The sequence below is a fragment of the Cebidichthys violaceus genome, unplaced genomic scaffold, assembly GCF_023349555.1.
Source record: "Cebidichthys violaceus isolate CVI_PGR_0920_01 unplaced genomic scaffold, fCebVio1.0.p SCAF_1, whole genome shotgun sequence".
NCBI lineage: Eukaryota > Metazoa > Chordata > Actinopteri > Perciformes > Stichaeidae > Cebidichthys > Cebidichthys violaceus.
This window is the reverse complement of record NW_027176262.1, coordinates 6188180-6320414: the sequence shown is the minus strand read 5'-3', so window position 1 is coordinate 6320414 and position 132235 is coordinate 6188180. Positions and strand designations below refer to the sequence as shown.

The following is a 132235-nucleotide window of genomic DNA, read 5'->3' as shown; positions in this document are numbered from 1 at the left end:
TGTGTGTTCAGCAACGTTACTCTTCCATATCTCCTCATTAAAGTATCTTTATCAAAGGAGAACCAGAGAGCATTTCAACCACAGATAGTTCTTCCTTTCATCTGTCTCTCCGTCTGAAGAAGCCAGCAGGTTGATTCGCAGGAACACAGAGAGTGACCCCAGAGCACTTCTTACCGCAGGGCAATGTGGATGGAAATAAAAGCCTCCACTGACCCAGTTGAAAGCGTATGAACAATATAGATATCCAGAATAATACAAATTTAGATCGCTGTCATTGTCACTTTGATCACGACCATAATTGTACATGCATATAAGGTATTATATAAGGTAGTAAGTACTGTAGCTGAGCGTTTTAAAATAATAAAAAACAAACATAAGCTATGAAACCTGTATAGCTTGTCAATATGTCTTGCAGTGAATACAGAATCAGTTTTTACCTTCTACAGTTATAGTATTGGTACAATAGTATGGTATTGTAATTTTACAGCATGAATAATGTGTTTGACATATAATATCTGACTAGTAGCTATATTATAAAATAGTGACTATAATGACAGAAATTCCTGTGTTTTCACAAATTTTTCTAAAATAGTTGGACTGGAAAAGTTTCAGAACCTGTTTTTTTGCATTATTCACATCACATGCGGTCGGATTCGCCGACCCCTTGAATCACCGAGTACAATAGAGGCACCAACATTCGTCTTGGTGACACTGGTGCAGACTCAGTGACAGCTCACAGTTTGAACAACAGGAGCTAAGTGTACAGTATAATTCACACTCAGTGAGCACTGCAAGGGACAGATACGTGATGTACAGTCGATGCGCTCGGTACAAAAAAAAAAAAACAGTCCACGCGTACACTTCCACCCTGCAGGATTATATAGTGTATGTGTTCTCACGCACTGTTCCATACAGTTTGATCGTATCTGCAGATAGAAAGTGATTTATCTTTATCAGCGTTTTATTTCAGACTCCACACAAGGAAGCTGAGCGGCAATTGCAGACCGCTGCCCTCGGTTAACGTGACCCCAGATATGTAGCACACGACGAGGAACATGCCCGTGGCTTTCAATTACACACAGATAATAGTGTTTGCTTTGACTGGCAACAATAAATAATAACCTTCCACATTGGCTCTATATGTTGCTGGACGTTCTCTCCAACACATCTTCGTTTTCCAGTCCTGTAAATGTTGCCTTTGGGATTGGAATGAGCCACATGTGATCTTGGGGAGAAGGAGATACTTTTCAGCCTGGCGTAACAAGGGTTTAATTTGTGCAGTCAATTAAATGATGATTAAATAACAGTAAGAAATCTGCAAGAGACGTTGAGGAGCGACAGACTTTTAGCTCAGTGCAATATAATGACTGTAATGTTTACAAAAACATTAAGAAGAAGGGAACATATGGTGCAAACAAGATGCCACTGAATGCAGTGAGATATAAAGGAAAGCAGCTTCCTCCAGGGAAGTCTCTGCACTCAGAAGGAGGAGAACAAACAGATCAGAGCTGCCAGAAGGAAGAAGAAGAGTGAGAGGATCAAAGGTGCCTTTGAGTGAAAAGAAGTCCAGGTAGACTAGGACAGCTGGTGATGGGGAGACGATAGTGAGCTATAGATCCTACAGAAGAAAAGTACATATGAGAACTAGAGAGGCCAGGCTATGACAAAAATGTGAGCATTGTGCAAAGGTGCACAGATCTTAGTCAAACTGAGAAAAGTGAGCTGCGTTAGAGTGAAATGAATATGATGGTATGAGAGCTGCAGGTGGGGAGCTAACTGAGGACGAGGAGGGCTTGGAGAGTGATAGAGGTGCAGAAAGAGAAGAGTAAACTGGAGATGATGAGGAGGATGAAAAGGTGAGCAAGGCAGAGTTGTGAGGAGATCACGCTCAGGTGCGCCGCCTCGGCTGATCATATTTGCTTTGGAATCACGGTTCTTTCGACTCCAAAACACAACTTTCGTCAGAAGGAGTACCTGAAAGTGAAATAAAAAAAATATTGTCTTTCTCTCTTCAAGAGCAAGAACTTCTGCAGCTCTTTCTGTTGAAAGGCAAAGAGCAACAGTGATGGTGGTTGTGGGTTGTAGGTTGTAGGTGGTGTTCTTGTGCAGCTCAGACTGAACAACAGAACATCTTTCTTCCCACAACCAACCCAGCATATGAGATAAATGTTCTCATATTTATGTCACCACAATCTTTCCCTAACCTTGCCCAGGTGTATTATTTGCCTAATCCTAACCGTACGTTTGTATTGAACCTAAAGATTGTCACTGAACAAAATCTGTGGTGCTGAAGAAATGTCAACAGTAGTTTGTAGAAAGTAGAGTTTAATTCCTCACTTTCTATGAAAATGAAACATGCAAATTGTGTTTTCTGTCCAATTTCTAAGCTAAAGATGTATTTACTAATACACAGGAACCATATTTCTAGTACCACATCATTTTAAGATGGATGTTTTGTTAGAATTCAACATAAAGCTCTTGATCTGTCAACAGCTGTTTTTCCACCCACAGTATCCCATCAGCATTGAATTTATGAACTATTGTATATTTTGTATTGGGCTGATCAGTTAACTTTCAGCCTGTTAGTTTGTCTGGGAGCCAGGGGCCAGACAGAAGAGAGGCAGCCTCATTCCTCTTGTATCGGGTTGTTCTGTTTGTAAGCCTTGAGCCATTTCGGCGCGTCTGATTAAAGTACAACCACACGGCCGGCCTCATTCCAAGTGTAGCTCTTATAATTCTGCTCAGGGATGCCTGGATGTGTGAGTGCAATGTTAAAATTGCAGGCTGCGTCTGCTGGATTTGCACAAAGGGCTTTATATGGCTCACATATAATTAATATACAGAGCAGTCGAGGCATAAGCCCTTACTACCCTGTCTCTATCATCACATCGTCACACATTGCTTCTCTGTGTTCAACTTAAATAAGAGATTAACAAACGTATGCAGCAATGGAATTTAAAATGGGCAGGTTTGTCAGTAATTGAGGGATGTTCTATGATGCGGTCTGATTTTGTGACACAGGCTGGTGAGCAGGATGTTTTTATAAAGGTAAAACTACTGCAAAGCAGTGATAAATGGTAAATGGGCTGCATTTATGTATCTACCTAAAGCGCTTTACAGTTCACCCGTTCATGCACCGATAATGGCGGGGGCCGCCACGGCAGGCGCTGGCCCGCCCATCGGGAGCAACTTTGGGTTTAACGTCTTGCTCAAGGACACTTCGACATCCAGACAGGAAGTTAACCTTTTGCCCTTTCGGCTGCCTCCTTTTGTACATCCTAGCATTACTACGTAATACTTGATTTGTGTGTGTGTGTTTGCGCTCCTCGCGCTCTCCAAACAAACGTTGTGTCAATAAAAGCCCCGGGACATTCTCCTTGTTTTTCATAGCTGTGGTTGGCAACTTAATCTAATCCTGTGAGCACGACCACCTCTGGAGAGCCGGAGACAGCGGCATAATGAAATCTCACGCAGGGAAGACCTGACAGCTCCGCCTGCCTGGGATCCTCTTCTTCATGATCTACAGCTATTGTCTCTCTCCCTCCTTCCTCACCCCTCTTTTGTCTTCCTCTTTATGTCCTTGCTTTATAATCCCCTCCTTCGCGGGGCTCCCAACTGCTGTCGCACTCCTTCGTCACTGTCTGTTCCTGTGATGCTCCCCGTCTCGGAGTGGCGTCTTGCCGAGGCCGGGTCCCGGAAAAACGCTGTTCCTCGTCAAAAGTGTGCCGAGCCATTTTTATAATAAGTGCTATAGCTGCTGGGCACTGAAAGCCACAGAGCCAATCAGCCTCTGGACACGCAGCTCACTGAAGACAAGCTAGGGTCGAGCTAATGAGATGCATACTGTGTGTTTATGAGAGGAGAAGAAAACACGGATACACTAGATCAGTGCTGGAAGACATCAGGGACCAAAGAGTGTTCTGTTACAGTAGATCGCATCGTTATTTTATTCTATATCTGTTCAAGATCAGAGAGAACGGAAGTCGGACTATTGAGTTATATCTGACCATTAAATGCCAAAGAAAAGAAAAGAGCTGGATGAGAATATTGATGCCGCTCTCATGTTTGTTCAGTGACTATAAAGCTACAACCAGCAGCCCATTAGCTTAGCTTAGCATTAACACAACTGTCCAAAAGTGACAACATCTAAGTCTCACTAATTAATGCATCATAACGTGTTTGTTTAATTCATAAAAAGACAAAACTGGGGTTAGTATGTGTTGGACTATTTCTTGGTCGGACACAGTGGCTTTCTGGAGTCCTGGAGTCACTGTGAGGTGAGACATAATGAGAATTATTTAAATGTTTTAATCTCCTCAGCCATTGTCGTTTTCCTCAGAGCCGAGCAACACAGGACACACTGCATTATGTGTTCCACAGTTACTTAAGTTGATTTCCGCTACACGGGGATAGTTACTGCATAGAACTTACATTGATACTCTTTGGTAACTAGGGATAGCTACCGGCGCTACCCTCTTCCTGTTTTGGCCAATCCGTTTTGGTTGTGCAATGGTTCTTTTGCGCCGTAATTGGATCCTTGATTTTCCAGGAGATTGTACCCGGTGGCAGATAGAATTGCATAGTGAAAGCGAGGCTTATAAGGGAACCAATCCAAACATAAATGGGGTCATTATTCAATAGCTATTACATTGTGTGATCAACATTTACTTCTTAATGATAACGTTAAGGCAAAAACTTGTCCATTGCCACTATAAGAAAAACAGGCAAAAGCACTCCCTGATTATGAAAGTCTATTCTTATCTGATCCTACAATGTGGATGCTCAGCCGAGGTCATGTGAATATGCAAAAAAATTAACACATGCCCATCTTGTTGGCCTGACTGAGAGAGACGCTGACTGAACTGGAACCCGCTGACTTGATGTCGTGAGAGGGAATTTAACGTTATTTTGCGTACTGGTGAGGTCTGGATTCAATTTGTCTTGCCTTGTCTGTGCTGCTGATCAATACCAACTGTATTACACGGGCAGCGGGGCCAAACCACTGTGCACCGTCAGCACCTGCACGTCGTAGATGGATTGGTTGGGGAATATTGGCATTACCGCTTTATATTCATATTAGGGAAAAACACATTAATGGTAATTGAATCCATCTTTAACCAATCCTTCTCATCATGTATATCAGCAGCAAATTAAGGATATTTGCATTGTCATTTGATCACAAAGTCGATGTGAGGGTCGCAGGGTGCCTCAGCTATGCGGAGTCTGGAGAAGCCTCATGTGAAGGACTATGAAAATAAAATGAACAAAGCATTGAAGCTCAGAATAATGCAAAAACTCAGCTACTTTGAGGAAAAGGTCCTGGCAGCTGAGTGACTCCAGGAAGTTCTAAGTTAAACCAGATATAATGTGGTAATTAGTGAGCTTTAGAGGTGCGTGTTGGCTGTTTAGCTTTGAACATGTAGCCAGGCTTTCCCCCTGTTTCCAGTCTTTATGCTAAGCTAAGCTAACCATCTCCTGTCGCTTCATTATTGACAGGAGTGTGGGTGGAATCGATCTTCTCATCTAACTGTCAGCAAGAAAGAATATTTCTTACGATGTCAAACTATTTCTTCAATTATCCGAAACATTTAATAAAATGTTCTATCATGTTAAATGTTTTATCATATTTGCTTAGAATTGGTTCACTTTTTTGTCTTATGGTCACTTTTTTTCTATGCAGCACTTTGCAACAGAAGTAAGAACATTATTTTATGAATCTATAATAATTTCATTATTAAAGCAATTTCCATTGCTGTTATCATTATTAATAACTGAGTTTGAGCCCACTCTTAAATGGTCCTTAAAATATTAATTAATTTGACTGTCCAACTGGATCTGCAGCATGTAAATGTACCACAAATACACAATTAAGAATTATCTAAAAACAATAAACCTGTGTGTGTTGCCGTTCTCAGTTATTGCTTTTGTTTGCTCCATGGCTGTTGATTATATATATATATATATATATATATATATATATATATATATATATATATATATATATATATATATATATATAGTAGTTTGCACCAAGTTAGATGGGAGAAGAGGCTGGTGGCTTTTAAAAGAGACAAGAGAAGCTTGAGGGTTATTTACGCCATCATCCTGTACATGAATTACATAAAAATATCACAGAGAGATTTGTGTCACAACATAAAGCAGTAACAATGTCAATTTCTACAAAATAATTAGTGGAGCACTTTAATGTCAGGAACGTCTATACGTCTTTTACATTACCAGGGCCACATTTATGGAGCTGTTAAAAGCAGCTGTTCCATTATGCAAAAGTGTTTTTATCGCCTTGTCAGGCTGCACACCAAACAGCAACTCTTTAAAACTAAAAACAAGCAGAAACAGGCAGACAATCTGTATACTGGAATAGTTACATGATAAAAAAAAAAAGAAAAATGTCAGGTTGAATCTGAAAGTACAGTGACACATCAGAGAGTTTCATTTGGAGGTAAACAAGCACTCTGTTTGGTTTAGTGCAGCTTTTATGCCGCTTGAGAGGACAGAGAACAACAGTCTGCTAGCTCAGTGTTCCTTGGATAAAGGGGGATTCTCTGTTTACTCGTAGTTCCTCAACAGAGAGTGTAAAAATCAAGCATGCACCAAAAAAATAAATAAATAAATCCACTCTGGAGGAGGTGTGCAATTACGTTGTTTCACACTGTCCTCGGCTCAGCTGGGAAAGACAGAGAAGCTGTTCTCTCATTAACTGAATAACGATGTATTTTAGCCAAAGAGCAGAGAGAGAGAGAAGCAGTCAACTCAGCAGCCGCGATGAGTCAGTGCTTAATTACCACACAGCCAGAAGACCTTGGTTTCCTCCAACTTCCCAATGACATTATTGGAAACTGGTTCTGAAGATTACTTCAAGCTGTATTTTATGAGACATGAAATTGCTGAACGAAGCAGAAGACCTCGTGAGCAGGAGCACAAAAGGCTCTGGCAGACCACGAGGGTACATTACTGATGGCCTATCAATACCCATTAGCTCGGAAACCTATTCATCATTCCTCATTCACCCAACAGAGAGACCAAGACGGATCCATGCGGGATGCTGAGACCTTCTTTAACACTCTCAAAAAAATATGACCTACCCATGACAAGAAGTTATGTTAAATGGATGTTAACTGGGAGGAAACCCAAATATATACAACAAGGATTTTAGTGGTTTCTTCTGCAGCAAAGATGCAATTAGTGCAAAGAGACCCGAAAAACACATCACTGCCTGTGTGGTAAAGTAGCGTTAATGAGGGCTAGCGTCTCGATAGTCTTGTAAAGAATATAGAGAAATTTATTTTAAAGCAAAATAGTAGAGTATGAAATACAAGTCCAACTATATCAGAGAGAAGAAGGCAGGGCTCTCTAGCAGAATAGATTTCCCAAGTCTCTGATTTGTTTGTTTTCGATGTTTGAACTAGAATGCCACCAGTGTGTAATTTCCCTGAATTTACAGCTACATTTACCACTGCTGAGATTTCCAAATGTTTTGGCCAGAAACCTCATATGGTCCATTTTTTTCCAACCAATTCTTCATGTTGGTCCAGGTCTCTGAATTAGCTGTAGCTTTGATGGTTTAGTGTCACCAGATCTCAGGGTGCATAACTAGACCAGGACCCACAGGGAGACTGGAAGTAAATCTCACATTATACTGAGTGGGTGTTAATAACTGATTACGGTGCTGCACGCTGTGTTACTGTCTTACATCCTCATCCTTCAGTCACCTATTAGATTACTCCACATTCTTCAAGTTATTATTCCCTATATCAGTGGTTCTCAACTGGTCTGGCTGCGGGACCCACCATCACCCCTTAATGACAAGTCACAACCCAAATTTTTAACTTCTCAAATGTATTTAGTGAAAAGATGGTGCAAATCTTTATCTCATGTAGTCGGTGTTGTACTTGCATTTCGCTCAATTAGCATGAAAACAAACTTTGTGTGTGTTCTTCTATAATGTGAAATGGGTGCCTATTAGCATTACAAGGCATTAATGCCAAATACTGTTAAAAAGTGTGAATAACTCCACTGCATTAAAAATCCCCTTCAAAATAAAAGCACAGGATTCATTCATTTATTTATTTATTTTTTATTCAGGCAAAGGCCCGCGACCCACTGAAAAAGGGTCGGTCGCGACCCACCAGTTGAGAATCACTGCCCTATATAGTCAACGCATTTCAATCTCAGTGGGTAATCCCAATCATCAGTCAACCTCAGAAATAGGGCTACAGTATTACACTGGCAACATCTGTGGTTCTTTGTTTGGTCTTTGCAGGGTCATGCTGGGGTATCAGATCTGCAGCGATTAGTTGATGAATCGATTGTACGAAAATGAATCAGCAAATATTTTGATAATCGATTAAGTTTTGAAAGAAATTTGATGATTATCAAATATGGAATGCTACTGCTTTTTCTTTGACATTTTAATAAATTGAATATATTCTAGATATTATATACTCTAATGTATTGTTAAGGTTATATTTCTATTTTCCGAAGTTTTAATTGATGATGAAACTAAGTGGCGTCATAGCAAACGTTCTTAACTAGCAACAGTGTTTAAAAATAATGCAAATATTTGAAACGCCTTCATTCATTTCTATGGAGTGTCATTAGCAATATTAACAGATGAGTTGCTTTATTGTAAAAGGAATAAAGTTGGGTCTGCATGTAAAGAGGAAAGTGAATATAACTGGTGCCATTGAGTGCATAAACCTTAAGTACAATATCCTGTGAGAATATTTTATTCATAAAAGAATGGCGCTCACCCTCGAGCAAATGCTTTCCAGATTTCAGCAAGTTTGTCAAACTAGTGCACGATGCATGTCAAAAGCTGTTGGAGTGAAAAATTAGCTGACTTTAAACAAATAAGGCTGCCACTGCAATATTCCAAAATGCCATCAGTTATGCAGTGAATACATTTGTCATGTTGCTGCCATTGATCGGTGTGTTTAAACAGAGGAACTGCTCAATTGCTTCCTAATAGCCCCACATGGTAGTCAATGCACAACTTAATTTGATCATTGAAGAGAAAACTAGAATACCACATTCATGCAGAGAAGAAAGGATGAAAATGTCTCCTTGATTTCTAGGAAAATAAAAGAATGTGTTCATTCATCAGGCCCTGTGGGGCCGTTGGTCAGTATTATTTGATAATGAAAGTCCAAATCTAAAGGTGATTTTTCATGTCTTTGATAAAAAGAAAAAAAAAGATTTCCATGCTAGAAGAAAATGAGTATGTCAGAAGTGAGAATAAAATGGATGAAACTATTAACTAATGTAATGAAATTCTGTTAAACTACTTTTCAAATCACATATGTCAAACACATCTTGAATGGCAATCTCAGTTTTATGGCTTACTAAAGGTTCCAGTCCTCACACAGTAGAAAAAAAACAGGCCTTCATGCCAAGCGCTACCAGCACTCCAGAGCTATAAGTCTGCGGGTGTTTAAACTTATGTGTGTTGTGGAAACATTGAATTTTAGGACGTGGTGTCCAGGCAGAGGGCATACAAGGGGATCATCCGGAAATGACTGCTGTGCCGTTTGATAAAACGCTGCAGTGGACTAAGCTGTGCTAGCATGTTGTGATGAACTGAAAGCCTCTTAGGGGACCAACTACATTCTCCACCTGACAGCCGTTCAGGAGCCAAACACACAACCGCTCTGTGCAACTAACTTCAGCTCCATCCTCACACTGTAGACATGCAGTAGAAGCATTATTCTTATTGCATCGTTTGTTTAATAACACTTCCAGGAATTATTCCTAAATTTATGGCATAGAAATAGAAACTCCCCCTTAAACCTCTTTCCCATACCCACTCCAACACACACACACACACACAGACACACTTCTTGCAAGGTGCCATGTTCTTGTTGTGATGGCCGCTGATCAGTTACATCATCATGTTGCTCTGTAGAATTTATGCAGGAAAAATTGGCCTTTACCTCCAGTGTGTGTGTGTGTGTGTGTGTGTGTGTGTGTGTGTGTGTGTGTGTGTGTGTGTGTGTGTGTGTGTGTGTGTGTGCGTGCGTGCGTGCGTGCGTGCGTGCGTGTGTGTGCGTGTTAGACACCATTGATTTTTTTTTTTTCCTTTTACTATTTTGGGCGTAAGGCAGATGAAGTGTGGGCGGCTTTCCTCCCTCAGCCTGAGGTGGATTTCTCTCATACAGAGTAGTAAAATACCCTTCATCTTCCCCTGCCCTCCCTAAGACCTCAACAAGCAATCGAAAACTACCAAAACTACTAACATAACGATAAAACAAAAGTTGAGCGACAAAAATAGATAGGTAGAGAGAGAGAGAGGCATGTTGGAAGCTTTAATTCAGGAAGCAAGATTGTATGTAATGGCTCTTTGGGAGAAGTTCTTTGAATACTTAAGAAGCTCTTAAATTTAGTCTTAATGCTCTGAAGGGTGTTTCAGGCTAGTAAAAAGCCATTTTTTATCTCCGTATAATCAACGGTATTATAATATTTAGCAGTTTTCACGAGTCGGCACATGGCAGAGAGGAAGCCCCTGTGTATCTGTGGGAATTGCTTTACCAGCCAACTGTACAGGTTGTCACATTGAGCAACGAGTCAGTGCCGGACTTCAGGAGAAGTGCTTTCTGTTACGAGAGAGTTGGTGCGTAAGTCTTTTTGGGTGCCCGTTCAATGACAGCTGGGTATCATTCATCGGGACAGCACTATCAGGGGATGTGGTCTCGCAGAAGCGCTGACGTGCTGAACTGCTAGACCCTCCCCGCCAACGTTGTTGCCATTCGAGCACGGCCATGACAGATGGGCAGGTCGGGACGGGCGGAAAAAAAAAAGAGCCAGAAGAGTTTCAGCAGTCAATGTCCCTTTGGGAGAAACTCAAGGACTCTGTGTTCATTAGAGCTTGATCGGGACTGGTATCAGTTCACCTTGCCACCTTGCTAGAAACATAATTTATTCAGCAGCTCTCGGTTAACAGTTTAACCATTGTTCTAAATCAGCTATATCAAACTGCAGGTTTAAGATGAGCTAATTGTTACTCCTGTAGTCGACTTAACCAAGGATTAAAATGACAACAAACACATTTTAAAAATGGATGACTATCTGAACACAGGTTCTCCTTTTACCTGTGGTTAGTAGCCATACTAAAAGTGCAATAATGCACTTTAAGGTGTGCTGATATAGCAATAGGTCACAGAAGGTCTCAGCTTTATTGTACAATATACATATTCAGTAACTGAGGGCAAACATTTTCACAAAGTGAGAAACACCGACACAGTAACTCTTGGAACTCTTGCATGTGCACACATGCCTCTACCAATGCCATGAAACTGTTCAGACAGTTCAACTTGCTGAAGTTGCACCAAATATTCATTCTTAACAATTAAATTAATACGGTTTTAGTATTTTAATTAAGTAATGTACCTGAGGCAGGAGTCGAGATCTACCTTTTCAAGTTTAAGCCACTTTGAAACATTTTAGGAGAACATCACAGCAACACTTTATTGCTAATCATCCTCATATTTGTTCAGTGGCCATTTAACCAGCAAAATCTGTGACGGGTCAGCAAACTAAAACACAAAAGTTTTATATTAGAGAGACTGCATGGGATTGGAAATTCCTCTCAATAGCTCTACTCAGCCAGGCGGCACCACCAACACCAGCTGCATCGTCCACCAAGGCCAGTCAACCGCAAAAGACAAGTAACTCAATTATTTTCCTTTGTTTTAAATACCGATCGCTGAATAGCTAATCATTCTGGTGATTAGTCTGCAAAATACTTTGCAGAGTTGCATTAAACAGATAATAAAGAGTACCCTACGCTAACAAGGTTGTGTCAAGGATTTTAGCCTCAATTGCCACTAATGGCCCTCGACACGTAATACAGTGGCACAGAGTTACTTTTGAAGGTCCTTTAATTTAGTAGGAGCCCCGTGGAACGATGCTCTTGAAAGCATCGCCTTTCAATAATGAGAGGACGTGTTAAGTTATTCATCAGTGGGGCTCTAGCAGTGCTGGACCTCGAGAGCCCAAACAAAGCACGGACCTCTTAATTTGCCCCGACCAGTGCCGAGAGGGCCCGTTTAATTTAAGTCAATCGACGCGGTGACGTTCTGAAGCGGCTGAGCTTTTTATGTGTTGCCAGGGTCTGCTGTGCATTAATGCATATTTATAAGGCTGATGATCAAGTGCTCTCTTATGTTCAATTATCGCATTCATGTTGGAGGAGGGACTGCAAAGTCCTTGTGGCCCTGCATATTTAGAAGTCAATGACAAGGGACAACTGTGTCTTCACCTTTGTGTTGACTCACTTGAGTCTTTAAGGTTCGATATGTATATATATATATATATATACATATACATATATATATATGTATATGTATATATATATAGTGCTTAGTGCCCACCCTCCAGTTATCCCCCTCAAGTTAACACCGTTAGCTGCGGTCGGTTAGCTCAGCCGTCTCCATGTTAAGAGCCACACAGAGGCAAAAGATATGCTATGAAGTCCGTATTGAGCACCTTCAATCTATAAAACTAGCAAAGGAAGCCTTGTTTGTAAATGGTAAATGGACTTGTACTTGTATAGTGCATTTCTAGTCTTTCCGACCACTCAAAGCGCTTTCACACTACTTGTCAGCATTCACCCATTCACACACTGATGGCAGCGGCTAAGTGCCACCTGCCTATCAGACTATCCACATTCATACACCGTAGGCACAGCTATGGGAGCAATTTTGGGGTTAAGTGTCTTGCTCAAGGACACATCAACATGCGACTAGCGGAGCTGGGTATCGAACCTCTGATTGAAGGACGACCCTGCTCTCCACTTAGCCACAGTCGCCCCACTGGTTGAGGTTTGTCTTCACCAATCACAAAATTAGGCTTATTTTTGGAACCATTGGGCTTGTAGCTACGAGCAACAGACAAAGTATTAAAAGATGTTTTGGCTTATTCAACAAAAATATTGAATATTGCTACCTTTATGCTTTAAAATTGTCTGACAAAGAATGAATCACAAAAGAGGAGGCCATATTAACATATTTGTAAGTGTGTGGTTTTAATGTCCTCTCTCTTCCTAGCAGTTCAGTTACTGGACTGCTAATGGACCCTAACTAACGGGAAGTTGAAAGCAGAATATAACAAGCCACTGGAGACATCATGCTGTACTCCGGAGGGCCATTAGCCAAAGTTTCCATTTATTTATCCATACACGAAAAAAAAGAGTGCAGTGGCTTCTTGCTAATTGCCAACAGAAAACTGTTGAGGAAGCTGGGGAGCTGCACCCAAGCAGCAGACTCCCTCGTTGTCCCCGATGGGTTGCGTTCCACTCCGTAATTTTGTGCGATGCGTGCAGTGAGGTAGGAGATACCCGCTGTACTGACAGCCGGTCCCTTGCAGACCGAAGAAGTTTGCGCGTCGACGTAAGAGATCCTGAGATCCAGAGTGGCGCTGGAGACCGGGCATGTGCGGAGCAACTGCAGTGTCACATGGTGAGGCCAGCAGGAGATCGGCTGGTGACAGGCAGGAGAGGAGCAGAGAAGACAGTGACTGAGTGACAGTGACTCCTGAAGATGGCTACAGCTGTGAAGGGTGAAAGCGAGGGAGGTTGTTACGGCCTCGCTGTTGGAAAGGCAGACGCTGACCGGCCCTAGCTGGCTCTCTGAGCTTTAGATGCCTCCAAACGATAGGAGCGCACCATTTTGTGGAGCGTAACTGACACCCACGGGGTGCCCTAAGTAAGCCCCGGGGAAGGCTATGGTTAAGCTGGAAAACAAAACACTAAAGCAGGTCATGTAATGGGCCTCTCATTTTGCGCCTGTCTTTGTCAGGCCCACTGGAGGAAACCTAATTTATTTAATAGCCCGCTGCTTCAATGCCAGGCGTTTGGTGTACGAAAAAACAGAAGGCGGCAACGATGAAAGCGTAGCGGGAGAGAGATAGAGGACAAACACTTTCCTCACATTCGCTGGCGAGATGTGATTTCCAAAGTGAAGATCTGTGTCAGCCATCTGGTGATGGAGAATAGCAGGAAACCATGTCAGCGTGCTGTTTTCAATAATGCAGGCGTACATGCTGTCACCACATAACTGACAATTCAAGGGAAGATTTCTGTGAAACGTCAACTTTCCTGTACATTCCATTTGATTTCTTTTCAGTTCCTATCAATCTATTTCTTTTGCTGGAAAGCCAAGATGGAACTAGCTTCGACACAATGTCGGAACAAAACAGAGCTTCACATTTGAAGGGTGCTGTGGTGAGTATTCAGCGATAAATCCCTGTGAACAGTGGCACTAGTGTGGCGCTCAAATGTGTCTTTTGGCACATCAGGTTTCAGCCTGGTTCGCAGCATCTATGGCATCTATCAATCCACCACTTTGTTTCAGAATGAAAATATCTCAGCAACTATTGCATGGATTGCCATGCAATTATGTACGGATCTTTTCCTCTAGCCCCACCACGAGGTTCACATGTGAGGTTTTGAGTGCAACAACTATTTGATACCAATTGATGTCCCTTCAGGATGAATTTCAATTTGGATTTATTTTTTGGATTATCACTGAATACCTGGAAGACTACTGACATTCCCATCCGTCTCAGCTGTACTCTGTGTTTAGTGCTGAACAGCAAATATTAGTTATTGTACGACGCTAGACTAAGATGGTAAAAGTGATCCATGCGTAACATAAGCATTTTAAATTGTCATTGTCATTGTTGGCTCAATGCACTGTTGCATCAAAACAGCCTCGCAGAACTGCCAGCAGACCTGGGGTGTCAAACTGGGCCGTAATTCATTTTATCTTCTTTGTTCTCAGTTGTCCTTGCAAGTTCTTGTATTTGTCTGACTCAGAGTCTGATAGTGGCTCTGAATATTATATTCCTTGAGCACACTGGCTTCCCATTTACCTTTGTGAAGAAATAGAAAACATATCCTTTTGTATTTGAGAACCTGACACTGTGTCCACTTTTCTCCTTTTTGACAGACATTTTTCACTGGTGGCTTCTGCACTGACAGTACGCTTCAGTGTTGTGTCACATATGTATCTATAATAACGTATCCAGCATAGGGTCGCCACTCTTATTGGGCTCTAGAGACGGGTGGCTGGCTAGTTTGCTTTGCAGCTCGTCCATCTCTGGAACTGTCCGACTGAGCGTTGATCCAGGTCGTCCGCTAGTTAGCTAGCTAGCTTGTTAAGTCCAGCATGCATTAATGCTACACTGGTTACAGAAAATGAGCCGAACCAAGTTGCCACTCATCTGGCAATAGTGTTGTGCTTTCAAACGTTGTGACAAGAAGGTGTGGATGAAGCAAGTTGTTCAATTTGACTAATTTACTGTCTCTCTATATACGCTTCGTAACGTTACTCTACTGCTCGTTTTAGTCGTTACTGCAAAACCTCACCTCATTGAGTCCGCCGCTTGCAGTAAGTCGGTTGAATTTATACAGATATACTTTTCTATTTTTATGATTGGGCCTTTTGACACCCCTACAGTAGACTTGTAGCCTCTGTCCTGGTTTATTCCTGTCCTCTGGCTCTGACCCCCCCCCTGTTGTGTAACGGGTGGTGTATGGACCCAATTGCAGTACAAAGGACTCAGAAGACAGAGGTAAAAAGTTTTTACTTAGAGTCCGGCAGACAGGCAAACGGTTTAGAAACCGGCAAACAGGAATCAGGAGAGGAGAGGCAAAGTTCTTGGTCAGGGACGGAAGGCTAGGTCGAATAACCAGGAGGCAGATGAAGCAGGGAATCAGGGACAGGCGAGGTCGGTACCGGGAAGACAGGCAGGAGAACGCTGGAAAGACTCGCATGGCAAAGAACAATCTGGCAAAGGAGTGAGTGTGGAGCTGGTGACTATATGCTGGGCTGATTGCATGTGATGAGAGGCAGCTGTGTGCACAGGTGAGTGGAGTGAACTGACGAGGTGGGCGTGGCTGACAGGTTGAGTGGGGCAGAGGCAGGATCAATGGAAAATTACTGATGGCTGGATGACTGAACTGTGACAGAACCCCCCCTTCAAGGGACGGCCCCTGACGTCCCCAAAACAAGTCCAAGGAACCAGGGTGGGAGGAGGGGGAATTGGAAGGCGGGCTAAAACTCGGGAGAACCCGAGAACTCCCCATCCTCAGGCTGTGAGGAAGGCGAGTTCGCCGGCGGGTCCACTGCCTCCTCCTCAGACAGGGAGTCCTCCCACTGGTCCGGGGCAGTGGGAGGGCCAGCAGCAGGTGTCCTATGGCGACGGCCCCTGCCGATGTTGCTGAGGGAGGGCTGGTCCGGATGTTGCTGGTGAAAGTCTTGGATGAGACCCCGGCCCACAATGTGTTGAGCAGGAACCCAGGATCTTTCCTCCGGACCGTAGCCCTCCCAGTTGACGAGGTACTGGCAGCCCCTTCCACGTCGGCGAGAGCGGATGATGCGGCTCACTGCATAGATGAGTCCCCCTTCAATGAGGCGAGGGGGGGGTGGGGGTGGAGCAGCAGGCACCAGCGGGCTCTCGCTGACCGGCTTGACCTTGGACACATGGAATGTTGGGTGCACCCGCATAGACCGAGGGAGCTTGAGCCGGACTGCCACCGGGCTGATGACCTTCTCGATGGCGAAGGGCCCGACAAACTTGGGAGCCAGCTTGTTGGATTCCACACACAGAGGAAGGTCACGGGTGGAGAGCCAAACCTTCTGGCCCACCTGGTACTGTGGAGCTTGAGAGGGACAACGGTTGGCTGCTGAGGAGTACCGGTCTGCCGCCTTCAGGAGGGAGGCCCTAGCACGGGCCCAGGTCAGACGACAGCGACAGATGAAGGCTTGAACTGAAGGGCAAGAGGCTTCCCCTTCCAGGGCTGGGAAGAGAGGAGGCTGGTAACCGTAGGCACACTGGAAAGGAGACAAACCGGTGGCGGAGCTGGTCGGGGTGTTGTGGGCATATTCCACCCACAACAGATGCTGGGACCAAGAGGATGGGTTCTGTGACACCATACACCGGAGGGCCGTCTCCATTTCTTGGTTCATCCTCTCAGTCTGGCCATTAGATTGAGGGTGGTACCCGGATGACAGACTGGCGGTGGCTCCCAAGAGGCTGCAGAACTCCCGCCAGAACACTGATGAAAACTGGGGCCCTCTGTCCGAGACCACGTCAACAGGAATCCCATGAAGGTGAAAGACATGGTTGAGGAGCAGCTGGGCTGTCTCTTTAGCTGACGGGAGCTTAGGCAAGGACGCAAAGTGGGCCATCTTAGAGAAGCGGTCCACAATGGTAAGGATGGCCGTCTTCCCATCCGATGGTGGCAGGCCTGTCACAAAGTCCACTGAAATGTGGGACCAGGGGCGATGTGGCACCGGGAGAGGCTGCAGGAGGCCGGATGGGGCTTGGCGCGATGGTTTGTTCTGGTTGCAGGTCTGGCAGGCTCTGACATACTCCCGGGTGTCCTCCTGTAACGTGGGCCACCAGAAACGTTGTAGAAGGACGTCCCGGGTTCTCTGGATCCCAGGATGGCAGGTCAACCTTGAACCATGGGCCCACTGGAGTACATCCGACCTCAGAGCTGCAGGCACGAACAAGCAACCAGTAGGGCATGCACTCGGACCAGGCTGACCCTCTGTGGCAGCTCTCACTCTCTCCTCAATTTCCCAAGTCAGAGATGCCACAACACACGGGGACGGAAGGATGGTGTCAGGAGCATTGGCGCCATCATCCTCCCTCTGGAACTGACGCGACAGAGCGTCAGGTTTGACGTTGCGGGAGCCGGGTCTGTAGGAGAGGGTGAAATTAAACCTGGTGAAGAAGAGGGCCCATCGTGCCTGTCGAGAGTTGAGTCTCTTCGTGGTTCGGATGTACTCCAGGTTCTTGTGGTCCGTCCAAACCAGGAAAGGCTCCTTGGTTCCCTCCAGCCAGTGCCGCCACTCCTCCAGGGCCAGTTTAACAGCTAGGAGTGAGTGTGGAGCTGGTGACTATATGCTGGGCTGATTGCATGTGATGAGAGGCAGCTGTGTGCACAGGTGAGTGGAGTGAACTGACGAGGTGGGCGTGGCTGACAGGTTGAGTGGGGCAGAGGCAGGATCAATGGAAAATTACTGATGGCTGGATGACTGAACTGTGACATGTTGAGGGGGTTCAGACAATTTCTCCTTCATACGTGATTCCTTATTATATGAAAATATACAACTTCACAGTTGAGTCCACTGCGGACGACTGCATTTGTTTTCAGCAGTGTTTGTATTTGCAGAGATTTAACCGCCATGCCATTCTCTTATGGGCTTGGAGTCCTATTCAGCTAATCAAGGTTGCCGGCAGCGGAGATATATCACATCTAAAGCTGAAAGGGTGAATCAGAATGTGCATTGGCTTTCAGTGAAATGAAAGCGCATTTTGATGAAGCATAAGCTGCCGATTGCATGATTTGACATTTCTTTTGCAGACGTTGTGGGAGGGGACAAACAATAGGAAAATACAGCATCATCCAGAAAAAAGCTATTTTTTGTCAGATATTGTGACATTATCAAACAATGATAATAACCCCTAGTTGTGAATAATTTAATAAACTCGCATTGGTACCGGCTCATTCACTGTCTGAAAACACAATGCATGCGTATTATTAGGAAATTGCTGCAGTTTGTCAAAAAAATGATAATAATCTGGACCTATTTTTTCCCCCCAGACACCAGCAATAGGCATGTCATCTTTTTAATACACGCCAACTCCTTTAATAACAGCAATGCTGGTGAAACTATAGTGTCTGGCAGATTCATATACCTCCATCGCCACCGCTCTACTCCCCTCCATCCTTTACTATTATTAAATGCAAATGTTATGTCACCCACTTCACACCGAGATAAATCTGTTATTTCATGCATTACTGCGGAGAGCCTCACCACCACATCGTTCTCATTGCAGCACCAGGCACATTGTGTTAATTTACACCCCAGCCTTCCTCATTGATACTGTATCTTAAAACCATTTCCTTTCCATGACTGGGAAATTGATTGAGTTTGATATGCTACCACATATGAAACAGAAAGAGAGGCATACCTTGCATGGCTTTCCTGAAAACAGAATTGTATGTAAATGATGTATTATGGATAGTAATCAACATGCAACAGTTCTTAGAGTCCCTTTAAATCATGCAGGAAACCAAGAAGGCAGTCGATAACCGTAGGATTAAAACAGTTTCAAGCTTTCACACTTTCTAAATAATACGTTAAATGATCATTCTGGTTTATTACATCTTGTATCTTGTTTACTTATTGGGTAATATGTTATCTTACAGCCAAAGCTGCAAAAATAAGCAAGTTGTAATAAGCTGGAATTTTGTGAATGAAAGTACACACTGTAGTTTATATCCTGTTGGTCGAAATTACTATGGTCTGCTCAAACTATATATATGTAAGGCAAGAACATAAAGGAGAACAAAAATTGAAAAACATTTTATTTTAGTATATTGTAAAAACAGTTGCATTAAAGTTAAAGGCATCACAATATATTTTTAGAAATAATGTGCTGCACACATTTAGCTAAAGATTACATAACATTAGCTTACAGCTTTACAAAAACATTATATCGTACAAACACTGGTGAGGGGCCCACCTGCAAATACTGTCCTATATAATAGTGTACTTCATTGACATTTATTTTATATTTAATATCATATTTCAAACTGTGGTAATTCTCCTGACATTCTTGGAGTTTTCCTCTGATAGACACACCTGCGGTGGTCCCATATTGTGTAGAGACAGGCTGCTGGAGGACACGACATCAGGGACCTGGGACACACACACCATTAAATTCAGGTTTTAGTGACAATACATCAGCGCTGTAGATTGACAACAAACACAGAGACTCCTGCCCTGAAACCTTTCTCCGACAGCAGCAGTGGCACTGGGGATACACAGTCGTATCTGAGGATGACTGGAGGACAACTATTGCCTTCAAGTCCTCAAACTGTCTTCCACCTTTACTCCCTCCAGATACGGCAATCCTATTACCGAACTCAAACTCATTACTTCAAAGACAGTGAATCAGAACTGAACTTGTGAACTCAACACAGAGCTGCTCTACATCAGACGTAATTGGGAAAAGAGGCCACATGCACCAGCACAGAAGGGGAACACTTGTCCCTCCTTCCTTCATTATTAGATACCAGGACATAACACGAGATATCAATACAGAATATATTCAATACAACAATCTATTCCTCGATGCCAGGAAAGGTAGAAAAAAGTTCAGTTTAGTCCATGCCAGCATGTCCACCTTGAGATCATCCCATTATTTAGATGATACAACATGATGATGTCAATGATGATGGCGCCACATTAGTGCCCTGTAAGCTAAAATAAATAGTGCTTATGGCATTGTGTGGTGCTGTGCCAGAAAGCATGTTATTCCACATCCCTGTCTAACATCTAGCTGTCTAATGGGAGAGCAGGGGAGGTGCAACAGCACAGCAGTTTGTTCTTGTTCCCATCAACACAGGAGGATGTGGCAGAAACTCCAGCTGCAGAATGAATGGCTGCATTATTCAGTTACAGTCTCTCTCTCTCTCTCTCTCTCTCTCTCTCTCTCTCTCTCTCTCTCTCTCTCTCTCTGCCTCTCTCTCTCTCTCTCTCTGTCTCTCTCTGCCTCTCTCTCTCTCTCTCTCTCTCTCTCTCTCTGCCTCTCTCTCTCTCTCTCTCTCTCTCTCTGTCTCTCTCTGCCTCTCTCTCTCTCTCTCTCTCTCTCTCTCTCTCTCTCTCTGTCTCTCTCTCTCTCTCGCTCTCTCTCTCTCTCTGCCTCTCTCTCTCTCTCTCTCTCTCTCTCTCTCTGCCTCTCTCTCTCTCTCTCTCTCTCTCTCTGTCTCTCTCTGCCTCTCTCTCTCTCTCTCTCTCTCTCTCTCTCTCTCTGTCTCTCTCTCTCTCTCGCTCTCTCTCTCTCTCTGCCTCTCTCTCTCTCTCTCTCTCTCTCTCTGCCTCTCTCTGTCTCTCTCTCTCTCTCTCTCTCTCTCTCTCTCTCTCTCTGCCCTCCCACCCTCTCTTTCGCTATCTTACCTTGTGAAAGCTGACAAAGTCCTCCTGCCTACGAGTTTCCATGATTAGCTCATTGTTAACTGCATCTGCAGGGCGAAAAACAGCAATTTAGCCTGATCTAACCTCGCAGTCCCTCTGACCGGCTACAGCCCACTTTGTACTTCAAGCTGACCTCGGCAAAAATAGAAAGAATCGGATGATTTAGTGGCTCGTGGGTCTGTTATGTTTACCAAATTGACATAGCGTCCTGAGTTAAACTCTTATCTTTTGTTTCTGTCTCAATTTAAAAAATATAAATAAGTACAACAGCCAGCTAGGACTGAAATGGTTCGTCTTGCATGTGTACTTAATATTTACAGCTCAGGGTTTAAGGAATTTCAGTCGATCTATTTCTATTACTCCAGACATCCATTGGCTTCTTTACATTTCCATAGAACATGAATATCCATTAACAGACTCTTGAATCGTGGCTAAATTGTGTAATCCATCACACTGAACATCAAGCGCGTTTTTGTCAAAGTATCATTATTGTGATGGAGAATCAATCTGCGATAAAATGTCATTACATGGTGATCATAATCTGACTTTGGCAAAAGAATGACTTTATGTTAAATGTGATGAATTACACAACTTGTGCAACTTTTAAGAAAAGACGTAAACATACTGAAAAGGTTTTTTTTAATGTGACTGGAGCGATATTGAATCATTTATAAAATGTATTGAAATTTGTCTGAAATTTTCGAAAGCCAAAAGTAAAAAGAAACAGAAGCCCCAGCAGAGATACTGTGGTCATTTAGTGTTTACCTGTGCAGTTAGTAGAGTTATTGTAAAGCCTCAGCTGAACTATTTGTACGCTCAGATGTTCTTCTGTCATCACTCTTATTGTGATTCAACAGTTGTAGTAGAGTCGTACAGTTATCATGGTGAACTGTGTGTCGCTCGCTCACCTGTGGGGCCCTCACTCGAATACCCCAGGTTCACCTTCCCTCCTGTCTCCTCAGCAACCGAGCGTCTCCCGCTCAACGATTGGTCGGACCTGCAAATGCCCAAATGAACGGTCCAATGGAAAAAGATAACCTTTAGAGAGGCTGTGCTGTTGTGAACAATTTCCTTTTCTCACAAAGCTGCAGTATATATCAGGGGCCTCCGCATTGTTTTCATCGTAAAGTGCTTTGACAGATTCAAAAATGAGCGTCATCATCTTTCAGTGCATTTTATGAGACCTCGCCGACGTGCTCCACTCTCACGTCAATGTGCTCAATGGGGAAGTTATAACGTGTGTTTCAGCCGCATGGAAGATGCTGACGACAGTAATGCGTAAATATATCTGCTTCTTAAATGAGCTAACAACAATTTGAATCTTAATTAAGTTGTTGCAAAATGTAATGACTATTTAATGCCTCTAATTCATGTCTCCAATTTTCTTTTATAATGAGAAACAATAAAAGCCCATTCATTCTCAGAAATAAGTTGCTCGTATTAATAGAGATTGCTGAGTCTTCATATTCGCTGATGCAAAGTATAAATGGAGCTCAATACAGCCGGGACTCTTTCACAGATTATTGGCAGCTACTTTCTCCTCAAGTCAATCACTTTTACATGATCTTAAAGTTTTGTTTTTTTGTTAATTTGGAAAGTGGAGAAATTCCAAGGTTTTCGTTGTTCGAAAATAGGGTCATAAAGCAAAAGGTGTCTAGAAAAACAGAGCTCTTAAATCTTACCTTATTGCCTCCTGTGGGCTCGGTTCTGAAAGAAAATGAGGCATTAGGTTTAGAGAATTATTATGAGCTGTCAGCCAATAACTGTATTATTCTCACTGCCTTGACCACAGAACCATTGCGCTTGCTCACCACAACAGTGTGAAAGCTGTAAATGTCCCGCCGTTTATTAGCTCTGGATTCCGCACTAATATCATAGCCTCCAGTCAGTTTGCTGTTCAACGCTGAAAGCTGGAGCTGAGTGTTAATGAGTTTTGTAATACCGCTTCATGGTTGTCTTTGCCAAAGGTCCTCCTGGCCACGGCGAAAACACAACAATATAACAGTGGTGCAGATGGCGCTTGCCTCAGGAGACGTATAAACTGCTCCTTTATACAGGGAAAGAAATTGCCTTCGTCATTATATTTTAAATCCCTGCTGTCACGCTGGCCAAAGTCTTTGAGGGTGACTACATTAGATCCCTTCTATTTTCCCCCAAATTACAAAGCATACATTACTCCCCATTGAGGTGGATTAGTCAAAGAAGAGCTTAGTGGCTTGGAGGCATGCCACATCCTCTAACATGTGAAACATCCTCACGAAGTTAATTGAACTTATTTTGCTCCATAAAAGCCGTGAAGACGACGATGAAGACGGTGAAGACGGTGAAGACGATGAAGACGGTGAAGACGGTGAAGCTACCACGCGTTTCAGGTACAGAATCGGCTGCCGGAGGACAAAGGTCACACCTGCTTCGTGATAATCCCTTAGCTCTAAACCATAGCCGTGATTTGCAATAGTCCACAATCAGTCAGGGGGATTACGCTGACTTCTAAATGAGTGACTTAGGGCCTCTTTTTGTTATCGCACACAAACAGGCCTCCTCCGGCTCCGCGTGCTATAGAACAACGGTCCCCTCGGCAATAGCACTCCAGAAGCATCTCTGCAACATCCCTCTTTCCCGGGCCAGACTTTTTACAATATCACACCACTTTACCTCCACCAACGTGCCAAGGCATCGACGTCTCTGAGGTGACACAGATTCACAGGGTTTGGAGCTCTAAAAGAGTTTCAGTGAAACGGTCTTACTGTGCGGTGGTTTTAAACCCTTATTACTGAGCCATGCAATTCGGTAATGCTGTAGTCACCTTTAGACTTTACAAACAACTAAAAAATCAATTTAAAGGAGTAGTTCATCATTTTGGAAATTATGTTCAATGTTTTTTTTTGCAGAGAGTTAAATGAGAATGGTGACACCACTCTAATGTCAGCCAGTTAAATATAGGCTACAGCTAGCAATTATTTAGCTGAGCTTAACAGTTAGCCTGGCTTTATCTGAAGGAAACAACGACCCTTAAGCTTGCTGACTGACATTTATTGTTTAATCAGCACAAAAATGTCGTCATAAAAAAGGACAAATGAGATACAATATGTTAAATAGTGAGTTTTGGAGGTGCTAGTATTCTAAACTCCCTTTCCCACTGGACAAAAAAAACCCACTAACACCTACTAACATCTGGCTTTTGTCTTTAGTGGGAAAGGTTTCAATCTGTATTCATTCCCCGGATAAATGACTCTGCAGTAATCACAGGTGTTTATCAGCTTCAGCTCAGATCCACAGTGATGGAAACATGACACCTGGGAGGATATGCTAATTTTCACCCATTTTCCGGCGCAATGCTTTTCGCCTCCGTCGGTAACTTTCGCGACTCTTTTTCATCTCAGCCACATAATTCCGTAGCTGTTTGGGGCCCTTTTAATTTGTGGCCCAGGTTGTCTACCTCGCCTGGTATTAAATTCCGCCACTGGTGTTTTTTCCTGAACCAGAGAGTATTTCACTGGTGTTTCTGAGACTTGGGTGTGTGACTCTACTACGTCATGGCAGGAGTATTGCCGAGGCATTCCATTCTGAACAGGCGCCTCGCTAGTTTATTTATCTCTACAGAACAAGCTGTGTCCAAAAGCTTCATGTGAAAACTGTGTAGCAGTCAAACATACTGACTCATTTGGCAGGAACCTAGGTGTGAGTCAGGACCTTCCTTCCCCAAGGTAGGATCTCTGCCAGTGTATCAACAGCTGTAATCCTCTTCACACACAGGTTGATAGCTTGTCCAGGGTCGCCACATTAAACATCAACTCATCTGCATGTCTCAACTGACAGGGTTATGATATAAACCCAGGACTGGAACACAGTCCCTTTATTTGTCCAAGGGAGACTCAATACAGTTACCTATTTTTTAGTAACCTATTTTCCTTCAACACCTTGTAACACGTTCATTAAATCATGCACCAGTAGAGTAAAGTCCACCAGTCCATTAAAGGCAAAGTACTGTTTCCTGGCTGGTGTTTGATAGAAGACATTATTGAAAGTGCAATAGCACAAAGTTGAAACTTGATGATTATAATTCCTCCACGCCAGTGACAGCTGTGGCCGGAGGCATTATGTTTTTGGGTTGTCCATCTAGTTGTACGGAACGCCTTGAGAGAAGTTGTTACGTTACGTCTAACAGACATTAAAATGTTGGTGGTCAAAGGCCACTGTTACCACATAAAACACAAATTCAAGAATTCATATGCCAATTATAAATATTTCCACACAATGGCTTACAGGATAAAATGATGAAGTGATGACATTTTGGACAGACGTAAAGTGCGACTTGACTGGTTGGCAGAGGTGGAAATTCTACTTTTATCCTCAAAGAAGAGCACAGGAAAGATATATATGTTGACGCAGAAAGAAACATGCGACTTCATTTCAGTTGGACTTAGAAAAGCTACTCGGTAAAGTTACTGTAATTGCGGCGACAGATGTATCTTCGCACTGTTTAGCTGGTGAAACGTCTCGCTCAGGCTCACCCCTGCAGTGTTTATTCAGGGTGAGCATTAATAGTCCTTCCTCCTGACGATTTGTCCCAGTGTTTCTGGGATTTACACCTCCAACCCTGCAGTCATACAGTCCACATACGTATCTAACATTTCTGCTGTTGCTGTCTCCTGAGAAGAAAAGCTTTTTGCGCTGACAACTAATGTTCTGCCTTTGTCACAAAATATATAGCGTGTCCTTGGTGAAGGCCAGCGTGGGGCAGTGCCGAGTCACAGCGTGCAACCGCCCATCTTCTTCATTATCCTTTAATCACAGTTTCTGGAATGGAAAAGTGTAGGGGAAGGTGACATTTTCTCACCTAAAGCAATTGAAGAAAGAGAGAAGTGCATACTTGCTTGTCTCCTTCGCCTGTGCCAGAGGACGGTGCAGATGCAGAGCAGGAGGAGCAGCAGAAGAGCAAAGAGGGAGGCCATTACTGCCAGAGGGACCGTGTAGTCATCTTCCTCCTGCAGCACCTCTGCAACTGAGGAGGAAAAAGGTCACATCGGTGTTGTTACCTTGCAATTCAATTACAGATTTGCAGATGCAGTGTAAAGAACGCTATGTTCCATCTCCTTTTTTAATATGCTGTGGCGTGCGTGAGGATGTTTTGCCTTAGTGGATTTCAAGAAAATGTTACAACTGCAAATGGAACATTACTAAGATAATTATGTAGTATTTGTATTCTGGGCCTTAGAGAGGTTTGCTCTTGTGATGCAAACTCATGCAGTGTTGGCTCTTTTCTCTTTCCCCCTCTCCTCTTCAATATTAATGCTCAGTGGTGATTCACAGGCGTCCCAAAAAGAGAATGGAACAGGAGAAAAAAAAGAGAACAAAGAGAGAGAAGGAATGTAAAGACAGAGAACTAAACTAGGACAGAACAAAGACGCCCTGTGTGTGTATGTTATTTCATGTAAAGAGCGACGGCGGCGTCCTCTCACCCACTATCAGACGGACGCTGCTCTTCAGTGGTGTGGGGAGGGCAGACACGGAGGCCAGACAAGCCACATGAGAGCTCTTCACTGCTGTAACGCTGAGGTTGCTGGTTACAGTGAAGAGGCTCTTCCCTGACTCTTCACTGCTGATGTTGTATTCACCCTGGTTCACCTCCACGCCATTCCCCAGAGAGAGAGATAATTAGTTTTGCAATTATTATGTAAATACTCAAAACAGAGCTGTATTTAGAGAAACAGTACAAATGTTAAAGTATTTTTATTTTTTTTCTTGTGATGCAGCCGACGCTGTGACCATGTCTGTTTTTAATGCCTAACTCTTTGGAGATGACGGATCTGTTTTAGATTTGTTCAGCCAATAAAACGCTCAATTCAGTGGCAGATCAGTGTGACACATTCACACCAGTGTAATGAAGCTCATACCATTTGGTTTATGGTACTTAGCACCAAAAAATTAAACTTAAATTGCAGATGCAATGACATGATAATCTGTAGACTTAGTTTGAACCCTCTTAAAAGCAGTGCAGTTGTCACCATGACAAACTGACAGCCTGACAACGATCTGGAGAAGTTTTTAGGCCACTTTCTCCCAAACCAAAGCCTATAAATAATAATTCACCTCCACATACACATTCTCTGCACATACACTCCATTAGAGACACTACTGATTTTGCATGGACACTTGAAAAGAAAGTGGTTTTGAGCTCAAATGATCACAAACAGGTCTGTGAAATGTGTTAGAAACAAAAAAATCCCTTCTTGGCCTATTGTATTGCCATAAACCAAAATGAGTGCATTGTACTGTATTGGGATTACGGATGATAAATCAGTTCTAAATATTACCGTAGTGTATGCACTTACCTTTTTGTCATTCACCTGCCATTGCAAAGTGGGTGGAGGGTACCATCCTGCTGCTTGGCATTCAAACAGGACCGACTGACCCTTAAAAGACAACTTGTCGTCCCCAACGACTTTCACGCTGCCTTTTTCTGCAATCACAATCACAAACCTTTTTTTTTCTTCTTCTTATTCATGTGCTTGCATGCATGTATAAGTACGTATATATATCCCTGTACATGCATGAGTGTGAGTAAGTTTATAAATAGAAATGGCTGGTAAGAATCCATGAATTTCTGTTGAAATGCACATTGTTGCATCCACGCATCTGCACCCAAAGGTGAGCATCACCTCTCCAGTTCTCCCGCTCATATACAAAAGACGGATTTCATTCGTCCCGGGCGATTGATCGCGTGTCTCAAAGTCTCAATTGCATGACGGATCCATCTCCACTTTTCCCCTTCATCTCCTTCCCTGCCAGCCAAATAAGCCACTTAAGGCCCTGGGAGAGATACAGTATCTCATATGTGAAGTCCATTGTCTGGCAGAATGAAAGGCGGCGAATGCAACAGACGATTGCCACAGACAGAAAGATAATTACAGAAGCTTCGGTGCTTTGTGTATGCGAATGACACGTCTGTGTTGATTTAAATTCAAATCCTCAGCTGGTTTTGTACGCTTTATTGGCTCTCCCTTTTCCCCCTGGAGCTTTCATTTGATGCCTGATTTTTGTGTCATAAACATCGTACCGTCCCATTCTGAAAGAGTGGACTCCAGCCGTTCTTAGAGAATCTCTGCGCTATTGAATAAAGGTTGGCGAGGAACCAGTAGCCTCATTTGCACTGACTGATGAGGGGCTCGGGGCGATCATGGCAGATTGATACATCTGAATAGAGAAAGGGACGACATCAGCACTCTCTCCCAAAGCTCCTATTTAAGTGATCCCTGAAATAAGGTTTCATAAGGTTGGTTAATCACCGTAGGGGAACTCTGAAGACTCTGCGTGAGGCAGGGAGCCCTCAGCTAACTCTGATTCCAGTGATTTTTCAGCAGGGGTCCTCAGAGGGGAAATTACTGAGGGCAGCATTTAAACACTATTACATGTCTGTCTGCAGGATTGCTGCGTATGCGCATTAATTTTGTCTTGCTTTAAAAAAAAAAAATCATACAACACATGCACTGTACGTGTGAATGTGACTTTATTCCAATGAGGACGGAGCTTCTACTATTCTACTGTTCACTCTTCTCCTCTGATTTACATAGAAGACTTTTCTGCAGCTCTAGCCTTCACTGCAGACCCTTTCATACTCAACAGTGCATGCAACTGTATTGATTTGCTCAAGTGAGAGGCGTGTGTGTGTGTGTGTGTGTGTGTGTGTGTGTGTGTGTGTATATATTTGTGTGTGAGAAATAAGCAGAGAAGGAGCAGCGAGAGGAAGCAGGAGTGTGTTGTCATATTTACATCATCTTCATGCTGGACAATTAAAGCGGGGGGGGAGTGCGGATGATGGCACACAGAGTTGTCCAGGCAGCGGTGGATTTGTGGCTCCTGTCCAACAGTATATTTGAAGCTGCAGTACACAAATCACGGGCAGAGTTGCTGACTGTTAACTGGGCGTGCCAGGATGCACAATTAATTCAAAGGCAGTGTCAGGCCACAGTGATCCTCTGCATCCAGACCAGAGGGCCTGATTCACCATGCACTACTGTTAATGGTTGCATGTGTCAGTGGGGATTTGTGGCACAGGCAGCAATGGAGGCTCTCGCCGTAATATATCGGAGGCGATGGGTCATTGGTTTTGTATCCTCTCCTTTTCACAGAGAGGATGTTTCTGTGCGTTTTTATTTTTTTATTTTTTAGCTGAGTTCTCAGTTCAGTTTGTGCGTACTGCAGATGCAAATAAGCTGAATGATAAGGTCAAGAGAGAAGCACAGGTCCGAGCAGGTCTTGAAGCTTTGTATTCCGTAATAAGTTGTCGTCTAGTTTGAGGCGTGCCGCCTCCGTGTGAGCTCAAACTGTGAATAGCATCGAGTGGTCAATATCTTCCCAGACATGCGTGTGTCAATAATCTTCTGAAATGTGTCATTTTTCATCAAGCAGTCTTTGAACTTGAAACGGCCGTACAAAACTTTGATCCTTCTTTTTAATTAAGTGTCAAAATTGAAATATCCTTCTTTGCCCCCCCCCCCCCAAAAAAAAAGCCCGGCTGTCCTCCCTTCAGCAAAAAGGAAAAACTGCTTCACCTTTCCTGACCTCCTCACAAATCCTAATACTTTTTTTTTTACCACCCCTAATTTGTGTGGAAATGAAAATGTTCGTGAATGGTACGGCCAATTTAAGTGAATTTGCTCTAACTTGCTTGTTTAGACCTTTTTTTGTCTTTCAATCAGGTCAAAATGCTGCAGTGCTCTTCAGCGTGAGACATCAACCTCATCAGAACTGCAGAGAACTACTGATTCTTACAAAGTCCTGACTCTTAGGAGAGGAGGGGCGATCAGCCTGTAAATCCTGCTCTGCTGCCGGGTCTGACTGGCATAGAGTCTGGCGCTGTTCCGCCTGGTATTTATATCTGAGGGGCAATCAATTCCCATCAACTGACACCATCCACACTGTCATCAACAATGTCACAGAGACCATCAAACATGCCTGGGCAACTGTACCCCACCACACAGGCCCCAATGATATTGATACACACCGTGATTGATCACTGAGGCGCTTGTTCAGCTGCTTTTACAGAAAACTTTCATCCTTGAATCCCCACTTCAAGAAATTTAAAATAAAAGCACTTAATCAGGATGAGCGCCTTGAATGCTGAGGCAAAATACAACATTTTTGGTCTCTGACTCTTTGTGTTCTGTCGGCAGAATCAATGCAGCTATACAACTTTAGTGTAGTCTCTTCATTTACCTCCTTTTTACATGGTGCTTTTTGCCTCGTCAAGGTTGAATTCAGTGTGTTTCTGCACTCTCTCGCGCTGCAATAGTTGTATTTGAGACTTGCCATCTGCTCCGTTTCCTTCACTGCTTTGCATGTGCATGTGTGTGTGTGTGTGTGTGTGTGTGTGTGTGTGTGTGTGTGTGTGTGTGTGTGGGCAAGACTCTATTTTGCCATAATGTGAGTTCTGGCTGCACAGAAAGCCTTTGAAACTCTCTGCAGCAGAAATAAACAGTTCCTCGCTGCCTTCCTGCTACAGTGACTCACACACACACACATGCGTACACATACACACACAGACCTTGTACAAACAGGCTTGCTGTTTTCCTATCGATGCCCTGGATGTCACAGGTCACTGGTCCTTGGTCGTGCCTCTCTGTGCTCTTCAGGACAAACACCCAGCTGTTTCCATTTGAGACGGGGCTTGTCTCGGCCGTCACATTCGGGTTGATGGAGGGCAGGACACCAGTATTGTTGGTGATGGTGAGAGCCACTGTGCCGTTCAGTAGCCACACCATAACAGTCCACCGGGTGTTGGAGGTACTGCAGGTAAACCGGGCCTCCTCTCCTCGCAGGACGGTTAGTGTTTCAGGCGACAGCTTCATCTGACCTGCGACTACTGAAAACCAAAGAGAGACAGAAATAAAACACATTAGTCCTTCCATGAGTATGAAACATATCGATCACTAGAGCAACACTTACTAACACTGCTGCTAACGTACTTGAACGAAGTCTGGCATGTTGGGAAATGCGCTTATTTGCTTTCTTGTTGAGAGTTAGAGAAAAAGATGGATACCACTCTCAAGTATGTAGCTATGGAGCAAGTAGCCAGTTAGCTTAGCTTAGCACAAAGACTGGAAAACGGGACAAAGTCAAAAAATTGACAAAGTCTAAAGCTCACTACTTAATGCATGACATCGTTTTTCTTTAATCCGTACAACAACAAAAAAATGTCCAGGTTATGAGCTCGACTATTTCATGGACGGGCGCTGTGGCTTCCTGGAGTCCAGTGGTATTAAAAAGCAATGTTCGGCCATTCGTAATTTAGAAGCTGGCTTTGCAAACTCACTGATCAGTAAAATCTGATCAGAAAATCACTCGTAGTAGGGAAACACAGATCTATATTCTGAATATAAACAGTTTAACAACAGTCCAATGCTGCAGTTCTCTTGGGTGACATTAGCACGTGAATGCAATTTTAGCAGGATAGGAAACATTATTATATTACAACATTATTATTGCACTGCACACTGATTCCTTCAAAAATGATCTCAAACCACATAAAATGAATGCAATGTGCACATACAGTTAGATTACATTCGCACAGAAATAAAAAGTAACACGTTATTGGAGAAGTTGTCACAGATTATTTGAGAAGAGACTTTGAATTTTATAGTCAGGAGGATGAATTGAAGTTGGTGCAGTAAAGGAAACCCATAAATATGGTGGAGAATCAGTGAGCCGTAAGCAGAGGCAATCACTCAGTTTCCTCAAAGAACACAAAAACTATAGAGGAGCCAGTGTGTGTCACATTTCCCATAACAATTAGGACATGGAGAGAGCGAATAAAAAAGAAAGAGAGAAAGCCTTTGAGGCATAAAGAGACAAAGAAAGAGAATGAAACAACTCCTTAAAACTGTTTCTTCTTTCTTTGGTGATTTGGACGGTGCATGAATGAGAGCAAGTAGGTTTTAGGGAAGAATTACGAACAAAAGTAGGAGAGTGTAAATTAATCTGTAGCTGGTGGCAAAAGGCAAAAACTGCATCATTCTGCAGGTTAAACATTTGAACATGCAGGAAAACCTACAGAGTTTGATACAGCCTGCAGAATCCTAAATTAAGCATCTGTTTAGGACATTAGGCCTGAGAAAAATCGAGGCCAGCCTTTATGGCTTTTTCTGTTCATTGCTGTTAGAGAATGGCAGTCTAATGAGCATCATTTATGCGTGCTCCTATTGGGACCATGAACCAGTAACTCTGAAGCCCCCTGACCACGGTCTTCATCTTACTGTTAACATAGATAAGCAGCTGTGGACAGGTGTTGTAAATTAGCATTTTGTTACCAACACTATACACAGTGCGTCTAGTCTGTGGCGTAAATGTGTTTTACAATTCTAATGGCACTGTGATGTCCATATCAAATTAACTGACCACATTTTTTTTTTAAGAAAAGTAATTATAAAGGGCAGATAGATAATTAGGCCTTCTAATTAGATTGTGGGTTTTATCTGAACAATGCTGCTATTAAGCACACCACAGCACTGAATGTGGCCGTTAGTACAACCACTGAACCACATCACTGGCCCTTTGTGACACAGCTCCAATCAAACAAGCTGCTGTGTTTGTTTGGAGCTGCACTGAACTCTCACCTTGAATTCGTGAAAGCAGGAGCACGAACAGATAGAAGATGTCCATGTTTAATCCGTCGATCCAGTTAATCCATTGTTGAATGCTGAATGGACCGGAGACAAAAATAATTGAATTATTTCCCTGGTAGACGGTTGATCATAATCTCAAGTCTTCAGCCATGCTAGCAGCGATGCTTCAGGGGTGGGTTTGCCTTTCTGTTAGTCCACAACTCTGGTCCAGACTGAAATATCTGAACTACTGGATGGAGTGCCATGAAATTTGGTCACATATCCATGTAACTCAGGGGGTGAATGGTAATTTCACATCAGCTTCAGCTGTACTTGGTGTTTAGTGCTAACATGCTCACTTAAAATCAGCATGTTAGCAACGTCAATATGAGCATGTTAGTATGCAGATGTTAGCATTTAGCTCATAGCACCACTGTGACTAAGTATGAATCTCTTTGAGCTGTTAGCATGGCTGTAGTCTTAAACATAAAATATAAAACATATATCCATATCCTACATCTTCTATAAAAGACAAGAGGACATTTCCATTGCAATCAAATCGTTTTAAGTTTTCCTGGAAATAATATTAAAAACAGTTCAGAAACATTTTGTTAAATTTTGTTAGATTTAAATTAATTATTATTTTATTAATTCTTAGCTTAACTCTTCCTTGTGCATTCATGTAATTTCAAACAACATTAAACTCAGTATTTGCTGACATCAAAAGAAAGCAATGCAATAAAGTCTAACCAACCTGAAGAGTTAAACAAAGTTACAGTAAATGTAATAAAATTGAGGTAGTCGTGGTTCATTAATTCATTTGTTATGGGAATGTCCTGCTGTGAAATCTGTGGTAAAAAGTTTTTTTTACTTGTCTTTTCTTTTCTCCTACTGTATGCATAACACAGTAACACGTAACTATTTAAAAAGTTATAGAACATTTTTTGTATGTAACATGATCATCTGTTTCCTATTTCCTTGTTTCTTTGACCACTGGTGGTAATAATAATCATAATAATAATTATAAAGTTAATTAAACAATGCTTTACATAGTTGAATCAGGATTAAAACATCTCAGCATTGGGCTGATGTGATCTTGTCTTCTAATATTTGTTAAAAGCCGAGCAGCTGTATTTTGTACTAGCTGAAGGCGTGACATTTTTTGACTTAACCCTGAATACAATTAATTAATAAAAACACCATTAAAGGCCATAAATAAAAACACCATTAAATTACTTTTTTAACATGTTTTTAAAATGAAATGTCAATATCACTGTCACAGGTTGGACATTTGAAGACAGAGAGACTTTGGAGGATGAAAAATAATGATTTCAAATTAGTTTCCATTTAACTGGAGATGGTTTTGAGCACTTTATCTCTGACAGACAAGATAATAAAAATAAGAAAGTTACCTTAATAGGACTGTAAAGTTACTCCCTGGAATGAACTCTCTGATCATTTTACAACAAATCATATTTTAGTAAAAGTAAAATAGTTTTAGTTAAATTGAATTCAGGTCAGAGTATGATTACTAGGCCCAAAGTTAACCAGTAAAATCACTGAGATCTTGTATATAAAAAACTGTGTCTCAACCATTTCTTTCACACACAGCATAAAGCAGCACCGACTGAGTGAAGTTCAAGTTGAACAGTAAATAGCAATAAACACCACTGTGTTTATCTGACTCACCTCAGTTTGGTGTCTCTGTGGATCAGCAGCAAGTGTCCCATGCGGTGGAAACATGTCAACAATGCTGCACCTTCCTCACTCTTGGTGCTCAGCCATGTCACCCAAAACCTGTCCTGTTAAATATTACCAAACTTAGTGCGAACTTTGCCCCGTGCTGCACACAGATGTAAATATAGAGTGACTCAGAGAGCAAACAATACCCCTTGTAAGTCCCCAGTTCCCAGGGGGCCATAGACCTCCGCCCTCGTCAAATGAATGGCTGTGGACACACTGGATGATGTATCTGTATGTTAAACATGAGAGATGTACAGTATGAAGTTCTCAGTGTGCTTTGAGAACTTTTAGCCATTCTAGCGGTGTGGTGCTGGATGGCAATGTCAGTCTGTCTTTGGTCCAGACTGAAATATCTCAACAACATTCATGTTCCCCAGGAGATGAATCCTAATGACTTTATTGCCTCTAATGCAGCTATGAGTTGCCATTTTTGGCTTTCAGTGAAATATTCTAACGAGCCCGAATGTGACATCTGACTGGCTTGTTGAATCACATGTTTTCTGATCCAGGCAGTCCACAAAAAATCCAACTGGGCTGTCTTTTTTCACAGTTCATGGGTTTGTAGGCACTTCAGATACCCAAAATGAATGTGCACAAGCACTGAAAAGTGAGTTTTTCATGATATGTCCCCTACGTTAGCATTAGCATGCAGCCTCACACAGTTGCTAGCATGGCTGTAGACTTTTTGTCTTGTTTTAAGAACTTTTGGCTTTTAATGTGTTTTCATTTTGGAAATGAGGAACACAGATTTGTCAACACCACTGAGCTGCTTGTTTCTTTAAAAGTAAATTCCTTCATATTTTTGGTAACGTACTGCAGTGGTTAGATGACAGCCTATTGTACCCTGTTGATAACTTCATTGTATTGTAAAGTACTTACAATGCCTTGCCAAAAATATATTTCTCTGGTCTCATTTTCCCAGGACCTCTTTGGACGAGGCATTTGCTGTATCTTCCTGCGCTGCTCACCACGCACAATGGTCCATTGATCTATAAATATGTCAACAAAAGCCTTTATAAAGAAAAGAAATAGAACCACTGGGGTTTCTTTCTATACCAGTCTACTTTATTGCATTTTCCTTTGCATCCAAGACTTAGTCACATGTTTCACTCTTCATTCAACAAAGTGCATTGATTAGACAGCAGTATTGGCAGAAGTAATTGCAGTGGTGGTGGAGTAGTTTGCGGTATGTGCATAGTCTTTTCTCATGTGGCCATTAGAAGTCTTAGTTTGCATTCATACATTCAGTTGGTGGAGGGAGTCAACAAGGCACGACATTGGTAAAACTGCTGAACACAGTAGAGAGTGAGTAAGAACCTTTGAATCTGAAGTAGGCCACAAGCTGAAGTATGCCACGGTAATGTTTTTTGAAAAGGTCACTGTCTGTGTTACAAAACTAGACTTTCTAAAAGTAAAACATGAGAAATATGTTTGAGTCTAACAAAATAACTGTTTTGCATTTTACAAAAGCTACTCATTAAAAACAAACTGACACCACTAGGCTACTCATTTTCAGTACAGTCTCTAAATGCAAAATATAAAAATTAAGTCAACATTGCAGTCAAAAGGGGGGGGGGGGGGGGGGGCAAATGTGGGTTTCGGACTCTTCATTTCGGATAGCGCCTTCAAGCACTTGACCGACAGTTTCCAGTGGGGTCCAGTGTGGCCTTGGGGAGAGGTGGAGGGGTTCAAGCGTCATGGGGTCAGGGAGAGATGTAACGGGAGGCTCCTTTCAGGCTGAAACACAAGGCGAACAGGAAACAAACATGAAAATAAAAAAAAAACGAGGTCACACATTTCCCAGTAGACAGTCTGCAGTGGCTGAGACAGCCACCACCGCCGCTACGCCTGTGCCACCCAGCGTGCCCGCTCCTCCGGAGGCACATCTGAAGCTCACTTAGCAGCTTCCTCTAACAAGGCGTGACAGGGGCTCGCAGGGGTTGGGAGACATCTGAGGGACATGAGCGTCGCCCATTTCTCCAAAGCTTGCTCTGTGGCCCATAATGCAGCAGGGTCATAGATGCCTGACATGCACAGAGGGACTAAAAGACATGCTTTGAAGATTAGGATTATTATTATCATCATTACCATCATCATCATCACTGCCTCAGAGGAACAAAAAAAAAAAGGAATTGTGGGATGTTTTTGTTGTGGCTCCAGATGATCCCCAGGCATTCTGTGTGCTCACTGAAGCTGTCTGCAGATGGAGCCAGTAGTGGCAGTCCCTTGTAAATAAGCTGCTGCATTATTTAGTTTCCTCTGACTGAACACCTCAAAGTGCAAGTCAAAGGAAAAACCAAAAGACAACACAATGCAAACACCAAGGTGAAGCAAGGGGAACATCAGTGTTAGCATGAGATTTATGCATCTTATATGTAAAGGCAAAAACATTACATCGTAGCGAATGCTACAGCGCTGCTTCATGGGCACAGTATACAGTGTAGATAAAGCAGAGAGGTTTGAGTAATCGCCTGCTATTATTCAGCGGCCTTTGATTTGATAGCGGGGTCAAAGAGGCACACAAAAGCAAAACACAGTTTAATTAATCTGGTTACATAAAATGCCAAATATCAAAGCAACACCAAGGGGACCTATTCATGCTGTGGTGTAAATGTTTGCTATTAATTCACATAATGTGTTACTGCCCTCCAGTGGTAAAGCACAAGCACTGACACTAAGCAGTGGAGAAAGTGTAGTGTTTCACCTGGAGAGTAGCAAGTCAGCATCAACAAGGTCATCTGGCTTCAGCTACTCGGCCTCTTCCTCCTGTTAAAGAGAAATGATCACATATGAATAACAAATAGGAAGAAATGAAAGAAGTAGAAAATTCTCAAGAATGTGTCAAAATCTATGCGTTTTGAATTGCTTTCTGTAGAATTGTTATGTCATTATACTTATAGCATCTGAAGGTTTTGAAAAATCTAATAATTTAGTATTGGTGCAGTCTATGTTGCTTGTTGTGTCAGCAATTCGTCTCAGATCCAGTGAGTGAGTGGGGCTTTAAGCTTAGTGGATTTAAGCTTAGTTTGTTGCACAAATAAAAGGCAACGATGATTCCAACGACAGATGGTATTAAAAAAAAAAAGAGGAAAAAAAAGCCAAAAGCTGGTCTTTTTCTCTTATTGCTCTCCTAAAATCAGTGGTTACTGGGTCTGAATAATCAAGATGCCCTACTAAAGTGTATTTGTGTCACTTTACAGATCCACCCTCTTAATAAGAGCGAAACAAGACTTTCTGCAGGGATTTCAAGCACAGGCAGCAGTTCAGATGTCACAAAAAATGGATTGAACTCATTGCTGTCATACTACCTGTGTTTCTTCCAAGTCTTCTTCTTCTTCTTCTTCTTCCTTTGACGTGTTGAAAAAAAGAAAGACAGAAGACAGGAGTTGTGTGAAGTCACGGCCCCGAATGACAGCGAGGTGAGAGGACTTCACGTGTTAGTGTTTGTCGGGAGGGTGGGTTAAAAATGGAGGAGGAGTAACCCGAGAGAGGTGCGGCCGGTGGCAACGACGGTGGGGACGAGAGAGAAAGGGAGCTAATGACCCACAGAGTTCAGTTTATCCTGGGATGACCTAAGTGAGACAAGAGTGGTGCTTAAGACGCCACACCATAAAGATGAGTGCCAAACGCCATCACACAAACAGATCTATGCCACATGGAAACAAATTAAGCAGCAGTTTATAGCCCAGTGGGTCATCTGATGTAACTAAATATATTTATGTGGGGGTTTTTTCTCCTAGTGTTGCAAAAACAACAAGAAGCGCTCCATCTCGTCCATCCTCTTTGGAACTTGTCGCATCCACTTTGTTTCTTGGCAAAAAGAAACAAAAAGGTATGACTTCTTCTTCTTCTTCAAAAAAAAGAGAGAATAAGACATGTCCCCCTGTCAGGTCAGAGTGTCCCCTCTCCGTGCAACACAACACAACATGTCCACGTTATGCTCGTGTGCAAACAGGCAGGGTTGAACAACACATCAAAACTCTCCACCTGCTCTCAAGGCATCAAAACACAAACAAGTAAAGATGTCTTGGCAGACTCCGAGAAAAATGCCTGAGTAAATGTTCTTTAATGCAACACTGAGCTAACAACAGCTACTGTTTGGGTCAGATGCCATCTTGATGTAATGCTCATCTGTGAAAATCACCGCTGAGTCACTTGTGTGCACTTGACTTTGTGACACACAGTTGCCTTGGATGGAGGCAGTAGAAATGTTTGCATACACCTGTGTTGTCTTTGTATATGGTCAGATCATGCATCAATATCCCAAATATGATTCACACAATGCAAAAACAGAATATGTACCTCTTGTACTTCAGCCTCTTCTTCTTCCTACGGAGGGTGAAAGCGTGTGGCGTTTAGTAATTAAATGTCACACAGAAGGAAAGAAGATCAATGTAATTCGTGGTCTGTATATGGACTCGCATTTTTGTTACCACACTAAATCCACCAACGGTTTAAGTAACATTTTGTCATATTTCTCATGCTGCACACCATCAGGCATCTCCATGTAAAATAACCGATAAATCCATGCAGCAACAGAGAGAGAGAGAGAGAGAGAAAGAGAGCGAGAGAGAAAATAAAGAGAGAGGATAGTTTAAACCCTACATTTTATACGGCCTAAAAAAAAATCAGGATGCCACAAACAGAAACAACCTCACGGCCTTGTTTGTCTTGCTCCTGCAAGAGAAGTGGGACAACAACACAATAGATGGAGAGGTAGAGAGGAAAGAAGGCGAAGCAAAGCAGTGAAGCATACGTGACAGGAGATCAGGCAGAGGCTGGAATGTCTCAGAGAGGCGGAGCTCTTTTCACACAGCACATCAAACAAAAGGGACATTTTATGAACTGGGCTTTTGTTTTGCTTTTTTTAAATCCTGGGATCTGGTTAAGTCCAGATTCTCTGGGGAAGTTAACCCAGAGTTAAAAGCAATACTGTGAGAAAAGTCGCTGAGTTGTTCACAAATGGGTCTTAACCAAGAAACTTGCAAGCCTGTCCTTTATAGCTGAATACTGTCAGTGTGAGAGACAATGTGTGATCGAATGCATAGGTCTGGTTTCAAGAGTGCGTGGTGCTCAATGTAGCCGGAAGTCTTCCTATATGTGCAACAAAAAAAAAAGATGACTGAATCAATATTATTTTTAAGAGAGGTTTTTAGTAAGTAAAAGTACGTGGGTCAAAAACAAGATTCATAAAAGGGAGAGAGACGCGTCTCCACCGTCCCCAGAAGAGATGACATCGCTGTGTGTAAGTGCATGCTCAGATGTGTGTGTATGTGCTCGAGCTCGTGTGAATGCAAACAGGGATGCAGAGGAACTTTGAGAACATACTGTAAATTCATTGCACACATACTCAAATGCAGTATCAAACTAATGACTTATATAAGTAAAGGGACTTTAAATGAGTCAGTATATTGCAGTATTACCTTTCTAAAAAATATTCTTGTATTGGATATGTTCTTATGACAAGCACTGGAGGTCATACTTTCAACCATCACTGCATTTGTGAGTGGAGACAATACACACTTGAGGTTGCGAGCAAAACCTCTTAGTATGGCCAACAGTGTCGTCCTAAATCTTATTCTGACTCGTCACTCCTTGGTGGGACAAAGTCTACTAGTTATCTAGTGAAAGAGAAAATTTGAAGGAATGCTTGATAGATAGGAAGTGATGAAGGAAGCAATAAAAGGAAACTGAGGAAGGATTGTGGCAGGTTAAAGAAACATCACATGAATCTACCTCAAGCTGCAGAAGCTCTTCTTCCTCCTAGAAGTAAATAACAGATAGCAGGTCAGCCGGCTGTGTGGGGGAGCAAAAGAGCACCACAGGCATGCGCTATAGAAAAGTCTTCTGATTTAAAATGGAAACTACGTGGGGATGGTTGAGGATGTCAGGAGGCAGCTACAGAAACTGGGAAGAAATGAGGAACAGGATGTTAGGAGAAAAGAGATGGGAAACAAATGGGAGTAGAGTGATGGAGAGAGAGAGAGAGAGAGAGAGAGAGAGAGAAGATAGAAGGGGAAAGAAAGAAAGGTGAAGCACATTAAAGGGTGTACAGATGAGTGGGAACAGCAGACCAAGCCCATCCCAACCGGAGCAGCCTTCCGTGATCTGTGCACCATCAAACCCACACTGCTGATGACTATACGGAGGAGCCGCAGACAGAGACGATCGCCGACGCACAGTTACCTCTGACTGCAAATCCTCTTCCTCCTGGAGGGAGCAAACCAAGAGATGGACAAAAGGGCAAAGAGGGGGTCAAAGGCCGTACGGTGCGTGCACGAGGAACAAGACTGCTGCAGGACCTCTGAAACTGATGCATCTAAGTGACTGGGAGTGTTTTTGAGTCAGTCGGTTTCCAATGGACCGGAACACAAACTGAAGAGACGTGCCAGTTCTTACATGCAGCTACCTGAAGAAGAAGGTGGGGAGACTGTGTGTAGCTTTAATTGGCAATAAGAACTCAATAAACCTCACATCACCAGGGCATATAAATGTGTAACGGTAAAAGACCAAACTGTGTAAGTGGAATGTAGCATTTTTTAAATGCAGACATGCCGCATAATAGTAAGTAAATGTTGAGTTAAATGAACTATCACTGCCAAAATGTCTTCTTTATATATTTTCCCCAGTGTGTGGTGTGAGGCTGTTAAATTTGTTTGATGAACATGACATGCATTCTCAACACCAGAGTCTGGCAAACAGCGGCTGAACTGAAGATATTAACTTTCAGGCATTCAAATCCAAGTGGTGCGTCAATTTAAAAAATAAAAAATAAATAAATACCTACTACCCCGGTACAGAGAATGGGAGAGTATTCACTAAAACATGGGAGTGTTATACAGTAATTTACAGTCAGAGTGGTTTGAACCTCTGAATGTGGATCGTCTTCTATCTAACATACTGGACATTAGAGGTTTGCATTGGATTATAAAGGAAAGAGGATTATATATTTCAACAGATTTCACATGGATATTGATTAAAAACAGAAGCGTTGTTGTAAATAAGTCGTGAGTGAAATAATACCACTCATTTTAAAAAGGGAAGGAGAAAGTGTTACTAATAGAAATTCTCTTTGAGGTTCTTAAAACCGACTGAAAACTAAAAACTAAAAACTAAAAAATCTGCCCAATTTCTACTTTTAAATATCAAATAACACCTTAAGAAAACTTTTTTTTTTTTACATTATCATGAATCCAGCTCTGGCATGAGAATTAAAACAAATTAATTTACAAGTCAATAGACACCTGACAAGTTCAGCTCATGTTAGTAATCATTATTTTCAGATCTCCAGAAGCAGACATCGGTGTGTGTTTGTAAACTCTTGATAAACCTACCTGTTCCTCTTCCTCCTCTGCTTGGGCCTGCTGACAGAGGAGATAAGATAGTATTAGAGATGTCAGACTGTGCTTACGTGTATGGATTTATCCCCCACACACAGAACACATACTGCATATTATTCACACTAAAACACAACAGCATCCACAGAGCAGGCTCACTGAACCAGAGACGTGGGGTGTTTGTGGGACCCTACTGACAGACCTGGACGGTTAACAGTGATCGGAGATGTGCAGTGGAATGCGGGATGGAAGACAAGTGGTAACAACGTTGTCAGCAAAATACAAAGACACATGGAGGAAAATAAAAAAAACTGGACAAAAGGTTGCAGAAATACAACAGTGAAAAGGTTAAATGTACAGTGGTGCTGAACAAGAACAATGAAGAGGAACATTCTGGGTTAATAAACAACTGAATCCTGAAGAGAGACTTGACATGGAGATGCAGAACGAGGACAGGCACTCAAAAAGGAGGCAAACCCTTAATATGGAAGAAAAGGACATTAAAAGGGACAGAGAGATGCTGATGGAATGAAAAACAGAGCATTCCAGGAATGATGGGAAGGTGGAGAAGACATTACATTCAAAACATTTAAGGGACGGAGGGAGAAACTACGGGAGGTTGGATTGCAGTTGAGTGGCAATTACTGTGTCTTCTGTGACCTCGTCTGTTTCTTCCACTGCCTCCTCCTCCTCTTCCTCGTCTGCGGGGGCCTCGTCTCCTTCCGTGACTTCCTCCTCTGCAGTCTCTCCTTCTGCTACCTCCTCCTCGTCACCCTCACCTTCCTCCTCCTCGGCTTCCTGCTCCTCCTCTCCGTGTGCATTCCCATTTCGCGCCTCCACCGGAACCTCCTTTTTTGTGAGGTGAGAACAACAACAAACTGGTGATCGAGGAAAACAAGCGACTTGGAATATTAGTGGCATAGTTGTTCAGGCACTGGTTCATCGGTTGGAGAGGTTCTGAAGCTCAAATGGTCGGTGTTAGTCAACCCTGGGAATAAAGCAGAGGAGGGGTAGAAGTGGCGGCGGTTAAAAGGACCAAAAGTTCACTATGATGCATCATGAAATGAAGAAAGCCTTTTTGTCACATGTGAGAATCAGTCATTGCCTTAAAGGAATAGTTAGACAACAGTTTATGTGCCAGACTATTACAGAATAAACTAACCAGATATAACGAGTTAATCGTAGAGCTTTTTAGGTCTTTGGACAGAGCCAGGCTAGCTGTTTCCACCTGTTTCCAGTCTTTGTGCTAAGCTAAGCTAACCTGCTGATGGCTGTAGCTTAGCATTTACCTTACAGACATGAGAGTGGGCCATACTTTTCTCCACTCAGAAAAGTATGGCCCTCAGTCTCAGCGAATAAGTGCATTTTTCCCAAAATGTTGACCGGTAAAAGCACAGGGCCAACCGCACTCCTGCTGGAACGAAAATGCACCTAAAATGAACTCCAACTTTGTCCAAGCAGAACAGAATTATACGCTGTGGGATAATAAAAAGCAACATAAAATCTTCTTTAGTTACTTAAAATCACAGAGTAGAACATTATTGGGGTAAAATCTTGCTTTTAAGGAACATTTGCTTGTATCCTGGACGTACATTACTTAAATAGTATTCCATTTTAAAGATGGTTAATGCAGAGTTTAGATTTAAATGTAGAAAGTGAATGAGGTAGGTTGTTTGGTATCTTCAGATCTGGGCTGAAGTGTCCAAATTAAATTGTAGATATCCGAGACTGGAATTACAACTAGTCATAATCCTTTTACAGATATCCCCGATTCACATTGCAGATATTTGTAATTTAAAATTAGGTTTTGAGCAGTCAAAATATAGTTACAAATCTGACTTGGCACAATGACATTGCAGATACTGTGGTGAAACAGAGCACCAGTAGGGATTTTTGTTTGGGAGGAAAATTGATAGAAAGTGACTGGAAGTATGAAAAACACAACATGCTTATTTTTTTTTTTAAGTATGCATTGAACAAAACCACAATAATGAAACAAAACATCCCATTTTACGATGCAAACCAAACATACTCCACTCTGTTATATACTAATCGTAGACAGGATTGTAGGGAACATGATGCTTCACACCTCTGTGGCAGTCCGAACACAGTGACACAGCGATATGACAACTCAGTGTGTCGTGTTATTAATTCTCTCTCATGCACAACTCCAGAGGATTAGTCAGTTGTGACGACTGGGACAGAGAGGAAGTTAAGAGTCTGTTCGAGGCGACAGGTACGGAGAGAAGATACGCTGGGTGGAGAGGAAAAGTTGAGACACGGTGAAAAAGGAAACACGAGGGGGGAAAACAAAAGTATCGATGGCATTACTATTGATTCATCAAGGCTCTCCTCGGCATTAGTTTCCTCGGCGTGGGTCCCGTTCTCCACAATGAGCGCCTTGTCTGCCTGCTCTGCTTCCTGGGTCAATAAAAAATTATCAGCTTTAACAAAAGTGTGTCAAACAAAAGCAGGGCTTGAACTGTTTAGATCACCAGTCTATATATATATATATATATATATATATATATATATATATATATATATATATATATATATATATATAGTCAATATGCTTCATCAGTTACAGTCCCTATGCATTTTGTTAAAGGCATCAAGATCTGACAACATGATTATGTACGTTATTCTTTACAGTATTTTTGGACTCTGTAGTATTGCTTTTAAAATGCTTGTGCAGCATTCTGGATCTGCTTTAAATGAGTTCTGCTGTCTTGTAATCCCATGTGGGCTGTATGCGGGATGTATGCATGACATGGTAATAAAAAAACATCATCATATATAATGGTATTTGATGTTCATTTCAAGTCCTGTGCACGCTTTAAAGTTGTTTAATTAGAAACTATTTTGATATTCCATGATTTATCGAGCACAAATGCCAAATATATCACCGCAGATTCAATATGTTTCTGTCTTGGACTGTTAGTTTGACAGTAAATGTAATATAAAGGCATCATTATGGGCTCTGGGGTACCGTGATGGTGTCTATTTTTCACTATTTTCTAACAAATTACACTAAACTTGTTGTTTAATAACCTGATGATTGCTTGATTAATTCTGTTGCTTGCACAGGTTTAATGGTCCAAATTGCCTAAATTACATCGTTCTAGTACTTAAAATCCTAAAAGGAACATCTTTATCTGACAGATGTTACATAATATTGACTACAAACAGCTGGTGATGTATTGCACAAAGCTGAATTGTGTTCCACTCATTTTAAACCTGTTATTAAAAAACAATATATAAGCTCTTTGGTTAAATTAAAAAACACTGTCGCTGCTGTCCCAATACAGCAGATCTACAGTCTGGCATAGGGGCAAAATACATTATTTTATTTAGAAGAAAATAGTTCCAACCTTTGACCCAGGAGGAGGAGGCAGCCCCAGGAAAGCATACACCATGTTGTCCTCCTTGGCGTCGAAGAACGTTTCATAATCCTGCATTAAAAACAAAAGAGAACGTTCTTTAACAACTCTCTGCATCTTCCATTCCCACTTCCTCATCATGCAGGTCTGTGCAGTGTAGTAGTTACAAATACAGTAAATCCACGTTTCTGTGTACATACCCCACAGTAGCCCTCCTCGTTGAAGATCTGAGGGGGCAGCGGGATGCCGTTGGAGGGCTTCTTCTCCTCGGGGACGTTCTGCCTCATCCACATGCGGTTCTCCTCGTTGCAGGCGATGTCCAGCGGAGCGTAGTCCACTTTGAGAGCCTCCAGGAAGCCGACCACATCTTGCTGCTTCTTCTTGATCTGGGAGGCAAGAGAACGAAAAGCATAAGCGTTGAGAAAATCAGCACCGATTGCACAGCGTGTGGGGAAAAGGGCTGTAATATTTAACTTTAAAGATTGTGAATTGCAGCGTTTTTTTGTGTTTAATAAGTGTGCACCACCTTTCCCCGTGCCTGTGTCCTACCAAACATATAAACTAGGACTTGAACACTAACTTTTACTAACTATTTTGATATTTGATTAGTTGTTGAAGTTATTTATCGAGCACAAATGCCAAATATGTCGCTGCAGATCGGATATATTTGTATTTTGGACTGTTAGTTTGACAGGAAATGTAATATGAAGATATCATTTTTGGGTCCTGGGATAAAGTGAGGGTCTATTTTTTTACTGTTTTCTAACAAATTAGACTAAACAATGAACCTACTAATTTGGTGGGATCTGAATTGGGTAAGACACAAAGTGAACTAGATTCAGTAAATTCAGTCGTGACATTGCCTCATCTAAACAAAGTGTGGGGACCTTGCACCTCTCCCAGTATACGCTGAATGAAAGACAAACAAACAAACAAACAAACAAACAAAAATCTACTCAAGAGGACAAAACCAAACTTGTACTGCTGTGAGACAACACTGTTGGCCAGCTGGGCCAGGCCATCAAACTGCTTATTTAGCTTTGCCAAAAGTAGACCCAGAAGATATATTCAGCCCTCTCTGCTGTCATCAAACATAGTGTTAAAACACTTACTTCATGTACATCTGATCACAAATACTACGATAAAGGCTGTTTTGTGAGGGTCACAATCTCCACCAAAACCGGTGTATGTGGGCTGAAAGCGTCTCGAGACATGAAAAACGTATTAAGCTCCTGTTCTAGAAAGATCTGCACGTGAATCACATCGACCTGCGAGATAATTAATTTAAGTATTGAACCGCTGCAGAGGGATACAAGAAACGAAGCGTCCATCATTTACGTATGCGAAAATCACAAGCAAGTGACATTCATGTCGAAGGTTTAGCGCTCTTCAACCAGTATGTTGAGAGAAAGTCCTGCTCGGTTTTAAGAAGTATCTTCAACCGGAGGAAAGTTGATAGGAACACTTACCGCGGTGGATCCCGACGAAGAGGCGAGGAATACTTTGATAACCATGTTTGTTACTATGTGTTTTAGTGGAGTAGGCTATGCAACAAGTAGGCTCTTAAAGGAGCAGGCGGCCTCCTCTATTATTAGAGCTCACCCAGGACGGGGGACATAGCACCGAGATCACACACACACACACACACACGCGCGCACACACACACACACACACACACACACACACACACACACACACACACACACACACACACACACACACACACACACACACACACACACTGCGGCGGCTATTTTTGGTCTCCGGGCTCCATTAACGCTGGATTGGCGGGTTGGCCCCTAGGGGCGCAGCGCCACACAGACTGATTGGCAACTTCAGCTGTCTGTCGGCGCAGGGGACAGTGAAGCGGGTCCTCGGCTCGTTACTGAGTGCATATATGGACAGAAATAGCTCTGACCAGCACTATAGGCTGTCCGGCTTTGGTTTCCAAACGCACCAACACGGGCCCGTTTAGGGGTCCCGAATGAGGGACAAATATACAGTCTCTATATTTTTGAATACATATTGAATACTGTTTTATATTGCAACGTTTCTGCAAGAAGTGTTTCCCTCTTACTTTTGAGCTTTTCACCATTATTTCCGCTGGTTACCGTGACAATCTTGACAGTTTTCAGTCATTTTAAAAAAAGGCCCCTAGCAAACCGTTGGTGAAATAATGTACCGTTAGCCTCATTAGCTACTGGCTAGCTATCTTACATGTTTACAACCGTCAGGAGAGAAAACAACGAGATTATTTGCAGGTAAAGGTATTTGATGCTCTTATTTTCTCAGGCGACAGCAATTAAAAGTGTGTGGTGGAGGAAGTTTTTTTTCTCATCGAACTCTAAACAGGGATTATACGTTTTTATTGAACTCAGAAAAACAATTTTAGTTGGTTTATTTACTGTGTTGTTTAAACTGGTAAATGATCTCCAACCTACATTTTCATTTGTGTGAATTCACTGAAGTTGTTTCGTCTTTTCTCAGAGTGGAGAAGCCCATAAAAGAAGTGATGCAGAGCCTGAGGCAGCAGGCCTTGGCTCACAGGGAGGAGGAGGGTGACGGTGATGCTGTGAGATCCAGCACCGACACCTCCAGGTGGTCCAGTCCCTCCAGGCAGCGATGCGACTCTAACAGATCATACTACACGTCTGACTTTGAAGACCAGGATGACCCGCTTACAGACAAGGCCCCAGAAGTCAAGACATCAGACAAGTGGCCAAGAGCGAACACATGGGGACGAGAAAAAGGCATTTTTATTTAACATGATTCACTACCTGTGGAATACAACTTATGTTGTTTATGTGTAAAAAAAAATATATTGGATGCAATTCACTTTTCTCTTCCTTCAGGTAAAAAATCACAAGGGCCCAACAAGCAAACGACAGACCACACTGCAAGCTGCCCTTTCCTGAAGTTGCCTCCAATCAAGCCCCTGCAGGTTTCAAAGACGGGGATCCCGTCTGCTGACTTGACCCGCATCAGGGATCTGAAGAGTCGGGTGAGGGATCTGCAGCAGCAGCTGAGCGAAGCCAGGACCGAGAACAAGCTGCTGAAGAGGCTCCAGCATCGCCACACGGTGGCACTGCAGCACTTCCAAGACTCCGAGGGCAGCCTCTCCCAGGTCGGTCTGGTTGGTCTCCCTTTAGTATCACTGCTCAGATTTATATCATTGCCATAGAAACATGGCCTGTGGTGGGTACTCATCCTTTAAAGTATATTATCTGTGTGAACCATTCTCCTCATTGGTCTCTCTCCAGTCAGAAAATCCTTTTTTTCCCCGTATTTCCAATTAATGTTTGTATATTTTTTCAGCTCTACAGCAATTTTGTAATCCTTCCTCTTGACGCCGTCCCTATTCCCAGATCCTCTCAAACCACAGCAACGAGGCCCGAGTCCTGCAGGGGTCGCTCCGTGAAACCCGCGCCTGCCGTGACAATTTGGCAAGGCAGCTAAAAACCACAGAAAAAAAATTGCTGAGCACAAAGGCCAGTCTCCGGCACCTACAGCTGCTCAGTGAGGACCACCGCCTGCTGGAGCGGGAGGAACTCACCTTCAGGCTGACCCGGGCCTCTGCAGAGCTGGAGGACAAGGACAAGAGGATACTGGTACGGAGGAGCAGGAGGGCGGGACAGTGGTGGCTTAGATATGTGTGGGGTAGTCCATTGAGACTCCATATCTCCGAGCATCACCCATGGCCACGGCTTAGAAATATAGATTAGACCTCAGCACGAATACACTGGGCATATAAATAGGAACGGGAATGTTTTATGATTTCAGTCACTTTGCTTCTTCTTTAACGCAATATTTTAGGACTTGGAGAAGAATCTTGAATTGTGCCGAGCCTCATTCAATCGTCAACTAGCCACTGAACAAAGAAAGATCAACGAGGCGAGAAAGGTGTCCCGCTATCTGCAAGAGCAAATATATCAGCTAAACAAGGAAATTCAAGTAAGTTTAAAAGAGCTTGGGCGATATTCTTTATTAGACATACCCTGGTCCTTCTTAATGCTCAGCATTGTTTATTGTGCAAGCTCCTGTCTTCAGTGATGTTAGCAGTTTCACATCCCATAAAGAAAACCAAACATTATAAATTCAATTGAATTGAATCATAATAGATTTCAAAATAATGATATTCCAAACTGTCACACGGTTGCATTAGCTGCACATGTTAAGAGAGCTATTTAATAACAAACTATATTTAGAGTGTGTCTTTTGTTTCCCCTTTACAGGATAGAGAGAGAGAACTGGAAACACACAATATTTACTCCCACAGGTTCCAAAAAGGACCGTCCAAAAAAGGTATACAAACATCCTCTAGCTCAGTTTGGCCATGTCACATTTGTTGTGTCTCACTTTCGTCAGAGTTTTTATCTGATTTTCAGTCAGTGAGAGCAAGATGGTTCAAACAGATGGATTAGTCCTTCTCCCCACTGCGGCTGTGAGTCTTTTGCCGTTAGAATATACGGAGACTGAGGAGGAGAGCTCTGTGAACTGGGTATGATTTAAATATGGTGTACTGTCAGGGTTTTTACATCACACCATTTTACTCGTTTGCCTACGTTTACGAGAGTTTAATTGTTTGTAAAGAAACTTGGGTTGACTTTTGATACTTACCCTTTGAGCAGCATACCAGAAATATCATACAAGCTTGTTTTCATCAATTAAGAAACATCTCGAAGATAAGACATATGCTCAATTTGAACAAAACTGAAAAAAAAATCATACATGCTTTTATATCATCACGCCTGGATTACTGTAACTCTCTTTTTACTTGTTTTGTCTCCCACTCAGTGTCACAATTGCAATTTATCAAGACCTCAGCAGCCAGATTATCTCAATCGATCCTATCGCTCTGATTCTAGCATCACTGCACTGACTGCCCACTAAGTTTAGAAAACAATTTAACTTTGTATTAATTATCTACAAGGTCATCCATGTTCTGGCAACAGATTCTATTTAAGAGCTTTTAACTCCTTGCAGCCCAATCAGGCGCCTAAGATCCGCTGACCAAAACCTTTAAGTTGTTTCACCGGTCAGGCTGATAACCAAGGGTGACTGTGCGTTTTCGGTTACGGACACTCGGCTTTGGATCAGCCTTTTTTTTCAGTGAGATTGGCAGACTCCACTGCAGCTTAAAACTCACTTTTACAACATAGTCTACACTTAATGTTTAGTTTTTCACTTATTGCATCACTTCATATTTCCTCTTTATACTATTTATTGGTGTTTTATTTTAACTTAATTGTCATTACATGTTTAAATTGTGCTCGTTTTAGTATTATTTATATGCACTTCCATATATTTAGTTTTGAAGAATTTGTTCTTTTATTTTCAATCTGTTTTATGAGTTCATTCTGATATTTGTATCTTATTTTTCATACATATGTGGACTTATTTATTTTTCTTTGCACCAGTTATGTGCTCAGTGCATATTCTTTTGTAATTTATGAATTTGTTTCATTATCCAAGTAGTTCAAGATTTTGCTCTCATATTAATAAAGCCTGTATATCATTTCAGTGTTGTTACAATCCAGTGCAGGAGTCTTTGGTACTAGAAAATCCAGAGAAAGAGGTTTCTGCAAATGTCTCATTAGAAGAGAATCAGCAAGAGGAAACTGAGACGTGTTCAGGTGAGCACTTATTAATGTTACAGTATAATTTAGAGTCATTCAGTATTTATTCAAAGAAACTATAAAAAATGTTTTCAGACACTAGTGAGCAGAGTAGTTGTTCAGAAGAGAGCCCAGAATATCAAACAGAGGAAGCTAAAGAGGCACCGCAGGTGTTAGCAGAGCAGAAAACAGAGGAACACCAGAGCGGGACGTCCATCATTTCACAACAGTCACTGAATTTGACTGAACCCAAGAGGAAAGGATCCAAGCTCCCCAAAAACAGACGCACTTACACCTTCAAAGAATCTATCGAGAACCTGCACAGTGGAAGGCCCGTCTACAGCAGTGTGGGCTTGAGTCACTGTCAAAGCGCCGAGAGCCCAATCAAGGTGGAGGTCATCAGCAGTGAGAGTCGTGCACTCGGTCTTCCAGCTGGGAAATCCAGGAGAGGTGAAGCAGGCAGCCCCCAGGGCGAGTGACGACAGAAGCAGAGCCGGCTGATGATTTGGTGACTAGACATCAGGACTGAGGACAATAATGTCAGACACACCTTTATTCTCCAGCTGCCACACACAGAGGAAACGTGGATGAGGAGATTTCGTCTGTAGTGGCAGAAGATTTTCTAATATTCAAGTATTTCTCTGAATAAATTATTGTTTGAACAAAAGCTACACACGGTCCATTGTGATCCATCTACTTTGTTTTAGAATTTTACTTCAAGGACCACCACCAGACTTGTTTTTTTTGCTTGTGAATTCCCAAATTATAACATTACAATCTTTTCTTGATGTTTTATTTTCTTTAAAAAAAGGCATTTCAACATTTCAAAACCATTGATTTTGGTCCAATTCAGTCAAGACATTCTCACAATTAACTTAAAATCCTCATAACAAAAAGAACAAAATCCAACATCACCAATAAACTATGTTGCAACATGAATCAGCCAATGCCTAAATGCACCGCATTTTTACATATTAACCTGAAGCAGCACAAAATAAAATAACACAAAATAAGGCTTTTATCAACTGAATGTTGAGCAATAAGTTAGAGAACCAGTGTGTTCGACTCAGCAGCCATCTCTAGCTGACGGCATGGAGACCCAGCGAAACCACTTTGTTACAAACCACCAGCCAGCATGTGATTCCCACTCCACCTGAAGGGAAAGAACAGCTCCGTCAGTGAATTAATGGAGAAGGGAAAGTACAGTATACTGCAACCTCTATACACACACACACACACACGCACACACACACGCACACATGCACACAAAACCAAACAATGTCTTAACTAAAGTAGTTTTATTATCAATGTATACCCTATTTCTGCTGTATTATTTAGCTATAGATGAGTTCTGCGTATATGGTTTTCTTTTCTTCTATCAAATATGAAAAACAAATTGATTACCTGCAACTCCTGTTGGGAAGGCCACAAGGCGCTCCACTGGAGCAATCCATTTACTAGGGACCACTGTGACTGGATCAGAGTAATACTTCCATATCAAGGAGACCATCAGAGCAGCCTGACAAATTAAAAGAAACAAAATGTAAGTGTAAATACCTAAAGGCTGTTTTGTTAGCTTAACTAAATGCATTTGTGCTTCTTCTAACAATTTCCACCTACCTGCAGTATATAAAAGACGATGTTCACCACCCATTTCATCTTGGCTTGTTGTGCTGTTCTAGATTTCACTGCAGAAGTGAGGAAGTACACAGCTGTTAGACACAGATTTTTGTGATGATGTGTCCTTTATGAGAGAGAGAGGAGGAACGAACACCAGTGTTGGGAGAGGTGCTGACAACAGTGAAAATACAAGTGTATGGGAAAATAGTCGCACACTCGTAGACACCGTGCAAAAAAATATTTTCAAATCAACCAAAGTTTTGACACTAACCCTATATAGCTTGGTACTGGTAGATTTAAAACTGCCAATGTGCAGTTATCAGAGAAATAAAATATTAAATCAGAAACGATCTTTAACATCCTTTGCTCTGCTGTGCATGTGTATCATATTTAAATTGTGATTGAAGCCACTTCCTGTCTGTGCACAAGATAATCCTGAGGCTGTGTGTGAAGGACAGTAACAGGCAGCAGCTGTTCCCACTGAACACTTGGTATGTCATCCTAAACCTCCAGTGGCCAGTGGTTTTGGGTGATCTGTGAAACTTGATGGTGGACTAAATAACAGGAACACCGATTCGAAATGGCCCTGCAATTAACATTCACGTTCCATTTTGTGTTGAGACTGTCACAGAAATGTTGATTTAATAAGACGTTGTAATTTGTAGTGTCGCTGTATTGTATGGTATGGATGTTTTGTCTCTCACCATGTGTTTTCAGCTTGTCTGTCATCTTGTTGATTTTGCGCTCCAACCTGGCATATCTCGCAAACTCATCCATCATGCTGATGGAGGCCTGCTCCTTCTTCATCACCTGGACTTCAGCCCTCATCTCACTCTCCTGCTCTGCATCTTTCTGCACCATTTTTGTGAGCTTGAAAGAAGGGGGGAAAAAGTAGTTTAACTGCAGTGTGGGCTTTTTATTTATGGATGCAGGGGCTTAATCACACAGTTCCTCAATGGTCCTGCTGGACAATAAAATGTGGTTATTATTACCTATGTGTTTAACGACTAGCATGCAGATTTCCACTTTGTTTTGCAGTTAACGTTACACAGTTTCCTAACGTCACAATCGCCTTCCGACATTTGAAGAATTATGCACCACAAAATGTTCTCCACTCGTGTGTAGCAACTACACCGGGCTCCTGATTAAACCCCACCCACTGACTGTAGCTAACAGCTAGGCTGTTTAAAGGTAGCTATACATGTAGCTAAAAGCTAAGCTAGTCAACAATAGTCTGCTGACTGTAAGACAGAGCTACCAGCTAGCTATACATGTAGCTATGAGCTAAGCTAGTCAACAATAGTGTACTGACTGTAATACGAAGCTAACAGCTAGCTATACATGTAGCTAAAAGCTAAGCTAGTCAACAATAGTCTGCTGACTGTGAGAGGAAGCTACACGAATCAGCCTACACTAACACTCACGATATTGGCTGTCGCTTTAGCATGTGCCTTCAAGGCACACACACTTAATATATTCAAGAATCCTACTTACGAAAGAGGATATGGTCGGCAGGAGGGTTTTCATGAGATTGCACAGAAAAACCGACCCCAGCACAAGGAACCACGCATAGCCCGACGCCATGTTTGTTCCTCCTTGTTGCAGCGGTGGAGCTGCAGGACGCGGTTACAGTGAATGGTTGCATAATAATTAGGCCGTTCAGGTTATTCTGGTAATGGCGGTTTTTTAAAAAGCACGTCGTCTTTACAACAGCAGTGAACTCCTTTATTTAATATGTTTGTTGTGCAGCATTATGGATTGCAACGGCCGAAAAGAACCTCAAAAATATGTTATCTTTATTTGATATCTATGTCAGAAGAGTTGATTGTTCCAAAATAAGTTGCAGTAAAACATGATTTGATGAGGTGTGATTTATCTTCAGGGTATATACAACGTTTATATGATGCCAGTATGCATGGGGATTTAAAACGAAAACAAGAAAAGACAGCACACACAAGGACTCGGCATGCTTCTTTAGATATGTTTTATTTGTGCCTGTACATTCTTCCTTAATATCTCACAACATGTACGTGGTTGTTGTGTGCATTTCTTGCACACACCCCGAGCACCGTGTGATTAAAAAGTGAGAGCTGGCTTGGGTCGACTGATTGGCACACAATCCTGCCCACACAGGTAAGATGTTGTGGTTCAAAAATGTGTTGCCTTAGCCCCAAAGCCAATCACTGGAAGCAAGGGGCGGGGGATTACTCTCCCTGCTAGGTTGGTAGGATAAGGGATAAAATATACAGAGAGGGTGATCCAATCCGGTTTGAGCTAGTTCTAGTACTGGTCGGACGCTAATGTTAAGTTACAGACGACTCTGAAGGTGTAGGCTGAGGTGTATACAGCTGACCCACATTTCATTTAGTTTCCCAAACAGTGAAAGGCTGCGTTGTTCTATTTTTATTTATACATACCTGTCCTACAACCTCAGCAACAATGGGAAAGAAAAAAGTAAGTTTAAAAAAAACGTGTACATTGTGTTAAATGTGATATATATATGTGTGTATGTATGTATGTATGTGTGTATATATATATATATATATATATACCGTATTTTTTACCATTTGAAAAAAAAAATGCATTTCATTCTTAGCAAACGTATCTTTTTCACACTGCATGTGCTTGAATCTAACGTTGCAAGGACTCGTTACAGTGTCCATGTGCATGCATGAGGTCCGCCTTTACTGTGGTCACGTCTGTCTTGTCGACCATGTTGATACAGGGAAGTGGCGCCTTTTTACTTAGTGCAGTGCAACGTGCTTTTTCGTCGTCTCCTCGAAAGCGACTACACTTGGCGGTGCATTTGCTTTAAAAAAAACCCTGAACTGGCTGTGGTTTAATAATATTAATAATAATAATATGTTGTCTTCACTGTGTGCTGACATCAAACAAAGGGGTGCAACCACCGTCGGTGAACAGGTTGCCATTTCAAGGAATTTTCTTCCGTAGTTGCCTCTGGATGTAACTTAAACATGGGTTGTATGGGTTGTATGCGTTACTATTTAGGCGGTTATTTGCTCTCGGTACATGTCGAGGTGTTAGTATTTGCAGCCCACTCTGTTTTTACTCCTTTCACATCGAGTACTGTAAAAGCTGCTGCGCGTCACCATTCGATGTCTTTTTCTTTTCCGAGTGTCATGGCAGCTGAAATATCCTCGAAAAGACAGCGACACATCTGGTCGCTTTTTTAAACCGAAGCCCTTTATCGTCGTGTCGGAGACGTTTTATTGAATGTTTAGTCGCTTGTGCAACATTAAAGCTGGTCCATTGAATTGATGCATGGAAGCGCGTGTGGAGGTAGAGGAAGGGGGCTCTTCTTCTCCTCTTACCTATAAAGTAGCTACAGACCACCATGCTTATTCAATAAAAACATGTCGATTTCAAGGAATGATGCTGTGTTTGGCGGGAAGAAACTAAGAAGAGGCTAAATATCTAAGTTAGAAAACGTGTTATTGCTCCCCTCCCCACTTTAAGGTTGCATAATGTCTTTGTGACTAGGGGGAGGGAAAGGTGCCCATCCCCCCCATGCGTTACACGCCCACATTAGCTCCGTCATGAATGGCTGTTGTTCATGGTTTTTTAATTTCTTTCTCCTCTCTCTCTTTCTTTCAGGCAGCCAACTCCGGACCAAGCGAAGAGGTTAGTATCCAAGTAATAACTCACATAAACTGGCCGAAACTGGCCGTGAAACCCCAACTTGCACCCAAATGAACATTTTGTTCTAATTTCTGTCAAGACAAAGAGACAGCCTTTGTTTGTACAAGATGGCTTTTGATGTGACTTGGTGCATAACAGTTTCACCCGTGCAAGCAAGAATCTGAGGTTCTAAGGACGACAACGTCAATTAGTCTGTTTTAATGTACATGTTATATTCCAAACCTGGTCAGTCTATTGGGTTCAGGGAGCTGCACCGCCTCAAGGGGGCGCTGGTTATTCTAGAGCCCCTAATTTCATCTGCCACTTAGAGTGCCCAGATGCTTAGTGGAAATTGCTCCTGTGTGTGTGATGCCCTCACAAATTCTCACATGGCTACAATTCATGTTGGATCCATAGTGTTTTGCTACAAAATCCCTCATTGCAATATTTCCCCTTTGTCCCCAAGATGACAGTACACAGTTATGTATTGTTACTGGTGATTTCTCACCATCTGAAATGTCAGTTAGCCATTCACTGTAGAGCGCCTCTTATGTATGGAAACATGAATGCGTGTACATGGTTAGTTTCATGAAGCTAATTTAGCAAATGATATCATTTTGATTGATGTGCTAGTATTTAAATTTTTACAGCAAGGACCAAACTTTTGACACTTCTCATAAGCTTAGGCCAACCCTTAGTCTAGTTCATGTATTTGAAGGCATTGGAGGTGATTGTTAAACTTTTTAAAAACTGATAATAAAACTAAATTGATTCCCCCACGTTAGCTGTTGAGAAACATTAGTTTAATCAAACGTTTTGTAATAGGATGTGTATATTATGTATCATGTGTATTAATACTTTCAAATGACTGAACTATTGTGTTTTTGTATGTTCTTCAGCCGATACAGAGAAAGTCTATGCGGTTGTCAAAGGTAAGTTCTACAAAAACTGTATAATAATACTAATATCTGTGCATATTCTACTATTACTATGCTTATTTTGTTGGTGTAATATGCAAATAATTGTATGGTGTGTTTGTGTTACAGAAGGCAGAGCCAGAACCTGTGCCAGAAAAGAAAAAGGTAAAAAAAGAGATTATTTAAGTGGATAAGAGCACTATATCCATTTAAAATGGTTTAAATCTGTGTTGCGAGCATTTGACCGTGCGTTTTACACTGCTTGCTTGGTTGTTGACATGGTAGGTGGCTCCCAAGGTCAAAAAAGTAGCCAAACCAGCAGCAAAGGCCAAGGCTGCTGCTGAGGAGAAGAAAGAAGAACCCGAGGTTGAGAAAGAAGAGGCTCCTGCGGAGAACGGCGAGGGAAAAGCTGAGGAGGTATTACACGCTTTTTGTTTCTTCGTGACTCTTGCCTTGTAAGATCGGCACCAAAGCAATATTCAAAGAGAACCGAAATAATAAAGCATGTTTTCTCCATCCTTCAGAAGGCTGCAGCAGCAGATGAGGCAGAGGATGCCGAGGACAAAGCTGATGAGGAGGAAGAGGAGGAGGAGGAAGAAGACAAAGAAGCAGAGTAGTTGTGACACCCCAAGACTCACTTGCCAGGACTCCCTGTACCTCGTTTCTTGTACAATGCAGAGAATATTTTTATCTACTATTTTCATAAGACAGTAATGTTTTTAGGCACCCGATTGCAGAAATGCATTTTTAAAAAATACTACAAATTCCATTCAGTTTCATGGCCTTTCGGTCATCATGTTGGGGTTTTTTTTTTCTCTCGTTTCTCTGGCTTCTTACTTTGCCTTTTTTAGGTTGTAGTTTTCTGCATGACATGAAGTTGTGCCTATATCAGGAATTAAATGTTCAACTTCGGGGGAGTTTACCTGAGACATTCCCGAGGCGTCTTGAGGGATTTTTGTAACCTGTACTGTTTTGGAATTTAATACATCGTAATACTATGTGTTTGATAGGGAATAGGATGATTAAAAGTTTGAGAATTGTGAGCTATGCTAAGAAAGTCTTGTTCACAATGTTCACTTTAATCACGTTCACTAGTACTGGACATGTTTTTGTTTTTATATGCTGTCAGTGATGGTACATTTGAGGATGGTTAGACTAATCCGTACTCTCTGTGCTCAAAACAAAATGCATTACAGAGCTTTTTTTTTTTTTTTGAATTACTGTATTTTCACCTCAGTCTACAAAAATGTATCCCACATGTTTGTGGGTAAATACATTGCGGTTTTGGGATTTCTCTTCCAATGTACAGTTTCCTCGGTTTTTAAAAAAAAGAAGAAAAAAAGAAAAAAATGTTTTGTTTATGAATATAAAATGCCAATTAAAATGGGAATTCCTCTGAAGTGTGTTACTCATCGATTTATTATTTTAATTACATCTTGTGTCCAGTGATTGAGTGAAAGTACTATTTCAGATGTTTTTTGCTACCTGAAATGAATCGGTGAGAGAAAAATAATACAATCTGGTCTCTGGAAGGAAAAAGGCAAAAACAAAATGCACACGCACAAAAGGTCTATGCAACTAAATGTTTAATTTACGTTACAGATCCTTTTTTCCAGTATTCTTTATACGATAACTACTGGAGACTGCTGTGAATGAGGTCAATATATGTAGATAAAAAAACTTGGACATAAACTCCATAGATGGACCAATTTGTTAAATGCCTAATTAGTAATTAGTTACATCGTACAGTTTTACTGGTAGGTAAAGTTTGAGCAAATTTCAAAGGTAATTGCTAATTTAACATTGTTAACAAATAGCAGGCGGTTTTACTTATGTAGTTTCCAAAATAAGGTGTTAAATGCAAGTTATGATGCAGTGATATCTCACAATATAAACCATTCTGAAAAAACTGACATTAAAGCCAGGAATTTGGGGGAAAGCATGTTGCATAAAACTCCACTTCTATCTATATTGTGCACAGTATTTCTTTGCTGGATTAAATACATTTAAAATTAATTAATTTAAGAGTATGCATCATGTAAGTAGATGACATACAGTGAACCTAGGACCTTTGGTGCTCTGGGGCAGGTTGACCTCCCAGCTGTCCTGACCTGCAGGATATCTGATAACCAGTGGTGGAAGAAGTATTCAACAAAACTGCAGTCTAAAAAAATACTCTATTAAAAGTATAAGTACTCATTATGCAAAATGACCCATTACAGAGTAGCATTTTATATTACTGGATTATAATTATTGATGCGTTAGTCTACGTCACTTAAATATCACATCTGGTAACATTGGGGTTCATTTTACTTTGTTTATATACTGCAAGGTTATAAACAAAGGCTTAATGTACGAATATACAGCAGGATTCTTTAGCTGTCCTACATTTTGTATTAATAATCTGAATCTACAGAGTACCTACAAAGGCGATTAAATGAATGTTATAGAGTAGAACTATAAAGTGGCATCAAAACGGTACTCAAGTAAAGTACAAGTACCTCCGAATTGTGCTTTTAACTTAATTGAGTATATACTTAATTACATTGCACCATTGCCCCCAAAAAAAGGATTTATGCACTATAAACTCACGTCTTAGTACTACTATAAAATTGAGTCACTGACTGTATTATTGTGCCTTTCGCCCATTGAGGACTGGTTTGATGACTCAAATGAATCAATAAATTGGTACAGCAAATTGGCAGACATTGCCTATGACGTCATGTGCAGAACTCGCGATCCTGGTAAAAAAAAAAAAAAGAGGCGGCCGTTTGATCTCTGCGCTGTGTGTAATTCAAATAATATATATATATATATATATATATATATATATATATATATATATATATATATATATATTATTTTTTTTAAAATGTAATTTAATTTATCAATACTTGACTTTCATAAAATAATGCTAATGTTGCTAGCCGTCGGGCTACCGTACACGTTCGTCTTTTGTTGAGCGCGCTACTCCCCACCCCCTTGTTCCTGTGTGTTACTCCGCTGTGGCGGAAGTAAGTCGTATAGCTAGGGCCTCATCCTTCCAATGGCGACTGCAAACAGGCTGAATAGAAAGCGGGAGCAACCGTGGAGGGGGGTCAGAGCTGTGTAACCGAAATTAAATAAATATATATCCTATTCTCTGTAGTCACAAAGTTAAGCCTTACAAATTTGTTCCACCTCTCCAAAATCACGGCCGATTCAATGGCCAAAAATCGGAACATTTCGCTCCTTGAGTCGGGTAAGCCGCAGAAGTAAAAACCCAACTGATAGCTTGATTTACATACGATATCGCTTGCGCTAATTGACATCCTAACTGCTGTTTTTTCTCACGCTTTAATGTCTCCGCTGTTTCAATTTCAGAGCTCTATTACTTGATTTCTCGTTTTCTAACAACGGGTCCGTGTCGGAGAGCGGCTGAGGTGAGCTTGGTGGTGCTTTTGACTAGTACTAGTGTGTAGTATTTCAAAATAGTTTGACCAGCTAGTTTATAATGAAGTTAATAGAATCTAATCGGAATCTCTTTTAATCCTACTGCAGGTCCTCGCGAGTGAACTAGAGGAGTATCAGGTGTGTATCCTCTGCTGCTGGTTAACGGCTAACGTTCGCTAACCGTCGGTTTTGGACTTGAGTTGCATGAAACTTGTCCACTTTTTTTAATACTTCTGGACGTCTCACTCGTTTGACATCACCCGGCTTTTTTTTAATAGCTAGCTGTGTACATGGTGCTTTTCTGTGGTGACTCCGCTTTTACCCAAAACTTGTGTTTTCGACAGCTCTTACCCGGGAGATTGGACTGGCTGGGAAACGAGCACCCGAGAACATATGAAGATTTGGTGAGATTTAACTTCATATATCTGTTATTAAAGCTCATTGTCTCTTTGTTTTTGTCTTGTGACAGACGGGACTCGGTGTCCATGCTTCTTGTTTACGGTCTTTGTTCTTTTTCCTTGCTACTACTGTTGGATTATATGGAGGTGGGACGGTCGACGTGGTCGCAAGTCGTTTCCACTGACTTAATTCGTCAGAGTGAACTGTATGGTCGTTCAGAAAACTGTATTTGGATAGAGAGAGGGTTTAATATTATTTAGCCCCGACTGTTGTACCGCAGAAAGGGTGGGTAGTTCGGCTTCTTTGCTACGTCGAGACGGCTCCGCTGGCCAATCAGAGACCGAGATGCGCTGTCTCTGCGTTATTTAGCTTGTGACCTGCGCTGTGATTGGTCCATTAAAAAGAGAAGCCACGCCTCTCGGGATATGAGTTGAGAAGCACATGAAACCACCAACTATATACCCTGTCCCACATTTATTCTGACTAAACTGTTCAGGCCACAGTCCCTGGAATGTTATACACAACTAAAGACCACACAATGACATAAATATAGTAGAATTTAGATAAATTGAGACAAATTCTCAAATCAAGATGGGTTTCTTGGTTGCTAGTTTACATATAAAAACAAACTTAACCAGACTGATCAGTACAGAATCCTACATTGCATAAAATTCTACAAAACAAAAAAATCTGCATTAAGAAAGCCAACAAATATTCTCATTATTGATAAATCTGTTGGTCCGATTGTTTATAAACAATATATCAGAAAGCAGTAAGATATGTCGATTACAAGTTCTGACAGCCGCAGGTGACGTCTCCAAATTACTTGAATTTACTGGTTGTTATTTATTGGTTGTTTGACATTTTAGTGACCTAATTGATTGTCAAAATTGTTGTTTATTCAAACAATCGTTGTCTTCGGTGTCATGTCACTACTCATGTTACTACTCTGTGTTTTTGACCCGTCAGGTTGCAGCCAACAGACATATTGCACCAGACCATTTGCTACAGATATGTAAGCAGATTGGACCCATTCTTGACAAAGAAGTGCCATCATGTGTCCCAGGTGTACACTCTCTCCTGGGGTCTGGAAAGCAGTCGATGCTAAGGACGGCAAAAGGTACATCATCTTCAAGGCGCCGCTAAGTATTTCTGCAAAATTTATAAATAGCTTTTTTTCCCCTTATCCATGTATTGGTGATTCTACGTGCCTCGTACACTGATACACTATTTGTGTTTGTCAGACTGCGACGGTGTGCGGTTCAATGCTTCATCATATGCAGCCCTTCACCGGGGCAGACCACCAGAGAGGCCTTTCAACTGCAAGAAACCTCCACACCTAGGTATGTCTGGCCTCGCTCAATATACATAAAAATACATAAAATAGACATAGATGGATATGCTGGACATTGGTACATGTAATTACTCCCATCTCTCCATTAACCCTGTATGTTATGTGCACTGTACACATTGTGTAAATCATTGTGTATTCCTCTTTACCCTGACCGTCCAATTTTGAGTAGAAGGCATTTTGTTAGACTATTGTCTATTTGGTGCGCTGCCACGACTTCGCCAGATTGGTCGCCTTGATGCAGTCTGTTACCCCACAGTGCTAGTTGCTATTAACATGACAATTGTCTTGATCATAAGTCATCATTTGCAAGGAATTATTGGTGTGTTTGTAATGCTTTACTCTCGATTCCCATTTGCTGTGACGGTTATCTACTACACAGTGCTGCAAAGATTCTAGTTACACCTGTCTGCGTCAATGTTTTCTGTTTAAAACCTGTCTTGGCCTTTTTTGGATTATTTGTTCATTTTCAAGAAATGCTGTTGAAGTTATTAAACTGTTGATTAAGCCAACTTTAAGAGGACATGCTCTCCAAAAAAGGCCTTGTGAAATGCTTAAAACGGCTTCGTACTGAGGCAGCGAGAACTTGAAGCGGATGAGAAGGTTACAGATGGTGTTCTTGTTTCTCTCATATTTAACATGTATAAACCAGATGTATCAGACTTCAGCAGTGATATTGTTATTTTTTTAGAGATGGTGATGGCAGTTTTGTTTAATGCAGTTGATGTTTAAATCAAATTGATGTAACCCGGGTTCGATTCCGATCCATGACCCTTTGCTGCGTGTCAAACCATCCGCCTCTCTCCCTGTTCTCCTGACATTGTCCAGTTGCTCTAAAGAGGCAATAAAAGCCCTAAAAATAATCTTTAAACTTCAAAAGGTTTATTGGAAGACGATGCATTTACATGCTTGGTTAAAGCCCAACAATAACAGCTTATATTTCCGTATATTTAATTTCACCCTGTGATAGTGCCCCTTCCACTCCTGATCACATTAGAGTAAATGTGTCCCATGGCCACATATTTGTGTTAATCCCAGTCTTGTTCCATCACTGTTTTCTGATGATTGGCGTCTTTTAATCCACAGTGAAGGTCCATCGAGGGAGAGAGCTGACGGGAGCGCAGCGCTTCAGCTCCGTCAACCCCGTCAGCAACTATGAGCACATGCGGCTGCACAGGCGGATCCTGGGGCATCTGTCTGCAGTGTATTGTATCGCATTCGATCGCACCGGTCTCAGGATCTTCACAGTAAGATGGAGCTTGTCAACATATATCGCCCTGCTCAGAAATAAACCCCCTACTTAATGTGCGGCGATAACCGTAACTTCAATTTGGTATTTTTCTTTGTCAGGGCTCAGATGACTGTTTGGTGAAGATCTGGTCTTCGTTTGACGGAAGGCTTCATTCGACGTTGCGAGGACACTCTGCAGAGATCACAGACTTGGCGGTTAATTATGAGAACACACTGATTGCTGCGGGAAGCTGTGACAAGTCTATCCGTGTGTGGTGCCTTCGTACCTGTGCCCCTGTGGCTGTGCTGCAGGGGCACAGTGGATCCATTACCTCCCTACAGGTAAACAGGAAAAAGGTTCCTTTTTCTATACAAAAGTAATGTTATCATCATTTGAATGAGAGTAGAATACTAGCTCTCATAATTCCACTGTGAGATACTTTTACTGTACTCAACCTCATTATGCAATACTTAACTTTTTTGGGATGGAGACCGGTATGTACAAATTTATGTCTGCAAAGTTTTGATTTAAAAAAAAAAAATCAGCTACTGCTGTGTAAATATTTTTAAAAGGGCTGATAAGATAATTGTCTATAACATTGTTCCATGTTTTCTGCTTCCACCTATGATGGAATTAGTTATTATATTTAATATGTAAATGCTTTAAAGATTGGGTGGCCGTATATGTTTTTTGCTGCATTGACGATGCCTAAAATAAAACGAGAAGAGGAGGTGGTAGCAGGACTGGCAGTCTTGTTTTATACTAAAAATATGTTTCCGTCAGCCTTTCATTCAATCTTCTCTTTATCGCGATGACAACTTCCTTCAGCCAAGTGTAAAGTCTTTACTGCAAGTGGATAAAAACATACTTCCTGTTACCATTTGTTGTCTGTGTTCTTATCATGGGGGTGTTAATATTTAACCCTCCGTGTAGAATCCATGTCTTTATTTTAATATACTTTGAGTGATTTCAGATGGCTCACCTGTGAATGTCTTGTGTTGTCAGTTCTCGCCGTTTGCCAAGGGCTCAAAACGCTTCATGCTGTCCACTGGAACTGATGCCACCGTCTGCTTCTGGCAGTGGGACGTCAACAACATCAACTTCAGGTGAGAGCTGCTTTAAATGGGATTGGAAATGGTGACATTCACAAATATTCAGTTGGAAAACCTGGAATAATACTGAGAAACATACACATCTACACAAATAAATGTGGTCAATTCATTTTGATTTAAAGTGTTCTGCTCTTTTTAAAGGAGCAAAGATTGAGAATGGTGTTTTATGGATTTAAAGGAAACATTGACATTGCTGAGCAAACAGTTTAACATGATTGAAAATTCACAATATTACAGAGAACATAAAATGAATATGCATAAGATATGACTACGTAAGATATTATTGACGAGATGTTTTTACAATATATGAAATAGGACTACAATTTTGATACATTACAAGCAAAAGAAAATGTAATTAAGTCTCACCTGACAAAGGAATGTGAGACCAGCACCTTACCTGACTGTTCATCAGTCATGCTGAAGTTGAAATGCCGGTTAGATTGGATGAAACTTTATACTTCTTTGTTGAAGGATATGCCAACAAGTCAATTCTAGATATAATTGTGAGCACTAGTGCTAGTACACTAAATTAATTAAACTGCTGGCTGCCACTGGACATGTGTGAGCAAGACAATTCTTTAAATCCTTTTAAAGGTCCCCTGCAACCAAATATTGTGTGTTTTATTGTGCACTTTAGTTATTCAGAAAAATATAGGCACTTTTCCTGTTCTGAATAAAATCAGTAAAAAAAAATTCTTTCTATCTTTTCAAGTGATCGGCCTCACAAATTCACAGAGCGGCCGAGACCCGGAGTTCAGACTGTGTGCTCCTCATTCAGTCCAGGTGATTAGTCACTTTAGGTAGACTGTTGTGTTGAATGTTTGTATCCTTTACGTTTAATTAGCCTGTATCTATGCTACAGCTCACAGAATTATCATCTAGCTAGCATATATTTATTACAGACAAACTTTTTCTTCAGGTGGGATGTTCTTAGCAACAGGAAGTACTGATGACGTCATCCGAATATATTACTTGGGTGGCGGAAGTCCAGAAAAGATATCAGAGCTCCACGAGCACACGGTAAGAACAAAAGCCAAACATAAACCTTCAGCTGCAGTGTCTGGTTCAAGTTATTAAATGTTCCACAATCACTAATGATTACTCTCCATATTTCTGCTCTCTGTTCAGGACAAAGTTGATAGCATCCAATTCTGCCACTCGGGTGAAAGGTACAGTAGAATCCTTGTACTTAACTCCCCATTGATTGTTTCATAGCAGATATACTGAATGAAATGTAACGGTGTGTGAAGTGATGGCTCACGGTTTGGTGTCGTCCTGTCTCAGGTTTGTGAGTGGAAGCCGAGACGGAACAGCACGGATCTGGAAGCTCCACCTGCGTCAGCAGTGGAGGTGCATCCTGCTCAACATGTCCGCCACTCTTCCAGGGTAAGCAGCACTGTGCTGTCGTACACTTGCGTTTATTCTGAGTGGAGATTCCTTTTGATGTGTCCACAATATTTGTGTCTCTCAAGAAGAAATAGTAAGACAAGGACGTACACTTTCTAAGCATCAGGAGAAGGTTCTCTGTAGAGAAGTATTTGCTGTATTAGGCACAATCATTTGCTCCATTGGTCGCCTCAGAGAGCTGTTGGAGCATGTACAAGTAAACCAGGTGCTAACGTACGCTGAGGAATTCTTTTTCCCAATGTTTTATTTATTCACTTGTCAGATTGTATTAGTCTTAGCACAGCCTTCTCGCCTGTCTGTAAAGCAGTGGTTAACAGATTGTGAAGACATTTCCCCCCGCTATGGTCTGAAAGATGTTGTGGTACTCCCTGTTGTCGCGCTTTATGGACAAAATCACATGCTGGCTGATTTTTTTGGATCCTCTACATTGTATCTTTCTTGCAAAGTATTTTTCTGGAGAGTTTGTTCAGTGTCAAACTTGGATTGACTCCAAACATTCCGGCTTTATTTCACTGTCAGTCATACAGAATCTGTACAACCATAATGTATTTGTTGCGAATACAGTCCATCGATGAAATCTAGATATCAGTCCACCAATACTTTCAGCTAGTCACCAAACTAGTGTTTACCACCCTGAGCTTATCTGTCTATAAAGGAGCCTCACTGTCAGTTTCTACAAAGGACTCGTCTGCCAAAAGCATTTTCACTGCCTTTCACATTTAATGGCCAAAAATACAAGAATGTTTTCCATAGCTCTGTTGTCTCACCATTTTTACTACATGTTTTAAATTTTGATACTGTGAGTTAAGTTAGCATCACATAGGTTTATGTATTTGTTTAAAAAGCAGAGGTCACACTTCATCATACTAAATACACCCAGTCTATTGAAGTCAATTTTATTTATACAGCCCAATATCACAAATGACAAATTTGCCTCAGGCTGCTTTTACAGTCTGTACAGCGTACGACACCCTCTATCCTATTTGGATCCTATTTGACCCTGTCTTCGGATAAAGAAAAACTCCCCAAACACACGCCTTTAACACGGGGAAGAAACCCCAGGAAGAGCAACTAAGGACAAATCCATCTCCCAGGACAAGCTACACAAAAAAACAAGAAGCAATGTCAAGAACATCATTCACACAGATGGGAGAATGAAATGAACACAGAAGGAGAGAGAGTCAAGGGTAGAGACTGAATCTCCTGGAGGATGAGAACCAGATCCAACATGTGGAATGAGGCCACAACAGCCAGGAGAGGGAGAGGGAGGGAGGGAGGGAGAGAGAGAGATAATGATGTTGTGGAAGGGGAACAGGTAGCAACATGCAGATTGCAACAGGAAACACAGGGAAAATGAATGGAAAACTTGATTTTTAAAAGTACAGCATCGGATACAAGCAGCTAATTGTTAGTCATTTGTGTTCAGTAATGAATCGACTATCTCCATTACATAGTATGCTTTGAGAGTTGCATCATGTAGTGTGTGTGTGTGTGTGTGTGTGTGTGTGTGTGTGTGTGTGTGTGTGTGTGTGTGTGTGTGTGTGTGTGTGTGTGTGTGTGTGTGTGATATCTAATGTGATGGGTGTTTTTTCTTTCTCGCTCAGTGTTGAACCAATGAGTGAAGAGGAAAGCTACTTCAAACCCAAAGTCACCATGGTAGCGTGGGATCGCCATGATATTACAGTCATCACGGCTGTGAACAACCATCTCCTCAAAGTGTGGAACTCCTACACAGGACAGCTGCTACATATCCTTAAAGTAAGTGTTTCTCCTCGTAAAATATAGAGCAAAGTGGATATCACAACCACCTAATTTAACCTCTTATTTTTAAACCAGAGACTAACCTGAATGTTGTTTTCAGGGCCATGAGGCTGAGGTGTTTGTCCTGGAGCCGCACCCTTTTGACCCCAGGATCATCCTGTCTGCCGGCCATGACGGGAACGTCTTCATCTGGGATCTGCTGCGAGGGACGAACACACAGCACTACTTCAACATGGTACACTGACACTGAGCACTATCAGACATTTACATGATGGTCAACACGACAGTTCTGTAACACGATGATCAAACAATTACAGACCCACCATAACGCATGACAAAGACGGCAATAAGCAACACAGTAAAGACAGACCTAGATCAATATTTGTCATCAGCTTACCTCGGCCTCACAGTTTGCCTTCAAGGGTTTTCCATCCTCTAATCGTCTCTCGTTGTTCCTGAATCTCGACCTACAGTCCTGTTTTTTTCTTTACTTTATATTTCTGTGCTGTTCGACGAGTTTGACTGTGTTATTATTGTACATTTTTTATTTTCTCTACAAAAAGTGTGTTTGAAGAAAAACGTAAGGTCCTGCAGGATCTGAAAGAAGAAACAAAAAAAAAAGCATGCAAGAAAGTTAGTTTCCCTTGCTAACGAGTACCTGGGGCTGGTTTTGTGTTTGTCTTCCAGATTGAGGGTCAGGGTCATGGAGCCGTTTTTGACTGCAAATTTACCCCTGATGGGCATCGATTTGCTTGCACAGACTCTCATGGCCATCTGCTCATCTTTGGCTTCGGCAGTTCCAAGCCGTATGAGAAGGCAAGGATACAACTCGTGTAAATGTTTACACAAACAATTGTAGCCTGATGAAATCTATTGTAAAAATCGTTTTTGGAGATACTTGTTTTCACTTGATAAATACACTATAGCATTTTCCAGATGTTGTTAAAGTCCTAGAAATGTAACACTTTCAAATCTTACTGTATACTATAAAAATCTAATATTGGACGTCCAAAAATAAGTGTCTGAATAATCCCACAAAACATGAACATAACAAAAACCTTAAACTTCCTCTTTCTCCTGATCGTCACACAGCTTCCAGACCAGGTGTTTTTCCACACAGACTACCGACCGCTGATCCGGGACACCAACGGCTTCGTGCTGGATGAACAGACCCAGCAGGCACCCCATCTCATGCCCCCACCTTTCTTGGTGGATGTGGATGGAAACCCCCATCCTCCAAGGTACACACGATGACCTTCTATCAGTTACACACCAGCCTCTCGGTGGGCTCAGTTGTTTAAATGTTTGTCCCATGCAAATTCTCGATGCCTGAGGCCATTATGAAAAGCAATACTAAGCCGGGTTCAAAATGTTATCACAAACATTTGTGTTCTATGTAAATGCATGCAATGTTTTTAGCAGTTAACATTTTTTAAACGTCTTGACTTGATTTTCAGGTACCAGCGTCTCGTCCCGGGCCGGGAGAACATTGCTGCTGAACACCTGGTTCCTCAGCTGGGATACGTAGCCACCAGTAAGCAACCAGCCAGAAGCAGGCCTTAAATTCACTATAATTAGCTAGTTTACAGAAAAATACATTTTTGATATATACAGTAAGTGACAAATCTAGATTTAAGAACATCTGAACCATTTCTTTTATGTCTTCAGAAGCCACAGTAAGTGTTTGACCAGCGTTAACCTCTGCTACCATCACACTCATGCTCTTGGTTTCCCCGTTTGATGGCGTCTTCAGGTGATGGCGAGGTCGTGGAGCAGGTGATCAGCCAACAGACTGCAGAGCACGACGAAGTTGCGATAAGACGCAGCACCCTTTTGGACGAGGCCATCCGAAATCTCCAGCAACAACAAGACCGGCAGAGCCACCCTGGGACAGAGTTGGCTCTGCCGGCGATACCAGAAGGGCCAGCTGAGGCACAGGGCCACGCCTTGGCACCGGCACCGAGCACGCCACGTAGAGGTATCGATGCACCACCTGTGTTTTATCGGATTCTTATTAGCATATTGATCCAGGGAGCTGTTGGATGCTAGGTATGTGATCCTTCGTTGCAGTGTCTGTGAACGATCGAGCAGACGTGCAGTCGCCCCCTAATGTGGGTCTGCGCCGCAGTGGACAGGTAGAGGGCGTCCGGCAGATGCACCAGAATGCTCCTCGCAGCCAGATGGCCACAGAGAGAGACCTGCAGGCCTGGAGGCGCAGGGTGGTGGTGCCTGAGGTGGCACCCAGCAGCTACAGGTACCAGAGATAGCAATGTTAGCTTCACCGTCAACCGCTGAAGACGTGGCATGTGTGTGACAGGCAATGTCTGTTTTATATTAGTTTATGTTTATGTTTCTAAGTGGAAATGGATTATTCTCCCATTTTAGATTACATCAATATTTGAATACTACTCAAAAGAATTCAACACACACATCCATGTCAAAAAACGATTCCATAACGTACCCATCAAGCAACAGAGAGCGTGGTTTACAAACCTCATGACATTTTACAGCATTTATTTTACTTGACATTTTCTGGTTGTTCCACTTAAATGTCATACATCGTGGATTTTGTTTTTTTAGGATCCAGGAGCGCTTGCGAGCGGCCAGAGGAGATGAGGAGGTGGTTCTGTATAATGCGAAGAAGAGACGCATTATCTACAGCAGCTGTCGAGTAGGTTTCAATGTAGGAAGTCTTCAATGGCAATTTGAAACAATGGCTAGTGTCCCGTCCGTATATTGTGAATAATCATCACACAGTATGTACTGTAATTGGCAGGAAACGGCATATTCATTAAAGGTGTTGTGTTGGAATGTGTCAAAATGAAATGTGTATACATACTGTGTAGATAAAAAGTATTGTCACAATGCCTCTGTAGGATTCATTTATTTATAAATAATTAAATATTGAAATAATTGTCAGCATTTCTGTAACAATCTTTGCACTGGTTTTGAGTCGGCCCATCTGTCCTCTCAGGATGATTCAGATGATGATCCTCACACGAAGCGAGCACACGGCCGCAGTGACGCGCTGGAATACATGGACTTGTCCTGCGAAGAGGGAGAGGAGACGGCAAGTTCAGAGGTACACACTGAGGTATCACTTCCTCCTCTCTCCTGTGACTTTATTTACGAGCACATGTGGTCTTTTTTGGGGGGATTTTACGCAACTTCCTGTTTTTATTTTTGAATCTGTTCAGGACAATGAATTGGACGGCAGTGAAATGGATTCCTCCAATGATGAGGAGTGGAACAGTGACAGCTCAAGGTATAACGTTTTATAGACTTAGAATTTGTTTTAACTTGTTTAGAGTGCCAGATACGAGGGTTTTCCTGAATCACAAGAATGATTATATAGACAGAAGAGTTTTGTCTTTCACGTTAAAATCTTGTATTACTCCTTTGTGTTGTCTTAGGTGGCAATCCCCACCCATCTGGTACCCCAAGCAGGTTAAAACAAATAATTTAACTACGTTTTTCTGCCTGTTTTCATATATGTAATTTAGAATTCTAATCGTAACTGCTTTTTGATTGGACAGCCACACGTCCAGCGAGTACTCGGACTGGACGGCAGACGCCGGCATCAACCTGCAGCCCTCCACCCCCTTGTCCTCACGCAAACGAGTGCAGCGCAGACTCAGCAGCTCTGAAGAGGAGGAGGAAGAGAATGAGAATGAGGAGGAGGAGGAGAAGCAGCAGCAGCAGAGTGACGAGGAGGAAAAAGCTGGCAAGAAAAGCAAAGGGAAGTCCAAGAAAGCAAAGTACAAGTCACCCAGGGTGAGTTATTGAACACACTGCGTAGAGTATACGCAGCAGCCAACCCAATCCTAATGTCTCTGTCTGAATCCTAACTGGTTGATTATTACCCAGACTGCTTCTGTCAGGGAGGAAATATAAAGATGAATTTAAAACAGGCTCAGATTTACCGTCGTTTTTCATCTTCAGCGTCCAAAGGTCAGACCGTCCATCAACAGAGAAGTGTCCAATGAGTTCAGACCCTCACCATGGATCACCGACGTCATTCCCAGGAAGTCTCCTTTTGTTCCCCAAATGGGCGATGAGGTATTTAAACAAGGCACTTTACAAGAGCATGAGGGAAAAAACACTCAGTACAGTACAGATTGTTCTTTCTTAAACCGCTGCTGTATAGATGTTTTGGGGGTTTAACAGGACGTCATGATCACAAACCTGTTTCTCATCTTGTAGAAAAATTACTGTCTGAGCTCTGAATTTCTTGTCTCCTCAGGTGATCTACTTTCGGCAGGGACACGAGGCCTACGTAGAGGCAGTGAACCGAAATGAACTGTACCCCATAAACTTAGACAAACAGCCCTGGAAGAAAATGGAGCTACGGGTAAGACTACGTCAAATACGAAGATGATAAAAATGTTCTTGTTAGAAGAGCTTGGTAGAATACACAGAATTCTGAAGAACATAATTTACAAAATCTTCACAGACATCTTAAAAAAAATAACTGATAGATACAGAATTTCTGGGTTTTTTTGTTATTTAAATGTAGGCACATGTCGTCGTCCCCCCCTCCCAAAATGTACCCAATATTTTGTGTTTGTTTTTCAAATGTGTTCTAGGACCAAGAGTTTGTGAAGATCACTGGGATCAAATACGAAGTCTGCCCTCCAACCCTTTGCTGTCTGAAGCTGACTCTTATTGACCACGGCACTGGCAAAATATCAGACAAGTCATTTTCTGTCAAGTAAGCAGTAACCCAACGTGAAGGTGGCATTTAAACTGAATGTACATAATATGGAGGTTATGATTCTAATTAAACTAAAATGTGTAGTGAATGCCTACATTTTGGGTTAGGGTTAGTGTCATATTCAGGACAAAACATGAGGATAACCATCTGTTTTGGGCTTGACATGTTGGCTGTAATTTGTTGCTCAAATCAGTATAATTCAGCAACAGTTTCACAAAGACAAAGTTTTGACAGTTTGTTGCACTGTTCTCAAAGTGGGGTCTGGGCACTCTGCCAGTGGGTACGTGAACAGTTTTCAGATTCATTCATTTAAATTTAGGACATTTTTACATCACTAGTCACATCTAGAATCGTATCTATTAGAATCTGCAAATATGTTTAATACTATTACCAAAAGACGTCATGTAAGTAGAAATTATCCACCACGTCTGTGTTTCATGCAGCATATTTACACAGGATGAGCAAAATCTGTGCTGAATTTACTATTATCCCTCAGGTATGATATCAGGGCTCTGTGTAACATCCAAAAACATCAATCCAATCCAAATCCTCAAATTATGGTCAGAACATAACAAATTAAGGACATGGCCGATTTGAACAGGATTAAGATCAAAGACAACATTCGCAATTATTTAAAATTACTAGAGGTCCCAGGTAATTCTGGTCCTGTGCGAAGAGGGGTAAAGACCAAATTGTTGGGGGTCCTCAGTAAATTCTCTGTCTTGAAAGGGATCCTCGGCTGAAAAGACTTAGGAACCTCTGGTTTATTGTACTTCGGCATTAAAGTGACGTATATTTCTCCCACAGGTATCACGACATGCCAGATGTGATAGATTTTCTCGTGTTGAGGCAAAGTTATGACGAGGCGCTCCGTAGAAACTGGCAACCAAGTAAGTCTGTGCACCTTGTTAAAGAAGTTAAATTCTAGCTTTGAGGCCAAGTAGCATCCTCTTCAGTTCTGTTTCATCAATTTCAAATACAGAAGAAAGGTGCTCCCAAGTAGTTTATAACTTCAGTCTACTCTACTGATTATTCTGAATTTCTGTGTAGATATAGATCATGTGGATTTTTTCCTCCTCCTCCTAAATTGGTTAACGTCTTCTCTCTCTGCAGACGACCGGTTTCGCTCAGTGATAGACGATGCCTGGTGGTTTGGTAGCATCGTGTGTCAGGAGCCCTACCAGCCCGAGTACCCTGACAGTCTCTTCCAGTGCTTCAAAGTCAGGTGGGCAAACACACGTTTTCATGGTAGCTGGAGATATGGTGGTTGTGGCGCCGCCATGGATTCCGAATATCGGCTAGTTTCTAGGACTCACTGCTTTTGATATCATCAGTCTAGGACAAGTCTGTCTGCCCCCTAGTGGTTATTAAGAGGCATGACAGTGTCATGTCTGTCACACTCGTGTTGATGCCTTGTTAATGGCAGTTACATATGTATTATTACATTTTTAATGTCCGTATAATAAAGAGTAATTGCACTCTTAAACATGCTTTTTTTTAATGCTATAAACTCAAACTGTGATTAAACGCATCAATGTTGGTGTAAAAACACAAATCTGCATTTCATGGTTGAAAATGGCTCAAAACACCATCTGCGGTTTTAAATCGGCCCTAATTTTGCAAGGCAAATTCTGGGATAGAGTCGACCGTTTAGGACTAATCTACCTCACGGAATAAAACGTTAACATGCCATATTGCTATTTCCAAGCTCTGGCTGTCACCTTTGTTGACGCTGCGTCGAGGCTTTCGCCATTCGTAAGTAGGCGTGGTTGCAGTGGGTGGACTAATTGGGCTCAGACCAGAGGGTGTAGTTACACTTTATTCTGAACTAAAACCTAAAAAAAGGTATCGGTCAATGTTGTTGGAAGTGTGATGGTTGACTTTGGCAACACTTTTTTGTGTGTTTTCATCAGATGGGACAATGGGGAAACGGAGAAACTGAGTCCTTGGGACGTCGAACCTATTCCAGATGGTGGTAATGAAGAGTTTTTACTCGCTTATTTCCGTCATATAAACACAGAACTGATGTCCGCTCACAAAGTGGGGTCAGTGGGGTTAATGCATATCGAATAAGTCCGTCTCTGCCGTGCAGCCCAGCAGCCAGAGACGGAAGGAGGTGGAATCCCCGTGACTGCAGATGAGATGAATGAACTGATGTACAAGCCTCTGCCTGGGGAGTGGGGGGAGAGGAGCAGAGACGCCGAGTGTGAGCGCATCGTCGCCGGCATCGACCAGCTCATCACCGTCGGTGTGTATGCGTGAACACGCTCTCTGTTGTTTGTGCTCCATCTAGAATCACACACTTCTACTTTCACATGTCTGGTCCCAATCCACTCACGTCAGCGTATCTATAGGTTCCCATTCGTACTTACCCACCTTCCACTGTGTTTCTGCTATAGAGATTGCAGCTCCCTTCTCTGGTCCTGTGGACTTAGTCCAGTATCCCACCTACTGCACTGTAATCGCCTATCCCACTGACCTGGGCACCATCAGACTGCGACTCAGGAACAGATTCTACAGGTCAGTCTTTCCCTCTCCCTCCTCCCACCAGAGCCACGGCATGGACGTATTTGCACAGTTGACTGTCGACCCCGCTCTGTCCTTGAAATTCAAATAATTGATGTTGTGTTTTGTTTGTGAAGACGCTGTGTATTTACTCCCCTCTGGTGATCCACAGGCACCTCTCAGCATTAATTTGGGATGCCAGGTATATTGCACACAACGCCCGCACTTTCAATGAGCCAAGGAGCAAGATTGCCCACTCAGCAAAGCTCATCACAAATGTCCTCCAGAAGTTTGTCAAGTAAGTCAAAATTAAGATACTGTGATAACAGACACGGTGTCATTCACACTAAATTGACACATTCTTCCTACTTTCCCAGTAATCCCAGCTGCACAGATATCATGGAGATTTACAATGCTGTTGAAGAAATGGATGATGATGATGAGGTAAGTCTGATTTAATCAAGCTTGAGTCATTAGTATTATATTTGTTTGCTCTATCATGCGCTGCTGTGAAATTACTATATGTTAGTTACAGGAAACCTAAATTGCCCATAAATAGTAACAATTGATTGTTAGAAATCTGGTCAATAATCAGACTCAGATAATAATTTGGTTGCTGCCTACAGGAAGAGGATACAGAAGCACCAGGAACATCCTCTGGACACAGACTGCGTCAGGTAAATACATGAGATGGGATAGAATAGATAACAAAGGACTTTGACGTTCTATTGATTAACATTGATTGTTATTAAATCGTCAGTCTGAAACATATGATTATCTTGGTAGAATTTTGTAGAATCTTTTGGGTTAATGCTTCAATAGCAGCAGATGGCATGTATTGCACGTCATGATGATTTCCTCTCTTTCTCCTCTACTGCAGCGCTCTGTGGAGGTGGTGCCGGACAGAGACGCCTGGAAGGAGCAGTGCAAGTATCTGCTCACCTACATATTTGAGTGCGAGGACTCCGAACCGTTCCGACAGCCTGTGGATCCTCAGAACTATCCCGTGAGTCAACACAACAAACTAAGGGCAAGCGTTCAATCGGCGTACGTTTTGTGTTCCAGTGTGTTGATCAAGTCTAAATGGTGTTTTGTTTGCTTGTCCAGGACTACCACAACATCATTGATACACCAATGGACTTTGACACGGTGAAAAGGACTTTGTTTGAAGACCGCTATGAAAACCCTGTAGAGCTTTGCAAAGACACCCGGCTAATATTTGCAAACGCTAAAGCCTACACACCCAATAAACGCTCCAAGGTAAGTGGAAGACATGCCGAGATAACTGCTCTTTAATGCAGGACATATTCATATAGTTGTAATGTTTGGATTTCATTTAGTATAATCTTCTTTGGGTCCATCATTGTGATTGATTTTTATGTTTGAGCTTATCTTGCTCTCCTTTTCTGTTCTATTATAGATTTACAGTATGACTTTGAGGATCTCTGCCTTCTTCGAGGAGCAAATCAGAACAATCATATCCGAGTACAAAACTGCCATCAAAAGCAGCGATAGGCTCCGCCGCAGTCAGAGGTTCCGCAAGAAAATGCAGCAGCAGGATCAGTCCAACACCTCATCAAGGTCTGTTTGAGTTATGCATTCCTACAATAAATGGTTCAGGTGTTCAGGACATTTAGGGTTTCCTGTTCAGGTTCCATGTCTGATGAAAAGTTGCATTCTCTTTCTTTTTATTTTTACTCAAGTCAAAAGAAAGCTGCTGTAAAAACTCAGGAAAAAGTGGAGTCGACATCAGTGACCAAATCTACCTCAGCCAAAGTGTCTGTTCCTGAGAGAGCCAGGAGGAGTCGACGCAGCAGCTCAGGTCACAGCTCCTCAGACGACGACTCCAAAGCTGCTTCATCGACACCAGGTACTGAAGAGACTCTCAGTAGGTTCTTTAACAGTAGTCTCATCGTTGGTTCCTCAGAACCATTGTCAGCGACGTGGATGAATGATAAGGAATAATTCATTCCTCATAACTTTAGTGAAGGCCCAACACCCAACCAGACAAGCCCAAACCAACTTCTCCCCACTCTCCCTCTTTCTCTCCTCTCCCCTTTCTTAACCCAATAACATCCAGCTGCCTGAACAGCGCCGACTAGTGGCGACATCTGCTCCCAGATCATCAACTTAACATTACTGTCGACACGGAATATGTGTAAACAAGATGACGGATAGCAATTCAATAACATACAAAACTTAACGTTTGCACATGCACATCTATGTCTAAACCTGTGCTTACGTAATTATGTTTACATCACACAATTTCACTCTTGCACTATTATGGAAGCTAAGCTATCAAGATGTATATGTAAAACTTTCATAATAGGTTAACTTCCCCTAGTCAGATGTTGTGCAGCAAAAACAAGTGCAAAAACTTGTGAAGTCTGATATTGTAGCTAACGGGTAGAGACAAGTTTTTATTGTTTTTTGCTTTAATGACTTGTCACTGAATTGTGTTGCGATAAATAGAGCCTGTAGTGTCTGTACTGTGGTGGAATGAACTCTTATCTGAAGTCAGGACAGCAAAGTCGCTGCACATTTTTCACCAACTCGGTAGTTGTCCAACATGCTTTTAGCAGTTTATTTGGGATGGTCGCATTTCCAAAAATCTGGCTCTGGTTCCTTCACTTCGACAAAGGCATCTGCCAAATAAATGTATAAAATGTATATTTTGAAATGTATTTCAGAGTCTGACAGTGAGAGCGAGCTGAGTGAGTCGGAGGTGGAGAAACGTCCTGGCTCGTTAAGGCACCATCGACTCAGACAGAAAGCAAGAGTTACTAGAAGCAACCGTGCCAAGCAGAGGAAAAAAGGTCGGGAGTCAAAGCCAGTTTTCAATCATTTTAGTGGGGCATTCTTAAGTTGTCTATGTTGATCGTGGTTGTTGTTGTTGTTGCAGAAAGCGATAGTGAAGAAGAGGAGGAGGACAGTGAAGGTGAGGATGGAGAGATGTCCTCCCAGTCTTCACGTCGCCGCTACCCCAGCAGGAGTAAGAACAGCAGGAGTGAGAACAGCAGGAGCACACGGCTGACCAGAAACAGTGCTGGTGCAGACAGGAAGCGCACAGGTAAACACTACAACAGCCGTCTTAAGCCTCGCTTTTAGTGAACCACATCACAGCACCAGCCCTCATGTTAAACATCCCTCCGCATGGCTTGTTTTCAGAGGGCAGGGCAGAGATGAACGGTCACAGCGGCAGATCGTCTCGCAGGGAGAGACGTCGCCACCGGGACTCTGACAGGGAAGAGGAGATCACGGTTCGCAGGTCAATCAAGAGAAAGACGGCGAGGGCGGCTGTGAATAAGATGAAACTCCTTGAAGCATTAGACGAGGAGTTCGAGGAGCAGGACGACGAGGAGGAAAAGCCGAGAAGGAGCAGCAGCCGCCTTCGCCACACAGTCCGGAGCAGCAAACGCACCGCGGTGATCCAGAGCAGCTCAGATTCTGATGAAGAGCCATCAAGACGGGGTATGCAACAGCTCTTCTTAGTACTTTAATCATACAAGCCAATATTTTACCGGTGACATTTAAATTCAGAAGGAGTTGCTCTTAGATCTTGTAAACGCAGACAGTCCTTTAAACATGTGTTAAACATATTTGCATTTTATGTTTCGGGCAGCTTACAGGATACATTATCTAAATTCTGCCCTTGTTTCTCTTTCTAGCTTCTCGGACAACAAAGGAATCAGGTTGCGACTCCAAGGACGAGGAGGACGGCAATGACAGTGAGGCTTCATCCTCCTCCCAGAATCTGCAGAATGGAGACTCGAGATCCAGAAAACGGAGGACATCAAGACAAGCTGCTAAGAATAAGGGAAATGGTGAGAAATGTCATCTATCATTATTAGTTTTTGATTTCTAGTGGCCACTGGCTTGGAATTGAGATGAAAGTTTCTCTAATAGTTGGATTGTTTTCCTCTTTTCCTCTGCAGATACTTTGTCCCATGTGAACGGACACAGTGCAAAACATCACAAGTCTGACAGCAACTCTGAGCAAGAGGAAGCTGCAGAGGAGAGTTCTGGAGAAGCTGAAGTTTCTGTGTCTCAGAAACCGTCTAGAAGCACAGCAACCACTCAAGCCAGGAAAAAGAGGATTACAAGTGAGGAGGAAGAGGAGGAAGAAGAGGACACTGATCGCAGGACCACACGACACAAACTTCCCGTCAGCTCAGATGAAGAAGAGAAAGTCAACATTTCTCAGAAACACTCGCACCAAAATGGAAGAAATGTGGAGGAAGCGATCCACAAGGACTCTAAGAAAAAGTGTAAAGTTTCACCGTCAAAAAGCCAAGATAAACAAAAACCTGCCTCAACTAATAAACTGGATGGTGCTGAATCAGAGGAACTCAGTGATTCTCCAAAGAGATCCAGCCCACGCAAGAAAAAGCTGAAAAAAGAAGAGGAACGCAAAGCAGAAAGCAATCGCTCCAGTGAGGAGTCAGAGGTGGAAATCAAGTCAAAGAGGCCAACGAGAAACAAGACCAAATCTAAACGGCCTCGTGGCGACACCTCCGCTTCAGAGAGTTCTGAGCAGGAATACAGACCCAAGAGGAAGTCGAGGAGGAAATGCTCCACGGGCTCATCAGACGAAGAGTCGAACAATTCAGACAATGCATCAAATAGACGGCGGAATCTCCGAGCCCTACCAAAAAAGAAGTACATCAGTGACAACTCTCTCTCTGAGGAAGACTCTGCTTCTGCAAGCCAGCGTAAACAGGGAAACGGTAACAAAACAGCCACAGCATCTAGAGAAGACCGGTATAATACGAGAGAGTTGAACAGAACCTCACCTAATGAAGCCAGGAATCAGCCGTCTTCCACCAGAAAACGTATTTACACCTCAGACTCTGAAGATGGGGAGGAGGAGGAGGAGGAAGGAAAGAAGGAGCCAGTGTCTAAGAACAATAAAAACAGCAAGTCCGGCTCCTCAAAGCGTCCCAAAAGGGAATCCAAACAAAAGGAGGGTAACAGCAACGAGGAAGACGCCTCTTCCCAATCCGGTTCCAGCGAGGAGGCCGAGCAGGAAGATGTCGGTCGTTCAAGGAGCGGGAAGAATGCGAGGCGGCCCAAACACAAACGAAAGGAGAGCTACAGCAGCAGCAATCACAGCTCCGACTCTGAGAGCGAGCATTCGTCTTCAGCCTCTGAAAACTCGTGTGCCAGCTCAGGGTCCCGCAGCAGTCCAAAGAGGAGGAGTCACGGACGGTCCGGGGTCGGTGAAAGGACTGCCGGCCGCCAGCTGAGGCATCGCCGCCAACGGTCCGCTTCAGAGGAGGAGAACAGCGACGAGTTGTGCAGCAAAGAGCAGCGAAAGACCCGCGTGAACACTCGCAACCGGGGCAAGCGGACAGTCAATTATCACGACAGCGAGTAAAAGGACGCGGCAACTGGAGCTGTGGAGGAGAGAGGGAGACGGACACGGACATTAACTGGAGACCTTTAAAGACACTTGATGGCCACATTATGGTAGTAGCACTGGAGTCCTCGAGAGAAAATGCTGTGAATCTGTTTCATTCAGGGATATTTATATTTTCTATGAAAAACATGTTTATAGATGTAATACAAATTCAAGCATTTTGAAAAAGCTGGTTTTCACAAGGATACAGAGCAACAACACCACCGCCCATACTGCTTGTTGTGATTTTGGCCAGCAGAGTAAACCATTCTGGGGAATCGTGTCAGCTTGGGTGCTAATCTAATATACCTCTGTTAAAAGGCTTGCACTAAGATACACTGTAATGAGGTATTTCATACACTAGTTTTGCATTAGAAACTCAGGGGTCAAATACGTTTACTGTAGTCTCAGACATGCAGTTGTTTTTTTAGCTGAAGTACGGACAAGAAACGATTCCAGGTTGGCAGATGTCCAAGCACACACTCACTGGGACGAGTTCATGTTCAGACTTTGACTACAGCACTCCTTTGTACATCCACACACTTAATGCTTGACTGTATTATGAGTTGATATGAGCCAAATGAACGAATATTAATTCTTCCCCCAATACCATTTCATTTTTTTTTTGTATTAATTAGTTTTGTTGTTTTCTAGTAAATAGATGTACATAGTTGATTGAGAATGAAAGGTTTGTTGATCAGTTGGTATCAAAATGTTTATTTAAATTTGAGCTTTTTTCTTTTTTTTCTTTCTTTTTTTACATTTACCTACATTGTCTTGCCATATGTCACAAATTGGTACCTTTTTGCCAAGTACATGGAAACAAAAGTACTTACTGCAAAAAAACTGTGATTTCTCATATTGGGAAGACCTTTTTATTGTTCTGTGTTGTCTACTTTCAGTATTAAATTGATTTTCAGAGATGACTTAAGACATTTTGCCAGTCACATGGTTTGGTTTTGTTTATGGGGAGGTTTCTAAATACAGTCGCTTTATGACATTTTGCTTAATGTTTTTCATACTACACCTTTAATAAATCGCTCTCACAGGAAAACTGTTAATGCAATGTGGTTGTGGAGTGCAATGAATGAGTTATTCCTCATATTAATAAAGACATCATTTCAAGGTGTATTCTGTGTTTGACTTAATCTTATCCATTAACATCATGAATATTCAGTAATTAGATTGCATCTGTCTCGCTCAGTTTATTAATTCTGGGTATAAACCTGTCAGACAGTAAGAAATACAATAACAGATCCATTATAATCCAAGTTTAGGACGAAAATATTGTATCTCTGCCTCCAAGAATTTATATATCGAGAACAGTTCACTATTTTAAGAAACATGCTTATAGGGGGTAAGCTGGTTCCCAATAGAATATAATCAATAATTTATTTAAATTACATTCACTACTCTATTTTCGAGTTTCTATTTTAAAGACCTAGATTGCCGTGAAGCATTCAGAGACAGGGTGCCAAAAATACATTCAACATGATTGTCTCTATTTAATTAAATTTATTACGATCTAAGTCAAACACCCATTAAAGTGTTTTGAGGCAATCCCAGAAGACACAATTGTTTTCTTGATAAATAATTGATCAGCTTCCAGATGAAATAAAACCCGATTAGCATTTCCTTTGCTTTCTTTATTATCCTTAGTTAAGATTTGCTAGTGTTATTTGCTATTTTGTCATCCGAATATATTGTATAGTTAAATATAATCTTCATACAGAATCTAACTATTCAGGTAAAGGTAAGATTTAATGTCTTTTGGTATTTTTGATGCACAACATTAACCTGCCTTTATTGTGTAGGGCTTCAAAAACAAGTAACCACCGTCGCTTTAATGTGACGTAATCACGTAATGGTTTTCAGTAGCGTGTAGCACTTTCGACACATCTGAATTGTACTGTTTTTTATTATTGTGTCTTATTAAAAATTATAAAAATGCAATACTAACAAAAAACATTTCCGTGTTACAACATATTTGTTATGAAGATGACCTTTTTAAAATATGTATTTACAAAATTTGTATTTTATTTTTTTCACGAAAGTACCACCTGCTACAGTCACTTAGCTTGCCTTAGATAGTCATTGAGCTAACATGTGAGTATTTGTTGGCTTGACAGGTACGACTCTTAACATATAACAACAGTTCAGTTAGGCTTAAATTAAAGAGAACAGTTTGAATATATTAACGTTCTTTACATTAGTTGTACATTTCCGGCTTTTGGAAACAGGCTCACATTGACGCTAAAGTTTAGCATGTCCTCTGTCAGCCACTGTCAGTAGACATCACCAGGAAAGAGCAGATATAGTACAAGATGTCTGCGTGTAAAAGGTTACTTTACGTTGTGAAGCACCGCAACTTATGGACGCACGTTCGGAGAAATGTCACAACGTGGTCTCCTGTTGGAGCTGCTTTCAACGCCAAACATCACAAACGACAGAACTTGTTCGAGAAAAACGTGGTTTGTATTTGTCTTTAAATATGTCTGCTAAGTTACAACACCTTTACAATGAGTGCATGCAGCTTTACTGAAAGAATGTAAATAGAGCCTGCATCAGTCATGACATTCCCTGTGTATGTGTGTGTGTCTTTCTTTGACCTCCTGCTTGCAGGGTTTGTTTGGGGTGCCAGAGCTGAGCTGTCCTGCTGGCTTCCAGGCTGCCACAGACAGAGCTCTGAAGAACACGGAGCGTCTGGTGGAAAACGCCTGTTCTTGTTCTCCAGGGGTTGAGACAGTCGAGTCTTTTGACCAACTCTCAGATGGTTTGTGTAAAGTGGCTGATCTGGTGAGTTCAAACACCCCAAAAATGCACACTTCTCAAACTGTGCTGCTAGTGACGACTCATGTATTGTGCATCATCTGCTTAATTGTGTTATCTGAAGAGTTGTAAGCCAACTGTCATTTTTCTTGCTACTACAGGCAGACTTTGTCAAAGTGGCACATCCAGATCCAGCGTTTCGCGAGGCTGCAGAGAAGGCCTGCATAGAGATCGGCACGGTTGTGGAGAAGTAAGTTGTGGAGTGGCACTTTAACAAAGATCTGCACACTACAAATAGGCACCGAAGCACATCTAGCTTATGATCTATGATCAACTTGTACAACAGTAAGATAACGCTGGTCGTTAAAAGACATTAAACAGCTTCAGTTGAGACAGATCTTCAGTACTCAATAGATGTTCATGTTCGCTGGTTGTGTGTTTCAGGCTGAACACCAATGTTGAGCTTTGCAAGAGCCTAAAAATATTGCTGGACAAACCGGACATTGTGGCTCAGCTGGATGCTGATACGAGGTCATTTTTACCATCATCTTATTTAGTATTTGGATGTATGATTTGTTGTTTATCTCTTCCCATAATGACATCAATGTCTCGTGATAATATCCTCCTGTATGATGGTAAGTTATTGATTTATTTCTGCCTTTTCTAGACGAGTGGCAGAGCTGTTCCTGTTTGACTTTGAAATCAGTGGAATTCATCTGGATGACAAACTGGTGAGGTGGTCATAATATAGACAAGTAATCAATAATGTGTAAAGACAACGTGTTTCTCCTTTTATGCAGTGTATTTGACTGAACTTGGTTCTTTTATCCTCTGCAGAGGAAAGAGGCCGTCGCCCTCCACGTGAAGCTGTTGGATCTAAACAACGAGTTTCTGGTCGGTTCTCACCTGCCGAACAGAATTGCGAGGTCTGCGATTCCCGAGCATCTACACCTGCACTTTGCGGACGAAGGGAGCTTCATCCAAGTTGGGGGATTACACGCAGACTCCCCCGATGACTTGGTGTGTGCTTCATTAGCTCCGGGTCACCACAAAACGTTTCTCTCTTTTGCTCAGCAGGTGGCACTGTTGCTGTATATTAGATTAAGGGAATTTTGAAAATTATGGTAGCCAATACTTTCCTGATTCATGATAAAGTTAAAGCTTTCGCAACACAAAAAGGAAAGTTTGAAAGCATTTGTTAATTAGATATTGGCTCCTCCCTCCTTTCAGCATTTGCCGGAGGTGCCTATAAAATTGTCTAAAGTTACTAACTTTAAATTTAAAGATTTCAATATTTATGTTATGAAGTGACAATAATTATTGTCTACACATGACCATCCAAAGATCTCTCATCTGTAACTCTGAATAAGCAGATTGCATTCGTCTTCTTCTTTGTTGATATGACCTCTTAATATCATGTTGTGTCATGAATTTTGCTCTTTATTCTCTCTTCCTCTTGCAGGTGCGAGAAATAGCCTACAGGATTTACCTTTATCCAAACGCAGATTTGATGGAGTGTCTGGAAGAGCTGCTGAAATGCAGATACAAACTGGCCAAACTGGTGGGCTACGAGTCCTACGGACACAGAGCCCTGAAGGGAACCATGGCCAAGACACCAGGTGGATAAGTCTTGTTACTTCAGCATCACTATAGATTATTATTGATATATATATATATATATATATATATATATATATATATATATATAGATATATATATATAGATATATATATATATATATCTATATCTATATCTATAGATATAGATATATATATCTATATATATAGATATATATATCTATATATCTATATATATAGATATATAGATATATATATCTATATATATAGATATATATATCTATATCTATATATATATATATATATATATATATAGATATATATCTATATATCTATAATATATCTATATATAGATATATATATATACACCGTATTTTCCGCACTATAAGGCGCACTTAAAAGCCTTTAATTTTCTCAAAAACGACAGTGCGCCTTGTAATCCGGAGCGCCTTATATATGGATCAATTGGTTAATTGGTTGATCCATACTGGTTGTACACGGCGCTCTGTCAAAATGTTTCAGTACGACTGGTAAACTACAAAGCCGCACCGCTTGCAGCATTACGGCTACCGTAGTCAGGGGCGTCGCAGAAGTAATAGCGGTAAACACCGGTACTGTGCTTACTCCTACTCTATTCTATGCGCCTTATAATCCGGTGCGCCCTATATATAAAAACAGTTCTAAAATAGGCCATTCATTGAAGGTGCACCTTATAATCCGGTGCGCCTTATAGTGCGGAAAATACGGTATATATATATAGATGATGTATATTATCATCAGTGCTGCAACTGTATGGTTTCAATTCATATTTCAGCATTCGCTATATAGAGTAATTGGTAATAGTAATACAGTCGTTTGATAAGGTTTATAACAAGCTACAGAAATGATTACTCTAAGTTGCTCTTATAGTGCGTTTGGCAACTAGTTTTAGATATTTTAACATGCTGCAACTTCACTTTTCTCTCTGCTTGTAGAGGCGGTGATGAGCTTTCTTCATTTGTTAACGGACAAGCTGTCAGACAGGTACCGTCTACTCAAAGTGTTTGTCAAAGATGTGGAAAAAATGTAAAGCTCAGTATTCTGTGACATCACGACCCGATCTTTATTTTATATATTGTATATCTATAAAGACTGTTGTCATTCAGGACTGTTTAATCAATGCTTCCCTTTATAGTTAACTATGAGTTGTTGGCCTGAGGGTCGACAGCTAGGTCTGGTTCACCTGGGCCTTCCAGGCTGTGAAAGCTTTACCATGTGCTCTGTCTCTCTCTCTCGTCTCTCTAACAGCTGTCGTCCATAAAACCAAATAAAACGACTATTAAACTAAAGACATTTTAGTTGACTTCGACCAAATGACTGATAGGATGACTATTTGTTTTGCACCTTCAACATCTCCTCAGCTTTCCTTGCTGATCTACTCACTCTGCTGGGTTGGAGTCGGGCTTCTCTGTATGGGCTGTCTGCATCTTCACTGCACATGTTCCAGTACATGTGTTTGTCTTTTGTGGGTTTGTAACCTTTTAAAAACATTAGCTAAGGACTGTAAAATACATCAGCCAGGTCTTGTACGTTAACTTGCTTTGAGCCCGGAGTGTCTGACGATGCTGAGTTTGTGGTTTGATGGGTGAGGAAGCAGAATGTTCGGTGCGGAAGTTGTTACCTTTTAAAGTTTTATCTGCAAATTGGCAGCTTTGGTACTAAGTGCTACAGCTCACGCTTTGTTTTGTTTCTGTGAGCCAGTTTTAGTGCCTCCTTTCATTGCCGCTCACACCCTCCGTTTAATAGTTTTTTTTTAAAGAAAGTGTTTTGCGCGGACTCCCTCTGTGTCACATTCCCTGAGCCGGCATCCGTAATCCTCAACAACACAGAAATATGCAAGTCAGGTGCACCTGAGACTCTAAATTACCCACAGGTACGAATGTGAGCACGTTGGCCCGGCAGCCGGTCCAGGGTGTTCCCCTGCCTTCAGCCAAATGCATGCTGGGATAGGTTTTTCTCTCTCCCCCCCTCCCCCCCCCCCCCCCTTTGACCCTAAACAGAGATACATAGGTAAAGACTGGAATGACTGCCTCAAGGCAATGAGCTCATAACTTGTTTCTCTTTTTGATCTCACAGAACAGCCAAAGACTTTACGATGATGAGGAACATGAAGAAAAAACTCAACCCTCGAAATTCTGTGAGTGATTTTTCTTTTTCTTTTTTTGCGCAACATATTCTTCACATATGAGGATATTTTCTTGCAAATATTACACATTTAGCTTAATCAGTATTATTTGCCCAATAGTTTAAAGCATTTTCTTTCTATTTTAGATTCACTATAATTCAGTGTAGTTTATTGTTAGTGTGATTTGATATCGCATGTAAATAAAATCCTGCTGCTGTTGTTTCATAGGAGCTCATGCCATGGGACCATCCGTACCTCAGTGGAGTGTTGCGTGCCGAAAGGTGACTACTATCTTATGAAACTTCTTTTTCAGCCTGCTGTCATTTGATAAAGTCATCTTGATCGGTATCTTTGAGATGTTTGTAATTCCATATTACACCGAGGTGTGAGCTGTTATTGGGTCTCAGCTCATCCTCGGGTGTCAGATGTTATAAAAGGTGTTAGGAGAGAAGTATGGGAGTTGTCCTTTCTAATCCAGGACAATAATATCTGGTATAATCTCCCTCTTTAGCCTGTCGGTTTTCTTTTTTTAGTGTTTGTAGCTGTGGCATTTAGGGGATTTTATGTTTAGGCCCTGAATCCCAGTGTTATTCTTGTTTTTTTATTTTATAACTAATGCACCAAATGTGATTATTGTGAGATTTCTCTTTTTGAAGAAACTTGTTCCATGTAGAAGTTACAGTAATGGTAATTAGTAAATAGAAATAGCATGTATTTATTTGGCCTTAAAACATGTATTTGTTGTGTGTCTATTTCTCAATAATGTTTGCATAATAATGTGACAAACTAAACAGTTGTATTCAGAGAGCACTGTGTTCTCCAGCAGCACAAACTAGTTGATCTGAGGGAGTTTATAATGTCAATGTTGAACATCTGCAGTGACTGACGATGGTTCTGAAACGGTACAATTAATCATTTCGTCATTTATTAAAGCCAAACATTCACGGTTTCCCGCTCCCCTAAATAGAAGTTGCTGTTTCATAACTTTGTAAATGAAAGAAGGTGTTTTCGTGTTTGACTGTTCTCTGGACACGAGGAAAGAATGGAACACATCTGGATCAGAATACAAAAGCGTTAGTTGCAGCCGTTACCAACAGCTGCTTTTATGTTGTAATAGTTCTGATCTTGTTACTGAAACACTTGATTTTATGCCTTTTTTTATTAGAGAGATCCAGAACAGAGATATGAGGAAGAGGGATGGGGAACAAAATGCAGCAGAGGTCCCGGGGACGTCATTTCAAACTCATTTAAACAGTGATCATCTTTAGCATTCAGCAACTCAATCTTACAAATCTAAGATGCCATACTGCCATTGAGTGTCTCCAACTTGAACAGATATCTCTGTCCTTAATGAACTGCATGTTTCCCTCCCAGCAGTCTCCAGAGACCAATAACATGACAGGCCAAACGTTCCGGAGAAGTTTTAGATCTTTATTGCAGACGTTATGGATCCCTCATGTGTCCTTTGGATTTAAGCGGCCAACAAATCGTCTGCGTATCCGTGTGCTGGTGACTGTTCCCAGATCTTCTGAGGAGTGGATCTGCTCACTTGTTCTCCTCTCCTTCATGCCGCCCTTCATTTCTAATCTTCTCCTGTTGGTGGTTTTGGGCTCTGCTCAACATTCCTAAAGAAATTCAGGATTGCATTAAAGAGCGGTTTCCCCTCTGAGCTGCTTCTGTTTTCTGCCTCGCACAATTTTACACTCGTCAGTCTCTCTCATGCTTTTTCTCCCCATCGCTCACTCAATCATTTTCTCTTTATCTCTGCTGGTCCATCAGTGTTCAGACCGCATTGAAACGAGGTCCAGATTGTGTTTGTGTGGTAAACGGAGCCGCAGCCTGTTAGTCATCACTGATCATACACTAGATGTGGTGCTGAAGCTAAACGAGCGTTTACAGCAGCATGAATGCATCCTTTTTAAACATGGGGGGCCCTCTCCTCGCGACGGTTTCTTTGTCCTACCGGTTGATATCACAAATGTGGAATGGTCGGCCGAGTTTTAGCCAGCCTTGCTCAGCCTGCAAGGAGAAATGATGGTCGTTGTCATTCTTTTATCTGTCTTGTTCTTTTTAATTAGGTGTGTGTGCATTAGGGCTGAGTGGTGTTTGGGACATTTATACTCTATCTGGTTGTGTTTTTAAATAGTCCGACACTTCCATCCACAGAGTAAACTTGAGTCATAAGTCTTTTTGATTTAAAATCCGTTCGTTCTGGTTTGTTTTGCTCATGGCAGGTACAACATAGAGCCCAGTCTGTACAGTCCATACTTGTCTCTGGGCGCCTGTATGGAGGGTTTGAACAACCTCTTCTCTCAGCTGTACGGCGTGTCCCTAATGTCCGAACACGCCAGTGCTGGAGAGGTCTGGAGCGAGGACGTCCGCAAACTGGTAAATCTGACTAATAGAGCAAGAAGATGTCTGTGATTGTGTTGGATCAATGCCTCCTTCTAAAATGTTGTTTGAAGTCTGTTCTATGTCTCGTTTTAAAACAAAGCGTTCTACTATGTGGTAGAAAAGGTGTGTATTTGAAAGATCAACGTGTTTCAATACTGTGTTTTAATATGTCTTTATGTGTGTGTGTTCCCAGGCTGTGGTACATGAGACAGAGGGATTATTGGGATATATCTACTGTGACTTTTTCCACCGGCAGGATAAACCTCATCAGGTGTGCATACACACATCTACAATGTCTTTACAGGTTGTTGATCGTTTCTCCTCGGGAGATAGGCCTCCTTTTTTTTACTTTTTACTTTTTAATTCAGCTTTCAGATCAAATATTCTTTATCGGCATTAACAGAATAAAAGCTCTTCTCACAGACGTAATGCAGTGTGGAACCTTGAAACTGACAAGATGTAGTACATTACATTACATTACAGTCATTTAGCAGACGCTTTTATCCAAAGCGACTTACAATTCAGTATCTATCTACACACCGTAGACGCCGCTACGGGAGCAATTTTGGGGTTAAGCGTCTTGCTCAAGGACACACTGACATGAGACTAGTAGAGCAGTCGCCAGGGATCGAACCGCCGACCCTCTGATTGAAAGGCAGCCCTGCTCTCCACTTATCCATGGTCACCCCCGTTCACAATGTATAAGGTTATAGGACAGAAATATAACTGAATACATATTGATAGTCAAATAATTTAAATGGATTGTTAAAGACTAATTAGTTGATTTAAAAAATATTTTTTTATCCTGCCAATCCGTTGATCACACTGCCATTAAACAGTGTAGTAGAATCTGCCGAGACGCAATATATTATGTTATTATATGTGACATACTCTTGTATTATTTTCTTAATTAAATCAGTGATAAAATATGTTTGTTTTTGGGGGGTTTTATGATCAATCTCCCCTTCCTCCTCCTCCTCCTCCCAGGACTGTCACTTCACCATCCGTGGCGGCCGCCGGTGCCCGGAAACGGGTCAGTACCAGCTCCCAGTCGTGGTGCTGATGTTGAGTCTGCCCCACCCGACCAAGAGAGCCCCCACCCTGCTCACCCCCGGCATGATGGAGAACCTCTTCCATGAGATGGGACACGCCATGCACTCCATGCTGGGACGCACCCGCTACCAGCATGTGACGGGTGAGCTGTGAGCACTGAAACCGTGTGCAACATCCAAACTTCTTTATAAAATGTACATCTACGTAGAAATTATAAATGACCATGTGAGACAAAGATATATGAGGATTGCACACATGTGTTATTCAAACTGTGTACCTGGCAGAGGATTTGACATTTTATGAGCTGTGTATCTTAAAATTACGGCTACGCAGTTCTCAAATGTCAAAAACAGGAATTGTGTTGTAACATATGGAGCTCTAAGTTATTCATAACAGTGTGGCGAGTTAGAAATGGAGGGTAGATGTGACAGAGTGAGCCCAGAGGAGAGCTTTAGATTGTTTGGCAAGTAAAGCTGTCATTCAATACAGTCTCTCTTGTCAGTTAAAGCTCATGGCTGTCTTCTCCAGTAATTCAAGATCCCAAAACTATTTATTTTACACTAATAACAGTATCCATGAACTCGACTTCAGGCGGTTGTGTTGATGGACGCCATGTTTACAGCTGTTTAGACATGCTACTTTAATTACTATTGTGTCTGAAAGCTCACGGCAGTCACATCACCTGTAACTTTAATCCTATCTTCTTTTACTTCTAAATCTCTTTTTGTATCAGATGTTGTACTTCATATTCTGTTTAAACTTCTGTTGATGGTTAAAATGACGTACAGTACTGAGCACGATGCTTTTGGGTGTCAGGTCGATCCTGGAGTGATTTGGTCAGACCTCCTTTTCGTTTTTGGGTTCTTGTATCTGAACTCTGACATCCTCTCCTCCAGGAACCAGATGTGCGACCGACTTCGCTGAGGTCCCGTCCATCCTCATGGAGTACTTCGCCACTGACTACAGAGTCATCAGCCAGTTTGCACGCCATTATGAAACTGGACAGGTACAGCGAAACCTTCAGAATAACGATCATCTCGAACCACTGAAATATTACTCAAGATATTTTCAAATACATCAGGATTATACGAATATTAACAGCTTAATTTGTCAGCTTTTAGCTGTGGCATTATTTATAAAGATTGAGTGACATCGGCAGTTATCGTGACTAAAAAGATGGCCGAGGATGAAATGATGTCTTACTGTCTGGTTTTTCCCGTCTGTGTCATCGTCTACTCAGCCTCTCCCTCAGAGTATGGTGGCTCGCCTGTGTGAGTCAAAGAAGGTGTGCGGAGCCGCAGACACCCAGCTGCAGGTATAATGACCAGCCTCACACGCACACACACACACACACACACACACACACACACACACACACACACACGCATCACTTACAATTATACCTAAAAGTCTGTTTCACTTTTACAAGAACAAAGACTGCATGCTGCGTGATCAACAACCCATCAAGTACAAAAGCCTCCGGTCCGTTTTTAATGTGGCTCGTCATAAACATTTAACAGCATCTTGTGGTTGAAAGGCACAAGCTTGTTTTTTCGACTTTGTATCATTAAACCGACACATAGTTTGATATTTAATTATTAAACCACATTACCTTAGTTTTCCTTGTTGAAGGCTGCTGGTTTGTCTTTTAACGAACATGGATTCCACTTAAACTACTTTAATATTGTTATTGATGGTTAATATAGAAAGTTTAAAAACATATTTGTTTGTCCCTATTTCTATGGAAAGCTGTATTTATTGTCTTAGCAGGACTGATTTAGTAGAAACTGAATTCTTTTTGCAGATTTTCTATGCAGTCTTGGACCAGATCTACCACAGCCAGCCTCAGAACCAGACCACCACAGAGATCCTGGAGGAGATGCAGCAGAAGTTCTACGGCTTGCCTTATACGGCCAATACGGTACATCTCCAGCTGTCTTTGACTTCTTCTGAGTAGCTTCTCTCTTTAATACCGTGTCTTTAGATCGATTACAGTCTTTAGAGTTTGATCATTTGGGGATAGTTCTGTGCTTGGTTCCCTAAAGACTCTCCTCTCTTTAGGGAACAGAAACAACACAAACTTGAACGAGGAGTCCTTTTAGCTTTCTACTCCTTCTCTTCCCTTTCTCCCTGGTTTTTATATTTTTTACCAAGGCACAGCAGTGTTTAAGGGATTAAAGCCTCTTTTTTTTTTTTTTTGAAGCCCTGCTAAAATAACAAAGCGGAGGTAAACTCTGAATGAGCTCTCCCTGGGGGAAATATTTGAAACTCTTCCTCCCGGTCCTTTAATGAAAAATGCTCTCTATTTCCCCCACTTCTGCAGCTGTGGGCGAGTGGGTGAGGCAAAGGGGGGAAGAAGTCATAATTTAGCCAGGAATGGCCTTCATAAAACATTTACTCTGGGCTGTAATTATGTGGGGTGCCATCAGGAATAGAGATTACAGAACTTCTGTATATTCTCCCAAACGTCAGAGCGTTTCTCAAGAGGCCTCCCACTCTTCTGCTCGTGTCCTGCTTTATAGCTCCCTTTCTCCAGAGGTTGTGGTTTATGTCATATAGTCTCTTCAACTTCTCAAACCATACTGAAAGATCTAACAGACACTTCGCCCCCGTGTGCACAGCCGACCACAGCAGGATCGTTTTTCCTCATTTGAACTCGGCAGAAACTGAAGGATGATTGCGGCGCTTTATGTTTCTTGTATTGGATCATCGTTGGATCAGAGCAAGTGAAAACAGATTTGTTTAGACCCTTCAGTGACAGACTCTACTTAAGCTTGTTTCTTTTTAAAAATGTGCCTCTGTTTCTCTCTCTCTCTCTCTCTCCTCACCGGTCCTCATGGAAACACGGCTCAGGAAAAGTTTCCACAGCAAAGTGAACTTTTGAGTGGCTAATAGGTTACGGAGAGCGCAGATTATAAACATTAGGGTGATGCTGACATGTGTATAGTTTATAGAGCAGGGCTATCATTTCCCACTGTGTGCAGAGAGAGAGAGAGAGAGAGAGAGAGAGAGAGGGGATCAGCTGTTAGTAACACAGACCACATGCTCACCCTTGAGCCGAAGATAATATTTGGAAATAAATGGCAGAAAGCAAGATGTTCTGCTCGCTGTGTTGACATTTTTTTAATCTGCTATTCTTGGCTTGAATACTTCATGATCTCCCCCCTTTTAATGAGCAGTGTTTTTAATGCACACTCTCCTGTAGAACTGTGAATGCACCACGAGTTGAGTTTAGACAGAACAAAACGTGTCTTTTATCTCACTTACAAGGGGAACGGAGTTAAAAGCCTGCGCTGACTTTGTCTCCTTTTTGAACGTCGGGATCAAAAGGATATCTCGCTGACGTGTCGTCCACTTGCACTCTCGCACGAAAGTTGACATTGATCATAGGATGTGAGGCAATGGGGTTTGGAAACAGAAAGGAAGTCTGAAAATAATTTATGTTGCACGTTTGAAGTGTTTAAAGCGTCTTGTCAAAGACACCAAACAGCTCTTCAATAGCTTTTTATTTGTTTCCAGAATCCGAGCGGCCACAAACCAGAGGACATGCAGTGAAGCCAAAGAGTCTCCGAATGAAAGGCTAGATTTAAAACTTGAGCACCAAAAAGTCCAATATGAATAGTTATTAATGTTGCTTTCATGAATCAGAATAATTGATGCACATTTTCTTTGTCAGTGTTCTAATTTACATGACTGAAGGCACTGCTGCGTTCAGCTGACACAGCAGACTTTAGCGTTAGCTTGCCCGCGGTTTTTCTCAGAGTCAGAGCGTCCCTCAGGAGAGAGTTTCACTCTTATTAAAGTCACCGCAGCCCAGAGCAGCTCCTCATGTCCACGCTTTCAAGCTTAATCATTTCTAACGCTGTTGGATCGCCCAGCTGTCTTTAAAGTTTATTACACTTTGATCCAGTGACATAAGTTTGAAGGTATTTATGTAACATGAAAGTAATATACAGGATTTCAAGTTAGTTGTTTTCTGGCAGGTGGCTTTTGTTTTAGTTTTCCATTTTGCGATATTTTAATTTAGTCCTTGTTTCACTCCAATGACTTTAAACTGCTTTATAAACGGAAGGTTAATACATTTTTTATCAGAATAATAAAGCCGGTATAATTAAAAACGGATGAAACAGACTTTTTAATTAATTCTTTATAATGTATTAATATTATAAATATACAATGCCTTATAAAGTATGAACTCAGGTCTCCCTTGGAAATTAGATCTCAATGAGGCTGTTGTGTTATTATCTTTATATTAACGATGGATCACGTGTAAGTTGAAAAGATTTGCTCGTACTGATGACAGAGAATTATAACCCGACTCTGCTGTTCCCCTCAGATGTTTAGCTTCTTTCAGCTCAGTGTTTTGGTTTTGGTATTGCACCATAGCGTTTGTGTGCCAGGAGCTCAACGCTGCTTGGTTCTCTTATTGTACTCCTTTAAAGACAAACTCAATGAATGTGGGTCTCCTCACACGACCTCTCTTCCAAACCAACTGGACCAGAGTGTGGGACGAGACTGGAGCATGCGCAGTCGGCACGCTTTCTATGCGTACAGTGTCGTGCTGCACATTGCGCGGACACATTGCCGTTGCAGAAATTATGAATAGGCCTCAAGGCATTCTCATTAAAATGTTAGGTTTTGGGATGCGGTGATTTTTAGTCACTTTAATTACCAAAGTCAATCAAATATACCAGGATTGTCTCTGGCACGTATTTGTGTACAAACTCTGTACTTAAGTTGTCTACATCCTTTGCATTAGACAATCATTTCCTCGTGCCGTTTGAGTATAAATCATAAACATGTTTAAAGTGGTGGAGGGAGGCGTCTGCAGTCTGTTATGATTCTGTTAACTATGTCTTTTCTAAATGGCTGAATGTTTGAGTGTTTGCCAGCCGAATTCCCCCAGAGTCCCCGTTTGCAGAGATCATAAAAAAGGCTTGTCTTTTATAGATATGTGGAGGCCCCCCCCCCCCCCCCCCCCCACACACACACACACACACACACACACACACACACACACACACACCACACCACACACACACCTCAGGCAACCTGGCGAGAGCAGAAGAGAAGAGAGGAGAAGGGGGGTTTCTACCATTTAGGAATTTACATGTTTTGACATTTTTAAAGAAGGAGTTGTCAGGTTATGATTTAATGTTTTGTTTTAGAGGTTTGTTGGAGGAAAAGGTGTATTTATGCCAACAATATAATGGCATCAATAAAGACGATGGAGGCGGCTTAAAAGATGAAACGAGTGTTTGACGTATTTGTCAGCAGACATTTAGTAGTTGTAGGATTCAATTTAGTTGTAGTGCCAAAGCTAAGTACGGTGTTTTGTTTTTCAATGTCAGTGTACGGAGATGTTTTTATCCCCCATTGAAGTCTCAGCTGTAGTTAATATTCTTGTTTTACTGGGATAGTTAGCTGCGGTCATGAAACAGCTTCTCTCAACCGTTTTTTTTTTTTTTTACGAGCAGAAACATTTTAAGCCTTTTTACGGCTGTGATGTCGTCCTCTTCCACACTGCTCCCTCACCACACACACACACACACACACACACACACACTGATCACACTTTAATACGGTCAGAGGTCTGCTATCACATCCAGTCTGGTACAAGTAGAACCTGTTAACGTGCAGATTGTTTTTAAGATGCCCTGTCTGTGAAGGTGATAATGTTGTGGCTACATTTTTTTTTTTTTTTTAAATTTAAATTTCCTCCACAGGCGTGGCAGCTGAGATTCAGCCACCTGATTGGCTACGGGGCCAAGTACTACTCCTACCTCATGTCCCGCGCCGTGGCCTCAATGGTGTGGAAACAGTGCTTCGTTCAGGACCCTTTAAATAGGTGAGACAGCTGCTCATGGTTAAAACATTCAATAACAAAATATAAAATTAAGCGTGCGGAAACTTCCCTCGAACAAGAATGTGAATATCCTCGACTTTTTGCATGAGAGGAGCTCAAATTGGGATTTGCTATCTAAACACTTTTGTATGGGAGGGAACTAGTTCATTACCTGAGATTTTGGGAAGTTTGAGTCAACTTCTTTTAATGAATTACAACTGATTCTCCTGGTAAGGAAATATAAAAAGCATGGAGACTATTTTTGCAATAGAAAGGCTCAGTACTAAACTAAAATGTACAAGCGAAACCAAAGTTTAACAATAAAATCCTAAACAGTGATTCAGCATTGGCACTGACTCGCCAAACTCCACTTCCCCAAAGTGGAAGCACAGATGGTGGAGAATAGAAAGAAAACAGTCAATACATTTAGGCTCCATGTTGCTACTTTGATACAGAATAGTGAAGTTAGACTAAAGCATATGTGCAGATTTAAATATTATTCATTTCCTGCTTAAGATGGCGAATAGCAAGTGTGCCCCACCGTTTACCTTTTTATCAGGAGACCCTCCTCTTTAATGCAGAGTTCCCTCCACAGCTAAAGAAGTGACACTCTGCAGTAAAGACTAATGAGGGACTCTTTAGTTACTTTTGCGTAAATGAGGTGTCTTTTACAGTTCAGCTCTACTTCAGTTTCCACACAGGTAAGTTTTGATCAACCCTGAATCTTCACTCTCTTTTGAGTCACTCGTTACCTGGTGTTCATGGTGAGAGAGGCGCACAAGTGATGTAAAAGCGTTTGAAGCGCTGAGACGAATGCCTTCTGACAGGCCGCCTCCCCCCGTATACCGCTAAAGTCTCCGTCGTCTGACAGTGAACATGACGTTAATATGAAACTCACACCGACTTTGCAGGTTTCTGATGTAATTCACAGAAGTGGTTGCCTCTGGACAAAGCACAAACGCTTTGTTTGAAAAACGAACCCTCCACCGTCTCTCCATCGAGTGGAGCCCCGCAGCGTCTCTCTCTTTTCTTTTCCTTTGCTGTCTCTCCGTCTTCCTGTCTTCCCTTTCCCTCTGAGATAGTTTTAGTTCCACCTGTAGTTGTCAGATCTCTGTTTCCTGTCACCTGTGTGTTGTGAACAGGCAGCTTAGGAGACTTGGCCCCCGGGGCTCCGAGTGGCAGTGGTGGAGTTGTTGACGGCAGAATTCAGGTGTCTGTAACCTCATCCCTCTTTCTCTCTTCTGTTTATCTTTCTCTTTGTCAGGGACATGGGTGAGCGTTACCGTCGGCAGATGCTCGCCCATGGAGGAGCCAAGGAGCCCATGCTGATGGTGGAAGGTAACTTACCATGTCCAACACTTCCCCCCCCCCCAAGATGTTTAAAGAATCTTTTTATATTTACCCATACAATTCAACAAAGCTCATTATTTTAGTACCAGTGTATCTGAACATGTTTGGGTTACATCAGACTTCTAGGCCTCAGTTCTCCTACTATTTTTGGGCTCTTGGCTCATCTTTTGACCCCATTGCCTTAAGATAACAGTCCCCACCTCGTGCAAGACGCCTTCTCTTCTCCAGGCAGATTTAGCTCATTAGATTCCCCAGAGTTCATCTCCAGGTTTCCTTCTGTTTAGGAATTAAAGTGTCAATCCATTGGCTAAAAAGATTTTTTTTTGACAGCCTGGAGGGTCAACTGCTCTAAATCGTGTTGTGTGAGGCAGAAAATCATCCTTGAAAGACAACACACTGATTACTAGTTAGAATTTGCGTCAGTGGGAAACACGTAAAAAGTTAGATAATAAAAGTAACTTTTTTTTTTGTTTACCAGTTATTTTTCAAATGTGTAAAAGGGTTATAAAATATTATAGAGGAAGAAAAAATAAAGAAATTACTTGATAAATAGATAAAAAACGATACATGAAAACAGTAAACATTGTTATATATTCGAGTACCATGAGACATCTGTGAACCCAATTTCTCCCACGAAGGATTATCAATATCAACGAGGGCAAATATGTATTTATATATTAAGTAAGATTGACAAGAGTACTTGGTGTCCATTACAGTCCGTAAACCTCACCAGTAAAGAGGGTATTAAACATCACCTGAGGGGCATCGTAGCTTGAGTTTGTCATCCAACAGAAGCAGCTGTGAGTCCTTTAGGCAGGTTGTAGTTTTTCAGGTGTTCACACCTGCTGCTGCTGTGGTTTGGCTCACTCTGTGCTTGAGCTCCCACAATGACAGCTATTTACCAATCTGACACACCTCCCAATGTTTCTGATCTTTGTTTACAACATCAACCCAGAGACACAGCCAGTCCTGCTGTGGTATAAATTGTCAAGTCGGCTCCCTCTGGCAACCATCATGGCAACCAAGCTATTCATGCCAGTCCAACCTGTTTCTGAGGTCAGTTATATGATCTGCTTAGGCAAAAAAAAAAATCATAGCTCAAAGACATTATGCTGCTTTTTAAAAAAAAAAACACACACAGACAAAATCCAGAAGGCAGGAAATACAGACATGGATGATTATGGGTTTGAACCATAAAAAAAACTGCTGACTCTGCAGGGTTAAAACACAGACCGGTACATTCAACTTTTGCGTTTAACCAACATTTTTCAGCCATGCAAGCAGCGTGGCTCTAGAGATGGCGTTGTCAGTCAGTTGGTGCCGACTGAAACTTCTCAACTGTTGGACGGATTGCCGTGAATTCTTTTGTTCCTCCCTGAATTTGAATAACTTTGGTGGTACTCTTAACATATCAACCAATGTAATAAACACATAACAGATATTCAGGGCTTAGCCTGGTCCTCTGTCAGAGGGTATCCTCCCCTGCCACATATTTTTTATTTTATTCTTAACAGTCTATTTTCATCACTGAACTAGCTCCATCACCAAGTCAAAATTTCAGTTTGTCAAATAATTTTGATTGCGATCAAATACCTGCAAAGCTAAAGGCATCCCATCAGTCTCAGCTGTACTTTGTGTTTTAGCGCTAAGTAGCAAATGTTAGCATGCTAACACGCTAAACTAAGATGGTGATCGTGGTAAACTATATCCCTGTTACACATCGGCATGTTATCATTGTGACGTTGTTTGTAGCCACACATGTTAGCGTGTGTAGCCACACATGTTAGCGTGTGTAGCCACACATGTTAGCGTGTGTACAGCCTCACAGCGCCGCTAGCATGGCTGCAGACTTGTGTTTGTAACCGCCAAACTGACGTTAATCAGGTTATGTCATTTCAGCAGAAGCTGTAGTTTATTCCAATAGACATGACGGGCAAAACAAACGACTTCCTCCTGTTTCTCTTCACTTCCTCCTCCCCTACTTCAGCAGTCACTGTGGCATGTCTGGACAGGACAACAGCAGAGAAGGAGCGAGGAGAGGGATTAGTAATATCAGGTGACATTTGGGAGTGTACTGTAAATCTCTCCCTCAGGGTCACCTCCTCGCTCCTCCTTCAGATTGTCCCTTTGGCAGCTCCAACTAAGGGCTGCGCCCAGCTTCTGAAATTACAACCACCTACAGATCAAGTCCTTGTTATTAGATCTACTGTCCAATTAACTGTTGTTGAACTGTCAATATTTGCATTTATGGCTTCCTTTGAAGTGGGTGCTCTTCTAATTATAGGCCAAGGCCCTGTGTGCAGAATAGTTATCCGGGTCATATTGATCCCTCTGGCTGTCATTCCCAGCCATAAGTCATTGTACAAGCCTTCTGCAAAAATGTCTGCTTGGGGGAATAATACGCACACAAAATGATTTCATTTTGCAACAGAAAATGGATCAAATTAAGAGCCTTGAAATGGTTAGATGACATTTCTAGTCTCACATGTTTGGCAAATTTCCATAATACATATTTTTTGTCCATTCTGTGCACCTGTATTTATGATAATCATCTGAAACCCACTTCTTTCTTTTTGTTTTTTAAATCATAATATCTATTCCATGTCTGGAGAAACGCTCAAACAAAGGTAAAACATCCTCATATTTAAAAAGACTCATTCAGCCGCCTCGCCATTTTGATGGCTACATATGTCCGCATAATTTACATTGAGATCATGAAAACCGCAGTCAGATTTATAGAAGGACATCAGTGCATGTGCTGAAACATTTAGCTTTTCACTACTCTTTACTGTGGGGTTGAGAGGTTCATAGCAACCATCTTGAATTCCTATTGGGGAATGGAAAATGCTTTTGAATAAGAACAGCTCTTTTTATATCAAACGCACTATTTAGGCCAGAAGACTAGAAGAAGGACGCAGACTCCAGATCCGACCGTTTACACATGCTTCTTTCAAACAAAGAGGTGTGTAACATTTCGCTGCGATCCCCTTCATCGAGGTGGTGGACGGGGGGGGCACACGGGGAACCGGAGCAGAACCCGGCGAGGCTGATCAGAGGCCAGTCTTTATCTGCTTGGCTCCCTCCCCACCGCTGGATGTTTCCCAGGAAAGACCAGTGTTGAAACGTAAACCCGGGCATTAAACCCAGAGCGGCGGCGCAAGAACCGAGTGAAATGAGTCAGAGAAAAAGTGAGAGTAAGAGGGAAGAACAAGGCGAGAGAGTGAAAGGTGATCGACTGACTGAACTGAACCTCGGCTGCTGCCACAGAGAGGGCTTTCATGGCCCAGACTGTTCCCATAGCCCCGACCGCCGAGCTCAGAAAATGGATCTACTACGGCTCAGTAGCTGAGGTCTTTGTCTGAGGGCAGCGTGGCTGAATAGTTCATATGACCGCTTGCACAGTCGCTAATAAAAAAAAAAAACCAAGAGCACGGTGGTCTGCACAGTCCCACAGCACTTTTGTGACAATGATGTATAGTTCGGCCTGAACCAGAGGAGAGAAACTTCACAGCTAAGATGTGAAGCTGCAAAATTCCTAATTTATAGCCCTTACATAAAAGCGGACATGATTTGTGATGAAAATGATCCTCAGTGCTCCATCCAGCGCAGGTTTAGAGGGAAGTGTCTCCGCCGTGATTTACCGATTGTGACTTTGCCTTTTGATGGCTTCAGCGCTGTGAAGAAAATAGTAATACAAGTTTTAAAGGCGACATATCATGAAAGACTCTTCCAACCCACAAATTGTGAAATAAGACAACCCAGTCAGGTTTTTTTTTCTGTTGGCTTCCTGTATCTGTCACATGCAGGCTCATTAGAATATACAGCCCACGGCTTGAGAACTACCTTTGCAGTGATTCATCATATTTTTCTCGCATGCCAATCAGAGCAAACGTGGCTTTTTAATGACGGAGGCTTAAAGAGGCGAGCGCTGAAACAGAGCTTTTCAGACAGAGGGTGGGTACAGGTTTATTCACACAGAAAGCTGGCGTAGCTTTTGTGTGATGGAAATCTCACCAAAAGGATGATTTTTAAAATAATTTTGACATTTGCAGAAATAGTTTTGAGATTTAGCAGCTCTGGGAGACTGTTCTTTGCCATATGCAGCGCTTCGAGCTAAATGCTAACATGCTCACAATTACAATGCAAACAAGCTGATGTTTAGCAGGTACGATATTTACCATGTTGACTTTGTTTTTGCAAATGTCAGAATGCTAACACGCTAAACTAAGTACACCTGCGGCTGATGGGAATGTCCTTTAGTTTTGCAGGTATTTAGTCATAAATTAAAGAATTGGACAAATTCAAGTTTTGACCTGATGATGGCGCTTGATGAAGAGTCGGAGGAGAACATGAATATCTGAACCACATTTCAATCTATGAATCCAAAAGTTGTTGAAATATGTTACTTAAAACTACAAATGTGAACCTCTTGGTGGGAGTAGAGGGAATTTAAGGGTATCACCTGAGTCGGTAGGATTCGTCCTCTGGGGAACATGAATGTCAATATTTAGCATGGCTAAAAATCATCCGTTTGGGCGACTGTGGCTAAGTGGAGAGCAGGGTGGTTCGATCCCCGGCTCCGCTAGTTGCATGTCCATGTGTCCTTGAGCAAGACACATATCCCCAAAAATTGCTCCCGGTGTAGAAATATAATAAAATCTGAATTGTAAGTCGCTTTGGCTGAATGCTAAATGACTGTAATGTAATGTTTGCATAAAGATCTCAGGTACTTGCGTTTCTCAGCTGCAATAATCAGATTTAGCATTTTGTCTCAGATTAATTTTCCCACGTTAATGGGCTGGTGTACTGAGTTTTGTACGGTTTATCCTCAATACCATTGCAGGGTTTTCTTTTGTGAAGGCACTTACTCAACAAAGAGCCTCCCTGTGCAGCGTTTGTCATCACCCTTGTCTCGCTTACTTTCTGGGCCTGTCTTAAGTGCTGTTTGTAGAAAAAGCTTCCTGAACTTCAAAGGAGTAATTACAGAGGCAGTGAGCCAAAGTTTGCCTCCAGGTTTGACTGAAGTAACTGCTTTTCACACCTCGACATGTTTCAAATGGTTACAAGCAGCAGCTGAACGGCTTCTGAGGCGGCCAGAAACACGTTTTGAAACGTGTGATCAACTCTTAAAGTGACTGAAAGCTCTGCGCGCTAGTCGTTGTACCAGTATTTTTTTCATACGCATACATGGAACGTGATGCTACAGAGGCTCAAGTTATTGCACTCTGCAGTTTGTTCCCTTTTTTTTAAATGCACAAATGTGGCGTACTGCTGCTCCCCTGCAAGTGGTTTTAATTGGCCTATAAAAGCAACCAATTAAACCCTGAAAGAACTGAACACAGCCAAGCCCAAGAGACCGGGATCAATGGCTCTTATAAAACAGCCAGTTTCAGCTCAGCCCTCTGATTGGTTAAAGACACTTCCCAACCATGCTGATTAGTGCTCTAATAGCAGAACAGCTGCATTCTGCTATTGGTGCACTAACAGTATGAAAGTGCTTACCACACGTACTTTCAGGGCCAATAAATAAATATATTTGTTTTTGTAGAAAAGCTGCACTACTCCAGAGGTTGTTGTTTACTCTGAACATGCCTGTTTGACTAATGAGCCAAACCTTCAACCCCATGTTCAAGATTTCCCCCAAAAAATGTCTTTACTGTTTTGTGAATCTGTTCTTAGAAGAATGTATCTCAGCAGACACTTTACCCCCATTTTCAGAAAAAAAAACAAAAAAAACTGGGCGGTAACTCAGATGTTTGATAATTTCATCCAGCAGTAGCTGCAGGCTGGGCAACAATTCTGAAACATTTCTACTGAGTTCTTGTCCCCAGAGCCGTCATTACCGAGGCTCAGAGCTGTTAGCCAGCCACATAGGTCTTCATCTGACTGATAGCCATCGCCCACCACCCTTTTAAGTAGAAAGATTATTCTGTGTATGTTCTCTTGTGAGAGATAAAGCTCTGTTTACTGGCAAGATATTTAACTTTGAAGTGTAAGTGTAGAAAGATATTAGGGCAAGTTGCAGCTTCAGGATCAGAGGGAGGAAACGGTAACGGATTTAAATATTCACTAAAACGTCCATGTTCAGTCATTTTGTTATTAAAGTAGGTGGCATTAGCGGAAAAAAGCCAAGTGCTACGCTTAAACACACGTCCGATATAAAATGATCTTCTGTTTCTCAGTGGAAAGAATCTCTCTGCTCTGTATCGAGAGAAAAGCTATTTCAGACTAGAAGAGGCGGTGAACGTTGAGCCAAAGCAGAGGGTCTGTGATTTGAACCTTCCCACACCAGCTCAGGAAGATCGGGCGGGAGTAGAGAGCGAGTGCTGCACTTTGCTTCCCAACAAGTACTCTTGAGCGAGGTACTCAACCGCCAACAGCTCCAGCGGGGCTGCTCAGTGGCCAATCTGCAAAGCAGGGATACAGTTGTTAAGAAAGATCCTGTTTTTGTTTTTTTTAACACTTTTTTTTTTTTTGTGTGTGTCTTTTAACACCTGCCCAAACTCTGCTGGCCAAGTTGGCTAACGCTCCCGGCCCTGAGATGACTGTAATGGGTAGAAGCCCGGGTCCTCAATGGCCGTGTCAGTGCCATTATGAATGGAAATGGAAACTCTTAAATACGAGATGACTCACAAGGCAAAGCCTCTGTCCTAAGGCTCTCCCAACAATGGACACAAAGCAAAGCCTATGTTTGGTTTGGCTCTGCGTTTCCTCGGTGCGTCGCCAAGAGTGAGTTTTCGAGGTCTGCCCACTGTAAGGCTGTCAACTCGTACAGTATCTGTTCAGAGGTACTGCTGTTGTAAACTAGAAGTGACTGGAAGTACTTCTCACTGAAGTAGTTCCAGTGAGGTCTGTGGATAATCCAGTGTGTTGGGACAAAAACAAAACACATTGCTGTTGAATTATTTTATGTCGTTTTTCAATGATATGAGAACAGCAAGTCAAATTGGGGCTTAGGCAGAAATCTCAAGACCTGGAAATATAAAACCAACAATTTCTTTGGATGAATATCGATGACATTTGAGAGTTTTTAAATGGAAATGAAAAAAGTGTGTAATACAGTCCATAACAATCCACTGTCTGGGTTTTTAACCACACATCGCTGTGATTTATACCGTAGTTCAGCTTTTCTCACTGGTACTAAATGGTTTGATTAAATTCCAAAAAAAGTTTTTTTTATAATTTACAAAGCTAGTTTAATATCTGAATGTGCTGGTAGCTAGCACAAAATGGATCGGGTTTTAAAAACTAAAGGTGAAGTAGGAGACGAACCTGTGCTAACAAAAGCAGAATATTTATGTTGGTCATTATAGCTGCAAGTCTTCCAGCTATAATGACCAACATAAATAGTATATTTTTTCCACTTTTTTTCTCATTTATTTGGGAAGGTGGTGTGTGGATTTTTATATATATATATATATAAATCAGAAGTGAGCCTTAAGTCACATAAGGGTGAGAAACCGTCTTGTAGTTTTCTCCACAGCTCCACCATTAACCTCTGTGGCGCCTCCATTTACTTCAGTGCTCACCTGTTTACAGCCTGTCGGTGTGTTATGTCTGACTCGGGCCCCACCTCCTTGTGTGTATCTATAAAAGCCGCTTCTCACGTCAGATGCTCCTCCACAGTGTTGTTATGACTTTGAGGTTTATCTGTGCATTCCTCTCAAACTCTGCCAGGGATGTGGGCTGAGAACAGACTCACTCCTCACGGCTCATTGTTGCGCCTCTCTTCATCTACTGCCGCTGACACCCGCAGCTGTTGGTGATGAGAAGCTGGCGAGGGAGCTATTGTTTACCTGACTAACCTCTTTCATGATCACGCCTCCCTTTGCACATCTAACTTTCTCTCTCTCTCCTCATCCTCCCCTCTCTCTCTCATCACTGCTGTCATGTTCACGTCGCTTGTTAAACACAGTAAACTGGAGCTCGCAGTCAGGAAATGACATCTGTTAGAGAAAGTGCCGGTGATGCTGCAGACGAGTTCAGATCAGCAGCCGAGCCCACAGCTCTGTCTGCTCACACGCTGTAGAGCTCAACCAAGTAAAGGAGTGTTGTGTCACAACATGTGTGTAGTTGATTCATAGTTGTGTTTGTGTTAAAAGCTGCTGTAGTGACTGTGGAGAAGAGTACCATTCTGTCTTCTAAGCTGTTCTGTGACTGACCTCTGACCTCTTGTGTGGAGTTTACTGACATTCATGCAAGGATTAGTAATCTCCTCGACATGTGATTATTCTCTCAATCTTGACCAAACATAAAACTGATCACAAAATCTTTTAGATTAAAGCTGCTCTATCATTTTTTTTCTTTTTTGTGATGTGAAAGGATCACTCGTGAGAAATTATCACCTGACTCAGCAGTTCCCCTCAGTGTTTAAGCATCTTTAATTTTAGCATTTTTTATGACATACTATACTTAAAGTTATTAAAAAAATATATATATTTTTATGACGTACTATACTTTGACTTGTAATGACATTTTCATGGTATTCTATACCATCAAATATATATATATATATATATATATATATATATATATATATATATATATATATATATATATATATATATATATATATATATATATATATAATTTTATTTATTTATTTTTTACATTCTAAACAATTATTTATGACAATGTTATTGCATACAATACGTTGACATTTTTATGACATTTCTTTATCTATGAACATTTTTATGGCGTACTTTATTGTGACTTTTTATATACAGTTTTGATGGAAATTTGTTTACACAATTATGACATACTGTACTATGACTTTTCATGGCATGCTATATTATACATTATGACGTTTCCATGGCACACTATACTAGATATTGTTTGTTGGATACGATACTATGACATTCATTGTATACTATATAATAAAACAGTTGTGTGCTGGAGGCATTATGTTTCCTGGTTGTCCGTCCATCCTGCTCTTCCATGTGAACGCCATATCTCACACCTGGAGGGAATTTCTTCAAATTTGGCAAAGACGTCCACCGGGACACACGGATGAACTGATAAGAATTTGGTGGTCAAAGTTCACTGTGATTTGGCCATAATTCATATATTGAGATGCTAATTGTGACAATATCACACAAATGTCTAAAAGGATAAAATGATGAAGTGGTGGCATTTTGAACAGACATTGATGTAAACTGCAACTCCACTAGGCAGTATTACATTACTTGCTATGCTATGATATACTATACTATGACTTTTTTATGATATACTATACTATGACTTTTTGTCTGACATGTTTTGTTGCATACTGTACTATGAAGAGGTGCAGTGGATACAGCAGAACTTCCTGCAGCCTTTTTAATTAGGACTGTCATTTATGGTTAGAAATCATCACTTTCATGTGGCTGCCTTGTTCCCAGGGTCCTTTGCGGTTGTGGCGCATTAGGTACCCCTGTGTGCTGGTATCATCTTGTAGCCAAGGGGTAGGGAGCGACCGGTGGGTAAGAGGAGATGACAATCCCTTCTCTGGTGCTCTTATACAAGGCGATTCTCTCAGGATGGCAGCAACGTAGACTCCCCAGTGTGTGTGGGTGTGTGGGTGTGGGTGGGTGTGGGTGGGTGGGTGGGTGTGGGTGGGTGGGTGGGTGTGGGTGTGTGGTTGACCAGCCATGTCTTGCTGTGTGTCCATGTGTTAAGGATCGCTGTGTAAAAACTCTTCCGCGTGTCCATTCATGCGTGCCTGTGCAGACATGCTTGTGTTTGAGTGAGTGTGTGTGTGTGTGTGTGTTGGAGGTGACCCATGCAGGAAGGAGGGGGGGAGAGGGCCTATTTACATTGGCAGCTACACAAGGGGAAATGAACTGACTTCAAAGCGGGCGTGCAGCTGAATTGTAAAGCAAGCGAGGGAGTCCTCCACGCATGAGCTGGCAGACAGGTTCTCAAAACACAGACAGACATTCCCAGGACTCGCTCACGGAGCTACACACACACACACACACACACACACACACACACACACACACACACACACACACACACACACACACACACACACACATATTTGCTCTGCAGCGCTAGTCATAGTCTGGTGTATCCAGAGTGTGTGTGTTGGTGTGTGAGCTCAGTATCGCCCCTATGACATGTACAGCATACCTTTTTGGTTTTGACTGAAATTGAAGATGTTGAGAACTTCATAGCTGTGTTTTACGACATGCTCTCTGTTGGATCATATCACCATCTGAGGCCCGTTAGAGAAGCAAGCTGTGTGGATACCTTTGAGTTTCTGTGCCTGTTTACACTTCTTCTCAGTAAAGAGAGAATGCATGAGAAGAAATACAAAAAGTACTTCATACTGTATTTAAGGATTAGATTTAATATTATACTTTGCACTGATTGCACATCAAATAACTAGATCCACATGTTAAGAATATAACCATCTTTAAAATACATTATACTTGTGAGGATGACGTTGCAGAACTGGAATTAGAGCAAAAGTCTCTGGAGCTGCAGCCCATATCCATGAACTTAATTCGATTTAAGCTTAATTTGGGATAAAAATAGTCCTTCCTTCAAAGGATTTCTTAAAAATGCTTCTTTTTTTTTTGCTCTCTTTTGTAAAACCACTGCAGTAAATTCAGCTTAAATGTTCCAGTAAGCTGCACTTTTCCTGTCGGAATGAGGTGAGATGATTGGAAATAGAAAACCAGTTCATTGACGTTTTGTTTTTTTTCCATCCCTGAGACAGATGTGCATTAGAGACACACACACACACACACACACACACACACACACACACTAAAACCTGCTGCTTTGTGTGTTTGCGTGACAGGGATGCTGCAGAGACAGCCCACCATGGAGGACTTTGTGGATGCGTTGGTGTCTGAGCTCAACCCGAACTTTGAAACCTTCATCATGGACTCTGAAAGCTGAAAGATGCCTCTGGCGCCATGGAAGCAGACTTGAACCTTTTACGAGGCAAAGACGTGATACACTAATGATGCACACAGATGTGGAAGACGTGTCAGCAGGGTGCACGCTCATTCTTACTAAGCATCTTTACTTTGTCTGTAAATGAATTAACATTTTATAAAATGCTGGTCACATTGACTTGTTTTGATGTATTTTGTTAATTATGCTGTCAATATGAGATAGTGTGGTAAGAATTTAAGACTTGCAACAAACAAGTCTTCAATTCAAAAAGTCCTGATGATTTTTTTGAATATTATTTTTTTGAATATTATAATAACATTATAATATTATTATAATAATAAACCGTGTCCCATTTCACAGACCCAATGCTCTGGACTTGTGTCACCGTTATTATCTTTTCAACAGATTCAGCAGGAACTTGTGCCAGGTCAGATACTGTATGTTTAATATCACACAACGATCTTGAGTTTGTACGTACTGTACCTATTTATCACCTTTTAGTAGCACTGAGCGTTGTTAAAAAATGAACAGAAAAAATGTGCTCTGTAATGTAACAAACCGCCATAAATTTCACTAAGTTCCCTAATTTTGTGGTTATTATTCATCTGCCTTTAACTTATTTATTTAATGAGGGGATACTAGTCATGGAATTGCCATTTTCAGCTCACATACCAGCAGAGTGTTGTATTGTCCTGATTAAATCAGTGTGAGGAGCAATGCTTAATCTGTTCTTCCTGTCATGTGGTCATTGTTTAGACTTCACATTAATACCGCTCCATCTGCTTTGTCTGTCAGGAGTTTTGAGGAGGAGGAAGAGGAGGATGAGTGTTTGGTTAATTTCTCTCTCTGACCTCAAGAGAACCACTTTGTGATGTCATCAGGATTATGTCAGTTTGGGGTTAGAGACAGATTCAGTGTTTGTGGAGCTTAAACTAAACTGCAGATAAAAGAGCATCGCTGAATCACTTGATTTTATGAATTCATTCAAGAACTGAGAAAATATATTCCTGAGTATGTAAACTTGTTCCAGTAAAGCAAACATATTGTCAGTTACTAAAATTTTGATAATATTTCACAATATCTATAACACACTTTGTTACTTTTACACACAAAAGCTTCATAACACCACCTGTTCAGTCAGTGGTACAGTTCATGTTCTCCTACATGTAAATATGAAAGACATTCTCAAGGCTGTGTGTGTGTGTGTGTGTGTGTGTGTGTGTGTGTGTGTGTGTGTGTGTGTGTGTGTGTGTGTGTGTGTGTGTGTGTGTCCCTTTGCCCTCACGCTTTGCTTTTCCTCTGCAGTGCTTTTGTTTTTGCATCTGTGCACATATTGGACCCTCTGAGTTCAGCGACATTTCAAAGAGGCGTTCACACTTCAGAATGACTGCTGCTGGGGGGGGGGGAGTAAGCAGTCTGATAGGGGATCTGGCAACTGCTCTTGTTGAGTCCAGGGTGGTTCAAGGGTGAAACACAAGCCAAAGAAATCCATGTCATCCTGGAAAGAGAGCAGGAAGAGGATCACAGACACACAGTGATTAGTAACAAATCTATCTAGAGCCGACCAGGGGAAGACTGAAAGCAGGACAGTCTTGTCTACATCAAAGAAGTTGTGGTATCTCTTGTTTCTTTGACCAGCTGCTCTTAAAGCCACAGTATGTACAAAATGTCATGGTATGGTATGACGTAAAGAACACTTTAAAATAGTGAACCAACTCAAAGTATAGTCATGTCTTAAAAAAAATGTCATGAAGTGATTTAAACAATAGCATGGCTTTTTTATTACTTTTTTCAACATGCTATACTATGACTTTTTTTATAACTTTTTTATGACATGATATACTATGACTTATAACCTCTTTATGAAATACTATACTATGACTTTTTTCGACTTGCTATACTATGACTTTTTTATAACCTTTTTACGACATGCTATACTATGACTTTTTATTAACTTTTTTATGACATGCTATACTTTGACTTTTTTATAACTTTTTTATGACATGCTATACTTTGACTTTTTTATAACTTTTTTATGACATGCTATACTATGACTTTTTATACATTTTTTATGAAATGCTATACTATGACTTTTTTATAACTTTTTTATGACATGCTATACTATGACTTTTTTATAACTTTTTTATGACATTCTATAGTATGACTTTTATAACTTTTTTATGACATGCTATACTATGACTTTTTATTAACTTTTTTATGACATGCTATACTTTGACTTTTTTATAACTTTTTTATGACATGCTATACTTTGACTTTTTATTAACTTTTTTATGACATGCTATACTATGACTTTTTTATAACTTTTTTATGACATGCTATACTTTGACTTTTTTATAACTTTTTTATGACATGCTATACTATGACTTTTTATACATTTTTTATGAAATGCTATACTATGACTTTTTTATAACTTTTTTATGACATGCTATACTATGACTTTTTTATAACTTTTTTATGACATTCTATAGTATGACTTTTATAACTTTTTTATGACATGCTATACTATGATTTTTTTATAACTTTTTTATGACATGCTATACTATGATTTTTATATAACTTTTATGACATGCTATACTTGACTTTTTTATAACTTTTTTATGACATGCTATACTATGACTTTTTTATGAAATGCTATACTATGACTTTTTATTGACTTTTTTCGACATGCTATACTATGACTTTTTTATAACTTTTTTATGACATGCTATACTATGACTTTTTATTGACTTTTTTCGACATGCTATACTATAACTTTTTTATGACATGCTATACTATGACTTTTTTATAACTTTTTTATGAAATGCTATACTCTGGCTTTTTATTGACTTTTTTCGACATGCAATACTATGACTTTTTTATAACTTTTTTACAACATGCTATACTATGACTTTTTTATGACATGCTATACTATGACTTTTTTATAACTTTTATGACATGCTATACTATGACTTTTTTATAACTTTTTTATGACATTCTATAGTATGACTTTTTTATAACTTTTATGACATGCTATACTATGACTTTTTTATAACTTTTATGACATGCTATACTATGACTTTTTTATAACTTTTTTATGACATGCTATACTATGACTTTTTTATAACTTTTATGACATGCTATACTATGACTTTTTTATAACTTTTTTATGACATTCTATAGTATGACTTTTTTATAACTTTTTTATGAAATGCTATACTATGATTTTTTTATAACTTTTTTATGACATGCTATACTATGATTTTTTTATAACTTTTTTATTACATGCTATACTATGACTTTTTTATGAAATGCTATACTATGACTTTTTATTGACTTTTCGACATGCTATACTATGACTTTTTTATAACTTTTTTCTGACATGCTATACTATGACTTTTTCATAACTTTTTTTATGAAATGCTATACTAAGACTTTTTTATAACTTTTTTATGAAACGCTATACTATGGCTTTTTTATAACTTTTCTATGACATGCCATACTATGACTTTTTTATAACTTTTTTATGAAACGCTATACTATGGCTTTTTTATAACTTTTTTATGACATGCTATACTATGACTTTTTTATAACTTTTTTATGACATGCTATACTTTGACTTTTTTATAACTTTTTTATGACATGCTATACTATGACTTTTTTATAACTTTTTTATGACATGCTATACTATGACTTTTTTATAACTTTTTTATGACATGCTATACTATGACTTTTATAATTTTTTCATGAAATGCTATACTATGACTTTTTTATAACTTTTTTATGAAATGCTATACTATGACTTTGTATTGACTTTTTTCGATATGCTATACTATGACTTTTTTAGAACACATAGTACTGCATGTTACGACATGCTATACTATGACTTTTTCATTGACTTTTTGGACATACTATACTTTTTTCAACATAGTATAGTATGTGTCTTACATAAATCCCCCAACCCTATGGAATTGCAATACAAAATCGCTTGATTTAAAGACTCAATTAAAGAACTGAGAAAATAAATTTGTTCAAGTGGTTTATTTACAAAAACAATATTTGGAAGTGACCAATCACAACCAACAGCACTATAACTGTGGGAAGTAAAGCAAACATATTGTCAGTCATGTCTATGTTACAAAAATATTTACCTATTTAATATTTTACAGTATCTACAACAAATCTATCACTTTGACATTCCTTGTTTTAACTTGCTCCATATCATCAAGATTGTCTTCGATGTGCAACATAATAACTTTTGACATTTTTCTTCACACCTCAAATTTGTTACCTTTACACACAAAAGCTTCATAACACCACCTGTTCGGTCAGTGGTACAGTTCATGTTCTCCTACATGTAAATATGAAAGACATTCTCAAGGCAGAGCAGAGGCTCACTTTGATTCACTTTGATTGACGGTAAGAAGTCAATACTCCTCGACGTTTGAACTTCATTCGATTTCACCCTCTGGGCCAGTGAGTTCACATTCAGTGTGGGTGTGCATGTGTGTATATCTCTATCCCCTTTGCCCTCATGCTTTGATTTTCCTCAGCGGTGCTTTTGTTTGCAACTATGCACATATTCTATTTGGACCCCTCGACAAGGGACGCTGAGGTCAGCGGCATTTCAAAGAGGCGGTGCAACCACACTTGAGAGTGGCTGCTGCTCATCTGTATGGGGGGGAAGGGGGGGGGGGGGGGACTAGAGAGTAATCTCATCCGGGATCTGGCCGTGGCTGTTGAGTCCAGGGTGGAACACGAGCCAAAGAAATCCATGTCATCCTGGAAAGAGAGCAGGAAGAGGATCACAGACACACAGTGATTAGTAACAAATCTATCTAGAGCCGACCAGGGGAAGACTGAAAGCAGGACAGTCTTGTCTACATCAAAGAAGTTGTGGTATCTCTTGTTTCTTTGACCAGCTGCTCTTAAAGCCACAGTATGTACAAAATGTCAATAAGTATGTCATTAAAAAAAAATCAAAAAAATGAATGTATGTCATAACACAAGATAAAATGTCACATAGGGTGTCATAAAAGCTAAAAAAATGAATAGTATAGGATGTCAGAAAATCATAAGAATGTCATGGGATAGTTTTAAAAAAAATATTATTTCATAAAGTGGGAAAGGCTACCTTTTCTTCTTTGTTTGCTCTCACATACCTTTGCTTGACACTAAATAATAAATAATACGAAGATCATTCATCAGTTTGCTTTGAAGCAGCTAATTTGAAGTGCCAAGGGAGTGTCTTAACACACTTAGCACAACATTCATGAGGAAAAGTGATTCATATCCAGGCGAGTTATGAGCAAACTCAGTAGAAATGTGTGTGCCATTTGGTAAAAGGAAGTCATGCTTCATTAATATCTAATCATACGTTTCCGGTGTTTTGCACAAGAGTATTATGACACCTCACCTTCCTGACTTGATGCATCTGTCACAGCTTCACTGTAGCTCTTTCTGGTCATCTCAGGTGAATTCTCCCTTGGCTTGCGCCCCTCCTCTTCATCGCCATCCTCTTCTTCCACCTCCAGTCTCCCTGCATGTTCAGCGTTACACTGAGGCTGCCCAAAACACTCCGCAGGCTCTAAACTCCCTCTCATCCCACCAGCCTCTTTGCAGTGGGACTCAGGATGTCCTCCCAGCTGCATCGGGATGCTCTCCCCATCCCGATGTGTATTTCTGGGGAGCATAATAAAAGAAAAGCTGCGGTTATCACCATGAATCACTATTCACTGCCACACCCAGTGTGGCTACACTTTTACGATGCCCTCAGTGTGTTCTCAACACTTCAAAGAGTCTAATTAACCCCATTAAATTATGTCTACAGCACCTTGAACAGCAAGCGAAATGAGAACGCTGTTACCAGGATTAGTGTAGGCGTAGCAAACGCTAGCTGATGACATTGTGTGACGTTCTTTAATCTTCCTTTTATTCTCAGCGTGTAAACAAAATGATGCTCCTTACTTTACGTGATTTATGGTACAGTATAATATTCTACAACAGCATATAATATGGAGTAACTGCAGCTGTTCATGATTATGCTCTTCCTCAAAAGGGGGAGATATACAAGTTTAAAACTTTCATTCGTTTCATCTTAATGAGCGTACACATATTCCTCACCCGTCACTGAGGCTCATCTGGGACTGGAAGGGACTGTTGTCCAGGCTGCGGCCCAGACTGCAGCTCTCGTCACAGCACAGAGATGGGATCAGGTGGACTGGACCTGGACATTGCACACACACACACACACACACACACATGTACAACTTTACAAAAAACATTCACCCAGCTGCCATCACCTCCGAGTCTAACGGCACGATGAGGCCCACTATACAGTTTACCACTGGAGTTAGAATACAATGCTTTCCTTACACTCATCAGTTGTTTGATCGGCCTCGGCTGTTGTATAAAATGTCTTCGGTTGGAACCACAACCTACCACAGGTTTGTCCGGGGCCTAGGTGACACTGGCAGCAGGGTCTCTGGGGAAGGTCTTGGAGCCAGCGGGGGTCCAGGCAGGACAGCTCTGCTCCACCGTAGGGACAATCCTGGGACCTCAGAGAGGCAGCTGAGGAAACAACAAGCCACGTCTCAGCACAGCAGGGCTCTTCTACTAATACCACTTATATGATATAATATTGTATCCTTTATGAAAGCTTTATAAATGCTTTATTAATAGTTATTAAAATGTTTACTTATGCTTAATAGAACAGTTACAAGCCATGGAAATTAATAACTTTTGGATTGCCAGGTTTTCTGGACTGACCGAAGAACCTTTTAAGTATTTTGTAATGGCTTTCCAGCATTTATAACTGCTTTATTACCAAGCAGAAGGGACAAAAACAGACAAAGTAGTTTTTCACAACCTAGGAAACACAAATGTAACGCTTTATAAAACATGCCTTAATAGAAGTTGGTACCCTTTTACTTGTATAGAAGAAACGCTTCATTCTTATTAGTAATAACTGGATTTTTGTGTTTTTGTAATTGCTGCTGTCAGGTGAAATCCTCCCAGCTACAGTTGTGCTGTTTATCCGACTGAACGTACATTCTCTCTTGTGCGTTGAGAAATGCCTCACTCCCCTCGGGTCCATGAGGCCGATTAAAATTCTTTTGTATAATTTAAAAAGCAACTGTGTCAGCGTTTGGAAGCAGCTTGGGTAAAGGGTGGGGTGCATGTTTGGACTGAGTGAGAAACATTTAACTTGTGCGTTCACCTTACACCGTTAAGGTGAGAAACAAACAGACAACTGGTAACGCCTTAGTAACTTCTACCTCACTCTTTGTTTCAGGCGAGCTTACCGGGGAAACGTGATGTCATTAACTCTTTGCCCCGGGACGTTTCACATACTCAAAGCGCTTTTGGCCTCCGGAATGCTGCTCATTAAACAAGTTACCACAAATATGCAACATCAGGGTTTAATAAGGCTCAACACTGGTGATCAATTCTGACAGATGAACTGGCACTCTGTTTGTGTTGTTAACAAAAGAGCGATGAAATCACGCTCATCCAGCTATAAATACTCCTGTTCATTTACCTTATTAAGGGCTCTTTAAGTGGCACTCATATTTTAACATGCACATATTTAGCTCTTGCGCAACACTGATCCCTGCAGTGCACTAAGAAATAAAAAGCTCCAGCTCCAACTTTAACTGTCAGCTCATTACATCTCAAAGCACACAAGCGAATAACACACTTTAACTTGTTATCACCGTGTGTATCTTTTTTGTTTGGTCTTTTTAAGAACTGAATATGTTTCAGAATACATTTTTGGTAATCTTGACTACAAAACAAATTGTAATAGAGATTCTCTGGCAGTGTATTGAATCACCAGCACCTGGGGAGGAGGGTGGGGGAATGTGAATGTGAATCTACCTTAAGGCCTGTGCATTGGTCTAAAGACAGCATACCTTCTTTCTTTTTTTTGAAAGCACCAATCATTAGTAAATTGTTTTGAAGAATCCCCTAAAGCTCCTGCTCTTCTTGGCATCTATTAAACACACGGTCCTGATTCTGAAAGCTCTTTTTCAGCCATGCACAGGTGCAGATGTTGCGACTCACCACTGGGCTTCTTCTCCAGCAGCTGTCTCTTGCAGTAGATAACACACAGGACCAGCAGGGCCAGCAGCACGGTGGCCAGAGCGCTGCAGATGACCGCGGCCAGGGCCATGTCCCGCGGGCTGGTCACCACCGAGGGCAGCGGCACCAGGTTCACGCGCCCGCTGCCTGTGAGGAAGACGGAGGGAGATGAAGGTGAAATACGGCTGAACAGCAGGATGTAAAATGTCCATTCAGTCTTTGATTGACCACATGACGGCGTATGCACCTTATTTCAAGGTGATGAGTGTTTTTTTAATAATAGACCCGAGCAAACACGCAAACACCTTATCTCTCAAAATAGCAGTTATTGGATAACACATGACGAGGAGCGACTACTTCACGTTATCTGACGCTCCTCAGCCAATCGGAATCGGGTAACGTGAGACAAATTATTCCCTTTGCGCCCTCGAGCCAGTCGCCTCTTTGCTTAAGCCTAATGAAATACGCAGAGGAGTTCAAAGAGAAAACGCCTGTGGTGGGTTCGCCCTTTATCTGCCTCTGTCTCGTTTCCCCACAGAAGATGATTTACAGACATTTCTCCCCCACCCCCACCCCCAGGCTCCCTCACATGCCAGTCACACAGCCCTGAAGTCAAGAGGCAGACATGCTAGTCAGGCTTCTGCAATGGTTCAGATATTAGTGTGTAAGCGGGCTTCTGTCGCACACGCACTGATTTCATGACTAAGTTCTCATCCTGCCCGAGGGGAAACGTGATATCACGCCTTCGGGACCCTTCACACACTCGTGTAGAGACTTTCGGCTTCAAGAATGCTGCTCATCACACACAGTACCACAAATACAGAACATTGGGGTTTAATATCGCTTAACGCTCGATGTCAACAAGACAGACGAACTGACTCTTGTTTTTAAAAAATTGTCATCTGCTACGTGTAATTATCCTTTGAAGCACTAAGTCAGAGATAAAGAGAGGAGAAGAAACGGCAGCACACCTGAATTCTCAAGTCGACTGACATTTCTCTCTGAGCTCATGTAGCTGAAGATAATTGTCTGTGATTATTATCAGCAATCAAATAATATGTTTTCCTGATCAATGTCTGTATGATAGCAGAGCAAACATGAAAGGTATGCTGGTGTGACACTGTGAAACAGACAGAGCAGTTAACAAAGTGTGGGGGAATAAATTGTGAGAGATTGTTGATGAATATGGCAAATATAATGAATGGCTTTTTGTTTGAGAAAATCTTTTTTCAGTGAGCCCTGCTGTTTGCTTTTCAGTACATTAATCATAAAGGGAACTGGTTTCCACCTTTTCACATCCAAGAGCTCTTTGTTACGCCCTGTAAACATTACTTTAGCTTTGGGCACTTTTTTTATTCTGCCAGATAGGGGATAAGGGTATTTTAACATTCCGGGAAGAAAAAAACCCTCAAAGCAGCAGTTCGGAGCTTAGTTTGTCCCAGAGAGCAAAATAAAAGGGCATTTTTAAATAAGCACAAAGTACACAATGTCAAAAACATGACTTATAACTTGTCATTAAAACATATTGGCAACTTCCAGATCTTAAAAACTGTTACAGGAGCTAAAATCACTGCAGCTGCTCTCAATAATGTGCAGTTTACATAAGAGCGTTTGTATTGCTGTCGAGTTTTTAGACACTTTTAAAAACAATACGCTGTATATAAAGAAATGAATGTATTACTACAAACAATGTCAAATACCTCATAAGGACACAGTGTAACAGCACCATACTTTATCTTCACGTTTGAGACTCATAATGAATTGTCATAGCACGGATTACCATAATAATCGTCATACACAAAGACACTGCACTGTATTGGTAATCTTTAAATACATTCTAACCATTGTGTTTGCGTTTGGTCTTCACTGTCAAGGTGAGCATCCTCTGGCCCGCAGCACAAAGGCAGCCTGTTATCAGAGCAGCTGCAGCACACACAGATAAACACTGGTCCATTGAAGAGGCCTCACCTGCTGATATTATCTCCTCACCAACCAGACCAATAAACCGCAGCCTTTCATACACTCCCTGCCTGTTGACTTTATGGGATGCCACATACTCCAAATAAAAGGAGCACTTCTCTACACCTCAGAGGGCTCTTTGACTTTTGTCGGTACAAACTCTTTTTAAGGAGGTTCTTTAGGAGAACCGATCCCTTCTGTACGCAGAACTCTGAAGACCAGAAATGAGAAAAGAAATCTTTTCTTTTTATTCTACTTAATGTTAAGACATTTAAAAAGGTTCAAACCCAAATTCATGCCAAGAACTTTGACTCCACTGTTATATGAGAAACAATGAAGGCACTGATCTGAATCAGTATACAGTACATTACTATACATTAAGAGGCTTATGTACAACTTAGTAGCTTATAGTAGCTCTTAGGATTTGGTGTCTTTAGTCAGCTCTACAGTAACTTCAACATATTCAAAAATGTAATTCTGGGAATATGAAAATATAATTTATAATTATAATTAGCTGTTGCCCACTCCAGCTTTCAGAGATTTGGAAATGTAACAGCTTTGCTTGATTTGATGCATCTTATCATCTGTTATTCCCTGAAATGTTTGATCATTAATTCAGTTTATTGTACTCATTAGGGAGTGTTCACATGGAAGTCTGTTTTAAATTGGCTCCTCTAGTAGCAAACACATTTTATACAGGAGCTCTCTCTGAACGTTTAGTGCATTACTGGCAACAACAGACAACATATTAAATCATAATTTTAGAGTGACTCTGGATACGTCTGCTAGAAATGATTTCTAATGTCATGACTCCCAAGGTGTTTGTGGTAAAACATTTTATGATCATCGCTTCTTGTAATGTGACACCAAACGGCATTATTGCTGTGAGGTTGTGGTTTGATATTTGTATGATAATTCTATTAGGACAGCAGTGAGGATAAACTGATCCGCGATCAGATCATCATTCCAGCTGCTGACATCTGAGTATGAGAAAAACTGAAAGGCTCTAGTTTGAATCGCTGGCAGGCAATCGCAGTTAGGAATGTTGCCTGTACCTTGCCAGCCTGATGTGTTTTCTTGCCATCTGTGGTGAGAACTGGTTGCATGACCCTTTGAAGTCAGTGAGCACGCTGCAAGAGTGAACACAGATTATGTTTTCTTCATGCAACTAGATGGAGAGTTGAGGTTATCAGGAGGGACAGAGGTTCACGATCTCTTTTAGTTGCATGCAAAAAGGATAAGCAGCAAATAACTGAATTTCTTGAAAATATTCCCTTGTGAGAAAGAAGGGATTTCCTGGATAAAATATAACTGATGTTTTGTTGCTGCACTTTAAACCCCACACCACTGTTTCTCTTTTAACTGAACAAAGAAGGATAAATCTACCTTGTGCATATCCAGTTGTACAACACTGGGCACCGTGAAGCCGATTTATCAGAGAAAGTGAACCAAAACATTCTAGCTGCGGGCCGTGAAACCAAAACAACATGCCGAAAGACAATAAAATGTTCTGTAAAGCCGAGTGAAACTGCAGAGTCAGGTGATACTTTTCTGTGGGTTCGTCAGCACAAGCAACATCTGTCTGCACGCCTGTGTGTGTGTGTGTGTGTGTGTGTGTGTGTGTGTGGGTGTGTGTGTGTGTGTGAGTGTGTGTGATAGCTCTCCTAGATCTACCGTGACACTGAAGAACTCTTAGCAGATGAAACACATAAAAGAGGCTGAAGAATTCCATAAAACACAATCTCCTTTTTCCCTCGGTTCCAAAAAGCCACTGGGGGAAAGGGAGGAGAGGAAAGGGGGGGGGGGGGGGGGGGGGGGGGGGTAAAATTTACAGTCCTCCCCAGACAGCGACTGCCTCCCCTGCACAGATGCACCGTTGCCCCGGGCCAGTGTGGCCCATTAGAATGTTCTGCCCTTCAAGTTTTCACCACCCTCCTGAAGATAACACTGGAGGGAGGGAGCAGGACTCTCAAGCATTTGGAAATGCTCCACGGAGAGTCCCTGCAGGACCTGGTAACTACCAGCTATGTTCCCTGACACAATGGCCATTTTGTTTCGCTGGCCTCCTCTAGTATCAAAACGGGAAGCTGCACAGATGGACCAAATGAGCAGACAGAGGGTGGTCCGCTGTCTCAAGGCCGGCGTTCATCGCACAACACTGCAACAATGTACACACAAAAAAATCCCCATTTTAAAACCAAACTAACAGTGGACGGTCGGAGGAAATCGGATTCTTTACATTTGGGACTTGAGAGCGTTTTTTAGTTGTCTGATCTCCCAGAGCTATCTCCATGTATTTAGCACGCGGGGGGGGGCTAACCCTAGCTGGGACAGCTCTGATGCTCATGCTGCCAAAAAAGTCTCCTCAGACACAGCTGCAGCCTCCTCTAGCAGCAGGAAGTCACACTCAATTACCAAAAGGTACAAGTTCACTCGCCTGTTGGTTTTATATGTGGAAACCTGGAATCATAAGGTTGTGCTTAACTACTTCTAATGGCCGGAAGACGGGCGCTAATTGGATCTGTAGCCTACTGGAACGTGAGTCTTGCTTTGTGAAAAATACTATAAAACACCTCCTCTCTCCTTTTTGCATAATGGGTACTATTATACTAATATTAATATTAGTGATAATGGGGGTTGGTACAAAAGGAAATCAGTTGTGCTGCTTGAACCAGCACACTCCCTATCATGTTTACTCTGGTGCTAAAACTAATACTTTTGAGACATGTTTTCTCTCGAAATATCAATAGAAGGATTGTTCGAGGAAGTTGGCTCATTTCATCCAAAAATGAGTGACATTCTGAGCTATCATAATCCAGTGTTGGCAAATCCAGTATTATGTTAGTGGTATCCATTTCAGCTTTTCAACTGCTCAGCTTGTAAATCCAAGCATTTATTTGCACATATAGCATTGCTGCTTGACTCCGTGAGACTTAGTGAATGAACTGTGGCTTGCTCCACCCTTTATAGTCTGTAGTTCTGGTTACACCAAAGGCCTTGTGCTGGCATGTTTTGTGTGTGTGTGTGTGTGTGTATGTGTGCAGGCTTTGTTATGGCACTGCAACCTGGCTTTTGGTTCTGATAGCATTTGGTTATGAGTTTAATAGTGTGCTGTAGCCGGTGATGTTTGCTTTTAGACTATTGTATCCCCGCTTGTTTCATCTTAAAACATCGCCTATTGTGGGATGGGATGAATAGCCTGTATTCATGGGACCATTTAACCGAATGTCCCACTGATGTCAGGCCAACTGTTAGAAGAGGTAAAAGAAAGTAAAGGTGCTTACAGTGAGGCTCATAAGGAGGCGGAGGGTCCCCACATGGTATACACTCCATGTCCTGAAAACCACTTAATTTTGTCTTCCTGTAATATCTGTTGAAGACACAAAATTACATGTTTTAATGTAAACAAAGGAGCAGCAAACATGCACAAACTCAGCTCATAGTGTTGTTACATATTAAAGGTATTACATATTAAAGCTGTTTCTCTTCTTTGTCTGACTATTATTGTAAAAAAACACAACTGTCCGGTGGAGATGTGTCTGTCCTCTCACCCCGGCAGACAGTCGCCACACACAGCGTTGCTGGTGGTGGAACAGTTGCCCTTCTGGAAGCGGTTGATGAGTCCACAGTCCAGGCAGGGCTTGCACTTCTGCAGGCTCCGGTCCTCCTTGAAGCGACTGCTCCGGCAGGGCACGCACCGGGCATCCTCTCCATAACCAAAGCCACATTCCTGGGGGGATTAACGGGAGAAATACACGGGTTAAGAGGTGGGGTCGGTGGTTTGGAGAGATGTGCAGCTGGTGAAAAGAAGGGCTTGAATGCGGACTACCGGGGGTCTGGAATTAAAGAATGATCTTGGCTCGCGGGATCAAAAGACAACAATGGCCTGCCTCTTTTGAGAGTCCATCTTACACTGGCAATAATCTCCCTGACTCTCTTAGCATGAATGAGCGGCCTTCCGCTGCAAGACCCAGAAAGGCCAGGCATTTGAATGATAAAGGCCCTCGGGGACACCCACTGTTGTATTATTGCAAGTTTATTGCTGCGTTTTTTTGTGTGACTCCCTCTCCGAGCAGACTCCTTGAGAGTCCCGTTGATTGAGAGGCTGGCAGGCAAAGGAAAGGCTTCAGTGAGGGGGCAAGGATTATGGAGAGGTATATGGAGAAAATGAGATGAATACTCTTTTTGTCAACAATTGAAAAGTGCACTTAAAAAGCACAGCTTCCTACTACCGTGTGACTGATCTAATGCTGAACCATCTTTTGATGATTTGTTCACCTGAAACGAGCAAAAATATAAGATAGAGGTTTAAAAATCAACACTTTTTATTGTTTTCTTTGACTAAATGATATAGTCTGGATAGAAGATAAAATATGTGTTTGTTTGTATGAGTTATAGGTATTTCACAGTCACATTAACTCTTTTTCACATTTAACATTGTTTTCATGTTATATACAGCGACTTGAACGCCTGGTATAGTTTAGAAGCATAACTTACGGTGAAAGGAACCAAATATCAACACTAAAATGAACCCCAAATGTATTAATAATGTAATTATGTATTGCCAATGTCTTTCCTAATTGCATCTCTGTCACAACCCTAAAAGTTATGTTGAAAGACTGGTGACCTCAGTGACAAAGTGACATTTACATGACAGCTGATATTACTGTACTGTAATATCTGAGTGAAAAGACCCTGCAGGGATGACATCATACATTGATCATTCATTATCAGCTCCATAGCAGCTGCCCTCCTGTTGTCCAGCATTGCCACACTGCAATCCAAAGCCAGAAGGATGGGGGGGGGGGGGGGGGGGGGGCTCATATATCATTAAAGTGAAGGCCGGCTCCAAACAGGGCTTCTCTCTTCTCTTCTCTCATCGCCCGTGTCCCATTTCACCGCCGGGGCATGCAGTCCTGCTGGAATGTGGGCACAAGAGTCTGATATGGGGGTTGGGTTTTTGGGGAAGCAGGCTGGCAAGAAATAAAAAGGGAAAGGGAAAGGCAAAGATGCGATCGTGTGATGGCACCACGGAGTCGGGACAGAAGATGAGGATTTCAGCGCTTCCAGCCAAACACATGTGAGGCCTGACATTGAACCCTTTGGGCCAGGCCTGGCCCGAGGTGGACAAGCTAGGGCTGGACTATTGCAGCTGTTGTTATGAACTCTCCATAAAAGGCCTTGCTCTCCAGCAGAGCAGGGAACAGTGGAGGTGTGGGGGGGGGGAGGGAAGAGACAGAGAAAGAGCGAGAAACAGAAAGGGGGTGGCTGATGAGTGATAAAAAGGGGAAAGGCGGAATAAAGAAGACCCGGCCGCCCACTGTTGCCTGTCTGAGGGGAATGAAGCTCAGACTGAGCCAGGGGAGACTGGAAAACTACCACGGCACTCAACCCTAATACTAGTCCTTAAGAAAGGGCTGTAGGCCCAGCCACTGCAGGGCACCTCACAGAAGTCCTGTGACCCACTTCCACATGAAGGAAGGGGCCCAGCGATGATTCGTCTCCTCTAACCCAATGCACTGGCACAAGTTCTGCCTGTGGGGCACCACATGGCAGGACGGGGGCTGATGCCACGTAGACACAAGCAGGTCAGAGCACTGAAACAAAAGCAAACTAGAGCCAACTTCTGCCTCTTTGATCCAGGCAGCACAGATCATCAAGGAGGGATCTCTTTGTTCTTTCATCCCTGCTTACAAAGCTGTGCAGAGCCGACATCCTGCACTGACTGAGTCTAGTTCAGCAGCTGAGAGAAAGACAATACTCCGTGGTGATCTGTGATGTTTATGTTAATATCACATGAAAGCACAATGTATAAGCTTTTTCCAAAACATAACTCCAATCGACCAATATCAACAACATATATTCAGTCAGTATGTTAACCTACCTCCCTGAAAAGACAGTATTTATTGAAATGGATGGGATAAAACTACACATTTGGGAAGAAAACTGCAAGGGATGTTGTCAATAAAAAAAGTGAACTGTGATAAAAAATATATTATCATTAAAAAATAAAATAAAATAAAGTAAATTAACGGTTAAGTGGGCCGGTCCCTCCATCTACTTTAAGTTGATTTCACGTCAAAGCCCCCCCCCCCCCCCCCCCCCCCCAAAAAAAAAGCAGATGCTTAACATCCCATTTCCCTGCTCTATCTCCTGATCTAGTTTGGCTGAGACTGCCAAGCATAACAGCAGCGTGGAGGGGAGGGGAGCGGCGTGAGAGAGGAGAGCTGGCTGGGACCTGAAGCATGTTCAGACGGAGAGATATTTCTGAGATTAGGAGGGAATCACAAGGGGGGGGGGGGGGCAGTCATCTGATCTGGTAATGAAACAGTGCTGAAAACAATGCATGCTAGTTAAAAAGCTGTGTTCTGTCTGGGACAAAACACTCTCTTGCTCTTTTTGTTTTCCTCTCTCTTTTACACTTTTTACTGCCTGGATTCTTTAGACACAAGGATAGTGCAGCAGCAGCAGCAGCAGCTGTGATTTTGACCCCTCCGTTGTCTCTCTCGTTAGCCAGTACTAACCTCTTTGCCCTGCGAGTGTGGCTGAAGGAAATGTTACACTCTTGCTACATACTACAAGACGTCGACACATCAAAGTTGTGTTCCTGCCTCTTTTTTTGTTGTTGCCACTGGCAGTTGTCCAGCATGTACTGGAAGGCAATTCACTCCTTCTCCTTCATGCTTGACAACACAAGAGACTAGGCAACTTACTATGAATGAAACCTAGAATGAAATATGTCTGAAAAAAAGAATAACTGCTTTTAATGGACATTCCCTCTGTGTGGGTGGTTCTTTTAGCTACAGTTGGTGTGAAGGGGCTAATTGATGTTTGTCAGCTCGCCTAAGAGCGGCTTCCAGAGGCAAACTTCCAGAGCAAACTGGGGCACATTCCTCTGGGATCTCTATGGCAGCTGCACAGAGTGACTCCAAAAATCTGCTTCCCTCCTAACGTCCAGCCATGCCTTTCAGAATATGGACAGATTGTCTTGGTTACGCAGCACTCAGATCAGAAGTTGTTTCTCTGGGAAACTTTCTCCGAGTGCAGGCCTAGGTCGCCACTGTGAGCCGGCATCCCGCTACCTTCAGAGAAAGAATGAGGCAGCCAATTATTAACCAGGACCCCAGGGTGGCTCGCAGCATTCAGGCCTGTTGAGCTGGCAAGAGGAACACGAGGACTACTGAAGCGCATTACCAACCACAGAGTGCATGTCTGTGTGCACTGAGATTAAAGGCAACTGGACTTAAATGCATGTGTGCAACAGATGTCAAGGTTTTTTTCACCAGTACTCAAAGATGCTGTGGAGTGTAAACCCAACTAAAGTCAGTTTACTAGCCTTTTTATTTACGAACTACTCAAAGCTGCCATTTTATTATATATGTATGTAAGGTTAGGGTTATATTATGTAAACGTATGCGTTACTGATTCCTCCTTTTTTGTGCGTGTGCCTTTAAACTTTAAAATAAGAGAAGAAATCTGCCAAATTGGTTGAGACTGTTTAACTTATTGTTTAACTTACCTCCAATATAATTGAACTTGTGTTAAAAATGCAATCACGTCTTTTTGATACTGCAGAGGCAATGTGGCTGTGACTCTTACCTTTCAACAGCTTTTGTTGTGTACCCTAGTTACACTTAAATCAATCAAAAATGTGAATGGTTTTGTAAATAATAGTAATAATATGTTTGCCTGCCACAAACTGATTCAGTTATTACACTTTGCTCACCTGTCCATCAATGCCTACACTTGCAAAAGGAGGTGCATAGCTGCTGCCTGCCAGAGGAAAGTCTTAGCGAACACCATAGAGGCCTGTTTGTACAAAGCACACAAAAACCTGTGGCTAAGGTGCTGGAAAAAGCTGTATTCCCAGTTGAAAGAGCAGCAAGCTTAGGCATGGCTTGCTTCAAACAGTGAAGACAATAAGTTGGACCGGGTGCAATGGAGAAAAACAATGGAAGCCATTCAGCTGCAGAAGGTCAAAAGTATGGGTGTGACTGATTAAAGAGGGGTCGGTGTTTTACAAAAGCTAATAACGGCTTGGCTGTTCTCTGCATGAAAGAAAGGAAGTAATAAATAATGTTGGTTCCCTGGATGAGATACACTTTTCTAAACAGTGATGTCCATTCTTTTCATGAACCCAACGGTTTCAGAGTTTTTGTTTGTTACCACAGGAATAATCCATTCTACTTCTTTTCAGTTTAAGGAAGTCGATTCAGCAGACCTGTTATGGATCACTTGTGCTACTACACTTTTTCCTAAATAAGCAAATCGACAATATGTTTTCCTTTTAGTGGCTCTGTGGATAATGCTCCTGAGTGAGCACAGAACTTCAGACAGATCTAAATTTAATTAATGTAAGGTAATACAATAATTCCAAAACTATTTAGTTCCAACCTTTGATAGCTCCTGTCCTGCATCACACTGCTTGCAGGGTTTACAGTTCCCAAAGCGGTCCCTGTACTCCTGTTCTCTGCATTCTCTGGTCTCCTCCTCGGCCCCCACAGGAATCTGAGGAGGACAGTCATTTAGTGAAAGTTAGAGATTCTTGTACATCATCACCACTTTCATCTAGAACAGAAAAAAGCAGACTGAATCAACAGCTGTGCAACACAATCTCTCTTCAAGTTGTATAAGGGGATCAACCCCTGCCTTTGACTCTTCCTTGAAAACAAGTCTGATACTAGTGGGATGAGATAAGATGAAACTTTAATGAGCCCCGTGGGTAAACAGCAGCAGAATCTAAGTCCCGAGCAACAATACCAGAGACGAGAACATAGATAGGGAACACAATCAGGACAATGCAGCGGACAAAAGTAAAATGATACTCAGCATTGTCAGAGTGTCGCCAGCAAAGACTACACAGATCCCACAGTGTGAACCTTTTAAACACTGGCATGCAGTGCAGTTCAAGTTCATGTGGGCAAGTTTGTGAAAAAAACTAATAGTTTGTAGCATCTGCAGCTCACTTTTGGAGAATTTTTACATTTTCCCCAGAAGTTGGGGTTTGCACAGTTTTCATGGAGAATACATGAAAACGGTCAAAAGCTTCAGAAAAAGCGAGTAAGTGGAACTTGAGTTAAGATTTTTTTGTTGACCCACTATATCCTATTGGTCAGAAATAAACTTTTACACTAAAATAGAACAGAGTAGAATCAAGTGAAAATGAAATAGAGCAGATAATGTACTTGCTTACCAGAGTTGAGTATATGAGCTGCACAGTTAGTAGAAGTGAGAAGGTATGTTGAAGAATCCAGACCATTTTGATGAGCCACTTGTTGCCTGCAGCTGAAAAAAGCACACATCAGAAGACTGAGATTAAGTATATTAATATATTGTCTCCTCTATAATACACAATAACTACATTTTTTGAGGTAAAACGATTTTGTTTGTTTTGATTATTACCACCAATACAGGCAAGTTCCTGTTTGTTTAACCTCTTAAACCCAACTGACTGGTGGGTCAGTCAATACTATCGTTCTGTGCAGCTCATCTTTATTCAAACCCACAGAATTTGATTTAATTTTCGAGTGCACTAAAAACTTTCCTAAGAAATCAAACATGTCAGTCTGAAGTTAAGGAAAATGTGAACCATCTATACATATGATACAGTCATCCAGTGTGGAATAAGGTGAGATTTTCAACATTAAGGCTACAGTATTAAAGGCTATTAAAAGGAGGTAAAACACTTTTAAAACCAAATATTTCTAAAATAAAGCATTATAGACTGTATAGTCTATAATAGTCTAAAATCACCACACGCACGTGCAAATTGTAGCAGAGTTGCAGCAAATTGATGCTGTTTGAATTAAAGTCACATCCGGAGCTGAGACGTTTCGGCACTTTAAAGCTCAGACAGCTTCCACAGCTTTACACGAGGAAGACTCTCTCATAGGACCATCACATATACATGTCTTAAAGTCTCAAAAACCTATAATATTGCCACTATGTCCCCAAGAACCATTAAAATATCCGTGCAATAGGCTAACGTGTAAAGCGACTGAGAGTCGGCAAACTGTAGTTTACCAACTCGTGACTTTCATCATCGTCAGTGTTCTCTCGTGTCGCTATACTAATACTATTCATGCAATATAAAGTTACATACTAGAGGTGTGTGCCTTGTAACGTTATTCTGAAATTCACCAAAGGCTTGTTCCATGTCGTTGCGCGTTACGTGTGAATGTCTAAAAACGTAATAAAAGCGCTTCTTACCTGTTAAAAATAAAGAGACCCTGTTGTTCAAAAGTACTGGTTCTGGAAAACTCAAAAAGCTTACCGGTGAGAGGTGTGGTGGTGTGTTTCCCGCACCGGTCCGCTCACCATGTCAGCGCTGCAGCTCGAGCCTCAGCACAACACAGAGCAGCGGCGGCGGCAGCTCGAGGACTACAGCGGCCAGATCAAAGGCGGGGAGAGGAGGAGGCGGGGTGGCTTTATGGACCTGAAGCGCGTGTATCTGATCTGCGATCAGCCTGCACTACATCAAAGACCCGATCCCACGGAGAGCCAAACACACAGTGTGATCAATAACAGCGTTTTCCTTTAAGCTGGTGTATAATGAGTCGATGGAAATGATGAAGTAGGTTGGTCTAACAAATGTCGAATAGGAAGATGACGATTTTCTCCCTCCCAGTGTGTGTGTGCGTGTGTGTGTGTGTGTGTGGTTTATTTAATGGCTGTTTTAGTGCAGTCAGTCTTCTGAATTTTGAGCACCAGCCAAGAGGCTCCCAAACTGTGGTCTGGGGACCTCTGATGGTCCTTCAGTGTCCCTAACGGTCCCCAATTACAAGTTTAACTTCATATTTACTACTTTAAGTGACTGGACCAATAGCTACACAGAACAACTGTTTTAGAGCATGTATAGAGATGCAAACTTTTCTTTTTGAAACGTGACTCCTCTTGTCATGTGATGCTGGTTTGAAGTCTAATCTGCCTGTCTATTTGGAGGTGGCCGACATTAAATTATTTGGGAAGCTTTCATCTCTATGAGCTGCAGATGTCATGACATCAGTGGGCTGCTCCAGGATTGGCTGAACCTCGGCTGACTTGTTAACCCATCCGCTGGGGAAGAGCAGGGTTCAATGTCACGTTACTGATTTTGTCTGCGTGTTGGGCGCACGCTGTAAAATAGATACTTCATTCATAGATACAAATCATTCCATGCATGTAAAGGGACTTATTTTCTAATGCTGGGCCACTTACCTCGACATGTTAATACATTGTATAATACAAATTAGATTTTTTTTAGACTTTTATTTACAAAAAATACTTTAAATCTAAATGTACAATAAAATGCCACAAGTATTATTATTATATTGAACTACTTTAAATCTTTCTACAAACATTTAAGTTTCTGACAATTCTAATATTGTCTTAATTTTCCTAAAACATTTGTTGATATGACTATAATTTGTGGAGACTGTGGCAACGGGAGCTGCAACTTCAACTTATTTGACAAAGGCCATGTTGACAAAAATGTGCATGATCATATCCACCTCAGTGTGCAGTGTGCAAAACTGGTGTGTGTCTGCATCAAGGCAAGGACACAGAGGACAAAAGTTCAGCTCTGCAGCAAAAGTGGCCAATTACTGTACATGTCTGGGCATGTTGTATGTATCAATTCCAGGAAATCAGTGTCTACTTTGCAAATGTAATTAGTTGTTACTATCTTACCTATTATGGAATATCAATTTACCAAATGCTTAATGTGTCTTAAGCAACATGAAATAAATCTGTTATGAATTAATTAATTAATTCTGAGTTCAAAGTTTGTGTCGTAAATCTCAAGATCTTTTTTATGAAATCATAGAACAGTTTCACATTGTAGCGTCACAAAATAATATTCTAATTTCTTCTTTTAATGTTTATACTGTATGTATTAATTTCCACTGTGTTGAGGCTAAATCTGTAGACTAGCGTTCTACATGTCACTGTGATATGAGTCATCTAGCTGTGAGAGCTTTGTACTGCAGGCAAAGGTTGTCCCTCATACAGCAGGAGACTCAAGCTTTGCTGTTGTCTCCATCTACTGGGACGTTGGTGTCATGGTTTATTAGTTCAGCTGTACTGCTGCTGAAAGTAGTAAAACATTTTTTTTTTAAATATATTGTACATATTATGATCTTGTAATTTTTGTATGAGATTGATTGAGATGTTTCTATGTTTAATTTGTTTGTACGACTTGCCTGCTGTTGCTGCCTTTTTTGCCAGGTCGTCACCTATCTGGTTCAATAAAGGTCAAATAAAATAAATAAATAAAAGTTGTTTGTGTTTACTGACATGCTATAAAGTGTCTATTACAGATTTTTTACATTCTAACTGCACCGTAGTTTATTCCTTTGTACATACGTATTGCCGTATTTAGCTATTACTCGTATCTAGAGTCAATACCACTCAGCAAATGTACAATATACAAGAGCAATATCTTACTATTACGTGTGCATGCACAGTCAAGATTGCTTCCTAATTTTGTTGTACTCTCAGCAATGACAATAAAATAATTATATTATATTCTGCTCTATTTGATTCTATTCAGTTCTTTAGTATTATTTCCTATTTCTTGCACAGATATAATCCAATTTTCGTAGCATGTGGAATTCAGTTCAATTCTATTATTTTCTATTCCAAGACTTTACAGTTTACTCATTGGAATAATATTATATTCTAAAGCATTATATTTTTTCACAGTCCATGCTGTACATTCTATGATTCTACTTTATAGACTGCACAGCATATATCTATGCTGCAGTATTATTCTACTCTAATCTACTCCATTCTATTAATACACTGTAGACTACAGTATATGATTCCATTCTGTGTCCACTATATTTGCTATCCATCATATAGTGACAAAAAAAGGAGAGTTCATGTGCATGAACGCCTTTCGTTACTATCTGCAAGCAATCCCATAATGCAATGCGTCACAATTTTTAGATGTGAAAGTTTCCTCGTGCGTCTCAACAGCTGTCAGCGATGACGCAAAATGACAATTAAGCTTCCGATATTTCAATATGATGATTATCTATTAAATAGGCAGAAGAGAATGAGTAAAAAGTGAGCCACAGCAGCCCATATGATTTTACTGTAATATATTCTAAAGTAGAATATTATAACATATTTGTGCACTTAACAACTATAATCTATATAATATTTTATTGGCCCATCCCATATTTGCTGGTGCGGCGTGTCCCATCGGAGCAACAACGCATGCTGTCGCTTTAAGAGACCTGTGCGTTAAACCCTGCAGTATGAAACTGTCCAGAGGTGTTCACGATTGTTAACTATTGCATCCTAAGACGTAATCCACTCAAACTGCCACCTCCGTGCTGTTCAGGTCGGGTGCCGTGCAATTGATGCTGTCATTTTAAGGAACTTCTCTGCGGTGCTGAGGACAGGACCGAGATGCTGCGATGACTCTGCTGCCAGCCTGCTGGTTTCCTAATGTAAGTATCTTTCGCTCTCTCTCTCCTATGCGGCACTAAGGTATAAGCTACTGGGGTGATAGAGCCGTGGGAATGGGTTTTTAGCAATAGTTATATTTTAAGAGTAAAAAATATGAATAATTTTCTTCATCGGACATAAATGAGACTTGAGGGGAAATCACTAATATAGCCTTTGGAGGATGAAATCGCATTAGCCTACTCCGGTAAGTTTGACGTAGCCTTTTTTTTGTTGTTGCATTGGGTCTTATTGTATTGTATTGTGTTTTGAATATCGTAGCCTACTGATGTGCTGGTGTTTGTTTTTTTTGCAAAGGACAGTGTTCAATTGATGGAGTGCGTAGATTTGGGGAAACCCAAGATGTCATTGAGAGCAGTTCATATTATAAGATGCTGGGAGTCCTTGACTTTGAGGTGATGTCACCTTTCTATGTAATGCTTTTGGTTTTGTCAAAAAAAACTAAAACATTACAGCACACTGAACGATGCTATCAAAACATTAGAGATATGTTGCATGGTCTGTGCATCATATAGCCTATCAATG

General features: G+C 41.6%; 9 protein-coding genes across 51 annotated transcripts in view; 5 read left to right on the top strand and 4 right to left on the bottom strand.

Annotated features, from left to right (window-relative positions):
- Positions 1-19382: 19382 nt before the first annotated feature.
- igsf5b (immunoglobulin superfamily, member 5b) lies at positions 19383-34409 on the bottom strand. Of its 2 annotated transcripts, XM_068708331.1 has the most exons (10): positions 34304-34409; positions 32627-32709; positions 30559-30876; positions 27347-27474; positions 26474-26639; positions 25885-26016; positions 22694-22718; positions 21920-22008; positions 20994-21058; positions 19383-19733 (listed from the first exon to the last, which is right to left on the bottom strand). In XM_068708331.1, the coding sequence occupies exons 1-10, from the start codon at positions 34342-34344 to the stop codon at positions 19623-19625; spliced, it is 1158 nt and encodes a 385-aa protein (XP_068564432.1). In that variant the 5' UTR covers positions 34345-34409; the 3' UTR covers positions 19383-19622. The 2 variants fall into 2 exon arrangements, with proteins under 2 accessions (XP_068564432.1, XP_068564439.1); XM_068708338.1 differs by lacking the exon at positions 20994-21058 and having other exon boundaries at positions 19641-19733.
- Positions 34410-35400: 991 nt separating this feature from the next.
- sh3bgr (SH3 domain binding glutamate-rich protein) lies at positions 35401-46838 on the bottom strand. Of its 37 annotated transcripts, none has more exons than XM_068708055.1 (12): positions 46547-46835; positions 45278-45463; positions 45069-45149; positions 44026-44115; positions 42355-42543; positions 41692-41721; positions 40544-40567; positions 40094-40120; positions 38660-38686; positions 37666-37704; positions 37062-37123; positions 35401-36094 (listed from the first exon to the last, which is right to left on the bottom strand). In XM_068708055.1, exons 1-11 carry the CDS (start codon positions 46589-46591, stop codon positions 37106-37108), a joined length of 756 nt encoding a protein of 251 aa, XP_068564156.1. In that variant the 5' UTR covers positions 46592-46835; the 3' UTR covers positions 35401-36094; positions 37062-37105. The 37 variants fall into 37 exon arrangements, with proteins under 37 accessions (XP_068564156.1, XP_068564138.1, XP_068564147.1 ...); XM_068708037.1 differs by having other exon boundaries at positions 42340-42543; positions 46547-46834; XM_068708046.1 differs by having other exon boundaries at positions 41692-41718; positions 42340-42543; positions 46547-46834.
- A 277-nt stretch (positions 46839-47115) lies between these two features.
- Positions 47116-51279, top strand: LOC137870867 (lebercilin-like protein). Its single transcript, XM_068708320.1, has 9 exons — positions 47116-47338; positions 47565-47827; positions 47930-48201; positions 48443-48685; positions 48891-49028; positions 49310-49379; positions 49463-49575; positions 50599-50710; positions 50789-51279. Exons 1-9 carry the CDS (start codon positions 47295-47297, stop codon positions 51169-51171), a joined length of 1638 nt encoding a protein of 545 aa, XP_068564421.1. The 5' UTR covers positions 47116-47294; the 3' UTR covers positions 51172-51279.
- Positions 51280-51471: 192 nt separating this feature from the next.
- get1 (guided entry of tail-anchored proteins factor 1) lies at positions 51472-53923 on the bottom strand. The gene is made up of 5 exons (XM_068708310.1): positions 53807-53923; positions 53017-53182; positions 52313-52380; positions 52097-52211; positions 51472-51845 (listed from the first exon to the last, which is right to left on the bottom strand). The coding sequence occupies exons 1-5, from the start codon at positions 53894-53896 to the stop codon at positions 51772-51774; spliced, it is 513 nt and encodes a 170-aa protein (XP_068564411.1). The 5' UTR covers positions 53897-53923; the 3' UTR covers positions 51472-51771.
- A 678-nt stretch (positions 53924-54601) lies between these two features.
- hmgn1a (high mobility group nucleosome binding domain 1a) lies at positions 54602-58268 on the top strand. Its single transcript, XM_068708025.1, has 6 exons — positions 54602-54766; positions 55928-55954; positions 56851-56883; positions 56998-57033; positions 57154-57285; positions 57393-58268. The coding sequence occupies exons 1-6, from the start codon at positions 54752-54754 to the stop codon at positions 57483-57485; spliced, it is 336 nt and encodes a 111-aa protein (XP_068564126.1). The 5' UTR covers positions 54602-54751; the 3' UTR covers positions 57486-58268.
- A 1624-nt stretch (positions 58269-59892) lies between these two features.
- brwd1 (bromodomain and WD repeat domain containing 1) lies at positions 59893-81307 on the top strand. 4 transcript variants are annotated; one of them, XM_068708018.1, is made up of 44 exons: positions 59893-60109; positions 60232-60290; positions 60409-60438; positions 60645-60704; positions 61669-61819; positions 61944-62042; positions 63137-63297; positions 63401-63622; positions 64287-64387; positions 65106-65176; positions 65313-65413; positions 65522-65562; positions 65678-65779; positions 67405-67558; positions 67662-67796; positions 68249-68377; positions 68654-68802; positions 69019-69095; positions 69315-69539; positions 69632-69815; positions 70142-70232; positions 70536-70643; positions 70759-70826; positions 71098-71335; positions 71504-71620; positions 71805-71912; positions 72148-72272; positions 73083-73165; positions 73389-73500; positions 74189-74250; positions 74368-74523; positions 74675-74795; positions 74953-75078; positions 75158-75224; positions 75407-75457; positions 75661-75786; positions 75888-76040; positions 76201-76361; positions 76484-76650; positions 77471-77596; positions 77683-77850; positions 77949-78251; positions 78449-78604; positions 78716-81307. In XM_068708018.1, exons 1-44 carry the CDS (start codon positions 60073-60075, stop codon positions 80155-80157), a joined length of 6723 nt encoding a protein of 2240 aa, XP_068564119.1. In that variant the 5' UTR covers positions 59893-60072; the 3' UTR covers positions 80158-81307. The 4 variants fall into 4 exon arrangements, with proteins under 4 accessions (XP_068564119.1, XP_068564112.1, XP_068564109.1 ...); XM_068708011.1 differs by having other exon boundaries at positions 70536-70655; positions 74189-74247; XM_068708008.1 differs by having other exon boundaries at positions 70536-70655.
- Positions 81308-82270: 963 nt separating this feature from the next.
- LOC137870596 (mitochondrial intermediate peptidase-like) lies at positions 82271-108806 on the top strand. Its single transcript, XM_068708002.1, has 19 exons — positions 82271-82649; positions 82801-82974; positions 83109-83197; positions 83392-83478; positions 83615-83678; positions 83785-83967; positions 84410-84566; positions 85499-85547; positions 86640-86700; positions 86917-86969; positions 88923-89076; positions 89276-89353; positions 90070-90277; positions 91032-91141; positions 91376-91450; positions 91940-92056; positions 95862-95983; positions 97245-97318; positions 108120-108806. The coding sequence occupies exons 1-19, from the start codon at positions 82503-82505 to the stop codon at positions 108218-108220; spliced, it is 2103 nt and encodes a 700-aa protein (XP_068564103.1). The 5' UTR covers positions 82271-82502; the 3' UTR covers positions 108221-108806.
- Positions 108807-112249: 3443 nt separating this feature from the next.
- On the bottom strand, positions 112250-128838 carry LOC137875278 (tumor necrosis factor receptor superfamily member 19-like). Of its 3 annotated transcripts, none has more exons than XM_068714496.1 (10): positions 128468-128838; positions 127452-127543; positions 126653-126766; positions 121810-121988; positions 121543-121628; positions 116282-116446; positions 114593-114787; positions 114341-114443; positions 113634-113899; positions 112250-112999 (listed from the first exon to the last, which is right to left on the bottom strand). In XM_068714496.1, exons 2-10 carry the CDS (start codon positions 127515-127517, stop codon positions 112995-112997), a joined length of 1179 nt encoding a protein of 392 aa, XP_068570597.1. In that variant the 5' UTR covers positions 127518-127543; positions 128468-128838; the 3' UTR covers positions 112250-112994. The 3 variants fall into 3 exon arrangements, with proteins under 3 accessions (XP_068570597.1, XP_068570507.1, XP_068570682.1); XM_068714406.1 differs by having other exon boundaries at positions 128532-128835; XM_068714581.1 differs by having other exon boundaries at positions 114659-114787; positions 128532-128828.
- A 2808-nt stretch (positions 128839-131646) lies between these two features.
- Positions 131647-132235, top strand: part of sacs (sacsin molecular chaperone) — a 25119-nt gene continuing 24530 nt past the window's right edge. The window contains exon 1 of the mRNA XM_068707993.1: positions 131647-131694. The gene's annotated coding sequence lies outside the window, so the exon portion shown is untranslated. The remainder of the gene's footprint in view (positions 131695-132235) is intronic.

Bases quoted from the DNA above. Each gene is read 5' to 3' on its own strand.
- igsf5b (XM_068708331.1), bottom strand. From the start codon at position 34,344: ATGGGACACTTGCTGCTGATCCACAGAGACACCAAACTGAG. The intron at 32,710-34,303 runs GTGAGTCAGATA...CGGTCCATTCAG, and splicing joins CACAGAGACACCAAACTGAG to CATTCAACAATGGATTAACT. The intron at 21,059-21,919 runs GTGAGCGAGCGA...TTCGCCCTGCAG, and splicing joins TTCGAGTGAGGGCCCCACAG to ATGCAGTTAACAATGAGCTA.
- hmgn1a (XM_068708025.1), top strand. The intron at 55,955-56,850 runs GTTAGTATCCAA...TATGTTCTTCAG, and splicing joins ACTCCGGACCAAGCGAAGAG to CCGATACAGAGAAAGTCTAT. The intron at 56,884-56,997 runs GTAAGTTCTACA...TTTGTGTTACAG, and splicing joins AGTCTATGCGGTTGTCAAAG to AAGGCAGAGCCAGAACCTGT.
- LOC137875278 (XM_068714496.1), bottom strand. From the start codon at position 127,517: ATGGTCTGGATTCTTCAACATACCTTCTCACTTCTACTAACTGTGCAG. The intron at 121,629-121,809 runs GTGAGAGGACAG...TGTCTTCAACAG, and splicing joins TGTGGCGACTGTCTGCCGGG to ATATTACAGGAAGACAAAAT. The intron at 114,788-116,281 runs GTGAGTCGCAAC...TTGTTTCCTCAG, and splicing joins GCTGGAGAAGAAGCCCAGTG to CTGCCTCTCTGAGGTCCCAG.
- LOC137870867 (XM_068708320.1), top strand. From the start codon at position 47,295: ATGTTTACAACCGTCAGGAGAGAAAACAACGAGATTATTTGCAG. The intron at 47,339-47,564 runs GTAAAGGTATTT...GTCTTTTCTCAG, and splicing joins AACAACGAGATTATTTGCAG to AGTGGAGAAGCCCATAAAAG. The intron at 49,029-49,309 runs GTAAGTTTAAAA...TCCCCTTTACAG, and splicing joins AGCTAAACAAGGAAATTCAA to GATAGAGAGAGAGAACTGGA.
- sh3bgr (XM_068708037.1), bottom strand. From the start codon at position 46,591: ATGGTTATCAAAGTATTCCTCGCCTCTTCGTCGGGATCCACCGCG. The intron at 44,116-45,068 runs GTTGGAACTATT...TTATTGACCCAG, and splicing joins CTCCTCCTCCTGGGTCAAAG to GAAGCAGAGCAGGCAGACAA. The intron at 41,722-42,339 runs GTAATTGCCACT...CTCCTCTGTCAG, and splicing joins ACGAGGTCACAGAAGACACA to CAGGCCCAAGCAGAGGAGGA.
- LOC137870596 (XM_068708002.1), top strand. From the start codon at position 82,503: ATGTCTGCGTGTAAAAGGTTACTTTACGTTGTGAAGCACCGCAACTTA. The intron at 82,650-82,800 runs GTTTGTATTTGT...TCCTGCTTGCAG, and splicing joins ACTTGTTCGAGAAAAACGTG to GGTTTGTTTGGGGTGCCAGA. The intron at 90,278-91,031 runs GTGAGCTGTGAG...CCTCTCCTCCAG, and splicing joins CCGCTACCAGCATGTGACGG to GAACCAGATGTGCGACCGAC.
- brwd1 (XM_068708008.1), top strand. From the start codon at position 60,073: ATGGCCAAAAATCGGAACATTTCGCTCCTTGAGTCGG. The intron at 60,291-60,408 runs GTGAGCTTGGTG...ATCCTACTGCAG, and splicing joins CGTGTCGGAGAGCGGCTGAG to GTCCTCGCGAGTGAACTAGA. The intron at 64,388-65,105 runs GTGAGAGCTGCT...TATCTTTTCAAG, and splicing joins GTCAACAACATCAACTTCAG to TGATCGGCCTCACAAATTCA.
- get1 (XM_068708310.1), bottom strand. From the start codon at position 53,896: ATGGCGTCGGGCTATGCGTGGTTCCTTGTGCTGGGGTCGGTTTTTCTG. The intron at 52,381-53,016 runs GTGAGAGACAAA...TCACTTCTGCAG, and splicing joins AGACAAGCTGAAAACACATG to TGAAATCTAGAACAGCACAA. The intron at 52,212-52,312 runs GTAGGTGGAAAT...TTAATTTGTCAG, and splicing joins TCGTCTTTTATATACTGCAG to GCTGCTCTGATGGTCTCCTT.